The following is a 123478-nucleotide window of genomic DNA, read 5'->3' as shown; positions in this document are numbered from 1 at the left end:
GTCTCTTTCATGGCGATGTTTCTCTCTCTCTCTCCCTCCCTTCCACTCTATCTAAAAATCAATGGAAAAATATCCTTGGGTGAGAACAATAACAACAACAAACAAACAAAGTTCTTGCCTTAATTCTCCAGTTAAGTTAGTGATTTAGAACAAGGATCAAAAAGTCCTTTTGCCCCACTCAGTACAACAAGCATTGAATACTGTACTTCTTCGGTGCACTAGAATCTAAACTCCACGGGGGAAAGACTTTTTATTATTTTACTAACTGACATATCTAGCATCTAGAAAAAAGGACTGTCTCACTGTAGGAACTCAAATATTTGCTTAATAATAATATATCTGACACACTGCTAGGCACTGTGGGAGAAATATAAAGGAAAGATGACTATATGACAATATAGACCTTTCCCTTTAGAAACATACACAGAATGCAGTTAAATTAAACAAGGGTTCAAGAATAGTAATGAAGGTACAAATACAAGTGGGAAGAGTTACAGAATGGAGAGCAATACTGGCTCAAGGGACTACTCATTCTCTTGGGTTGCTCTCCTTGGCAGGGGAGACAACCAATGACGATGCCAACTCATGGCTCCTTAGGGACTACAATTGTGTTCCCTTAGTGAAAGGAATGTTTCCCTCCCTAAGCATAGTTCTGACAGTGACAGAAGAAAGAGGACTAAGAATTCTCATCATTGTATCCTAGCAACCTGTATTTACTAGTAAAGGCCCAATTTGCTATACACATTATGCTTGTGCCTCATAACAACATTGCAAGGTAGGGAGTAGTACCAATTTACAGATGTGCAAATGAGGTTGGCCAGTACCCACAGTATAAGTGTTGGAACCCGGATCTGACCTAGATCCATCTGGTTGTAAAGCCCATAATCTTTATACTTAGATCACATTCTGTTTAACAGGCTCTGGTGTCCACACTACTCTTCTTGTCTATTGCTATCCTGGTGTGCTCCAAGAAATAGAAACATCTCTCAGAAACCTTCAATTTGACTTTTAGTTCTGAGAAAAGGAATTTAAATGAGTAATTAGCAAATAGGAATATTCTGTATAGCACTGTCAGAGTTGCAAATGCTACAAAGTATAGAGGAGAGCCTGGTTCACACCAGCTTTGAATATGCTTCCTTCTTGATCATTTCCAAAAGATAGCAATAGTCTGGCCGGTGTGGCTCAGTGGTTGAGTGTCGACCCATGCTCCAAGAGGTCGCTGGTTTGATTCCTGGTCAGGACACATGCCCAGATTGTGGGCCAAATACTCAGTGGGGGCATGCAGGAGGTGGCCAGTCAATGTTTTCTCTCATTGATGTTTCTCTCTCTCTCCCTTCCTCTCTCTAAAAAAAAAACAATAAAGGAAAAAAAAAAATAAAAAAGAAAGCAATAAAAGGAAGGGACAGGAGTTTGTTAACTATGTGTGTTGACACAATGAAGTAATCCTGACTTATTTTACTGAAAACCTGTTACAAAGATGATCTTAAAGTTTGTTGCTGTTACTTAATCAGTTTGAGTGCTGGCTGGTTCATGTGGAGTAATGTTAAAAGTATGAACCAAATGTGCCATGGCTAATTCTGGTCTATGATAATGAATATATTGATTCTCAATGGATGTGGAAGAATGTTTGTAACAGATATAAAGACTCAAGGGTGCCATCAGTTAAAACTCTTAGCATAAAGAGATATTACTGTCTCTATAGAAATCAATTTATAGGGAGAGAAAATGAATTTGACTTAACAGCCGCCAAAGCATCTCACAGTAAATACACTGTACTAATAATGGCATTTGCATTTAAATATTGTCAGTAATATTCATATATTTAAATCAATATATATATATATATCCCTTGTAGCTATATACTATATGCTTAATATAAATGTCAGAAACTGTTATATGAAAATAACTTATTAAACATATATATCAAAAAGAAGACCCAAAGACGTGGAAGTAGGTTACAGACTAGCAATCCCCAGAAGAGGGGGTGGGGAAGGAGAGATAAACCACAGAATTTATATGCATGTATGCATGACCAATGGACATGGACAACAAAGCTGGGGACAGGGTGGGGAGGGAGGGGGAGGAGGGTGTCAATGGAGGAAAAAGGAGAAACATCTGTAACAAAAATAAATAATTAAAATAAAAGAAGACATTTACAAAAAGCATAAAAAGATTGTTCTGTCCATATAATTCTAATTCTCCTGCTACATCATTTACCATTTTTAATTTTTCAGATTTTAAAGGTAATACATCATTTGCTATTAACACACAATTGCCTCTAAGAGTTCTAATTATGTGCAAACATAAAGAGCACTATGGGGAACGAATGCGCTCTGGGGGCCAACCCAGATTCCAGCTACCGGCAACCTGAGACCACTGAAGACCACATGAGCCTCATGGAGTTGGAGGTGTGTGAGTCCAGCAGCTTAGGGACGAGAAGCTTAGAGAGGAGCAAGTCCCTTTACCCACCCGCGGTGGCCAACCCCTTCGTGCAGCGGACGCACATCAGCGCGAGGCGCTGGGCCTTTATCATCCTCGTGGGGGCTGTGCTGGTGCCTGTGCGGGTGTCCTGCATCGCTGTCCTCTTCATCTTCCTCTGGCTGATAGCTGCGCTGTCCACCATAGGCTGTTCTGCTCACCCAGACAAGCCCGCCAACAGCTGGAGAAGAAAACTGATGCAACCAGCCCTCAAATTCCTGTTTCAGGTGACTTTCCTTGTAGCAGGGTTCCTGGTTAAAGTGAAAGGGAAAAAGGCAACCCGAGATGAGGCCCCCATCTTCGTTACAGCACCGCACTCCAGTTTCTTTGACGCCATCGCCTGTGTCGTGGCAGGGTTACCCTCGGTGGTCTCTGCAAGTAAAAATGCACAGATCCCAGTGGCTGGGAAATTCCTACTATCAACACAGCCGGTGCTTGTGACTCGAGAGGACCCCAATTCCAGGAAGACTACTCGGAATGAAATCCTGAAGCGAGTGATGTCCAAAAGGAAGTGGCCACAGATCATGATATTCCCAGAAGGGGTGTGTACCAACCGCACGTGTCTGGTCACATTTAAACTGGGGGCCTTCTCTCCAGGTGTTCCTGTGCAGCCAGTGCTGCTCAGGTACCCAAACTCCCTGGACACGGTGACCTGGACCTGGCAGGGGTTTACAGGCTTCCAGGTGTGTATGTTGACCCTGAGTCAACTCTTCACCAGGGTAGAAGTAGAGTTTATGCCTGTTTACATCCCAAATGACCAAGAAAAAAAAGACCCCGTCCTTTTTGCCAATACAGTGAGGATCAATATGGCAAATGCTCTGGGGGTGCCTGTGACAGAGCACACTTATGAAGACTGCAGATTGATGATTACTGCAGGCAACCTTCAACTACCCATGGAAGCTGGTTTGGTGGAATTCACAAAAATTAGCCACAAATTGAAGTTAGATTGGGATAATATTCATCAGCATTTGGATGAATATGCTGCAATCGCTGTTGCCTCAAAAGGACAGAAGATAGGAATTGAAGAATTTGCAAGTTATTTACAACTCCCAGTTTCAGAACCCTTGAGACAACTTTTTGCCCTTTTTGACAGGAATAATGATGGCCACATAGACTTCAGAGAATACGTGGTAGGGCTGACTGTTCTGTGCAATCCTGCCAACACTGAAAGGATCCTGCAAATGTCATTTAAGCTTTTTGATCTTGATGAGGATGGTTTCATAACACAACAGGAATTAGCTGCTATACTTCAGGCAGCTTTTGGAGTGCCAGATCTTGATGTTTCCAGACTCTTTCAGAAAATAGCTAGACAGAACTCACAGTATATTTCATACAATAACTTTAAGAATTTTGCCTTGAAGCATCCAGAATATGCCAAATTATTTAATTCATATTTAGATCTCCAGGCAGCCTATATATACACGTTATCACACGTACAAGTTTAATTGCTGTATTTAAACATTAAAGTCAGCTCTGAAAAAGGTGCAAGTATCTTCCTGGTAGAACTATGAAATAAAAATATTTCTTTGAGTAAAAGCGCAATAGTTTTTACTCTAAGTGGCCTGGGCACTTAGTTATATTTAAAATGTGCTTAAGGAACACATATTTCAATCAGACTTTATAGTACCTATTTTTTTCATTTGAGGAATAAAACTTATATTAGACATAGTTGCCCCAACAGCAGCAGTATTAGTAAATATCTCATTTCCTTGATTTAACATACTAAAAAGTATAATTTTAGGGGAAAAAAAAAGATCCTTAAATGTGTACATCTATTATAAAACTACTGTTTTTAAAGATATAATTATTTTAGATATGTAAAATGTGAGAAAATGTGTGCTTTAGAATCTAAGAAATACAGGGACATGTCATGTGTAGCAAGCGATGAGATCGCTGTTGTTCTTGAGAAGAAAGCTGGCGACCGAAGAGGCAGTACAGTGCCCTATGCACATAGACAATGGTCAAGTCATCTTGACACTCTCAACAACCGTCCTCACCACCCACTCAACCTTCAGCTCTCTGCCCATCCCTTATGTCCAGAATAGCTAATGCTCATCGATTCTAGATAATAGGTCTTTTTTTTTTTTCCCTCATGGAAGTTATTTTTAACTAGGTTGTTTTGATTCTCCACTATGGATGTTGACAGTAACTGACAGTCTAACAAACGTACATGGTGGAAACATGTTCTTAGTGATAATGACAGAATAGCCAACAGAGTGTTACCTATGTGAACTACTAACCTTTGTGTTTATTCTGAGCAAATGAGCAGTATATGGACATTTGAAATATGTGTCTGTTTAAAATTCTGTCATGTGAGGTTAGTTCAATTCTGTAGTCCCTTTTGTTTTGTTTTTTAATTTTTTTTTCTTTATTGATTTTTAGAGAGAGGGGAGGGGAGAGGGAGAGATAGAAACATCGATGAGGAAGAACATCAATTGGCCGCCTCCTGCATGCCCCCCATTGGGGATCAGGCCCACAACCTGGGCATGTGCCCTGACCAGGAATTGAACTAGTGACCTCTTGGTGCATGGGCCAATACTCAAACACTGAGCCACACTGGCTGGGCTCTATAGTCCATTTTGTATTTTTTCTGTATGAAAAGTACCTGACAATGGCATCACTAGTTGTTCATCAGCCTCCTTTCCATTATGTCAAGTGTGAGTGTGTCCACCCTCTGTGAGTCTGTAAATTTACCATGATACATATACGTGGAATGGATTCCTCATGCATGGGGTTGACATCTCCTTTGGGCATATGGACTCTGATTTGTAACATCTGTGTGCTTCCTTTCTTGTACCATAGCCACTAGTTTCTGTTTAATTTGGTTCCTGTCTAGGGCCTTCACATTTTTGTTTACATAGTTTTTCAACTTTTAAAAGTATTATCAGTATGAAGGTTAGTTCAATGGAAGTTACTTTTCTGTGCCTGGAACACAACTCCTGGGCATCCTGGGCTCCAGCAGAGGGTGGGCAGAGCAAACTGGAGTCCTGTAAAGAGAGACTGAGATCTGTGGCTCTGGGGAGAGAGCCCACGGGACAGCTCTCAGGACCCCTGTGCTGAGTCACTCTCCCGATGGTCAATATGGTGGTTTCAATGTAACTTAATGGTAGAAGAATAAGAAATCTAGTCATAAGACTTGTTTACCCAATATGCTCCTAGTTAGCATGCCTTTATTTTGCTCAAATAAGGCCAGAAGGACATTGTAGCCCATCACCTCTCCCTCATTTTTGCAGAAAAAAAGATATCTCATTAAGAGCTCTACTGGCAATAAATAAATACATTAAATTATCATTTTTTATTCTCGCTAAAAAATATTTGTTGGATAAATTACCCTTTCTCAAAGTAGCCCAAATGTTCTTATTTTACAAGGCAAAATAAAAATAAACAAGAGGAAGATATAGTATTGGGAATACCATTAAAACAGTTATTTATGACGGCTACATTTTATTTACTTATTTATCTTTTAGGTATGAAAGTGTTATGCAGAATGAGAAAAGGAATCATAACAGACTACAATTTCTGAAAAACTATCACAAACATGGGTTATAAATACTGGAATTCTGACAAATTCTATTTTTATATGATTCTCAAAAAAGGGGAAATTACATGTTCTGCATTACTGAGAATATTCCTTTTGTTCTGACTAGGCACCGATGAGAGCTAAAGCCTCTACTTGCTGTTGTGTACCACCTTCACTACCCACATACTTCCAACACCCTTTGCTATAAGACATCTTCACATAATGACGTGACCTAGGGTTCTATCATTTCATGTCACCATGTGGGGATGAATCATCTAAGTATTCCTAGAAGCCATTTCTACACCAGGACAGGGAGCAACTGATCTAGATGTGAAGTGATTGTGAACCAATAAATATGCCTTTCTAATCCAAACTACTGTATTCCCAACTTAGTTTCATTATGGCTAACTAAATCCCCAAAATGCCTATAGCCATTCAGTGTCATCAGATATGAAGGGGACATTTGACTAAGGGGAAAGAAAGTCTTGATCATTTGTAGTCAAACTCTCTTACTTTTGCAAACTTTACAAAAAACATACCCAAGTAGACACATTTGTAGGGACCCTACTAGAGACTTGGAATGGGTTTGTGCAATCAGGGCCCCTAAAGCTTAAACTTCATTAGTTAGCGTCCTGATATTTTGAGGAGAAAGGAAGAAGAAATGAATGGGAGAAAGGTGAGCAGATGGGGAAAGCTTAAGAGAAAGAAAAACAATCAAATATTGTTTTCAGATCATTTCCCTGTAGTTCTCCCCTGAGAAGAGATGAACAAGTGATATTTCATAATCCTCACTGTCTCATCCATTTGGGCTGTCATAACAAAAATACCATAGACTGGGTGGTTTAAACAACATTTATTTCTCACGGTTCTGGAGGCTGGGAAGTTCAGCATCAATGAACTGGTAGATTTGGTGTCTAGTGAGAGCCTGCTTCCTGGTGCGTAGATGGCTGGCTATCTTCTTGCTGTGTCCTCATCTAGAAAAAGAGCTCTCTGGAATGTCTTTTATAAAGGCACTAATCCGCTGTGGCCAGTTGCTCAGTGGTTAGAGCTTCGGCCTGAGATCTGGAGAGACCTGGGTTTAGTTCCCGCTAAGGGCACGTACCTCAGTTGCAATTTGTCCCCGGCCCTGGTTGGGTTGTACGGGAGGCAACCACTTGATGTGTCCCTTCCACGTTGATGTTTCTCTCTCTCTCTCTCTCCCTCTCCCTCCCACCCTAGCTGAACAAACTATCGAAAAATTTCCTCGGGTGAGGATTAAAAAAAAAAGTAAGGGAACTAATCCCATTCATGAGGGCTCCACCCACATAACCTGATCTCCTCCTAAAAACCCCACCACCAAATACCATCTCATGGGGGATTAGGTTTCCATATATGAATTTTGGGAGGACACAAATATTCAGTCTATAGAACCCACTCAGCTTGATATTGCCATGATAATAATGCATATACATGTCATTCAAATACAATGATTTTTAAGATGTACTGGAAAATAGTAATGTAAATAAGAGATTTTCACTTAAAAGTAGTTGCCAAGGTATATCTGTTCAAATAATGGTACTACTACTCAAATATATGTTTAACTAAGATTGTTTCTGATTAGAAAATGAGCTATACAAAAAATTAGGGTCATTTATTTATTTTTCATTTTTCCAACAAGTATTTAGTATTAGTTAAGCCATGATTCAGGATCTCAGGGTGAGATATACCCAGGTCCCTTTTCACCACCCTGGGAAAAAGAAGGAAGACGGAGAGGTGGGGTGCAGCCAGTTCAGATCTTCTCAGGAAACTGCCTTCTGTACTGTGGTCACCCCAGGCTGACACCCAGGATATCCGGCAAAAGGACTTGTACCCATGTAGGTACCATTTGTACATGGAAACATCGTCCCCTCTAGTGGTCACTGCCTTCTTGCAGTGGTAGAAGTCTAGGTAGTTCAGCCAACAGTTCCCAGTCCGGTTCTGGTTGCAGAAGTGGCTGTCAAAAGGGACAGTCTGGCCTGGCCAGTTTGGCTCAGTGGTAGAGCATTGCCCCATGGACAAATGAGTTGCTGGTTTGATTCCGGCCAACGGCACATGCCTCCGTTGAGGTTCATCCCTGGCCCTGGTCGGGGTCATGTGGGAGGCAACCAGTTGATGTGTCCCTCTTACGTTGATGTTTCTCTCTCTCCTTCTCATTCCCTCCCACAATATCTGAGGATAAATAGAGAAATATCTTCGGGTGAGTATTAAAAAAAAAAGGGACAGTCTGGTTGTTCTTGGTTTTGGTCTCGATGTCTTTGGCCATGTTGCTGACTCCTAAAGATGCCCTGAAATCGCTCACAGCTCAGTTTGACCCTCAACAAAGCCACCTCCGCCTGACCAGAAGGGGAATTCTGGGTCATTTATTATACTCTACCTTTTAACTCAAAATGTTTAACATAACTTTATTTAACCCTTTAATACATAACACTTAAAAAAATCTTTACTGTAAAACAAATACAGATAAAACCACATCAAACAAATATATAGCTAATATAATACATATTAAATACATATAATATTTTAAAAGATGAACACTCTTGCAACTAACACTCAGATCAAGATGTAAAACTTTTCCAGTCCCTTGGGCCCCCAATCATAATTACAACCTTTTCTTTCCTTCCAAAATTACTTTCCTGACTTTTATATTTTCACTTCCTGTGTTTCTTTACATTTTTATCATCTAAATGTGCATTCTTCCTTATCTGTAAATTGGGCTCATAGCAGTACCTACCTAAATGGTGGTTGCTGCTGATTAATTGGATTAATATATATAAAGCAGGTAGGACCGTTTTCTCACCTAATAAGCATTCACTAAATATTAACCCTTATATTATCTCTGACACTCTTGTTTTCTACAAGAACAAGAATCAATTATCCAGTTACATTTTAATTAAGGTGTCTGAATAATTGAGAAGGGCATTATTTGGAGAAATGGCTACTTCTTGACCAATTTTACAGTACAAGGTCCATATATTTTCCAAGCAATTAATATTTCATTTGTTATCTTGTACAGAGCTTCCGAATGAAGCAGAACAAATGAACTTTCTTCCTTTGGAGAAGGCACAGTATTAAAATAAAAAATTTTTAAAACCAAAAGACTTTTAAAATGATTCCACTACAGCTCCTGTAACTCATCAATTCTCCCACTTCCCTGCGCAAAGGCTTTGCCCCTACAACTTTACCTTCTCTCTTCATCGTCCTAAATTTTGTGGCTTTATAAACAAAGTGCTGGAATATAACCCGACATTGTCACCTTAAGTCCAAGAGCAGTTATATGAGCCACTCTAGATGTTGTATACACCCCCTGCAAGGGAGTGTTCTGACTCCTGGTGGTTTTAGGTTCTTCCCCGCATCCTAGCACCTCCAATTCTTCTTGCCTAAAGCCATTAAGTGAGAAAGTGCCAATCGCCACGCCACTGGACCGGTCTTGTGAACCTGTCTTTGGGGAGCGGTGGGGGGGAAGCTCTGATAGCCCACATAGGTAGAAAGGATGCACAGGTAGATTAGAACTCGGCTCTCAATGAAACACCTATTAAAACGAATGGTTAGCACCAACCCGAAAGCAAAGAAGAGGAACCGGGATAAGAAGCACGAGGGATTGACTGGTCCCGGGGGTACCGTTTCCCCCCGCGCAGTGAGGGGCGGGGTACTAGCTGGCAGAGGTAAACAGAGCTACTACGCCTGCGCACAGCCTTCCCGGGTCACGTGCCGGCGGGCCCCGGCCTCCGGGGTTTTCCCGGACTGCTCTTTGGCTGCTGTAAGGGACAGTCTACAAACTGACAAGAGGCGTCAACCTTTTCCCTTAGGGGGCGGATTCCGGTAGGAGCCGAGCGTTCGGTCGGAGACGCCCCTTTCAGCGTGAGGCGGGGAGAGAGGCTGTGCCCGGAGCCTGCAGGGCGCCGCCTTACCTTTGTGGGACATGGCCCGCTGTGGGGAGGGTGGCGCGGCCCCGATCGTACAGCTGGGGTCCCCTGGAGTTTGCAGTAAGGGGTTACCAAGGAAGGGGCCGTGTGAGCGGCGCCGGCTGAAGGCGTTGGTGTCGGAGCAGCTCGGCCAGGATCTGCTCAGGTAGGAGGCGGCGGGAACCCTGGCTGCTTCGTTCCTAACGCGCCCACCTCCGCCCCTGAAGCTGCGGCTGCTTCTCGGTGTCCGTCCCTCCACCTTGTTCTCCTCGCCTCCGGCCACAAGTGTTTCTAAGTTTAAGCAGTTTGAAGAAAAATGGTAAAACGAGGCAGGAAAACAGAAAACAAAAGAATATTTATTTAGAATGAAGAAAACGAGAACAAATTACTGGAGCGTTGGAGATCTCTTGCTTCTGAGCCCTCTTTAAACAGTTGACCAGAAATGCTTCCATAGAAAGACTTCCCGATTGCTACCTGGCTGCTTCTCTCCCCCCAGAACACTCTCTAGCTCCCAGCAACTCCCAGCTCTCTTGAAGACCCAAGCAGATGGAGGGTTATCGGGAAGCTTAACCGAGGCTACGGTGAATCCTGCTAAAGTCACCTCAGTTTATAAAGAAAATGAAACTTAGAAGTATTCCCTAGCTAATTTCCATTCCTACCAAAACATTGATTCTCCAACTTGAGTGTGCACCAAAATCACCTGGAGGGCTTGCTAAACTTTAGATTTACCGGGTCCCAGGCCATTGGTCTGATTCCGTTGGTCTGGGATGGAGCCTGAAGTTTTTGCATTTCCAAAGAGGCCCCAGGTGATGCTGGTATTGCTGGGCTGGGCCCTGGCCTAGACTCCAGCAGTAACTGAACTAAACAGTTACTACTCAAATGAACAGTTGTGCAGCTTTCTGCGATTAAAAAGTGTCTCTGTTGTTCACTTTATTTTAAAAATCCTCACCCGAGGACATGTTTGCATTTATCTTCGGATAGAGCGGGAGGGAGAGAGGAAGGAAGAGAGAGAGAAAAATCATCGATGTGAGAGAGATGCATCTACTGGTCGCCACCCACACGACTCCAACCGGGCAGGGGACAAACTGCCACCGAGATATGTGCCCTTAGTGGGAACCGAACCCGGGACTCTCTGGTCCGCAGGCCAACGTTCTAACTGCTGAGCCAAACTGGCCAGGGCTGTTGTTCATTTTAAAAGGCTCCAGCAGCTACCAACTGAACTTTATAAGGTAAAAATACTTCCTTTTAATTTGGGCCTACCTATTTGAAATGCCCTTTTGTCTCCACCAGTGGTGGATTGATGTAAAAGATGGAAAAAAATAAGACTGAAGTTGTCCTGTTTTTAGGGCGAATCTAAGGATGAGGTGGTCCTGTTCTTCAGGGGCTCTATTCTTCTGGCTGTATTGTGAGCATACAGTGTCATGAATTTAAGGAAGATAACATATCTAATTTATATAAAGAAAATGAGGTTAAAAGTACATCAGGTGAACAATTTATCCTCATTCTAGCAGCAATTAGGGATAGGACCCTGAGCTCCCAAGTTCTTATTATAAATCAAGAAAAGTAGGTGTAGCATCTTTTTCACTACAAAAAATTTCATATGCTCACCCAGTCACCTCAAATGCTAATATTCTTCAAGCATAGCAATGTCATTGATTTGTTCTATAAATATTAATGAAGTAGCTAGCACCTACCATGTAGCTAGCTCTGTACAAGCTCCTAAAGAATCAAAGATTAAGAAGATATGTCTTTGGTGTTTGTCCTTATACTCTAGTGAGAGAGATAATAACCAAACAAAAGTGATGTTGGGACCCAGGTGAGTTGTGGAAGGCTTTATAGGGTGACATTTGAATGATCTCTTGGGGGTTGATTAAAATTGATTAGGGCTCTGGCTGATTTGGCTCAGCGGTTGGAGCATTGGCCTGCGGTCCAGAGAGACCCAGGTGCAGTTCCTGCTAAGGGCACGTACCTCGGTTGCAGTTTGTTCCTGGCCCTGGTTGGTTGTGCGGGTGGCGGCCACTCGATGTGTCCCTTTCACGTGGATGTTTCTCTCTCTTTCTCTCCCTCCCACGCTATCTGAACAAAAAATGGAAAAAAAAAAAAATGTCCTCGGGTGAGGATAAAATTGATTAGGTAGAGATTAGGAAGGGAGAAATCAGAGGTTATCTAAACAAGGGGAATGGCTTTTACAAAGGCACAGAGATTTGAAAGAGCTTAATATAGTTTGGGAAAGCAAGGTATATTGGATTCTTCTAAACAGCAAGGAACAGAGACACCTCTGGGTTACCCAAGGTAATAGGATATATGCAGTAAGGACAAACAGGAAACAGTTTCAAAATCAAAAAGCTACATCTGATGTAGAATTGGAAAGTTGCTGGGATATGACAGCAACTGTACAGTAAGACCTCATTGAGAAATGCACCATTATTCCTGACAGTTGTAGTAAAAATACCTAATACTTAATTGCCTTCCTGCTATTAACTAGACCCTGGGCTTACACGTAATGGTTTACTTACTCTCCTGTGAGGTAAGTCTTATTACTATTCCCATGTAACATACAAGAAAACTGAGCATTAGAGAATAAACAGTGGAATCAGAATAAGAATGTTGGCAGACTGACTCCAGAAACAGTGACTTGCGCAAGGTCACACAACTAGAATTTGAACTCAATCTGCCTTCTCTCCAGTAGTATATAAACTGATCTTCTAGTAACTTTGTTCCTTCATCTTTTCTTTTCTCCTTACACATTTCTTTTTATTACTCTACCTTGGATTAGCTTTGCGAGTCTTGTGGAGTGCTATCAGTTAGTACCTGTTTGCTATAGAACATTTTTGCCAAAGTTTACTTGTTTAACTACCACACTGGCTGATGGCTAACCTTGGTTGGCTCAGTCTATTGCCCATTCAGACGTGGTTAAGAGCATCAGGATCATGTGGTACTAAGCAAGGCCATATATAAATAATAAATGATTTTGGCAGCTTTATTTGGGAGGGGACTGTGGGTATGGCAGGCAATTAAAATGATAGTAGATGAGGGTAAATGAGTAAACACACTAAATCATGGAGGCCTTTTTTCAATCAAGAGTTTGGAATATATCTGAAGGCAGTGGAAAGCCATTGGTTTTTTGTTTGTTTGTTTGTGTGTGTGTTTTACACTCATTATTATTTTATATTAGTGTCAGGTATATCCATTGTTTTATTGTGTTCTTTTCTTTAAAGAAAGAATCAAAGTATTCGGGTTTTGAATTGAGGAAAGAGAAATTGTAAACAAGGAAACCAGCCTGGGGATTTTGTAATAGTTGAGAGAGACATAATGGTGGAGGAAATGGAAAAGGTGAAAGGGATTCATATGTGCAATAGATGAGCTTGGTGACCAATTACATGTGGAGGAACAGGGAAAGGGAAGCATAGAAGATGGTGCCAAATCTTAGGACATTTGAAAGGGAGGGACATGGTGAATATTCAGGAAGCCACATCAAAGAGACAGTTGGAAATGTGTCTGGAGTTTAGGAGGGAAATTGGAAGAGCAGATATAGATTAAAGGTTGGTGGTATCACCAGTACCCAGTTGTCCTAACCAAATATTGGAGAGATCCTACTTTATTCCTTCACCTTCTACATCCAGTCACCAACTGCCAATTTTATTACCTAAATATGTTTTAATTCCATCCCTATTCTCTGTCACCATTTATCTTCTCCTGGCTCAAACTCTTTATATCATTCATCTATACTGTATAGTTTTCTCATCTTCATTCTCATGTTCCCCTAATTCCTCTACACAACTAATAGGTGATATTTTGAAAAATAAATTTGTTCATGTTTCAAACCGTTTGGTGATTCCCCTTCATCTGTAAGATAGAGTTTAGCTCTTTGCCTCTTATTCATCTCTATCCCTACAGCTTCATCTTTCACTTCTCAACTCAGTACTCTGCTGACCAATTTATAGCTCCACACTCGTACCAGGAACTTCTTCTACCTTGGTTTGCTTCCCTGACCAACTCTTACTCAATTTTTAAAATCCCATTTGGTTTTCATGTCCTCTATAAGGTCTTCTCTGATGTCTGTCTCTGAAAAAATTTACTTATTTGTTTTACTGAATATATCACACTCTTCAGTTTTCAGGCTTGGCCTCCCTACGATTATTCTGTACACCTTGAGGGCCTCCTTACTATTATTCTATACACCTTGAGATATTATGTTTTAATCTTCTTTATGTCCCCAGTGCTTAGTACATAGTACTTGCTCAGTAAATTTTCAGTGATAACTAAGTTTATTTTTTTATTTTTTATTTATTTTTTATTGTGCAACTTGTCTTTATCACTTAACATTACACATATATCTTTTCATATAAATACGTATAGATTGACCTATTATTTATTTATTTTTTTTATGAAATTTTTTTATTTATTTATTTTTTTGTTACAGATATTTTACCTTTTTACCCCATTGGCACCCCCCACCCCATCCCCCCTCCACCCTGTCCCCGGCTTAGTTGTCCATGTCCATTGGTCATGCATACATGCATATAAGTTCTGTGGTTTATCTCTTCCCACCTCCCCACCCCCCATCCCCTCTTCTGAGGGATGTCAGTCTGTGCCCTACTTCCATGTGTCTGGGTCTACTGTATTCCTCAGACTGTTATGTTCATTATGTTCCGTATATAAGTGAGATCATGTGGTATTTGTCTTTTTCTGCTTGGCTTCTTTCACTTAGGATAATACTTTCCAGGTCCCTCCATGTCGTCTCAAAGGATAAGAGATCTTTCTTTCTTACCGCTGCATAGTACTCCATTGTGTATATGTACCACAGCTTTTTTATCCATTCATCTACTGGTGGACACTTGGGCTGTTTCCAGATCATAGCTATTGTAAATAGTGCTGCTATGAACATGGGGGTACATATATTCTTCCTGATTGGTGTTTCAGGCTTCTTAGGGTATATTCCCAGCAGTGGGATCACTGGGTCAAATGGAAGTTCAATTTTTAATTTTTTGAGGTAGCACCATATTGTTTTCCATAGCGGCTGCACCAGTCTGCATTCCCACCAGCAGTGTATTAGAGTCCCCTTTTCTCCACACCCTCGCCAACACTTGTTGTTTGATGATTTGTTGATGGCGGCCATTCTGACAGGTGTGAGGTGATACCTCATTGTTGTTTTAATTTGCATCTCTCTGATGATTAATGATGTTGAGCATTTCTTCATATGTCTCTTGGCCATTTGTATGTCCTGTTTGGAGAGGTGTCTATTCAGCTCCTCTGCCCATTTTTTAATTGGGTTCTTTGTCTTCCTTTTGTGGAGTTGTATGAGCACTCTATATATATTGGAAATTAACCCCTTATCTGATACATCATTGGCAATGATGTTCTCCCATACAGTGGGTTGCCTTTCCATTTTGATGATTGTTTCTTTTGCTGTGCAGAAGCTTTTTAGTTTGATGTAGTCCCATGTGTTCGTTTTCTCCTTTATTTCTGTTGCCTTGGGTGATGTATCAGTGAAAATTCTGCTCCGTATGATGTCCGAAATTTTGTTGCCTACATTTTCTTCTAGAATTTTTATGGATTCACGGGTCACATTTAAGTCTTTTATCCATTTCGAGTTTATTTTTGTGTATGGTGTAAGTTGATGGTCTAGTTTCATTTTTTTGCATGTAGCTGTCCAATTTTCCCAACACCATTTATTAAAGAGGCTGTCTTTACTTCATCAGTGATAACTAAGTTTAATCAGCAGTCTGAAATGCTTTAGTTAGGTTAACATAGTAGTTGTTGGCAGAAAAATGATATGGAAAGAAACTGGCCTTGACATCATTGAGCCTTTTCTCCAACCTGTCCTCTTCTAGACCTTACTATTAGATGAACCAATAAACCTCCCTTAATGTTTAAGAGGTCTGAGCCAGATATTGTTAGTTGTAACTGATACAAGTGGTTTTATAAGATAAAAAGCACTATATTTTCATATTAACAATTTTAAAAACACATTAACTTTTTTTTTTGTTATTTAACAAATACTCATGAGCATCTATTATGAGCAAGACAGATTCCCTAGTGAAGGTTGTTTGACTACCAACTGCAATGCTTCCTTTTTCACTTGCAAGAAGTAGGGGATGGGAAGAAGGTGAGTGGAGGGGAGGAACAAATTATTTGTATAATTTTAGCTTTTATTAATTTTTGAGGGACCAGTACATTTTTGTATAACTTTAAAAATCAACTATGAAAATAATTTATTCATGAAAATGTTTACCGAAATGCATCTGTTTGCTCTTTGTTTCCAAGGTTCTAAAAGTTTTGTTCTGAAGGATTTGTTTTGTTTAGGGTAAAATACAACAAAATTTAACAAGCAAATATTGAGCTCTTGCTATATACTGAAGATACATAGTTTTTGCTTTTTGGGAATTCATTGTCTAGTAGGGAGAAAGACACATAAAAAGGATGACACAATGACTGAAGTACTGTAATAGAGGTATGTACTGAGTGTAACAGGATCAGAGGAAGGAGCCATTAAGTTGGTCTTAGGGAAGTGTGAGTGTTAATGGCAACTATTCTAAGCTTTCACTGTAATGGATATTTTTATCCATTACTTGTACCTCCTATAGTGAACTAGTGTGATTGCCAATTATGTCCTGCAATATATAAGTCCTGTGAGAATAGAGAATACATACCTTGCTGATGATGTTATAGTAATGTGAAGTATTTATTATATAGAGTAAAAATATATAGTTACCACAGAGACAAAAGATTATATTATGACTATTTCTATTATGATGCTATTTCTGTTCTTCTATTGCTTTACATGGAATCAGTGGGCTTATGGACTATGTCTGTACATTAGTAACGGGATTTGAATAGGTTTCAAACCATTTTAATAATAGATTAGAGCATGGTTAGTTGTGTTTGTTGCAGGGGGTAATAGAAAAGGGCTGAACTGTCACATTCTTGACAGCCAAATCTGCATTTCAGACATGGTATTTAACAATAGTCAGAACAAAGTGTACCATTTTCTAATCTGTATTGTCTATTGTTAGATCTGGTTTGCTGGTGTTATTGACTGCTTACTTCTTTGACTTCAATTTTAGAAAGATTAAAAAAATGGATTCTGCACAATAAACTAGATTACTACTTTCTATTTTTTTCAAAATAGAAAATCAAATAAATAGCAGAAGATAAATTTTACTATTATTGCCCAGACAGTGTGGCTCAGTGGATTCAATGCCATCTCATGGACTAAGAGGTCCCCGTTCCATTTCTGATCTGGGCAGATGCCAGGGTTGCAGGCTCGATCCCCAGTAGGGGGCATGCAGGAGGCAGCCAATAAATGTTTCTCTCTCACATTGATGTTTCTATCGCTCCCTTCCTCTCTCTCTAAAAAATCAATAAAAACATATTTAAAAAAAAAAAATGTTTACTGGAATAAAAAAAAGCTCTGGCTGGTTTGGATCAATGGTAGAGCATCTGCCCGTGGACTTCTGGTCAAGGGCATGTACCTGGGTTGCAGGTTCAATCCCTGGCCAGTTGGTGTGTCTCTCTCAACATCAGTGTTTCTCTCTCTATCTCTCTTTCCCCCTCCTTACCATCCATTCTAAGAATTAATGAAAAAATATCCTCAGGTGAGGATTAACAACAACAACAAAAGGAATAAAAAGAAATATTTTTTGGAAAAGTAGTCTTACTCTTTTAGTGAACTTACTTTTGTTTTCACATACAACTTTTAGAAAATTAGATTCTAAGCCAGTATTAAATAATGTTCTTTGGAATGAACTAAGAACAACTCATTTTTATATTAACATTTATTTTATGTTATGTCTGTATTTTTTTTTTAGTTTGTTTTATTTCTAAAACTTATTTTATAAAAATTGGTATATTGTTATTAGTTTTTTAATCCTCACCTGAGCACATTTTTGCATTTATCTTCAGATAGAGCAGGAGGGAAAGAGTGGGGAAGAGAGAGAAAGAAACATCAACATGAGAGACACATTGACTGGTTGCCACTCACACAACCCCAACCGGGGCCAGGGACAAACTGCAACCGAGATATGTGCGCTTAGCAGGAACCGAACCCAGGACTCTCTGGTCCGTGGGCCGAGGCTCTAACCGCGAGTCAAAGCAGCCAGGGCAAAATTAGTATATTATGTATTTATGAGTATCACTAATTAAACTATGGTTCTTTTTTATTCCTGACAGGCTTCTAAGAGAAGAAATCCATACAGATGTTACTTTCTCTATAGGCTGTACTTTGTTCAAAGCACACAGAGCAATTCTTTTAGCAAGAGTTCCTGACTTCTATTTTTGTAGTATTGGACAGACATCAAATGATTTAACAAATCATGAGCCTATTGCTGTGGAGAACTTTGAAGCTTCAGAATTTAAAACATTTTTACAGTAAGTCCTTTGTTATCTTTTTTCCTTATATTTAAGAGTAATATGTAATTATTTTTAAAACATGTTTTAATTTCATATATTTTTATAAACTTCTAAGAAAAATCCTTTTATTTGAATTCCGCATTATCTTAGTATTAGTAGAGGCTAAATATTAGTATTGGAGTATTAGGAGACTTAGTATTGGGAGAGGCTAAGTACTAACTTGAAATTGATCCTGAGAGAGAAGAAATGAATAGTGTGCTCTCTGTTAATTTCCATGCCAGAGTTTCTTAACAGTGGCACCATTGACATTTTGGGTTAGATAATTCTTTGTCATGAGGGCCATGCTGTGCAGTAGCACTTCCCCTCCCCATCCTTCCTAGAGCCCCTTCCCCCAAGTTGTAACAACCAAAATGTCTCCAGACCTTGCCAAAGTCCTCTGGGGGCAGGGATAAAATTGCCCCCTGTTGAGAACCATTTCTATACTGACTTCTATATTATTAATATGCAAAGCTTTAAGTAAATTATGTATGTTTATACAAATATGAGATAAATTTTATTCTCATGGCTTATGTGTGATCAAAATTTTTGAAAATAGAACTTCCATTGAACTTGTGTGTGGTGAACTTAGAGAATTGTCATTGCTAAATAATGGGGTATACTGGTTTATATTAATTCCCATATCTAATTGAATAGAATTCCATTTTAATACTTTGCTGTTATCTGCACATATGTGTAAGTATTTGACACTAATTTTTGCTAGGTGTATCCAGGAGGGAAGTACCTTCTAATGTACTTATTCAAAATTATCTCTCTTTTTAAAAAACCTGTTTAAATGACTTTAGAGAGATCTTAATGACCTTAGTGCGGTGATTTTCAACCTTTTCCATTTCATTAGTTTGTGTGTATAAACTAATTACTAAAATTCTGTGACATGCAGATTTAAAAAATTTTTTGCCTGACAAAAAAAAGAGGTATAATTTTGATTAATTCACACCCGCTGGCTGTTGTGTTGGCTGCTGTCATTTTTTTACTTAACAATCTAAGGGAAAAGAGGTCAGTACCCCTAACTAAATAGTCAGGTATTGCAAGTTTTAAAAATTCTTGTGGCACACCTGTTGAAAATCTCTGCCTTAGTATTTAAGAACATGGAATCTAGGACTAGAATACGTAGGTTCAGATTCCCTGCTCTGCCATTTGGTAGCTGTGTGGCTCAAGCTTAACCCCTGTATGCTTGGAATTTTCTCAGATGTAAAATGCCTGACATACAATAAGCACTATAAAATTGTTAACTAAGTATTTTATGTTTGTAAATCTTGAAGTGTTTGTATTTCATTTCAGTAATTTAAATACTGCCATTTCATAATTTGTTTTTTTTCTCTAATATATGGTAGTTAGTATCATTCTGATACTATTTTTGTAGTTTTCTGCTCTATCATCTCTCACATACACTTAGTAGATATTTATTGTGTCCTGTTTTGTGCAAGGCCCTGTGTGTACTGGCTAGTGATTTTTTTATTTCGGTGATTAATGACAAGAAGTGTACGGAAGGGGAGAAATTTCCCTTTCCCACCCCTGGTTCTTTTGGCTGGCCAAATAATCAAATCAATAGGAGGCAGATTAACAAGAGAAAATTTTAATTTCATGCACATGAGAACCCCACATACATGAGGGAGGCAGAGATAGAAAAGGGGGATTGAGGTATTTAAGACATTCTGAGCTAGGGATGAGGTGATGCATTTTGGGGGCCTCAAAGGGTTATTACAGGATGATAAGAACAGATGTTTATTAAATTGAAGTTTGCTCTGCCATACAGGTGGGTCAAAAGGTTATTGCTGATAATTTCTTATTATGGGCAAGACCCCTAATTCAAGTTCTTCTAGGTAGTTAAAGGGAGGGGAGAAATTTCTCATGAGCCTGAAGTTAAAATTGACTTTAGTTCAAAATAATCTGCATATAACTGAGGCACACCTTGGGGTAGCTTGTTCTGAGCCTCCACACAAGTAAATGTGGAACTAAGTTTTCTAGATGATACTGGCAATTATGTCATTATATAGTACTATAGATTTGTCAATTACCAGTTTTTTTTTTAAAAAGTCTCTATTTATTTATTTTTGCAGATCTAATTGGCTTTATTAGGCAATTCATGAATTGGGCAGTATCCTATCTAGCAACTAGAAGGGCCCTTCAAAAACATCTTTGCCCTGGCTGATTTGGTTCAGTGGTTAGAGCTTGGGCCCGCAGACCAGAGAGTCCCGGGTTCAGTTCCCACTAAGGGCACGTACCTCAGTTGCAGTTTGTCCCCAGCCCGGTTGGGGTCATGTGGGTGGCAACCACTTGATGTGTTTCTCTCATATCGAAGTTTCTTTCTCTCTTTCTCCCTCTCTCCCTCCCACTGTATCTGAAGATAAATGCAAAAATATCCTCGGGTGAGGATAAAAAAAATCTTTAATGAGATAAAATTCACATATCATAATATCATTCACCCATTTAAAGTGTACAATTCTCCCTGGCCAGTTTGGCTCAGTGATTGGAGCATCGGCCTGTGGACCAGAGAATCTTGGGTTCGGTTCCCGCTAGGGGCATGTACCAAAAAACAAACAAACGAACAAACAAAAAACTGTACAATTTAATGGTTTTAGTAGTTCTTTTTTTAAAAATTATTTTTGCTAATTTATTTTTGTTACAGGTGTTTCTCCTTTTTTCCCCCATTGACACCCTCTTCCCCATCCTGCGCCCCCAACCCCAGCTTTGTTGTCTATGTCCATTAGTTATACATACATGCATATAAGTTCTGTGGTTTATCTTTTCCCTCTGCCCCCTTCTGAGGTTTGTCAGTCTGTACCCTACTTCTATGTCTCTCAGTCTATTTTGTTCATCAGTTTGTTTTGTTCATTATAGTCTACAAATAAGTGAGATCACGTGATATATTTGTCTTTCTCTGCTTGGCTTGTTTCGCTTAGGATAATACTCTCCAGGCCCCTCCATGTCATCTCAAAGGATAAGAGATCCTTCTTTCTTACAGCTGCATAGTATTCCATTGTGTATATGTACCACAGCTTTTTAATCTACTCATCTACTGATGGACACTTGGGCTGTTTCCAGATCTTAGCTATTGTAAATAGTGCTGCTATGATAATAGGGGTACATATATTCTTTCTGATTGGTGTTTCAGACTTCTTAGGGTATATTCCTAGAAGTGGGATCACTGGGTCAAATGGCAGTTCAATTTTTAACTTTTTGAGGTAACACCATAGTGTTTTCCATAGTGGCTGCACCAGTCTACATTCCCACCAGCAGTCAGTGTACTAGAGTCCCCTTTTCTCTACACCCTTGCCAGTACTTGTTGTTTGATGGTTTTAGTGTTTCTACAGTTGTGCAACCATGATCATAATTTAATTTTAGAGCATTTTCAATACCCTACAAAGAAACCCCATATACATTATCTGTCACTCTCCATTCCTGCACCCCCCTGCCTTAGGCAACATTATCTACTGTCTGCGTCTATGGATTTACCTGTTCTGGACTTTTCACATAAATGGAATTACACAATTGTGGTCTTCTGTGACTGACATTTTACTAAGCATGATGTTTTCAAGGTCATTATGTGGCTATACCACATTTTGTTTATTCAATCATCAGTTGATGGACATTTATGCTGTTTCCACTTTTGGGCTATATGACTCATGGTGCTATGAACATTCATATGCAAATTTTTGTGTGAACTGGTGTTTTAATTTCTCTTGGGTATATACTTATATCAGTATATAAGTGGAATTGCTGGGTTATATAGTAACTCTATGTTTAACTCTTTGAAGAACTGACAGACTCTTTTTCCAAAGAGGTTATACCATTTTACATTCGTACCACCAGTGTATGAGAATTTTAGTTTCTCCACATCCTGATAACATTAGTTATTATCTTCTGTTTTTTTATTATAGCCTTCCTAGTGAATATCAAGTGGTATCTTGTGGTTTTCATTTGTGTTTCCCGGATGGCTGATTTTCATGCGCCTATTTGCCATTTGTATATATTATTTTTTATTTATTTATTTTTTTAATCCTCACCGGAGGACATTTTTGCATTTATCTTCAGATAGAGTGGGAGGGAGGGAGGGAGGAAGAGAGAGAGAGAAACATTGACGTGAGAGAGACACGTCGACCAGCTGCCACCCACACGACCCCAGCCGGGTCCTGGGACAAACTACAATTGAGGTACGTGCCCTGAGCAGGAACTGAACCCAGGTCTCTCTGGTCTGTGGGCTGATGCTCTAACTGCTGAGCCAAACCGGCCAGGGTTGTATATATTCTTTAGAGAACTGTCTATTCACATCCTTTGTTCATTTTCAGTTGGATTATCTTTTTATTATTGAGTTATGTGTTTCATATATATATATATATAGAAAATGTGTTTCACATATATATAGAAAAGAAAATGGATTGTCTTTTCATTTTCTTGATGGTATTATTTGCAACACAAAAGTTTTAGATTTAATGTAGTCTAGTCTATCTAATTTTCTTTTGTCATTTGTGCTTTTGGTATATAGATAAATAATTGGCTAATCCAGGAACACGAGATTTATTCTTATTATTTTCTTCTAAGAATTTTATGCCTTTTTTTTAAAAGGAAGGTTTTATGGAACCACATGCTAGCCAGAAAAGGACCAGGTCCTGAGGTATGAAGTCTAAACCACCAGCAACAGCTCTAGGTGGAGTAGACAACATGTTCCTGGTTTTATGCCCTCTATAATCCATTTTGAGTTAATTTTTTTTGGTATGGTGTAAGGAAAGGGTCCAACTTCATTTTTGTGTATGTGATATCTAGTTGTTCCAGCACCATTTTGAAGAGACTATTCTTTCCCCATTGGATTGCCTGTACATCCTTGTTGAAAATCAGTTGCCCATTGCTGTGGACTGAATTGTTCACCCCAAATTTTATATGTCGAAGTCATAACCTCCAGTGTGATGGTCAGAGACTGTACTGTGCCTTTGGGAGGTAATTAGGTTTAAATGAGGTCATGAAGGTGGAACCCCTCATGATGGGAATAGTGCCCTTGTAAGAAGAGATTCCAGAGAGCCTGCTGTGTCTCTCTGCCATGTGAGGACGTAGCGAGAAGGTGACCAACTACAAGCCACAAAGAGAGTTCTCACCAGAACCTGACCATGGTGGCACCCTGATCTTGGACTTCCAGCCTTCAGAATTGTGAGAAAGAAATTTCTGTTGTTTAAGGCACTACTCTGTGATATTTTGTTATGGCAGCCCAAGCTGACACATGAATGTTAGGATTTAGTTCTGGTCTCTCAATTCTATTTCATTGGTCTGTAGGTCTTCCTTAATGTCAGTACTAGTTATCAGTTTGACTTTTATGAGAAATCAGTTGGATTTTTCTGTTTTTATGTTCTGGATCCTAGGTGCTTTTTAAATGATAGTCTTTTAGTATTTGCTGACATACTTCTTTCCTGTAATCAAAATCACGTTGACTTTAGTGTAGGAAGTTCTTTTTGAGTGAAAAGTTTAAGTATATTTGTGCAAATTGGCTTATTTTCTTTATTTTATGTTCCAACCGTTGCTTAAATTACCTTTTTTTTTTTTTTTTTTTTATCCTCACCCAAGGACATTTTTCCTTTTGTTCAGATAGAGTGGGAGGCAAAGAGAGTGAGAGAGAGAGAGAGAGAGAGAGAGAAACATCGATGTGAAAGGGACACATCGAGTGACTGCCACCCAACCAGGGCCGGGGACAAACTGCAACCGAGGTACGCGCCCTTAGCGGGACCCGAACCTGGGTCTCTCTGGACCACAGGCCGACACTCCAACCGCTGAGCCAAACCAGCCAGGGCATAAGTATAAGTGGCAAATTGCTTAACCTTATCTTCCCCCCATGTGTAAGAACAGTGACATATGTAATTTAAAAGCATTGTTATTTTTCAGTATAGGTCATAGGCTCATCATTGAGTTCCAACTATTAATTTTAAATGTATATGTATATTTTTTTTCTCTAGTAGGTGGTATAGTGGCATTGTTGTAAGAGCAGGCTTTGTAGGCAAGCCAGGTCTACCACTTCTAACTGTATGAACTTGGACTAATCACTTATCCTTAGTTTCCTCACCTGAAAAACTGGACATCTATTAATACCTAATTCAAAGTGTTGTGATGGTTAAATGAGATGCTCTAAAAGCACTTAACACAGTGACCTGGCATATGGTAAGCACTGAATACATTTTAATAAGTGCTGATCATAGTAGTTGGCCTTATGAAATTATACATTTCTTTTTTTTTTTTATCCTCACCCGAGGACATTTTTCCATTTTTTGTACAGAGAGAGTGGGAGGGAGAGAGAGGAAGAGAGAGAGAGGGAAACATCGATGTGAAAGAGACACATCGAGTGGCTGCCACCCGCTCGACCAACCACGGCCGGGGACAAACTGCAACCGAGGTACATGCCCTTAGCGGGAACCGAACCCGGGTCTCTCCGGACCGCAGGCGGACGCTCCAACCACTGAGCCAAACCGGCCAGGGCTACATTTCTTTTTTTTAATCCTCACCTGAGGATATTTTTTTTTTCTCCTATTTATCTTCAAGTAGAGTGGGAGGGAGAAGAGAGGGAGCGAAAGGGAGAGAGAAACACCGACGTGAGAGGGACACATCGACTGGTTGCCTCCCGCATGACCCGGACCAGGGCCATGGACTGAACTGCAACCGAGATATGTGCCCTTGGCGGTAATCAAGCCTGTGACTCATTGGTCCGCGAGCGGACGCTCTACCGCTGACCAAACCGGCCAGGGCATTGAGTATATGTTTATAAGAAGGTGCTTGGGGTAAGTCAATTATTTATATGTTAGAGAAAGGGAGAAATTGCATCAATGTTATCCTTTATTTGTTATCATTGAAAGTGATGGTATTGAGGCTTATGCAGGTCTCAACTTATTTGTGATTTGGTTTGCTATCTACCTTATAAGGCAAAGTAGAAGGTTTGTCTTCTGGGAAGACAAAGTCATCTCCTCTGAGAAAGCCTTCTACATAGGTGGCTTTGGCATCTTACAGGAATGGGAGGGCAGAGATTGAGGTTTCCTGAGTCTGGCTTTTATTTGAGATAGAGAAGACAGTGGTTATAACCAGCGAGTTATAACCAGCAAGTCCAGAGTGGGGTGTAGTTACCACCAGAACTTGTTAGTTAACCCAACCTGGGCTTCATGAGAGTCATAGAAGTGGATTCCTTAATAATAAGATACAATACAGTTAATAATAAATAAATGAAACTAATAGAAAAAGGATTGAGTGAGAGACAACACGGTAAAATGGAGAAAGCACTGGTCTTGGCAACAAGACAGAGATCTGCCTTCTGGCTGTGCATTATCTTGTTTTATGATTTCTTTTAGCCTGTTTTCTCATATGTAGAACTGGAGTTTGGAATAAATGGCTTTGTTCTTCATAGCACTTCACAGTCTTCTCTTTTAAGCTCTAATTCTATTTTGAATTAGTTTAGTCATGTATGTCTGGTTATATAAGCTCCTTGAGATTAGATCACCTCACTGATGTGAACATTCCCAGTGGAATCTCATGTACTCTCCTATACATAGAAAGTGTTTATGATGTACCCTCCCCTCTTCTTTTTTTTTTTTAGCACTTTGCATTGTAACTTGTCAACATTAATATAAAGCGTAAGTAAGTTATAATGTAAAATAGAGGTTAAAATTTTTTTAGTAAAAATTCTGATAAAATACATTTTTGCATTTTTACTATGTGAAATTCACTCCTTATAAGTGTCTTCAATGCACATCCTTTCTCTTTAAAGAACCAATAAAGATTTTGAAATATTCTGTTATGTTGCTATTTATTATAGAGTCCTTTGGTGTATACTTGAATTAGAATTGGAAATACAGTCTTTGAAAAGTTGTTTTTTATAGAGGCTTCAAATATGGATCAAATGATTGACAGTGAAAAGTAGTGCTTGCTTTATGACCTCATGATTAAAATATAACTTGGGATCATACAAATCTTTGATTTCCCAATAAGACTTCCCCTGTAATCGTTTTGTGAGAGACTGTATGTATGTTTGTGTGTGTGAAGGAAAGAAAAGAAGGAAGACCTTTGAATTTTTAGTTTAACATCAATACGTGGGAGATGCTAGGATAAAATGTCAATCAGGTAAACCCATAGAACAGCACAGGGCAAAGGATTCTATTTCTCCTGCAGCTTTCTCAGGTGGTGGATATTTTCTCTCCCATATCCTTTATATTAACTGGTAGGGCTGGAAATGGGTGAGATAGGTGTACTCTTGTATTAATTATATTTAACTCTATTTTCTTACTTTCTATGTTCTTGATGCTTTCGCATTTGGGGCCCTACTGACCCTGATGGAGAGACTGCTACTCCCAGGGTTAGCTAATTCCTTAAGCATGCCTTTGATAAGCAAACCAACCAGTCCAGAGTTCATTCAGGCACTCATGTCCTTTATCTGTTTCTTACACTCCAGAAAGCAATATTCCGCTGCTCTAATTATTTCCAGGGCGAGGTTCCAAACAACTAAAGACCACCTTTATAGCCCAGACCCTCCTCTCACCCCCAACACACACACAGTTATTCAAACTATTCAATCCTAAATCTGCTGAGCTGCTTACCTTTCGTCACTCGTTCCTTCCCAGAAAACTACAAAAAAAAAAAAAAAAGGCTTTTGCCCACACTTTGCCCTTGCTCCTTCTGCCTCCAGATGCATCCTGTTGCTTCCCCATTTGGCCCCACCTGGTGTGGTATGCCCCACTCCTCTTGGGAACTGTAACTATTTTTTCAATGGCATTCACCTCCTGATCTGTTGGCCTCACCATACCGCAATAAAACCAAATTCCCAGGTACATTTTAAAATGCTTGTGAACTTTATTACTGCCTCCAGACCTTTTCCCCGCTCTTCTTACTAACCCCCCACCCTGTCTTTGAATCTTGAATTTCATCTTACAAGTCTATACTGCTAGCCAGTCATATATAGACACCCTAGTCAGTCATCCTCATTTCTCAATGAAACTGATGACTGCCATTTTCTCTTGTAACATACATTTTGCTAGTTGTAGTTGCCACATAGTTGGTGTTTTTAATACCATGGCCTCTTAGCTCCTTAATTCCCATCTTCCAGTAATCTTGTTTTCCATAATACCTAAACCACTCAATACCAAGTGAAGTCATAAGTTATGTCATTATCAATAACTGCAATTCTACAATCTGAGTCCAAGCATCTCACTCTTAACTTTTACCTCCTATCTTTCTAGCTTACACTCTTAAAACTCCAGTTCTAATAATTTGTCAACTCCACCAGGACCTGCAATTAATCTTACAACATTTTTATTATTTCTTATCCTCTTTTATTCTCATTTTCATCCTTATTCTGCTTAAATTCCTTTATATCATTGCATCACTTCCTTTACACACAGCCTCTGTTCCCTTGTCCCCTCTGAATTTGTCTTATTTGCATGTCAAAACTCCAGACCTTAGCCCTGGCCGGTTTGGCTCAGCGGTTGGAGCGTCGGTCTATGGACCAGAGAGTCACAGGTTCAGTTCCAGCTAGGAGCACGTACCAAAAAAAAAAAATGAACTCCAGACCTTAAATGCAACCCTTTGACTACTCCATTCTTGCATCCATACAGTCAAATAAATAGGAGAAAAACACATGCTAATTAGTCTCACTTTAAATCATGACCATGAACCTCAAGTAGCCATTTAGTGTTGGTCATATTACATGCAATCGTTCCCTAGTTTCATTTGCCCTCCCACTCTGCTTGAGATGTTGCACATCTCATCTTTCCTTTTCTTTTTAAACTTATCTTTATTGTTGACTATATTACAGATGTCCCTCCTTTTTTCCCCCCTGACCCCTTCCTCCTACCCTCTTCCTGCCTTCCCCACACTGTTGTCTACACCTCTTCTTTCTTGAACTTTCTTTTTTATTTATTTATTTATTTTTATTTTTTATTTTTTTTATCCTCACCCAAGGATATTTTTCCACTTTTTGTACAGATAGAGTGGGAGGGAGAGAGAGAAACATCGACGTGAAGGGACACATCGAGTGGCTGCCACCCGCACGACCAACCAGGGTCGGGGACAAACTGCAACTGAAGTACGTGCCCTTAGCGGGAACCGAACCCGCGTCTCTCCGGACCGCAGGCCGACGCTCTAACCGCTGAGCCAAACTGGCCAGGGCATCTTTCTTGAACTTTCATCTGCTCTTCTCTTCTCTTCATTTTCACTTTATGACCTTGCTTTCTATTTCTTTGAGAAAAATCAAGGCACTCGGAAGAGAACTGCACAGATTTCTCCCACATCTGCTCACTTGCATTTGCACCATATGCTTTGTCTTTCTTCTTGTTACTATTGATGAACCATCCATGCTTTAAAACCAATTCCTGCCTGCATGGGTGGTGTTGCTCAGTGGATTGAGCGTCGTCCCATGGACTGAGAGGTCCCAGTTCTGTTCCTGGTCAGGACACAAGCCTGGCTTTTGGACTCAGTTCTCAGTGGGGGGCATGCAGGAGGTAGCTGATTGGTGTTTCACATTGATGTTTCTCTTTCTTCCTTCCTCTCTCTAAATAATCAATAAAAACATTGAAAAAAAATCAATTCCTCCGCTTGTCCACTAGATCTCACTCATGCTATTCCTTTTCACCTTCTCAGAGACATTGCTTCAGCAATTTTTATTTTTCAAAAACAAGTTTCTCTTCTTTTGGATCTTATCATTAGCATGTAGTACCCCCCTCACACCTAAAACAATAACAACAAAACCTCCTTACCCAACTTTCCCTCTAGCTAATACCCTAATGCTCTGCTCTCTGTCACATTAAATCTCAAGTCATCTATCATACTGCTCAATTTCATTAACCTTTTTAAAAATTGAGATATTCACATATTATAAACTTCATTCTTTTAAAATGTATAATTCAGTGGTTTTAAAATACAGTTGACCCTTGCACAACGCAGGTTTGAACTGCATGGGTCGATTTAAATGCTGATGAAAACCCGGGCTATTCAAGGGTCTACTGTATTCACAGTGTTGTACAGCCATCACCACTGTCTAATTCCAGAATATTTTGATCATCCTAAAAAGAAACCCCATACCCATTAGCAGTTACTTTTCACTCTTTTCTCCCCTCTAGTTTCTGGCAGCAAATAATCTACTCTCTGTCTTTATGGTTTTGCTTATTGTGGGCATTTCATATAAGTGGCATATAATACATGGCCTTTTATGTCTGGCTGTTTAAACTTGGTATGATATTTTCAAGGTTCATCCATGTTGTCATTGGTACTTCATTTCTGTTTTTTTGGCTGAATATTTCATTGTGTAATGGATGAAGGGTCACCAAGGCCATCCTCAAGTTTGATGAAATTGTGAGGAGGACTCATAAGGCTCAGCATAAAGTCATGCTGTAGGCTATGATTTATTATAAGGAAATAGAGAAAAGGCACAGGTGGTGAAGTCCACAAGAAACCAGGTACAAGCTTCCAAGGGTCCTTTCCCAGGATATGCTTAATTCCCCTAGCAACAAGTTGTGACAACATTTCTGAAATGTCACCAACCAGGGAAGCTCATTAAAGGTCCAACACCCAGGGTTTTTATTGGGGGGTTGCTTACATATACATCCTTTGCCTAACTTATACTCATATTCCAGACTCCTAAAAGGAAAAGTGGTGTTTAGCATAAACCAATTGTTTAGGCATAATGAACTACCATTGTCACTTACAAAATGCTGGAAAGACTCCTGAAATCTTATTTTCAGATACCAGCCAAGGGCTAACCTTGTATGTTTTACAGAAGACAATAATCAGGCCTGCTATGTTAACTCTTTTCTATACATGTGGACATACCATATTTTGTTTATCCATTCATCTATTGATAGACATTTGGGTTGTTTTGACCTTTTAATGTTATGAATAATTCTCTGAACACTATGTACATTTGTGTCAGCGTAATGTTTTCCATTCTCTTGTGTTATACACCTAGGACTAGAATTGCTGGGTCATATGGTAAACTTTTGAGGAATTGCCAGACTATTTTCCAAAGAGGCTACACCATTTCACCATGTATGAGGGTTTCAATTGTTCTACATTCTAAACAAAACTTATTTTATTTATTTATTTATTTTTATTTTTAAATTCTCACCTGAGGATATTTTTCTATCTATAAATAGATAGGGTAGGAGGGAGAGAGAGGGAGAGAAAAGGAGAGAGAGAGAGAGAGAGAGAGAGAGAGAGAGAGAAACATCTATGTGAGAGGGACACATCAACCCGTTGCCTCCCATACAACCCTGACCAGGGCCTGGGACAAACTGCAACCAAGGTACATGCCCTTGGCTGGAATTAAACCTGAGACTCCTTGGTCCGTGGGCCAATGCTCTATTGCTGAGCCAAACTGGCCAGGGTGTTATCTTTTTTATTATAGCCACCCTAATGGGTATGAAGTTGTATTTTGTTTTGATTTGCCTTCCTCTGATGACTAATGATTTTGAACATCTTTTTGTGTGCGTATTAGCTGATTGTATATCTTGTTTGGAGAATTGTTTATTCTTTGCCCATTTTAAAATTTGGGTTATTTGTCTCTATATTTATTGAGTTGTGGAAATTCCAGATACAATCTCTTATCATATAAATGATTTTCAAAAGTTTTCTCCCATTCTGTGGGTTGTCTTTAAACTTTTTTGATGGTATCCTTGAAAGCACAAACAATTTAAATTTCTATTATTTCTGTTTTATCTACCTGTTCTTTTGTTAACTGTACTTTTGATGTCATATCTAAGAAATCATTGCCTAATCCAAGGTCATGAAGATTTATACCTGTGTATACTTAAAGAAGTTTTATACTGTTATTTATTTATTTATTTTTGCATTTATCTTCAGACAGAGTGGGAGAGAGGGAGAAAGAGAGAGAGAAACATCAATGTGAGAGAGACAAATCAAGTGGTTGCCACCCACACGACCTCAACCAGGGCCGATGACAAACTGCAACTGAGGTACGCGCCCTTAGTGGGAACCGAACCTGGGACTCTCTGGTCCACGGGCCGAAGCTCTAACTGCTGAGCCAAACTTGCCAGGGCTATACTTTTAGACCTTTGAGTAAGTTCATATTTGTATATAGTATGAACCTAGGGTTCAGCTTCATTTTCTAGAGGAGCTCACAAAACTGAGGAAAACATTTTACTTACTTAGATTATTATAAAGGGATATATCTCAGGAACAGCCAGATAGAAGAGATGACTAGAACCAGGCACGTGGGAAAGGTCACAGAGCTTCCATGCCCTCTCTGGGTACACCATTCTCCCAGTACCTTCATGTGTTCACCAACCTGAAGGCTCTTCAAACCCATCCTTTAGGGTTTTTAGGGAGGCATCATTACATAGGCATGAATGATTAAATCATTGACCATTGGTGGTTAATTCAACCTCTATGTATAGGTAGGTGTGCCATCTGTAAATAGAGATAGCTTTATGTTTCTTTTCCAATCTTTCTGTTTCTTTTATTTCTTTTTCTTGCCTCATCTAGAACCTCCAGTTAAATATTGAATAGAAGAGGTGAGAGCAGACATCCTTGATGATCTTAGAAGGAAAACCTTCAGTCTTTCACCATTGAGTATGATGTTAGCTATGGGTTTGTTTGTTTTCTTAATCAGGTTGAGCATACTCCCTTCTATTCCTACTTTGTTTAGTGTTTTATCATGTCAAGGTATTGGATTTTGTCAAATGCATTTGTTTGTTTATTAAGGTGATCATGTAGGTTTTGTCCTCTCTATATGGTATCTCAGTTCATTCAGGCTGCTTCAAAAAAATACCACAGACTAGGTGATTTATCAGTAACAGAAATTTCTTTCACACAGTTCTGGAGGCTGGAGGTCTAAGATCAGAGTGCCAGCATGATAGGATTCTGGTGAAGGCCCTATTCTGTGTTGCAGACTACTGACTTCTCACTGTGCCCTCACATGGTAGAAAGAGGCAGGGGATCTCTTTGGAGCTTCTTTTATAGCTAATCCCATGCATGAAGGCTCTGCCCTCATGACCTAATCACTTTGCAAAGATCTCACCTTCTAATACCATCACACTGAACATTAGGTTTTAACATTTGCATTTTGGTGGGGGCCGGAGAACATAGACATTTAGATCATAGAATATGATGTATAACATTGATTTTTATATGTTTAACTACCCTTGATTTCCTAAGATAAACCCCAGTTAATCATGGTGTATAATTCTTTTTATATGTTGCTGGGTTCAGTTAGCTATTATTTTGTTGAGGATATTTTCTTCTTTATTAATAAAGAATGTTGGTCTGTGGTTTTCTTTTCATGTGATTTCTGTGTCTACTTTTGTATCAGGATAATACTGACTCCACAGAATAAGTTGGGAAGTGCTTTCTTCTTTTTGGAAAAGTTTATGAAGGATTGGTGTTAATTCTTGTTTAAACATTTGGTAGAATTCACCCATGAAGGCACCTTGACTTGAGTGTTATCATTGTGGGACATTTTTTATTACTAATTCAATCTTTTTACCTATTATAGATCTATTCAGATATTCTGTTTCTTCTTAAATAAGATTTGGTAGTGTCCACTTCATTTAGGTTGTCTAATTTGTTGGCGTTATATATTTCTTCTTTAAAATTAAAAAATTTTATAGACTACTTTTCAAACTTTCTGCTATTTTAGATTGACTTTGCTACAGTTAGTTCAGATTTTAAAGGTTTTAAAATTATGTAGTTGTATATGAAAGCTGCACTTTGGGAAGCTAGCTATTAAGAATTGTCATTATTTTTATTAATATTTTATATTTTGTCTTTTAGGATTGTATACTCATCAAACAGAAACTTAAAAAACTATGAAAAGGAAATTCTTAGGAAAAAGATAGTAGAGCACGGGGTACCACAAACACAACATGACTTCAGTTTTGGAAAGTGTACTGACAATGATGGAAGACCACCTACAGAGTTCTTAGATAAAAAATCACCTGATTGTTCTCTTCTGAAGCATGAAATTCCAGATATGAACGATGGAGAGGACAATTTTGTTTCCAGTGGTGAGGCATTTTACTTGTTGATTTTTGTAAAATTTTATAGACATGAAAGTAATTATATTCTGATATATTTAGAGAAACGCATACTTCAAAAATCAGTTCTGCTCTTTTTATAATAAGTAAATGAAAGTAATTTTTTTATGGGTCAATGAAAATAATAGTATGGTTAACTTCCGGTATTCCCAAATAATTGGAGATGGAGATACTGTAAGTAAATGCACATAATTCACAATTCTTCTTTTAAGCCTCCACGTGTTATAATCCATATTCTAATCTACACCAGTAAAAGCTTTACCAGACTAGAGAGTCAGTTCTGTTATAATACAATAATATATGCATTTCTTAAAAAACACAATGCAACACAAAAATTACCATTACTTTTTTGTCATGACACAAAAATATTACTGAAAATTTTGTCACGACACATTTTAGAAAGATAGGAATTAATAAAAATGGTAGCCTAATTTTAAACATGTTAAAAGGTGAAGAAACATATAAATACTGCAATAAATACGGCATTTGACCTTAAAAAATATCTTTAGTTTGTTTGTAGATGTTTGTGTCAGAGGGATTGCAGCTTGTAAATTATTGTGTATTGGTGGAAGGAGGATGTTAAGGATACAGATATAGACATATAGATATATAGATATAATAAATGTTGTAACAGGAAACTTGAGATCTCTGGATCAGAGAACAAACTGTTCATTACTCACATAACATCTTAGTGCTAGTACCAATACCCAGTACCCATAAGGCTATGTGGTAAGGGCCAGATGTTACCCTTCACATGCAGTATGACTGCACCATGCAGGAGAGTTTTATAGGCTGCCGGTAGATCTTCCTATCCTCCTAACCAGAGAGACAGAGACAGAGAGACAGACAGACAGGTAGAACTTTACTTTGGAAAATAAATAAATTTTCTCTGGTGAGGGGAGAGGAAGGTAGCTTCACTACCCTGGAGTGTAAGGAAATATATGGTTTTGGGGTGAGGAAAGTCTCCAAATCTTTTTGAGGCATCACATTATCTCTAGCTTCTAAGGCCATGTTTACTATGAAATCTTTTATCCAAATTTGCCAGTGCTCTGCTCTAAAAGGCCAGAACATGTAGAAACACAATTATACTCATAGAAAATGGTCTCCCAAATATTGGTTGAAATACATCTAAAATAAGATCTTTTGCTGGTGTGGCTCAGTGGTTGAGCGTTGACCCATGCACCAAGAGATTGCTTGTTTGATTCCCGGTCAAGGCACATGCCCAGGTTGTGGGCCAAATCCCCAGTGCGGGGCATGCAAAAGGTGGCCAGTCGATGTTCTCTCTCATCAGTGTTTCCATCTCTCTCTCCCTCTCCCTTCTTTTCTCTCTAAAATCAATAAAGAAAAAAAAATAAATCAATAAAGAAAAATATTTTTAAATAAAAATAAATAAGATGGGAATTTGTAACAGCAGATATGGATGGGTGTGGCTCATAACATGCAGTGAACAGAGGTATCTAGTAGAGATGATTTAGGTGTTTATGTGTGTTTTGTATATTCTTACATGGCTCAGTTCAGCTGGTACAGTTTTCTGCATTGACCGAGTGTTTCTTGTGGATGAACTTGCCACTAAGCAAATGAAAAGTTAATGTTATGCTCAGATTGTTCCCTAATATATCAATTGTGTTGGATGGAACTTATGTTTTCAAAACAAGTGTTATAGCAGAATTGAATGTATATGAAAGTATCAGTTAACTAAAGGATTTTGTTACTGATATTTAGTTCAACGATAATAACAAAGTGATTTAAACTTAGATTCCTCTGATATACGTTCACCATAATTAGGTATGGTGAATGAACGAATGAATGAATGAATGAATGAATGAATGTCTATTCTAGGCTTGAGATAAATCCATTCATATATTTTATCTCCGTTAGTCTTAGATAACCCTAAGAAGTAAGTGGTTACAGATTGATTTTATAGATAGGATTTTAAGACTCAGATTGTGAGGGACTTATCCAAGGCCACACATATAAACCAATGAGCAGAGCTGGTATTTGATAACCATTTTTCCTGCCTCTAGTCTAGACCTCTGCCACGGCCATACCACAACCCATTAAAGCAGCCAAACAAATTGTAACTATAGGTGAAAAGAGTTCTTTTACCCTCTCAACCCTCTGCCTTTTCATTACTTTCTCCATCACTCCAAGGAAAACGCCCATGTTTACCAGTTTCATAGACACTTGTCTTTATTTTATTAACTTCTTTGCAGTCTTTCATACTGTCAATGTTGCCCTCCTTGAAACTTCCTCTGGGTTCTATGACATTGTGCTCTTTTGATTTTCCTTGTTGGCCATTCCTCATTCTCCTTCACTGGCACATCATCTTTCTGCCCTTTAAATAATTGGTATCCCCATTTTTTTTGAGCCTCATTTATCTGTCTAAATACAGGGTAGGGCAAAAGTATGTTTATAGTTTGTATGGAAAATAATACAAGAATTAATAAATCATAATACAAGAAAGAAACTGTTTCACATGCAACAGTAAACCTACTTTTCTTCCACCCTGTATACCTTAAATATCTCAAAATTAACCTGTCTCAAACTGACCTAATCACTCACCTCTCCCAAACTGTGCTTTATTTAAATATCCTCTTAGTGTGGGTTATATCACTATCTTTCTACTCATTTACTCTTACCCTTTATTCATGACCTATCTATTGAATTATCTCCTAAATATTTTTTAAAAAATTTTTTTCTTTATTGATTTTGAGAGAGAGAGAGAGAGAGAGAGGAAGGAAGAAAGAGAAAAGGAGATAGAAACATCGATGAACGAGAACATCAATTGGCTACCTCCTGCATGCCCCAATGGGGATTTGGCCCACAACCTGGGCATATGTCCTGACCAGGAATTGAACCAGCGACCTCTTGGTGCGTGGGTCAACACTCAACCACTGAGCCACACCAGCCGGGTGATATTTTAAAATATTTCTCTTATATCCTCTTGCCATTTCTTTATTTTAAGACTTTACTATTTTTCTTGAGAATTTGCACTCTAGCTGCTTGCCAGGCCTCTCATTATGCCACCATCTATTTATATCATATAGAACAATGTCTGTTAATTGCAAGTCTAATCATGGCACTCCTCTTATTGAAATTATTCAGTGGTCTCCCATAGCATTAAGATAAATCTCAAGTTATTTCCTGTGGTATAAAGGGATGTTGTGAACTGGCTCCTGCCTACAACTCCACACCATCCTGTTTTCAAATCCCTTCCTACCTCATGAACTCTTGTCTTACTGAGTTACTTGGCATTTCCATCCAAAGAACTGTATTTAGTCACTGTGTGCTTTTGCACTTGCTGTTTGTTCCTGGAATGCCATTCTCGTTATTCATCACATTATTTAATTGAATATCAGCTTTGTGCTAGGTGTTGAAGATTTACAAGTGAACAAAACAGGCAGTGTTCTTGACCTGCAGTTTAACAGTGTTATCAGTGGGATGTTCTCCATGTCCCCACCTGTTGTTGGTGGAATGGGGCTTCTTGGGGTGATATGGGAACAGTAATTTCTTGAAGCCCCCACGGGAGGATGAGGTATCATGGAAACCTTTATTTCTGTGGAATTAAACCCCTGAGTTTCCAAGCTCCCATTTCCCTCCATCCCACCATGGAAAAAGTCCTCTGTCTTCAGCAGGGCTAAGATTAAAGCCATTGCCTAGAGTTTCTGCTCCATATTTGCACAGTCTAGTCCAGCATCAGGATACCTTAAGTTGTGTTCCCAGCTGCAGTCCATTGCGTGTGGGGTCCACTTGGCCCAGGGGCCATGTGTCTTCTTGGGCCACATGGCTATGGAAGGAGCATGGGCGAGTTCAAGGAAGCAGGAGCAAAGCAAGAGGAACAGAGTTAAGAGAATTCTGCCCTGGCTGGTTTGGCTCAGCGGTTAGAGCATTGACCTGCAGTCCAGAGAGACCCAGGTTCGGTTCCCGCTAAGGGCGTGTACCTTGGTTGCAGTTTGTTCCTGGCCCTGGTTGGTCATGCGGGTGGCAGCCACTCGATATGCCCCTTTCACGTCAATGTTTCTCTCTCTCTCTCTTCCTCTCTGTCCCTCCCACTCTATCTGAACAAAAAATGGAAAAAAATGTCCTCAGGTGAGGATAAAAAAAAAAGAGAGAATTCCTTTGTCTGCAGATTATGTATTCCCAAATTTTCATGGGTTTGTAGTGGCTCTACCCCCTAGCCAGTTAATTTTGTTCCAGGTTAGACTGACAGACAAGCACCTTCCCAAGGTTACCTCAACTTCACTGTGCATGTGCCCATCTTCCCCTTTGTTGGACTCCTTCCCCCAGTGTTTTGCAGGGAACGGACTGGTGGTTTTCTGGGGAGCATGAAGTTGTAGTTTCCTGATGAAGCTGCCCAGATGACCATACTTATAATGTCTGGCCTCCCCCTGCTCCTTTCCCCCTATCTAGTTACAACAGGAATAGTAGGAGATAGGTGGGTTATGTACAAAGTGTGATGAGGATACAAATAGGGCACATGCTACCTGGACTCAGGCTTCCAGAGAAAACTATCTGGAGGGAGTGATGTCTGAATTGAGTCCTAAAAGAAAAAGCAATTTGGCCCTGGCTGGTTTGGCTCAGTGGTTGGAGCATTGGCCTGCTGACCTGAGAGTGCCAGGTTCAGTTCCCTCTAAGGGCATGTACCTCAGTTTGTCCCCGGCCCTGGTTGCGGTCGTGTGGGTGGCAACCACTCAGTATGTCTCTTACACATTGATGTTTCTCTCTCTCTCTTCCTCCCTCTCTCCCTCCCGCTCTATCTGAAGATGAATGCAAAAATGTCCTCCAGTGAGGTTAAAAAAAAAAGCAGTTTAGGAGAATAATATAAGGAAACAACACGTGTTATAATGTGTCAGCGAGATAACCAGAGACGCACAGCCAGATTGTAAAGGAGTGCTTTATGCTCACTGGCGGGCTGCAGAGGGCATAGTCTCCCCTCAGATCAGCACCACGATTCTTCTTGCTGGTCTGATTTTAAAGACAGAAGTCCCATCCTCCTTTTGCCCCCCCACCTCAGAGGACCTGTACAATAGTGGGTGTGACAGTGATTACAGAAGTAAAAATTAGCATTATTCACTGGGCTCACAAGTACCTGCAAATGCCTGCAATTACCAGTACTCATGCCTCCCAACACGTGGGGCAACTATAATCTTAGGCAAAATTCCTTTACTTCTAGGGATAATTAACCTATTATTGGAAAAATATCGAGGGAGGTCCATTGATGATAAAAATGGAATTATTTAGTTGCCTTAGCCAAGAGGCCTACATAAGAATGGAATCTAGTCCCCTTAGCCTCGGGGCCCAAGTCACATGCTTAGAGGCAGAGAGAGTCAGGCACACAGCATATTAGAACATCGGAAGTAGTTTATTGTGAGAACGGAGGGGAGTAAGGGATAGAAGTGATCACAATAAGAAATGAGCCTGGAGATATAAGCAGAAGCCAGATCATGAAGAGCCTTGTATAAAGGATGACCTTATATTTTACTGTCCAGTCTGGGACCCTTTTGAGAGAGTGAAACGTGAAAAATTATTATTGTTGATAATTATTTGGGACAACAGGCATTAACTGGGACTGTCCCAGGCAAACCATGACATGTGGTTACCTTACTCATAAACTACTTTAAGGAGTTTGGGTGGTGCCCTGGCCGGTTTGGCTCAGCGGTTAGAGCATCGGCCTACGGTCCGGAGAGACCCGGGTTCGGTTCCCGCTAAGGGCATGTACCTCGGTTGCAGTTTGTCCCCGGCCCTGGTTGGTCGTGCGGGTGGCAGCCACTCGATGTGTCCCTTTCACGTCGATGTTTCTCTCTCTCTCTCTCTCCTCTTCCTCTCTCTCCCTCCCACTCTATCTGTGCAAAAAATGGAAAAATGTCCTCGGGTGAGGATAAAAAAAAAAAAAAGGAGTTTGGGTGGTAATATTTTGCAGGCTTAAGGAGTATAAGAAGAGTAAATTTAGGGTAGAATGGAATGGTGACTTCAGATTGAGGAACGTTGAGTTTAAGGTTTCTATGATTGTGTATGTGGGTGTCTTTTTTTTTTTTCCCACATGCCAACCAATTCTTGGACAACAAGAAGGTACCCAACAATTCAGTTCTGATACTGACTATCCAGAGTTAGGATTAAGAGCTTAGTCCTGTTGTAGACCAACGAGACAGACCAGACTCAGACTCTGAACTGGGTTCAAATTAAGAGAACTTTATTAGCCGCGCAGCCACTGTCCCATCCTACGCAGAGGAGAGAGCAGCCCCGAGCTCAGGGGGTGGGTTGCTTATATAGTTGTCTTAGCCCCTGTTAAGGAATTTGGGCTAAAGGTTTGCGAGCAAGCAAGCGCGTACAGAAGCAGATATCTGGGGTTAGCCATTATGCCTGCGGGAGCAAGCAGTTTCGGTTTGCACAATGCAATGGTTATCTATACAATATAATGGTTATCTATTAACTCTGGCTGCTAGTTCTTGCTATTCTCTTAAAGTCTAGGGGGGTAAGGTCTGCCTAATGGGAAAAATTTTTACTGTACGTTCACATAGCCTGTGTTTGTCCTTTATAGTCCTATAAGATTGGCCCCACTTCAGGTGCTAGTCATAAACGGGTGCCTAGGCTACTGCAGGAAAGGAAAAAGTTCCTTCTGCTCTCTTGGGTTCTGTGGCTGTCCCAATAATTAAACTGAGATGAGACAGATTAACAGGAGGGGAAAAAAGGGTTTTCATTACCTACTGACTTTTGAACCAGGAGTTTCAAAAAGAAATGAGATTCAATGAGGTGGCCAGACAATTGAAGCTTATATATCCCTTTAAGGCTAAACAAAAGAAAAGAGGTTTAAGCTACTGGGTGGTGAAAGCAAGTCATGGGAAGGTGAGGGGAGAGAATGTGTGGTAAATAAGAGTTGTCACGGTAGATGAGTCAAGTGATGAAAGTAGTTTCTTCCCAGTCAGGAGGTCTCTTTACAAATGGAAATTTCTTTATATTTGTAAATTTTCTTCACAAAAGGGAAAATTTACACTTTATTTTTAGGTAGTTAGGGGGGTGGTCAAGAGTTTTTTCTGCATTTGCTGTTTCTCAGTTACCTTTAGATCAAAATACTCCTTATGCCAAAGTGACATATTTTAGAGTAATGTATTTACCACCCACAGTTGTGCCCAGCAACTACAAATTCAGGATTTCCCGTGGCCACCTCCCTTCAAGGTTTAATAATTTGTTGGATTGTCTCACAGAACTCATAAAACATTTTATTGAGTTTATTAGTTTATTGGAAAAGATACAACTCAGTAACAGTCAAATGTAAAAGATGCATAGGGTGAGGTATGCAGGTGAAGGGACAATATACAGAACAAATGTCCATGCTCTTTCTCAGAGTATATCACCCTACCAGCATGTCAGTGTGTTGACCAACCCAGTAGCTCTCTGAATCTCATTGTGCAAGAGTTTTTATAACTTAATCTCCAGTCTCCTTTCACTCCCCAGAGGTGTGGAAAGGGGGTGGAGGGGCACTGGAGCAGAAAGTTCCCACTTCCTAATCACATGTTTGGTATTTCTGGTGACCAGCCCCCATCATGAGGTCATCTAGGGGGTTATCTAGAGGTCACCTCATTAGCATAAACTCAAGTGTATTTGAAAGGGGTTTCTTAGGAATACTAAGACTCTCCTATAACTTAGGAAACTCCAGGAGTTTTAGGAGTTATGTGCCAGGAACCAGAGGATAAAAACTGAATACATATTTTTATTATATTCAAGTTTAGTAGGCTATTTGAATAAATAATGGGACTTGAGATGGATAACAGTTTATCAAATTAACTTGGTTTTCTTTTGAAAAGTTTCTAGATTTTCTCTTTGTGTCAAAAATCAGACTTTGATATTTGGATCATCAAAATGAAGCCTATTTCTCCTGGGTATCTCTCATTAATTTATGTGCTTTGCTTCTTTAGAAATATCTAGAAATAGTAGCCCCCCCCAATTCTGGTTGTAGTTTTATGTTTTTCTTTCAAAAATGTTCAGTATGTAGTGTTTGATACATTAATGTATTCAAATGTTTATTGAGGATCTACTATATGTCAAGTACTGTTCTAGGCCTGAGGGATACTTCAATGACTAAAATGGATTTCAAGCCCTTTTGGAACTTACATTCTTATTAGACAAGGTAATATGTGGTGGAGATAGATAATAAACATAGTAAAGAAGTTAGAAGGTCACGTGCTATAATAAAAATAGGACAGAGAAAGGGGGCTTGGGAGTTGAAGGGGTTCAAAACAGGCCTCCCCAAGATGTGCCACTTTGGCATGTGGATTATTTTGAGCTGAAGGCAATTGAGACCCTGTGGGCTCAAGAGAAACTGTTATGTCTCCCTTGAACAGTTTAAATGTGGGCCTAGCCCATAATAAGAGTTATTATCAAAAATAACTTTTTATGACTTATCTATATTGCAGGGCAAACATCTAATTACTGAACGTCTGCTCATCTTATCATCCCACAAAGTATCCTTGTCCCCTCTGAAGCTCCAGGCACTTTATCTCATTCCTTAGCTCAGGATGTCATTTTAAACTCATTTTACCTTTCTGTCTCTGAACCTCTCATGTATATGGTATTCCCATACATACATATGTAATTAAATTTGGTTATTTTCTCTGGTTAATCTGTCTCATGTTGATGTAGTTATTAGACCAGCTGAAATAATCTGGAAGAGTAGAGGAAAATTTTTTCTCCTCAACAGTGCTAGTGATGGGAGTTGCAATTATAGATGGGTGGTCAGGGTCAGCTTCATTGAAAAGGTGACATTTAGACAAAGATTTAAAAATAGTAAGAAGGTGCCCTGGCTGGTTTGGCTCAGTGGTTGGAGAGTCGGCCTGCGGTCCAGAGAGACCCGGGTTCGGTTCCCGCTAAGGGCGCGTACCTCAGTTGCAGTTTGTCCCCGACCCTGGTTGGTAGTGCAGGTGGCAGCCACTTGATGTGTCCCTTTCACATGGATGTTTCTCTCTCTCTCTCTTCCTCTCTCTCCCTCCCACTCTATCTGAACAAAAGAATGGAAAAATGTCCTCGGGTGAGGATAAAAAAAAAAAAAATCCTTAAAAAAAATATAGTAAGAAAGTTAGCCAAGTGAATATCTGGAGAAGAGTGTTCAAGGCCAAAGAAATGGCAGTGAAAATATGGAAACATAACCTGCCATTTGGAGGAATGAGAAAGAGTTCAGTGTGGAAATAAGCCAAATAATAGGCACTGGGGTCAGAGAGGTAATGAGGAGGCAGATGTTGTGGGGCTTGGTAAGCCGTTTTAAGACTCTGGCTTTTACTTGAAGAGAAGTGGAGAGAGCCAGATGGTTTTGAACTAAGATGGGCTATGATCTAAATTACATTTAAAGACATGCCTCTGAATGCTTTGAATAGATTGTGGGTGGGGGTCAAGAATAGGAGACCTGCCTGGCCAGTGTGGCTCAGTGGTTGAGCATCGACCCATGCACCAAGAGGTCCGCTGGTTTGATTCTTAGGGCACATGCCCAGGTTGTGGGCCAAATCCCCACTGGGAGCCATGCTGGAGGCAGCCAGTCGATGTTCTCTCTTCAGTGTTTCTATCTCTCTCTCCCTCTCCCTTTCTGTCTCTAAAAATCAATAAAAGGGGGGAAAAAAAAGAGTAGGAGACCTATTAGGAAGTTACTTCAGAAATCCAGGTGAGAGGCAGTAGTGGCTTAGAGTAGGGTGGTAGCAGTGGAGATACTGAACAGTGGTCAGATTCTGGATCTCTTTGGATAGTTGAGCCAATATTGGCATTCTGATTTTAGATATTTAATTTGGAAATTTGGTTAGTAGGAATCTGTCTCCCATGACCGATCCTCACCAGATGTATTGATGAAAGTTTACGGAGTGACAAAGCTAGGTAGTGTTTTTCTTTTTTTATATATACATGTTTTATATTTTACTTCCCACTACCCAAATTGTGGATCATTTGAAGTAGAGATAGTTTGTAAAATATTTATTTTCTATACCTCTCCATACTGTGTATAGTACTAAACTCATAGTAAGTGTTCTATAAATCCAATTGATTTCAGTTGAATTTCTATTGGTTCACAGATCATTTTAGATACTTATCCAGGAATAGGAAGAAATTAAGTAGTGAAAAATACCAAAATTGAAAATTTGTCTAACTTTGTAAGTCAGATGTTCATGCAGTGGCTTCTATTTTGATGTATAATTTTATGATAATATTACCTATATTTAAGTGTGTATCTGTATTTAAAGGTATATCTATAAGTATAAGTGGACATATTTATTTCAAAGCAGAAAGTATAGATGATTTGTAAATGTTGTTTTATTTTTAATTTACCACTTAAATATTCCAGTCATTGTAATTCTGTTTCAGTAGGTCAAGATAACTGTGGAAAAACATTTTGTTAATATTAGAATACAATTTTTAGATATTTATAATATTAATTAAACTAATTTTTAGTCTTATTTTTTCTCTTTTAAAGATATTTATGACTTGGAACCTGCATCTGAATTAGGAGAAGATATATTGAAACTTTACGTGAAACAACTTTGCCCAGATATTGATATTTACGTTGATGGAAAAAGTTTTAAAACTCACAGGTAACTAGGCACGTGATTGATTTGGTGTCTTGATTGTGACAGTATAAAGTGTAAAAGGGTGACTGTCTTTTTCTAGCACAGTGGGTCTCAGGCTCTGATTTACATAGGCCACTGGAGTTCCATGGTGATGCCTCAGGAGGTCACTGTCAGGGGAGAGGTTGGCCATCAGGCAAGATTTTCTGTCTACAGGTGCACACATGCACACATGCCTCTACCCGGACGTGTGCACATGCTTCAGCTAGAACAGATCTGTTTTGCATTGGGCATGAACCTAAGATTTCATTAGAAGAAAATACTCTGTTACCTAAAATAGATTTGAAAGCCACCATCACAGAAAATGTAAGCGCATTTTTTAATTTCACAGGCATTATAGTATTGAGAGTGATTATTTCTACATGAATGATATGTATTTTCTTTGAATACATTTTGGCTGAGTCTTTCATTCAAAATGGATGATTCTCATGAATAGCATTAAGAGGCTTAATGTTTCAGTGTACTTAAAAAGAAGTTTTTTTTCCTGCTTTACAATTGGGTTGCTTAGACATTTCAAACTTTTAGATTTCAAATTAAAGCCTGCTTCCTGTGTTGGTCAGGTACTTTTTTGCAGGTAACTAAAATCTGCTTAAAAGAAGAAAAAAAATTAATAAGCAATACAGATTTTCTGTTGGAATACAGGGGAAGAAAGTACAGCTGGGCCTCAGAATGGACTAGAATCAGAACCAGAAAGCTGAGGAACCCAGACAGTTCTTCTCTTTCCCTCTCCTGTGTTTCAGAGAGAATATTGAGAATATACTCTGGTTCTCCTGAAGAGGAAGAGCCAGACTACTTGCAATGGCAAAAAATAGTCTTCTCAGTTTAAGGGTGTGCAGCTGTAATAATATTAACATTGGGTTTATTTATTTATTTATTTTTTATCCTCACCTGAGACATTTTTTCATTTTTGTTCAGACAGAGTAGGAGGGAGAGAAAGAGAGAGAAACATTGATGTGAAAGGGACACATCGAGCAGCTGCCTCCCACACAACCCCAACCAGGGCCAGGGATGCATCGCAACCAAGGTATGTGCCCTTGACCAGAATCGAACCTGTGACTCATTGGTCTGCAGATCGATGCTCTAACCACTGAGCACAACTGGCCAGGGCTAGCATTGGGTTTAGATTTCAGGTATTCACCAAACCAAATAGTAGTGATGTTTGTGCTTTCAAAAATCAAACACTGAACAAAATTCCAAGATGGTGGCATAGGTAAACACGGTATCACCTCCTCCCACAACTACATCAAAATTACAACTAAACTACAGAACAATCATCATTGAAAACCGCCTGAAATCGAGTCGAATGGAAGTCCTACAACTACGAAATCAAAGAAGCAGCCACATTGAAACTGGTAGGAGGGTCGGAGATGCTGACGGGCTGGTCCCACACCCACATGTGGCAGATAAAAGTAAGGAGGGACACCTCAGCTGTGAAGGTCCTCCCTGAGGAGTCAGGGGTCCCCGTCCCACACCAGGCCCCCCATTTCGGGATTCCAGTGCCAGGAAGAGAAGTCCCCATCACTTCAGGCTGTAAAACCAGTGGGAACTGAGGCTGAGGGAGGCTGAGGCTTCTGGAACCCCAGGCAGCTCCTTTTAAAGGGCCCAGACTTGCTCCCTTTGAGCTCGGAGGGGAGGCTGCTTGAAAGGCTCCAGAGACATCTGGGGAAGAACTTAGTTGTTTGGGCTCAGGATGAGGATGGAGAGGCAGCTTTCTCTCTGACAGACGTACTGGTGGAGGCCATTGTTCCTTTGGTGAGCCCTTCCCCACAGGGCCAGCAGACAGCTGCCATATATCTGGGACTCCAGCAACCTGACTTACACTGTTTGCCTCGCTCTGGTGATTCTCTGAGGTCCTGCCCCACCCAACTTTTGGGCCCATCGAAGCTGTTTCCAGTGGCTTTACCATAGGATTGGCCTATCTTGGATCCTGCTTCATATTTTCCTAAAATCTCTCAAACAAGCAGTATTTGGTCTCAGCAAGCCCATACCTCTCGTTAAGTGGCCCCAAGCCTGGCTGTAGAAGCAGCCAGCCTTGGTTCATAACTTGGTTTTCCTGGGCACCTCTAAGCCCAGCACAAGAAGCAGCCATCGGCAGATCACTCTGTAGCTTATGCCTGGTGGCCCCAGGTAGAACACATGCAGTGACTGACCTGGCCCCAGAGCCAGCACACCCAGGGGATAGCTTCAGACCACTTTGAAGCACCACTACCCAACCACCTCCACAAGTGACACACTCAATGAGTGGACTCAGTGGGTACCAGAGCCCTGCTAAAGAAAGTCTTGCTCTGTGTGGTGGGCCTATACTGGGCACATTCTGTTCTTGCAGCAGATCAGCCTGAGTAAATCCCTCCCATTGATGTGCCAACAGCGATCAAGACTCAGTTACACCAGAGGGGTATACAGTCCACACTAGGGGTACACCTCAAGGGCCCAGCTGGGATGATCAGGGAGGCTATGCCACTGGATCCTAGCAGACACCTACAATAGGCCACTCTACAAAGCCTAGGAGACATAGCAACTCTACCGAATACATAGAAACAAGCACAGGGAAGCAGCCAAAATGAGGAGACAAAGAAACATGTCCCAAATGAAAGACAAAACTCGGAAAAGAACTAAACAAAATGGAGATAAGCAATCAGTCAGATGCAGAGTTCAAAACACTGGTTATAAGGATGCTCAAGGAACTTAGAACATCAACAACATAAAAAAGGACCAGTCAGAAATGAAGGATGCACTAATTAAAATTAAGAATAATTTATAACACCTGGCCTGTGTGGCTCAGTAAATTGAGCATCATCCCATGGACTGAGAGGTCCTGGTTTGATTCCCGGTCAGGGCACATGCCCAGGTTGTGGTATCGTTTTCTCTCTCTCACATTGATGTTTCTATCTCTCTTTCCTTTCTTCTCTCTCTTAAAAAAAAAAATCACTAAAAAACCTATCTTAGAATAATTTACAGGGAATCAATAGTAGAGTAGGTGAAGCCAAGAAGCAAACCATCAAATTGGAATATAAGGAAGCAAAAAATACCCAATGAGAACAGAAAAAAAAAAAGAATTAAAAAAAAAATGAGGACAGCATAAGTAGCCTCTGGGACAACTTCAAGCATACCAACATTTGCGTCATGGGGGTGCCAGAAGGAGAAAAGAGAGAGAGCAAGAAATTGAAAACCTATTTGAAAAAATAATGACAGAAAACTTCCCTAACTTGGTGAAGGATACAGACATACAAGTCCAGGAAGCACAGAGTCCCAAACAAGATGAACCCCAAGAGGTCCACACCAAGACACATCATGCAAAAGGTTAAAGACAAAGGGAGAATCTTAAAAACAGCAAGAGAAAAGCAGTTAGTTACCTACAAAGGAGTTCCTATCAGCTGATGTTTCAAAAGAAATGAAAAGGAAAGACCTACAACCAAGATTACTCTATCCTGCAAAGCTGTCATTTAGAATCGATGGACATATAAAGAGTTTCCCAGACAAGAAAAAGCTAAAGGAGTTCATCACCATCAAACCAGAATTATATGAAATGTTGAAGGGTCTTCTTGAAGGAGAAGAACAAAAATATGAACAAAAAAGGGCAATTAATACATATCTATCAACAATTAAACTATAAACAAAATGAGCAAGTAGAACATAAACGGGTTCATAGATACAGAGAACTTTTTGTTGCTTGCCAGATGGGAAAGGGCTGAGGGGATGGGTGAAAAAGATGAAGGAATTAAGAAGTACAAATTGGTTGTTAGATTGATGAACCTCAAAGGGAAGGGGGTGGGGTGGGAGGGTGGGAATGAGATAAACTAAAGAACTATGCATATATGCAAAACCAATGGATACAGACAATGGTGTGGGGAAGGCAGGAGGCAGGTGGGATTGGGGAGGAGGGTGTCAATGGGGAAAAAAGGGGGGCATCGGTAATGCATTCAACAATAAAGAGCCCTGGCTAATTTGGCTTAGCAGTTAAGAGTGTCGGCCCGCCGTCCAGAGAGTTCCGGGTTTGGTTCCCACTAAGGGCATATACCTCGGTTGCGGTTTGTCCCAGGCTCCGGCTGGGGTTGTGTGTGTGGCAACCAGTCGATGTGTCTCTCTCACATTGATGTTTCTCTTTCTCTCTTCTTCCCTCTCTCCCTCCTGCTCTATCTGAAGATAAGTGTAAAAGTTTCCTCAGGTGAGAATTAAAAATAATAATAATGATAAATTAAAAAAAAAAACAACTAAAAGTAAAGCTATAATGTATGCAATACGCACCAAAAATAAATAAAAATAACAAAATTCAACGCCTTTAAAAAAAAATCAAACACTAGCCCTGGCCAGTTTGGCTCAGCAGTTAGAACATCAGCCTGTGGACAGAAGGGTCTCGGATTCAATTCCCAGTCAAGAGGCTGTACCTGGGTTGCAGGTTCAATATGCAGCCCCATTTAGGGTTGTGCAGGAGGCAACAAATTGACATGTCTCTCTCACATTGATGTTTCTCTCTCTCTCCTTTGGCTCTATCTAAAAATCACTGGAAAAATATCCTCAGGTGAGGATTAACAAAAAAATCAAATCAAATCAAGCACTTGCCCTGGCTGGTGTGACACAATTGGTTGAAGTGTCGTCCCCTGCACTGAAGGGTCACAGGTTTGATTCCCAGTCAGTACACATACCCAGGTTGCAGGTTCCATCCCCAGTCAGGGTGCATGCGGAAGGCAGCTGTTCAGTGTTTCTTTCTCACATCGATGTTTCTCTCTCTCCCTCTCCCTTTTTCTCTCTGAAATCAATGGGAGCATGTCCTCAGGTGAGGATTTAAAAAAAAAAAAATCATACTGATTTTTGCCCATTAATTGAAAGCAGTACATTGCTAACCTCTATTTTTTTATATATATGTTTTTATTGATGTTTTAGAGAGAGAAGAAGGGAAAGACAGAGAGAAATCTGCTGCTTCCTGCATGCCCCTTACTGGGGATCAAGCCTGCAACCGGGCATGTGCCCTGACCTGGAATCAAACTGGGACCTCTCAGTCCATGAGACGATGCTCAGTCCACTGAGCCACACCAGCTAGGCCATTGCTAAACTCTAGGATTGCGAGGTTTTTTTTTTTTTTTTATCCTCACCTGAGTACATTTTTCAATATTTTGTTCAGATAGAGTGGGAGGGAGAGAGAGAGAGAGAGAAACATAGATGTGAAAGGGACACATCGAGTGGTCACCACCCGCACGACCAACCAGGGCTGGGGACAAACTGCAACCGAGGTACGCGCCCTTAGCGGGAACCAAACCCAGGTCTCTCCAGACGGCAGGCCGACGCTCTAACCAGTGAGCCAAACCGGCCAGGGCAGGATTGTGAATTTTATCTAGACTATTTACCATTCAGAATTTGAACTTTTTTCTCTAGGAGCATATGTTTTTAATTATATGTATATACATATACATATTTCATAATTTGTATAATATCTACATTATGTATAACAAAATATAGAGTGTAATACAGATTTATCAATATACTTTTCATAACCATGGATATGTATTTCTAGTTCATGACATGTGAGTATGTGTGTGTGTGTTTCTTTTTTGTGGGTAGGGGCCAACACAATTTTATTTTAATTTAATTTTGTGTCCAGGTTTTTCTTGATACAATATGGGCATCCTACCAAAGTTCTACTTATAGAGTCCTAAGTCTATTGTCATAAGGGAAAACAGGACCTGTGACCATCTGCATTATGTCCTCAAACAGTGTCTATATTTGGTCTCTCTCTGTGTGCAGCCTGACAATGGACTGTTTTAGGAGCTGGATCTAGAATATTAGGTTTATATTCCAGGACAGCTCTTGCTCACATTTCTGGTTTATTTTGTTTACCTACCAATAAAAAATAAACCTGTAGCCCTGGCTGGTTTGGCTCAGAGGTTAGAGTGTCATCCCTTAGACCCAAGGGTCTCAGGATCGATTCCCGGTCAAGGGCACATGCCTGGGTTGCAGGTTTGATCCCCAGCCCACTTTGGGGTCGTGTGTGAGGTAACCAATCAATGTGTCTCTCTCACATGTTTCTCTTTCTCTCTCCCTTCCCTCCCTTCCATTCTATCTGAAAATCAATGGAAAAATATCCTCAGGTGAGGATTAACAAAAATAAATAAATAAACTTACATTAATTAGAAAGGCAATTTCCTGAGGATATGTTTCAAGAAGATCTGGCTTAAGTTTTCCTGCTTTGTTGTTAATGCCCTTACATGAGTTACATTGGCAAATTCTAAATTTTAAGATTACCTTCATAGTTCAAACTCGAACATCTCTCTGGTACATATTAATTTTATTATTCAATTTAAAGAATATTATGTCAGTAGTTTTGAAAACACATACTCATGTAATGTAGTCTAAAGCCCAACATAGAACTTTCTGTTATATCAGTGTCAGCATTTATCCTTATTCTAGTAGTATGGCTGAAAGTTCATTTGTAATGTGGCTGCTTTAATTTTTAAATTATACGTATTTATATATTGGAAGATCAATGCAAGTACCCACAAAGACTGGGATTTATGATCAGAATTACATTCAGTTTAGGTCTCAAATTTTAGAATAGTTTAGGTTGCTAGTTTAATATGTTCAAATTGGTATGGCAATGAGGTAGTTTCTTCTTTGAGTCACTGTATTCCTTTCGTGCTAAAGTTCCTTCCTTAAAAACATCCGATACTCCAAGTTTTCCAAGAGTCTCTCTCTAGATGCGGGTTGCTCTGTCCAACCTTTGCCTTGATCCCCAGCCCAATGCCTGAAGCCCTTTATATGCTGCAAGAAAGTTTGATGCCAATCACTTGCTTGTGGTGGCACAATTAAGCCAAAGAAGTTCTTTATATGAGTATGTGGACTGTGTGGAGCCTAACTGGGTTTGAATTCTAGCTCCACTATCTTTGAGCTGTGTGAGTCTGAGCAAGTCGTTTAACCTTTCTGTGCTTCAGAGTCCTTATCAAAAATGGGGATTATCAAAAGTACCCATCTCACAGGGTGATTGTGTTATTACATTTAAAGTGTTTTTTTTTGAAAAACAAAACTAAACAACAACAACAACAAAAAAGATAAAAAATTAAAAAAATAAAGTGTTTTTTTGTTTGTTTATTTTTGCATTTATCTTCAGATAGAGCAGGAAGGAGAAAGGGAGGAAGAGAGAGAGAGAAACATCCATGTGAGAGAGACATATTGAGTGGCTGCCACCCATACGACCCCAGCCAGGGCTGGGGACAAACTGCAACTGAGATACGTGCCCTTAGCAGGAACCAAACCTGGGACTCCCTGGTCCGTGGGCTGATGCTCTTAACCACTGAGCCATACCAGCCAGGGCCATTTAAAGTGTTTTAAACAGTACCTGGCACATAGTAAGTACTATGTAATTGTGTGCTATCATCATCCAGGTGGTAGGCCTTTGGATACGAGCTTTTGTGAAGATGGTAGCAACAGTCTTTTTATGCCCTTTACTTATGTGGGGCAAGTAGAGAAATGTGGTTTGACTCATTTGCATTTCCCCCGGTCCAAGGAAGAATGGGATAGCATTAATGCATCCAGGCACCATTATATTTATTACACTCTTCTGCATCTACACAGACCTTTCCCTCCTTGATGCATTCTTTTCCACCCCTTCTCACATCTTTGTCCTTGTTTATATCTAATACTACTGCTGTAAGAAAGGAAGAGACCTCTTTTTTTTTTTTTTTTTTGCGGGGGAGAGAGGTTATAATAAAAGGAGGACCTATTAAAAGTTCATTTATCCCATTTGTCAGTTTTGTTGCTACTTTTCTGTATTGCTTTCGAGGACACTACCACACATTACTCCTTATTGTGGATCTCTGTAACATTACTTTCCTGCTTGAATTGCTCTTGATCACCAGATGAATACCATCTGGATATTGTGCATTTCTCTCTGCTTGTATTTCCTCTTGTCATCTTCAGCCTACCCCCAAGCACCTATCTGACCCACTCCATTGCTGATCTCCCATTTTATGTTGTTATTTATTATTTTAGTGTTTTCTAAGAGAATTGAATGTTACATTTTTCAGATAATTTACTCGTTGCCTTTCTGTATTCCATAGGTAAGATTCTCTAGTGCTCCTTTATTGAAAAAGCAGGGCAGTGATTCCTAATTTTTACTTTGTGATACTCCAGATTTAATAGCACTTCCAAAATACCTTTTCAGTGCCTGATATTATACCATTAGATATTCTTTCATTGGATTAAAACGTTGTCAAATCACCCTTTAAAGTGCATATTTCTTTGAACATTTAGTATATAATCACTGAATCAGAAGGCCAATGTTCTAGTCTGGACTATACCACTTATCAGCTATATGTTCTTGGGTACATTAGCTGAAGGTTTTTTCAGAAGGATATAGTTTAATAATTCAGAAGTCAGTCTTTCTGGGTTTAGATTCTTATTCCACCATTTATGGAATGTTTGGGAAATTAATCTCTCCAAGTCAGTCCGAATTTCTTTATCTGTAAAAGGAATAACAATAGTAATTAATACCATAAGATGGATGTGAGGACTGAATCAGATAATGCACACAAAACACTTAGCACAATACTTGGCACATTGTAAACTTTCAGTAAATCTTAGTTGCTATAAATATGTGTTAGATTTCTGGAAGGGAAGCACATTGTTGCCTATTCTACCTTATAGCAGGGGTTGGCAAACCATGGCCCAAATCCTGTCAGTGGCTGTATATATAACAACAAAAACAAAGAGAATATGCAACAGGAACCTGTGTTTATGTCTGATATTTACTATTTGGCCCTTTACAGAAAAAGTTTGCTAGGAAGCTTTAATGAAATAATTAGAATAAAATTCCAAATTACCATGCAATAAAGTGATTTACTAATATCTTAATACTAATTATTAGTGATAAGTGGACAGCTCTGACCATTTGAGAGGCTTAAAATAATGATAAATTATATGTGGGAACAATGGAGGGAAAAGAGATGAAATTCTTTGGCACCACAGGTGTTCGAGAGCAGTTGCAATGGGGAACCAAAGCAAAAGGCACTGGGTGCCTGAAAGGAAACAAACCACCTATACTAGAAGCCCCTTAACTAAACTTGACTAGACCTGCTCTTTAGATGTTCTTTTTTTTTTTTCCCCTTTATTAGTTTTAGGGAGAGAGGAAGGGAGAGGGAGAGAAAGATACAAACCGATGAGAGAACATCATTTGGCTGCCTCCTGCATGCCCCCCACTGGGGATTGGGCCCACAACATGGGCATGCTCCCTGACCAGGAATCGAACCGGTGACCTCTTGGTGCATGGGTCGACGCTCAGCCACTGAGCCACACTAGTCAGACTCTTTAGATGTTCTTTATAGAACCTGCTAATAACATGCTGGGCAGAACTCCCAAGACTGAGGATGCCATTCTCTAGTATACCTACACAGTTCTATTCCTATTATTGAGTGTGTGTCTTCCAGGAGTCACTTGGGTATGTTTCCAAACCTTTTTAATGCCATTTGAATTTATTATTTTGATGGTATAACTTAATGAAATATCACATAAACCAGTGATATATGAAATATGAAAAAAGTTACTGTTCCAGTGAAAACTAAACTCTGAATGCTTTGGAAAGATTTAATAAAGGAGAGGCACTTTAAAAATTGCTATTGAGCCCAGCTGGTATGGCTCAGTGGATTGAGTGTCATCCCATAGACTGAGAGGTCTTGGTTTGATTCCCAGTCAGGGCTCTCTCTCCCTTTCTCTCTAAAAAAATCAATAAAAACATTTTTAAAAATAAAAATAAAATAAAAATTCCTATTGAATTCAGTATAGATGAAATAATATAAAAGTTTGAAGAGAAGTTAAAAAAATCTAAAATGATTCTGTACTTTGGATTGCTTCATAAAAGTTTTAAATATCCTATTTTACTTTAGAACAGTTTAACTAGAAATCATAGAGAGCATATATGAGTATAGTTTTTGCAAGAAATAAGAGGTCCAGTCAGTTAACCCACATTAAAGAAAAAAAGATTGGCCTTATGGTGAAAGATTTGTGAATGAATGCATGTTTATACTTTAAATTAGAATGAATTGATTATGATATATACAAATCTTTTTTTTTTTTTTTAATTCTCGCCTGATTTTTTGTTTAACCAAGCAACTGTCAGTCCTAATTGTTTTGGATAATAGGGCATCCACTACACTTTACAAATAATTTTTTAATTTAGGAAAGGCTAATCCTATGAAAGCTATAGTCAGTGGATACCAAAGTAGATATCTCAAGAGAAAGCTAACTTTCTTTTTTGAAAGTTTATGTTCTCTAAAATATTTGCTAAGAAGTGGAGTGAGTAATAGTGACAGCTCCAAAATGTTTGGATTCACTACTCTGGATGTAACCCTTATTAAGTTATGTGGAAATAAAAAGGGAAATAATATTCTTGGAAGCAAGAGTACTTTAGAAAATAGCCCTTAGTAAAAAGTTCCTTCTTTAGAGCTCTGAGTAATCCAGGTCATTATTCTGCCTGGAGTAGTGAATGTAGTCCAGCTAACATCAGGAAGTATTGAAGAGCAATGTACTAAAGCAAGAACAAGGGGGAAATTAGGGCATCTCAACAGAGCCAGAAGCAGCCTTGTCAATTGGAATTAAATTTAATCAAAAGGAGAAAATAGTTTTTGGCGTGTTGGAAAATGAAAAATCTGGCAAATATTTTTAATATACCATGCCATGTACAACATTTTTTAACCTGAGGCTTATATTCTGAGTAAATGGGAATGTTTTCTAAGTTTCTATCTATGGTAAAGGTAATTGTTTAAGCCCCAGATGCTTTTATTTTTACTTAGATGGAAAAACTAGCATGCTGTATTAGTTCAAGTCTTCTGAGAAGCAGACACAAATATGGGATTAGACTTGCAAGATGTTTATTAGGGTAAATGCATGTGAGAGAACATGGGAAGGAATCCAGAGGTGACTAGGAGAGCTGTTAAACTGAAATGTTAATCTGACCCCGAGTGAAGGAGACAGGAAAGAAAGAAGTATCTTAGACTGCAGTGCAGTTCTGAAGAAAGTTTGACGGGCTGGTGGAAAGTTTCCAAGCGAATGTCAGTTATCAGAAAAGGACCTGTCTCCCAGGAATAGGCCTATTTTAGTGTCCCTGATCTGCTCATTCACTGACAGGAAACAGCCAGAGAGAAGGTGGCCTTGGGACCAATGTGGTATGTCATCAAAGAGATGCATTCTTGTGATTAGCTGCATGTGTAAATCATGACATACTATATAGTTATATATCTTTTTTTTGGTTTGTTTATTTATTTTAGAGAGAGAGGAAGGGAGAGGAAGAGAGAGATACAAACATTGATGAGAGAGAACATCAGCTGGCCACCCCCTGCATGCCCCCCACTGGGGATCTGGCCCACAGCCTGGGCATGTGCCCTGACCAGGAACTGAACCAGCGACCTCTTGGTGCATGGGTCGATGCTCAACCACCGAGCCAATTAGGCATAGTCAGGTAAAGTAAATAGATGGAGGAATAAAATTCTAATAGTATATTCTTCATTAAGAATTACTTAATGAGCACTTCTTATATGCCAGATACTATGTTTTGTGCTGAGATTGAAATTCATACAGAAGTAAAGAATGAAGTGCAGAGGCTCAGAGAGATTATTAAAATTTAGCGTGATTAGTGTATTAGAAAAGACTGCCATAGAAAAAGGTCTGGCAGGATTTCCAATAAATTGTTAGCAGTGGTTATTTCTATAGACTTAAAATGTTCACTTTTTAATATTTTGAATTGGAATCTATTACAAGAAAAAATTATTTTTATAACTTAAAAATGTTTTTTAAAATTTTGCTTTCCATGCTTAAAAGAATTGTAGACTGCTTAATATTTTTTTATCTGTTTATATAGGTTCAATTATACTCTAAGGTTAACACCTTTGTCCTCTTAACAGAAAAATAAAAATTCTGTAGCAAACTTAGTGAATTAAATATTTTACTTGATTGTCACATTTCTATTTCTTTTTCTCTTCCTTTTATTTACTTTAGGTGTGATTTATGCTTTTTTCGTTGTTGTTGTTAATCTGTTGATTTTTTAGACAGAGTGGAAGGGAGGGAAGGGGAGAGAGAGAGGGAGAGAAACATCGATGTGAGAGAGACACATGGATTGGTTACCTTCCAAATGACCCCGACCAGACCAGGGATTGAACCTGTAACCCAGGTATGTGCCCTTGACTAAGAATTGAACCCATGACCCTTTGGTCCGAGGGCCGACGCTCTAACTGCATAGCCAAACCGGCCAAGGATGCTTCTTTTTATAGTCTCTTAAGGTGGAATCTTAGGTCACTGCTTTGGAACCTTTTCCTTTCCTAAGATAAGCATGTAAAAGCTAAAAAAGTTCTCTAGGTACTGCTTTAACTGCATTCCACATATTTTGATTTATGGTATTTTATTTTCATTCATGTAAATTTATTTTCTAATTTTTCTCTTTGACCCATGAATTATTTCACGGTGTGCTTAACTTCCATATTTGAGAATTTTCCACATAGTTCTCCATAATTAATTTCTAGTTGAATTTCATTATGCTCATAGAACATATTGTATACTAGTTCACTTAAATTTGAAACTTATTTTATGACCCAGAATATTTGTCTTAGTGAATGTTCCACATGTACTTGAAAAGAATGTGTACTCTGATCTACTGCGGTGGAGTGTACTATGAATGCAAAATTGGTCGATGGTGTTCAAATTTTCCATACCCTTAACTGATATTTTTGTCTTCTACTTGTTCTGTTAATTACTGAGAATATTGAAGTCTCCAAATATAATTGTGAATTTGTCTGTTTATCCCTTCAGTTCTATCAGTTTTTTCTTCGTGTATTTTGAAGGTTTGTTATTTGGTATGCACACATTTTAGAATTATTTCCTCTTGCTGAATTGACTCTGTTTTCATTATGAAATACCACTCTTTACCACAAATAATATTTTTTGTTGTGAAGTGTTTTGTCTCATGTTAATAGAGCCACTCCAGCTTTCTTTTTTCAGTTTTTAGATTGAGGTGTAAAATTGACATCTTATGTTAGTTTCAGGCATGCGACATAATGATTCGATACTTGTATATATTGTGAAACAGTCACCACAATAAGTCTAGTTAGCATTCCACTCCAGCTTTCTTTTTTTTTTTTTTTTTATCCTCACCCGAGGACATTTTTCCATTTTTTTGTACAGATAGAGTGGGAGGGAGAGAGAGGAAGAGACAGAGAGAGAGAAACATCGATGTGAAAGGGTCACATCGAGTGGCTGCCACCGCACGACCAACCAGGGCCGGGGACAAACTGCAACCGAAGTACGTGCCCTTAGCGGGAACCGAACCCGGGTCTCTCCGGACTGCAGGCCGATGCTCTAACCGCTGAGCCAAACCGGCCAGGGCCACTCCAGCTTTCTTATGGTTAGTGTTTATATATCTTTTTCCATCCTTTTACTTTTAACCTCTCTGTCTTTATATTTAAAATGGGTTTAAAATTGATTTCTTGTATACATTATATAGTTGTGTCTTGCTTTTATTATCTGATCTCATAATCTTTCCTTTTAATTGAAGAATTTAGAGCATTTATGACAATGTAATTATTAATGTGTTGGAGTTTAAGTCTACCATTTACTATTTTTTTAACTATTTTTTTGTTTTTGTTTTTGTTTTGTTTTTTAATCCTCACCCGAGGACATATTTGCATTTATCTTCAGATAGAACACGAGAGAGGGAGGAAGAGGGAGAGAGAAATGTCAGTATGAAAGAGACACATCGACTGGTTGCCACCCACATGACCTCAACCAGGGCTGGTGACAGACCGCAACAGAGGTACGTGTCCTTAGTGGGAACTGAACCCAGGACTCTCTGGTCCACAGGCCAACGCTCTAACCACTGAACAAAACTGGCCAGGGCTGTTTTTATTTTTTGTTCTCTTTTTTCTCTTTCCCTTCCTTTCTTTTGTATTAACTGAATTAATTTTTTTAATTTAAATTTTCACTTGTCATACTAGCTATATTGTGTGTGTGTGTGTGCACATACACATGCACAGGCCATGCATGTTATTATTTTTTTTTATTTAAAAAATTTTTTTCTTTATTCGTTTTTAGAGAGAGAGGAAGGGAGAGGAAGAGAGAATGAGAAACATTGATGAGAGAGAGTATAGATTGGCCATCTCCTGCATGACCCCCACCAGGAATCAAACCATCAAACTGGGCCTGTGTGGCTCAGTGGTTGAGCGTCGACCCATGCACCAAGAGGTCGCTGGTTCGATTCCCCGGTCAGGGCACATGCCCAGGTTGTGAGTCAGATCCACAGTGGGGGGCATGCAGGAGATGGCCAATAGATGTTCTCTCTCATTGATGCTTCTCTCTCTTTCTCCCTCACCCTTCCTTTCTCTCTAAAATCAATAAAGAAAAAAAGATTCTTTTAATTAAAAAATAATGAGGAAGAAAGTATTTTATATTTCCCCACATTTGTAGCACTTTCGGTCTTTTGTGTAGTTTCATGTTTCTTTCTGTTACAATTTTCCTTCAGCCTGGGAACTTTCTTTAAATTTTCTGTAATACAGGTCAGCTGGCAGTGACTTTTCTCAGCTTTTATTTGTCTAGAAAAGCATTTAGCCTTTAGTTTTAAAAGGTATTTTTGCTGGATACAAAGTTACAAGTTGGCAATTCCACTTCAGCTGTCTTATGGTTAGTGTTTATATGATATATCTTTTCCCATCCTTTTAACCTCTCTGTCTTTATATTTAAAATGGGTTTTAAAGTAATTTCTGTGGACAGCACATAGTGTCTTGCTTTTATGGATTGCACTTTTGATGTATCTAAACTCATCACCAAACCCAAGATCCTGTGTTTTCTTCTAGAATTCTGTGTGTATGTATGTGTTCATTTATCTTTATTTTTGATAAATGTCCCCGCATTCCCCCCCATTGACCCCTTCCACCCAGTTCCTGCACCCCCTCCGCCATACCTTCACAGCACTGTTGTCTTTGTCCAGTGGTTATGCATATACATTTAGATCTATGACCCATTTTGAGTTAATTTTTGTGTGAGGTCTGTATCTAGGTTTATTTTTTTAAGTCTGGTCATTCTAGCACCATTTGTTGAAAAGACTATCCTTTTTCTCCATTGAATTGCCACTGTACTTTTGTCAAAACTCAGTTGACTATATTTATATAGGTCTATTTCTGGTCTCTCTATTCTATTCCATTGATATCTGTGTCTTTTCTTTCACCAATACATGCTGTCATGACTACTGTAACTGTATAGTAACTCTTGGAATCAGGTATTATGAATCTTCCCACTTTGTTCTTTTTCAGTAGTCTTTTGGCTATTTTAGGTTCTTTGCCTTCCCATATAAATTTTAGAATCACTTTGTCAGTATCTACAAAATAGCTTTCTGAGATTTTTACTGGAATTGCCTAAATTTTTAAAATCATAAATGGGTGTTGTCAAGTGCTTTACTGTATTTTGATGATCACATGATTTTTTTCCCTTTATTTTGTTAATGTATAAATTGCTTGATTTTGAAATGTAAATGCAATCTTGCATTCCTAGAATAATTTCAACTTGGTTGTGATGTTTTATTCGTTGTATTTATTGCTAGATTCAGTTTCCTGATATTTTATTTAAGAGTTTTACATCTATATTCATGAAAGAAACTGGCTATGATTTTTCTTTTTTTAATAATGTACTTGTAATAGGTCAGGTTTAGGTTTCAAGGTTATACAGGGTGGGATAAAAGTAGGTTTACAATTGTTTATATGGAAAATAATACATTAATAAATAATAATACAAGAATAAACTCTGTTTCACATACTCACAACTGTAAACCTACTTTTGTCCCATCTTGTATTGACTTTATAAAATGAATTTGGAAATTTTTAAATTTCTATTTTACTATTTTTTAAATTTATTTAGTGAGGTTGATTTTATTTTATTATTATTATTTTTTTTTATCCTCATCCGAGGACATTTTTTTCATTTTTTGTACAGACAGAGTGGGAGGGAGAGAGAGGAAGAGAGAGAGAGGGAAACATCGATGTGAAAGGGACACATCGAGTGGCTGCCACCCGCACGACCAACCAGGGCCGGGGACAAACTGCAACCGGGGTACGTGCCCTTAGCGGGAACCGAACCTGGGTCTCTCCGGACCACAGGCGGACGCTCTAACCGCTGAGCCAAACCGGCCAGGGCGTGAGGTTGATTTTATATCTTTCCTAAATGTTTATTTGAAATCACTCGGGAAGTCATCTTGGCCTGTTCCTAATTAAGTAGATTTTATTTTCATCCTTTTCTTACTGTTTAATTTATTGAGCTGTAATTCATATATAATCAAATGCACACAATTGAAAGTCCAATTTGATTAATTTTGACTAATGTATAAACCTGTGTGATCACACCACAATCAAGATGTAGAAAATTTTTATTACCCAAAAAGTTCTCTTTTACCCATTACCATCATTTCCTCCCTTCTCCTCAGCCCCAGGCAAAAGCTGAGTTTAATATGCTTATTTGCCATCTATATATATTTGGTGAATTTTCTGTTCATATCTTTTGCCTGTTTTTTAATTGGGTTATTTTGTTTTCTCATTGTTATAGTTTCTGAATTATAACTTATTTTACCTGTCCTAAAATTTCATATAAATGGACATTGACATATTGTTGTGTTTGGCTTCTTTTGCTTAGCATTATGTTTTTGAGTTTTATCCTTGGATATTGTATATATCAGTATTTCATTCCATTTTTATTGCTGAGTAGAGTTGCATCATATGGATATAACACAATTTGTTTATCCATTCTTTCATTGGTGGACAAATAGTTGTTTCCAGTATTTAGGTATTATTAATAAAGCTGGTATGAACCTTTGTGTGCAAGCCTTTGTGTGACTGTGTATTCATTTCTTTATTTTCTTTTTTTGTAGTCCTCACCCAAGGATATTTTCTGTTTATCATTAGATAGAGTGGGAGGGAGGAAGAGAGGTGTGGGGATAGAGAGAGAGGGAGAGAGAGAAAAAAACATTGATGTCAGAGAGACACATTGACTGTTTGCCTCCCGCACAACCCAACCAGGGCCGGGGATGAAATGCAACCGAGGTTCGTACCCTTGACCGGAACCGAACCTGAGACTCTGGTCCTCAGGCCAATGCTCTAACTGCTGAGCCAAACTGGCCAGGGCTATATTCATTTCTCTCGAATAAATACCTAGGAGTGCAATTACTGGGTCCTATGATAAGTAGATATTAACTTTATGAAATTGACAAACATTTCTCCAAAGAGGTTGTGCCATTTGATGCTCCCACCTACATGCTATGAAGAGTTTTGGTTGTTCCACTTCTTCACCACCACTTGATGTTGTCAGTCTTTTAAATTTTTGTCTACTCTAGAAGGTTGTAGTGATAGCATGTTTTGGTTTTAATATGCATTTCCCTGATCACTAATAATGAATATTGTCTCATGTGCTCATTGGCCATTTGTAAATCTCGTGATGTTTTTGTTCAAATCTTTTGCCCAATTTTTAAAAACACTCTTAAAGAGAGTGATTTGGGCTCTGGCCGGTTTGGCTTAGCGGTTAGAGTGTCTGCCTGTGGACCAATGAGTTGCGGGTTCGATTCTGGTCAAGGGCACGTACCTCGGTTGTGGTTCGTCACTGGCCCTGGTTGAGGTCATGCAGGAGGCAACCAGTTGATGTGTCCCTCCCACATCGATATTTCTCCTTCTCCCTTTCTCCCTTCCTCCCACTCTATCTGAAGATAAATGGAAAAAAATATCCCCAGATGAGGATTAAAAAAGAGAGAGAGATTTGGTACAAACTTTAATGTAAATAAACTATCACCATGGCAGGTTTGGCTTAGCAGTTACAGCATTGGCCCTCAAACCAGGGAGTCCGGTCAAGGGTACGTTCCTCATTTGCGGTTAGTCCCCAGCCCTGGTTGGGGTTGTGCAGGAAGTTAACCAGTCAGTGTGTCTCTCTCACATTGATGTTTCTCTCTCTCTCTCCCCACTCCTTCCCATTGTATTTGAAGATAAATGGAAAAATATCTTCGGGTAAGGATTAAAAAAAAATAGTAATGTAAATAAACTATTGAGAAATAGACATATACTATTTTCCCCTTTAAAATGAGTCATATACATTCTATTCTGATCATACCTTTTGTCATTTCTTATTTAGTGCTCAAAACTTGAAGTGATACTCTTCTTTATAATTAGCCATAAACTTTAGTTTTGAAGTAAAACTGTTTCTATCAGTTTGACTCTTGTTTTTTAGTTGGGTTGTTTATGTTCTTGTAGTGGTTATATATTCTGAATGTGAGTTATTTGGCAGATAAGTATTTTGCAAATGTTTTTCTCCCAACAAATTGCTTGTCTTTCCATTTCTTAAAAATGATTTTAAAAGGACCAACGTTTAAATTTATTTATTTTAAAAAACTGGTTTATGCTTTTTGTGTCCTAAGAAATTGCTTACCCCCAGATTGCAAAGATTTTCAACTATTTTCCCCCCTAGAGATTTTATAGTATTAGCTTTTATATTTAGGTTCTGTCAATTTTGAGTTGATTATTGTGTATGGTGTGAGGTTAATCATTGAAAATAATCATTGAGGTTAATCATTGAGGTTTGTTCCTTTCGCTCCAAGGCCTCCAGTTCCAATACCCTATGTTGATAAGGTTGTCTTCTCCATATTCAGTGACCTTAACATTTTTGGTGAAAAGCAATTGGCTATATATGTGTGGGTCTATTTTTGGACTCTCGGTTCTGTTTCAGTAATCTATTAGTCTGTCCTTACATAAATACTGCATTGTGTTGATTACTATCACTTTATAGTAAGTTTTGAAGTCATCTCTTCCAGCTTCTTTCTTCTGTTTTGTGGTTGTGGGTCCCATGCATGTCCATATATATTTTTAAAAGGAATTATCAGTTGCTACTAAAAAAACTTGACTGAGATTGTGCAGAATCTAGAAATTAATCTAGGCAGAATGGACGTGTTAACAGTTTTGGATCTTCAAATCCATGAGTGTAGCTCTTTCTTAGGTCTTTCACAATTTTTTTTTTTATCCACATCCTAGGATATTTTTGCATTTATCTTCAGATAGAGTGGGAGGGAGAGAGGAAGAGAGAGAGAGAAACATTGATGTGAGAGAGACACATCTACTGGTTGCCACCCACACGACCCCAACGGAGCAGGGGACAAACTGCAATCGAGGTACATGCCCTTAGCGGGAACCGAACCTGGGTCTCTCTGGTCCACGGGCCAATGCTCTAACCACTGAGCAAAATTGGCCATGGCAGGTCTTTTACAATTTATCACAACAATGTCTTATAGCTTTTAATATAGAAGTGTTGTACTATTTTGTTTATTCTAAGTATTTGACCTTTTAGATACTAGTGTAAGTGAAATGTCTCCATTTTCTAGTTGATTATTATTCCTTATTATCTTTGGATGATTGCTAGATGTTTTACTGAAAATTTATCAAAGTAATTTGACACTCTGGGTAAAGTTATTTTAATGAAGACAAGATTTCTTTTGCTTCTGGCTAGTAGTTAGGCTAGATGCAGATCACTTTAATCCAGTGAGGGTTTCAGCTGATTTAAAGCTGGACTTCAGTTCTAATAAGGGCGTGTCTATTTCCCATTCACTCTTCTCCCTAGTGTGTAGCCCTTCAGAGTACAGCTGTGCCCTGGCCGGTTTGGCTTAACAGTTAGAGCATCGGCCTGTGGTCCAGAGACAGAGTACAGTTGTAACCTTGGGGTATCAATGGAAGCCTCCCCTCTTTGATGGACACCAAATTCCAATTTGTGTGCCTATAAGCCTGTGAAGAGTATTAGAGCCATGCTCAGCTTTTAGCCTCCCAACCATTGCTTTTGCTTTCTGGTTTGGCAATTGCCTCAGTGGAAAAAGTTATCTGAAATACTTGGATCACTTCTTTTGTCTTCTCTCTCTTTTTTTTTTTTTTTTTGGGTACATGCCCCTAGCGGGAACTGAACCCAGGACTCTCTGGTCCACAGGCCGACGCTCCAACCGCTGAGCCAAACCGGCCAGGGCTGTCTTCTCTCTTATAACTTATCTTAAAAGCTACCATCACAGTAGCTTTCTGGTGCCTTCAAATCATGTTTCTTTCTTTCTTTCTTTTAAAATTTATTTTTTTATTTTTGTTACAGATGCTTCTCCTTTTTCCCCACTAATTTCCCCCTCTTCCTCCCTCCCCACCCTGTCCCCACCTTTGTTGTCCATGTCCATTGTTCATACATATATGAAAATAAGTTCTGTGGTTTATCTTCCCCCCACCTCCTCTTCTGGGGGTTGTCACTCTGTACCCCACTTCCACGTCTCTGGGGCTACCCCATTCCTCAGACTGTTACGTTCATTATATTCCACAAATAAGTGAGATCATGTGATATTTGTCTTTCTCTGCTTGGCTTGTTTCGCATAGGATAATACTCTCCAGGTCCCGCCATGTCATCTCAAAGGATAAAAGATCTTTCTTTCTTATAGCTGCATAGTACTCCATTGTGTATATGTACCACAGCTTTTTTATCCATTCATCTACTGATGGACATTTGGGTTGTTTCCAGATCTTAGCTATTATAAATAGTGCCGCTACGAACATGAGGGTACACATATTCTTTCTGATTGGTGTTTCAGGCTTCTTAGGGTATAGTCTTAGAAGTGGGATCACTGGGTCAAATGGCAGTTCAATTTTTAATTTTTTGAGGTAACGCCATATTGTTTTCCATAGTGGCTGCACCAGTCTGCATCACCACCAGCAGTGTACCAGTGTCCCCTTTTCTTTACACCCTCGCCAACACTTATTGTTTGATGATTTTTTGACAGTGGCCATTCTGACATGTGTGAGATGATATCTCATTGTTGTTTTAATTTGCATCTCTCTGATGATTAGTGATGTTGAGCATTTCCTCATATGTCTCTTAGCCATTTGTATGTCCTGTTTGGAGAAGTGTCTATTTAGTTCCTCTGCCCATTTTTTAATTGGGTTCTTTGTCTTCCTTTTGTTGAGTTTTATGAGCACTCTATATATACTGGAAATTAACCCCTTATCTGATATATCATTGGCAATTATGCTCTCCCATACAGTGGGTTGCCTTTCCATTTTGATGATCGTATCTTTTGCTGTGCAGAAGCTTTTTAGTTTGATGTAGTCCCATGTGTTCATTTTCTCCTTAGTTTCTGTTGCCTTAGGTGATGTATCAGTGAAAATTCTGCTGCGTATAATGTCTGAAAGTTTGTTGCCTACATTTTCTTCTAGGATTTTTATGGATTCATGAGTCACATTTAAGTCTTTTATCCATGGCATGAAACTAGAAATCAATTGGAACAAGAACATGCAAAGATATTTGAACACATGGAGACTAAATAGCATGTTCTTGAACAATGAATGGGTTACCATGGAGATCAAGGAAGAAATTAAAAACTTCCTGGAAACCAATGAAAATGAACACACAACAACACAAAATCTGTGGGATGCAGCCAAAGCAATCCTGAGAGGGAAGTTCATAGCACTACAGGCCTACCTCAAGAAGCAAGAAAAATTTCTAACAGAATATCTAACCTCACAACTTAAAGAACTAGAAAGCAAACAAAAAGAAAACCCCAGAGCAAGTAGAAGGAAGGAAATAGTAAAGATCAGAGCAGAAAAAAATGACATGGAGACCAAAAAAAACAATTCAGTAGATCAATGAAACAAAGGGCTGATTCTTTGAAAAGATAAACAAGATTGATGGACCCTTAGCTAGACTCACCAAGAAACAAAGAGAGAGAACCCAAATACACAAAATCAGAAATGAAAGAAGGGAAATAATAACTGACACCACAGAAATACAATGGATTGTTAACAAATATTGCGAACAATTATACAGCAACAAATTCGACAATCTAAGTGAAATAGATCAATTTCTTGAAACACATAGTCTCCCAAAATTGAACCGGGAAGAAATAGAAAACTTGAACAGACCAATAACAACAGAAGAAATTGAAGATGTAATCAAGACTCTCCCAGCAAACATAAGCCCAGGCCCGGATGGCTTCACGGGGGTATTTTACTGAACATTCGAAGAAGAACTAATACCCATTCTCCTCAAAGTATTTCAAAAAACTCAAGAAAAAAGGAAGACTTCCAAAAACAGAAAAAAGACACTACAAAGAAAGAAAACCACAGATCAATATCCCTGATGAACATAGATGCCAAAATCCTGAACAAAATACTAGCAAATCGGATCCAGCAATACATCCAAAAAACTATTCACCATGACCAAGTAGGATTCATCCCAGGGAAGCAAGGCTGGTACAATATTTGCAAATCAATAAATGTGATACACCACATAAACAAAATGAAAGATAAAAATCATATGATCATATCAATAGACGCTGAAAAAGCATTCGACAAAATCCAGCACCCATTTCTGATAAAAATGCTCAGCAATCTGGGAATAGAGGGATCATATCTCAACATAATAAAGGCCATATATGAAAGACCTATAGACAACATCATACTCAGTGGGCAAAAATTAAAAGCATTTCCCTTAAAAACAGCAACAAGGCAAGGATACCCACTTTGCCACTGTTATTTAACATAGTACTGGAAGTCTTAGCCACAGCAATCAGACAGGAGGAAAAAATAAATGGGATCCAAATGGGAAAGGAGGAAGTGAAACTGTCATAATTCACAGATGACATGATACTATAGGTAGAAAACCCCAAAGTTTCCATCAAAAATTTACTAGACTTAATAAATGAATTTGGCAAAGTAGCAGGCTACAAAATTAACATCAAGAAATCGATGGCGTTCTTATACACCAATGATGAACTCACAGAAAGAGAAACTAAAAAAAGAATCCCATTTACCATCACAGCAAAAAAACTAAGATACCTAGGAATAAACTTAACCAAAGAAATAAAGGACCTATTCGCAGAAAACTACAGGTCATTGAAAAAAGAAACAGAGGAAGATATATAAAAGTGGAAGCACTTACCTTGTTCATGGATTGGAAGAATTAACATAATTAAAATGTCCATACTACCCAAAGCAATCTATAGATTCAATGCAATCCCCATCAAAATACTAACGACATATTTCACAGAACTAGAACAAATACTTCAAAAGTTCATATGGAACCAAAAAAGACCCCGAATAGCCCCAGCAATCTTGAAAAAGAAGAACAAAGTTGGAGGGATCACATTACCAGATTTCAGCTTACACTACAAAGCCACTGTAATCAAAGCAGTCTGGTACTGGCACAAGAACAGACATAGACCAGTGGAACAGAACTGAAAACCTGGAAATGGACCCAAGGCATTATGTTCAATTAATATTTGACAAAGGTGGCAAGAGCATACAGTGGAGTAAAGACAGCCTCTTTAATAAATGGAGTTGGGAAAATTGGACAGCTACATGCAAAAAAAATGAAACTAGACCATCAACTTACACCATACACAAGAATAAACTCAAAATGGATAAAATACTTTTTTTTTTTTTTTTAAAAAGATATATATTTTGACCATATTCCTTGCTGTTTACAGCAGGAGGGTTGATCTGAGACAACCTAGTAGGCCATTGCCAAAGGTGTCTTTCTATTCTCCCTCTCCCATCCTCTATTAGAATATAACATTGTTCTTTATAGTATCTCATTTACTACTGTATTTCCAGCATCCAAAAATAGTGCCTAGCACAAAATAGAAGTCAGTAGATATTTGTTGAATTAAAGAATGAATTAATTAATATTTTATCTGAGATGATATAATGGAAATTCACAAGAAAATATCTTTACTGCCATTTTCTCAAGCCTAATATATAGCCATTCTTGAGTATAATTAGGGTTAAGTTCTGAACTCAAACTCAGGTCCTTTAGAGTTCTAGCTTCTCTTTTATTGATATTTCCTCAAGAAATTAATAATATCTTTTGGTCTTTATTTCACCATTTGTAGATGATTTATTACTCTCTTAATGGAAATCATTTCTACTTTTTCTAAATTAAAGAGCTTTCAAGAGAAAAAATTTAAAAAGTAAGAAGTACATTGGAATTAATGTTATAATCAAGCAATCAAAATACTTAGGTATAAATATAATTTTATTATAATGATTCTATCAGTGAGTACAAACAAGACAAATAGATTATCATATTTTAAAAGGTAAAGATGAAGAGTTTCATGAAAAATTACATTTTGGCCCTGGCCGATTTGGCTCAGTAGTTAGACCGTTGGCCCATGGACCAATGAGTCATGGGTTTGATTCTGGTCAATGGCACATATCTCAGTTGCGGTTCCTTCTCGGCCCTGGTTGGGTCATGGGGGAGGCAACCAGGGATGTTTTGCTCTTTCCCTCTCTCTGTCTCTTTCCCTCCCTCCCACTCTATCTTATGATAAATCGAAAAATATCCTTGGGTGAGGTTTTTTTTTTTAATTACATTTTGGCTCAGCTGGTGTGGTTCAGTGGTTGAGTGTGTCAAGCTGTGCATCAAGAGGTCACTGATTCAATTCCAGGTCAGGGCACATGTCCAGGTTGTGGGCTTGATGCCCGCACAGGAGGCAGCCAATCCGTGTTTCTCTCTCATCAGTGTTTCTTTTTCTCTCTCCTTCTTCCTTCCTCTCTCTTTAAAAATCAATAAAAACATATTTAAATATTTTAAGTTACATTTTTCATAGTATATAAATGTTTACCTGTGTTTTTCCCCCTCTTCCCTTTAGAGCCATTTTAAGCGCCAGATCTAGTTATTTTGCTGCAATGCTGAGTGGATGTTGGGCGGAAAGCTCTCAAGAGTACATTACTCTTCAAGGGTAAGCATGATTTTTACAAGGCAGTTTGACAGCAAATGATTGCAAATAATACTGTTTATGAATCTGATGTCCGTGTTAAGTTCAGTGGAATATTTCTCATGTGGTAGAATTCAGCGAAGTACATTTTCTGAAAACACGCGGAAGTAGGGAACATTTAGTAGTAATAGAGATCACGTATTAGTCTTCTCAGACTCCGGTAACAAAGTACCACAGACTGGGTGGCTTAAACAACAAACATTTATTTCCTCACAGCTCTGCAAGTTCAAAGTGCCAACAAGGTTGGTATCTAACGAGAGGGCTTACCTTGGGTCCTTGGGTTGCAGAGAGCTGCTTAAGACTGTGTGTTCAAATGGCCTTTTCTCAGTGCATGGGTTTGGGGTGGGGGAGATGAAAGGAAGGTGAGGGAGAGAGAGAGTGCTTTGGTGTTTCTTATAAGGACACTAATCTCATTAAATCAGGAAGGGTCCCACCCTTATTACCTCATTTAGCCTTAGAAGCCCTATCTCTAAATATAGCCATACTAGGGAGTTAGTGTTCAGTATGTGAATTTGGGTGGGTGGGGAACACAAATATTCAGTCTATAACAGGTAGTTTCTTTTTCTATATATTATTATTTTTTTTTATTAAAGAATAATTTGGATAGGTATGGATTTCAGTGATCTATGATAGTATAATGGTGAATCTACACAATTTGTGGCATTTTTTAAAAACTGCTGAGGTAGTTATTAAGAGATGAACTGCTTCCTTACATGGAACAATTTTTGGTTACAGATGATAACTGCAAGATTCTTTTTTTTTTTTTCAATCCTTACCTGAGGATACTTTTCCATTTATCTTCAGATAGAGTGGGAGGGAGAGATAGAGAGAGAGAGAAACATTGATGTGAGAGAGACACATCAATTGGCTGCCTCCTGCACAACCCCAACCAGGGCTGGAGACCGTACCTCAACCGAGGTACGTGCCCTTGACAGGAATCGAACCTGTGGCTCATTGGTCCGCTGGCCAGTGCTCCAAACCCTAAGCCAAATCAAGCAGGGCGATAACTGCAAGATTCTATAGTGTACAGTATGGAAGAGGGCTTTCTCAGGAGGAAAATTGCCTGGAAGTTCTGAGGAAGCTTCTCAGTTCTGCATCATTTTCACCACAGATGTTTTATTGATGAGGTCAGTTTTGGCCAGAGGCTTCGGTGTAGAATGGTGATACTGGCAATTCCATAACAGTGGATACATGGAAAGTATTGATAAATTCTTACTGACCACTTATTTGTCACACAGGCCTATAATCTTGAGCCTTCTAGGTTATAACAATCTAGTTCCCTTTACTAACTAAAAGTACCTTTTGACTACTTTCACTCTCTACCTCCTGCTTCTGGCAACCAGGTCATTTCCGAATGTGGAAGATTTTATATGCCCCAAATGCCTCTCATTTTATAATTTCTATAAAACATAGAATTTTGAAACATTTGTAAGAATATTTAATGTGTGCCCTGGCCGGTTTGGCTCAGCGGTTGGAGTGTCAGCCTGCGGACCAGAGAGTCCCAGGTTTGGTTCCCACTAGGGGACCATACCAAAAAAAAAAAAGAATATTTAATGTGTTTTTATTTTATTTACATAATAGAAATGAAACACATATAAAAAAGAATCCAAGCCATTTTTTTTTTTTTATTCCAGGGTTACATTTGAATTATACTACACAATTTCAATACACATATCCCAGTATATTTTGAAGCCTAACTTTTGGTTATAGTTTCAGCAACTGCCACTATTAGTGACTTCAGTTATGTATTCGTGGAATCACATATATGCCTTTATTACAGTGTATCTTTTTTTTTAAGAAAAAAGAAGACTAGACACTAATGAAATAGTAATAAAGAAAAATAATGTAGGATGTAAATCTCTTTATATAATATCACCAAGTTTTTACTTGATATTACTAGTAAAATTTGTCCCCCTCATGCATAAAATATTTATACATGGAAAGTTTGTTTTTCTTTTATTTTTTTAGTTTTCCACTAATATTGTATCAAAATATAACATGAATTGCTTTGGTGATGTTAAAAAAAAGTAACATTTGGATGAGTACCCTTTTACATGCTGATGTGATGCTTCCTGATTAAATGAATCGCTTAATAAAGCCAATTAGATCTTTATTTTATTAATTAATTAATTTTTTGTTACAGATGTTTTTCATTTTTCCCCCACTAATTCCCCCCCAATTAGATCTTAAAAAAAAAAGTAATGCTTGCATTTAACTAACCCTGTTATCTTTCCATCTGACCATTTTATTCATTTATTTAAATACACATTTTGAGATATCATCATATAGCATTAATAGTATTCTTAGGCATGCAACTAATAACATAATATATGTATCTATTATTAAATGATAGTTAACATCCATCACCACCCATAATTACAATTTTTTTCTTGTGATGAGAACTTTTAAGATCTATTCTCAGCAATTTTCAAATATATAATACAGTATTGATAACTATAGTCACCATGCCATACATTACATCCTATGGATTTATTTATCTTATAACTATAAGTTTGTACCTTTTGACCACCTTTAGCTATTTTGCCCACCCCTATATTCCCTTCCTCTGGCAATCAGGTAGTTTCTGATTATAGAAGATTTTAAACACCAAGCTAAAAAGTTTATTATGTTGTGGGTAAAAGGAATGTGTAGATAAATGAATTGGTGACATTTTAACATCACTGTTGAAAAACAACCTGAAAGATACATGTATCCTGCTGATAAAATCCTTTATGATTAGTTTAACATATCTCTTGAATATAAGAAGAATAGTGCTAGCGGAGGCCAGAGTCTCTCTCTGTGTGACATCCTACGGATAATCACTGTGGTGTAGTTTTGTCCTGGGACTGTTTCAGATGTTTTAGACATAATTCTTTTTTTTTTTATCCTCACCTGAGGATATTTTTCCATTTTTTGTACAGATAGAGTGGGAGAGAGAGAGAGGAAGGGAGAGAGAGAGAGAAACGTCGACGCGAAGGGACACATCGAGTGGCTGCCACCCGCACAACCAACCAGGGCCGGGGACAAACTGCAACCGAAGCACGTGCCCTTAGCGGAAACCGAACCCGGGTCTCTCGGGACCGCAGGCCGACGCTCTAACCGCTGAGCCAAACTGGCCAGGGCCAGACATAACTCTTAAAAACAATCTATTCTCATTAGAACTGAATTCAATAAAAATGTAAGTGGAGAGAAAACACTAGTTTGACTCAGAATACAACTTTTTGACATTCATTAAATCATATGATTCTGTGTATTAAGATAAAGGTCAAAATAAGTATCTGATTATACATCAGAGAAATGCAGATTAAAACCACAATGTGATATCACCTCATACCTGTCAAAATGGCTATCATCAATAAATCAAAAAAGTGTGGAGAAAAGGGAACCCTTGTGCACCGCTAGTGGGAATGCAGATACTGGTGTAGCCACTGTGGAAAACAGTATGGAGTTTCCTCAGAAAATTAAAAATGGCCCTGGCCAGTTTGGCTCAGCGGTTAGAGCATTGGCTTGCGGTCCAGAGAGACCTGGGTTCAGTTCCCGCTAAGGGCACATACCTCGGTTGCAGTTTGTCCCCGGCCCTGGTTGGTTGTGCGGGTGGCAGCCACTCGATGTGTCCCGTTCACGTCGATGTTTCTCTCTCTCTCTTCCTCTTTCTCCCTCCCACTCTGTCTGAACAAAAAAATGGAAAAATGTCCTCAGGTGAGGATAAAAAAAAAAAATTAAAAATGGAACTGCCTTATGACACAGTGACTCCACTTCGGGGTGTATATTTGCAGAAACCCAAAACACGAATTCAAAAGAATATATGCACCTTTATGTTCATTGCAGCATTTTTTACAATAGCCAAGATATGGCAGCATCCCAAGCTCCCATCAATAGATGAGTGGATAGAAAAGCAATGGTACATATATACAATAGAATATTACTCAGCCATAAAAAAGAATGAAATCTGGAGACTTCCGGTCAAGATGGTGGCGTAGGTCAACGCAGTATCACGCCCTCCCACAACCACATCAAAGTTACAACTAAACTAAAGAACAACCATCACTCAAAACTGCCTGAAGTGGCCCTGGCCGGTTTGGCTCAACGGTTGGAACGTTCGCCTGCGGTCCAGAGAGACCCGGGTTCGGTTCCCGCTAAGGGCATGTACCTCGGTTGCAGTTTGTCCCCGGCCCTGGTTGGTCGTGCGGGTGGCAGCCACTCGATGTGTCCCTTTCACATCTATGTTTCTCTCTCTCTCTCTCTCTCTCCCTCCCACTCTATCTGTACAAAAAATGGAAAAAATGTCCTCAGGTGAGGATAAAAAAAAACAAAAATAAAAAACTGCCTGAAATCAAGCTGAATGGAAGTCCTACAACTACGGAATTAAAGCACCAGCCACATCGAGACTCGTAGGAGGGGCGGAGGCGGATGGGCTGGTCCCACACCCACGTGTGGTGGATAAAAATCAGGAGGACACCTCGGCTGGGAAGGTCCTCCCTGAGGACTAAGAGGTCCCCATCCCACACCAGGTGCCCCGCTCGGGGTCCCAGTTCCAGGAAGAGAAGTCCCCATAACTTCTGGCTGGAAAATCCAGCGGGAACCGAGGCTCAGGGAGGCTGAGGCAGCTGGAGCCCCAGGCAGCTCCTTAAAGGGCCCGCGCACAGACTTATTGGACTCACTCTCTCTAAGCTTAGAGGGGAGACAGCTTGAGGGGCACCAGAGACATACAGGGAAGAACTGAGCTGTTTGGCATTGGAGCGAGGGCTGGAGAGGGGACTTTCTCCTGGACAGATGTCCTGTCAGAGGCCTTTGTTCCTTTGGTGAGCCCGTCCCTGGGGCGACAGATAGTCCCCATACCTGGGACTCCAGCAACCTGGCTCATACCGATAGCCCCACCTTGGTGATTCCCTGAGGCCCTGCCCCACCCAACTTTGAGGCCCACCCAAGCTGTTGCCAGTTGCTTTACCATAGGATTGGCCTGTCTTGGATCCTGCTTCAGGTTTTCCTAAATTCTTCAAACAGGCAGCATCTGGTCTCAGATAGCCCCACACCTCTGATTAAGTAATACACAAAAACAAACACAGGGAGGCAGCCAAAATGAGGAGACAAAGAAACAGGTCCCAAATGAAAGAACAGAACAAAACTCTAGGAAAAAACTAAGTGAAATGGAGATAAACAACCTAACAGATATTGAGTTCAAAATACTACTTATAAGGATGCTCAATGAACTTAGTGAGAACCTCAGTGAACTTAGTGAGGGCCTCAAGAGATAAAAAAGGACCAGTCCGAAATGATGGATGCACAGTCAGAAACTAAGGAGGCATTAACTGAAATAAAGAATAATTTACTCAGATTCAATAGTACAGTAGGTAAATCCAAGAAGCAAACCATTGATTTGGAATATAAGGAAGCAAAATACGCCCAATCAGAACAGCAAAAAGAAAAAAGAATCCAAAAAAATGAGGATAGTGTAAGGAGCCTCTGGGACAACTTCAAGCATGCCAACATTTGTATCTTGGGGGTGCCAGAAGGAGAAGAGAGAGAACAAGAAATTGAAAACCTGTTTGAAACAATAATGGCAGAAAACTTTCCTGACTTGGTGAAGGAAATAGACATAAAAGTCCAGGAAGCACAGAGAGTCCCAAACAAGATGAATTCCAAGAGGCCCACACCAAGACACATCATAATCAAAATGCAAAAGGTTCAAGACAAAGATAGAATCTTAAAAGCGGCAAGAGAAAAGCAGTTAGTTACCTACAAGGGAGTTCCCATTAGGCTGTCAGCTGATTTCTCAAAAGAAACTTTGCAGGCCAGAAGGGAGTGGCAAGAAATATTCATAGTGATGAAAAGCAAGAACCTACAACCAAGATTACTCTATCCTGCAAAGCTGTCATTTAGAATCGATAGCCATATAGAGAGTTTCCCAGACAAGAAAAAGTTAAAGGAGTTCATCACCACCAAACCATTATTATATGAAATATTGAAGGGTCTTTTTGAAGAAAAAGATAAAATATATGAACAAACAAAATGGCAATGAATACATATCTATCAACAATGGAATCTACAAACAAAATGAACAGGAAGAACAGAAACACTCTCATAGAGACAGAGAACATTTTGTTGGTTGCCAGATGGGAGGGGAGTTGGGGGAATGGGTGAAAATGGTGAAGGGATTAAAAAGAACAAATTCATTGCTAGACTGACAAACCTCAAAGGGAAAGGGGTTGGGGGGTGGGAAGAAATAAACCAAAGAACTTATATGCATAACCAATGGACACAGACAGTAGTGTGGGAAAAGGCAGGAGGGAGGAGGGAGTGGGGAGGAGGGGGGGTCAATGGGGGAAAAATGAGGAACATCTTTAATACATTCAACAATAAAGATTAAAAACAAACAAACAAACAAACAAATAAATAAAAAGAATGAAATCTTAAGCATTTGTGACAGCATAGGTGGACCTAGAGGGTTTTATGCTATGTGAAAGAAGTCAGAGAAAGTCAAAGACCATATGATTTCACTTATATGTGGAATTTAAAGAACAATATAAATGAACAAACAAAAAAGAAACAGACTTATAGATACAGAGAACAGTCTGATTGTTGACAAGAGTGGAGGGGTGTTTGGGGGATTGAGTGAAAAAGGTGAAGGGATTAAGTACAAATTGGTAGTTACAAATAGTCACGGGGATGTAAAGTACAGCATAGGGAATATAGTCAATAATATTGTAATAACTGTGTATGGTGCTAGGTGGGTTGCTGTACACCTGAAACATATTAGATAATATTGAATGTAAACTGTGATTGAAAAATAAAATTTAAGAAAAATTTTGCTGGAGGTAAAAAATGGTGACATTATATGCTATCTAGGTATAAATGTAGGTATTAATATAAATATATTAATTATTGTTTAAAAGAGTTGAAGTCTTATTTATCACAATAAACATTTTTTAAAATTCTCAAAAAAAAAAAAAAATGCTTATGGGACCTTATCCTACAGATGAGGAAAGTAATTTTACAGAAAGCACGTCTAATTTTTTCTAGAAGAAATCAGTTCCTTGTACATTTAGTGACAATTTTTATTACCCGATACCTTTGTTTCTGTCTTCAAATAGATTCTGTCCTCAGCAGTAATAATACCTTACAATAGCACCATATGTTTTCTAGGCTTCTTTCACATTTACTATGCCCTTTACTTTTTAGAATCAGACTGTGAGAGAGCCGGTCTATTCACATATTATAGATGAATAAAAACAAGATCAGATAAGTTAAATGTGTTTATGGGGTCACTGGGTAAATAAGTGCTTATGCTAAACATAAATTACATGTTTTAATTCAGAGTCCATTCCATCACAGTCACTGAAGAAATGAGAAGTTTCCTATTGGCATGTGTTCTTGAGCTAGCTAAGCAGTTTAAATCAGCGACTTTCAAACTTTATCTCACAGGACCCTAAAGATCCTGGTAGGTATGTTAGGGAACACGGGTATGGGATTGGGATCTGAGGGGGAAGGCCTTTTGGAAAGGGGTACCTCTTTGAGCGAAGCTGCACTACCTTTATCTGCTTTATATTGTTCAAGATGATTTCTGAGTTTAGCAATAGGAATAAAGGCAATCTTTAATCAACCCTCATGAGCCATCAGATTAAACATTCAAAACACACAGGCTTTTAAAAATGAAGTCTAACCCTGGCCAGTTTGCCTCAGTGGTTGGAGCCTGAGGACCAATGAGTTGCGGGTTCAATTCCGGTCAAGGGCACGTACCTCGGTTTCGGTTCGGTCCCCAGCCCAGGTCGGGGTGGTGCAGGAGGCAGCCAGTTGATGTGTCTCTCTCACATCGATGTTTCTCTTTCTATCGCCCTCCTTCCCACTCTGTCTGAAGGTAAATGGAAAAAGATTCTAGGATGAGGATTTAAAAAAATAAATAAATAAAAATGAAGTCTATTTATTAAGAGATCAGTAAACAAAAGTTAGTTGAATCAACTATGGATCTATTTCCTCATCTGTAATTTCTCATCTTTGATCATAATGGAGGTAATGGATAAATATCTCCTCTTATAATGTGGCTTGACTAATAGCTTGTTCAAGGGAAAGCTTAATAGAAGAAACCAAATTTGTTTCTAGTGTCATCCAAATAAGTAGACTGTACCTTGCAGTAGTGCCACCAATGACCAGGCTCACTCCTTTTACAGTATTTTCCCTTCACCTCTGTTGTGATAAGCAAGGCTCTGCTCCTTACTGGTTCATCTTACTCAGAGCTGCTTTATCAGCAATGGGGGCTCACTCCTAACTGACTTTCACTTCTAATGCTAGTACATTGGAAATGAGATACATTTCTTTTATCTTGCTTGATAAAGCAAGGTTTTCTAACACTAAAATGAAAAAAAGAATGTATCTCCTTACAGATACTGGGTTTTATCTACAGCCTGTATTATTATTATTATTACACAAAATGTTTTTCTTTTTTCTCTAGTATCACATATCAAATTAACTGTCTCAAATTACTACCTAAACTGTTCTTGGTATCAAGGTATATAAAGCCATAGGAAGACTAAAGAGGATTTAGGAATTTTACTTTTTTTAAAAAAAAAAAATCACCAATCAGAAAGAATATATGTACTCCCATGTTCATAGCAGCACTATTTACAATCACTAAGATCTGGAAACAACCCAAGTGTCCATCAGTAGATGAATGGATAAAAAAGCTGGTACATGTACACAATGGAATACTATGCAGCTGTACGAAAGAAAGATCTCTTGTCCTTTGAGATGACATGGACAGACCTGGAAAGTATTATCCTAAGTGAAACAAGCCAAGCAGAGAAAGACAAATATCACATGATCTCACTTATTTGTGGAATATAATGAACATAACAGTCTGAGGAACAGGGTAGACCCAGAGACGTGGACGAAGGGTACAAACTGACAATTCTCAGAAGAGGAGGTGGTGGGGGGAGATAAACCACAGAACTTTTATGCATATACGCATAACTGATGGACATAGACAACATAGCTGAGGACGGGGCAGGGAGGGATGGGGAGGAGGGTATCAATGGAAAAAAAAGGAGAAACATCTGTAACAAAAATAAATTAATAAAAATAAATAAATAAAAAATCACATCTTTTATGAATTTTTATACTGTAACAAAGTAATCTACAAAACAAATTATGTTTTTATATTAACTTATATTGTAAACCTAGGTAGATGTTTCGGTGGATAGTGTGGTGTAGGAGAAAGATAATGGATTTTGGTGGTTTTTTTTTTTTGTTTTTTTTTTTTATCCTCACCCGAGGATATTTTTCCATTTTTTGTACAGATAGAGTGGGAGAGAGAGGAAGAGAGAGAGAGAGAAACTTCAATGTGAAAGGGACACATCGAGTGGCTGCCACCCACACGACCAACCAGGGCCGGGGACAAACTGCAACCGAGGTACATGCCCTTAGCGGGAACCGAACCCGGGTCTCTCCAGACCGCAGGCCCACTCTCTAACCGCTGAGCCAAACCGGCCAGGGCGGATTTTGGTGTTTTTATAGGCACTCTTACCTCTAGACCTAACTTTTTATATGACATTAGGAGCATTACTTACCTTCTTGAGCTTCCTGATGTTGTTGAAAAAAATTAAATATGATACAGCAAGAAAAGAACCTGGCATAGTGTTTGGTACATAGTATGTAGTACTCAATATTTGTCTTACTTTTTTCTTTCCATAAATTAGATTGTTCTCATTTTCTGGAGAGAAATGGGTTCAGGTAAGAGTCATTACCAATACCAGGATAGCAATGCCTGCTTTGCTTGGTCAACAGCGTCTTTTGGAACTATGCCAGTGTTACATGTCTGCAGGATGTTTGCAATAGATTAGAATGAAATGCTGTCTGTCCTCACAGGAAAGAACCACAGTGTTTTTAATGAGTTGGTAGTTCAAAGACATAATGCATGTAATATTTTTCAAGTGGGACAGCCTTCAGTAAATTGAGATAGGAATAGTAGAGTCCTACAATCCTAGTCCTACCCATGCCCCAGATTTGGGAGGTAGGAAGGTATAGTTGGAAGAAGTTCTCCTGTTCTGATGGAAGAAGGGAGAAATTTTCCACTTCCTATACTGGAAATTGAACCACAGTCAATATTTCTGTAAAGAAACCCCACATATTTCCATTTTATATAAATAGACAACTTCCAGTGGTGGCTTGGAGCTTTGAAGCATGAAATTGGATTTTCTTATCTCCCTTGGAAGATTTCTTGGGATTGCTCTGAACCTTTAGTATGATCTTTTGAAATATAAATCAGATCATATTTCTCTTCTGACTAAAATCTTCAGTGCCTTCTCATCACAATTTGAATTAAATCTAAATCTTTACCATAACCCACCAGACCCTATATGATCTAACCCCTGGGCTTTCCCCTGACTGTTCCACTTAAAGTAGCTACGGCCAAACTCTCCAGTTACTCTGTTGTATTATCTTCATGGCACTTTTCACTAATAAAGTTATCTTTATATATTTGTTTACATATTTATTGTCCATGTCCTCCCTGTAGAATGCAAGCTTCTTGTATCCTCAAGGTTTAGATTAGAGTCTGTCATTTAATACATATTGAATATGAACAAATGAATGAATGAATAAATGAATGAATGAAGAGTCAATGAGTCTCTGTTACTTTAACATACACATATAGGGACCTGGAACTTTAGGAAGCACAGAGATTTTAGTAGACTAGGTGTGTTTGCTTTCTGGTCTTAGAGTTCTATCCTCTCATACATCTTTCTTTTTTCTAACTCTGAGTATATGTAATGTTTTTATCTCATGCAAGCTTATATTCTGCTTATGTTTAAATGGAAATAATGCTCTAACTCTTTCTGTTTAAACTGTGGGCAATTGGAGTAATTTGTTCTTCTGAGTCAGTTGATCATGTCTTTATAAACATTTTTAATAAAAATACATATTACTTGCAACACAATACTGAGAATGCAGTTTAGTAAAACATCTGTCAAGATAGCAGGAAAATGGTTTCTTGCCTCTTTTTTTTTTTTTTCTTTATTGATTTTAGAGAGAGAGGAAGGGACTGGGAGAAACAGAAACATCAATGAGAGAGAACATTGATTGGTCGCCTCCTGCATGCCCCTTACTGGGGATTTGACCCACAACCTGGGCATGTACCCTGACCAGGACTCAAACTGGTGACCTTTTTGGTCTGGGTCGATGCTCAACCACTGAGCCACACCAGCCGGGCTTCTTACTTCATTTAAAGCTATCATATATACTGATATGCAGGCTCAAATGTCTAGATTTTGCTATTTATGTTAATAAAACTACTTTTGTTTTTATTTAGTCATTGTTATTTTTTGCTTAAATATGTCAAATTTTAAAAGAAACGATTCTTTCAACATAAATGGCCAATTCTCATTAACATTGACAAGAATGGCTCTTGATATTTGAGGAAAAGTGTATGGAATAGTATACATTTTAGTTATTGTGCTAGTGTTTTAGAATAACAGACTATGGACAATATGTCATAATTACTCTTGTCATGTCCATAGTATATAAATGAGAATATTTAGAGATTGACTTTTTTTCTAAGTATTAAAGATTGGAGTTTTCAATCAATAGAAACCAGTACTTACCCACAATAAGGACCAGTTTATATTTGTAAAATTAATTGAAAAGTATTTATATATTTTTAATTCAGTGTGTTCCTCTGAAGGTTTGGGAAGGTGTTATAAATGCCCTGATAAGCCATTCATTTAAATATTCATAAAACATTTATTAAGTATGTGTTATTTAAGGCCATAGATCAAAGCAAACGCCTTTCTGAATACTGCCCTGCAGGACTTCATTTCTTGTCTTCTTGCCTTCCTCCTTTTGTTCCTTTAGCAGATATTTAGGTCCTATTCTTAACAAACTATGGGGGTCTTATCAACATTACCCCACTCTGATTACACTGCATAGCTCCAGTATTATGTGGGAAATAGACAAATCTTCTCATTCTGGGATATTGAATCAGTGCTCACATTCTGCTGCTACTACAGATGCAAGGATAATTAGGATACAAACACTCCCCTCACAGAACTCAGTCTAGAACAGCGGTTCTCAGCCTGTGGGTCGCCTAAGACCATCAGAAAACATATTTCCGATGGTCATAGGAACCGAGACACCGCTCCTCTATCCGTCTCCAGGCAGGTCTGCCCACATGCAGATATGTCCACATACAACATGAGGAACTGTATTAAAGGGTTGCGGCATTAGGAAAGTTGAGAACCGCTGGTCTAGAAGGAGAAACAAATATGTAAACAAAGACATTACAAGTCAGTTTGGTAAATATGATAATGGAAGTATATGTAGCATACTTCTTACGAGCCCAAGCTTTGGAATCAGTTTGCCTGGATTTAAATTCCACTGCATCAGTAGCCATTTGACCTGGGGTAAGTTACTTAATTTTAGTTTTTTCATCTATAAAATGAGACTAATAATGGTATCTGCTGTTGAGTTATGATGATTAAATGCGCTAAAGGTGTTCAAAATGCTTATTATCTCAGCCACTGGCTCATAATAAGTACTCAATATAGATATTAGTTATTACTGTGTTTAACAGTCAATGGTTGGTTGGTTGGTTTGTTTTTACCTTAGGGATATTAAGGAAACAATCAGCGATAAAGAATCACAGGTCTTGTATCTGAAAGATGAAGTAAGTAGAGAGGGAGAACAATTTAAGCCAAGTGAACTGTACGTGCTAAGGCATGGATGTATAAGGAATTACAGGCAGTTCTGGTATAGGAAATGAGTAGTTCATTTTTCTTGGAAAAGCTACTAGGGAGGGAGAACTAGAGGTCAAATGATAAAGAGCACTGTATACCAAGCTAAGGAATTTGGACTTTTTTTTTCCTGTGGACTATGGAGAATTGTTGAAGCGTTCTCAAAGTGGAAGGACTATATCAGATTTACATTTTAGCAAAATCACTCTAATGGCAATGTGGGAAATGGAATGTAAGGAGATTATTTTTGTCAGAAAACCCATTATGAAAAGATACTGTTAAAGTACTGATGAGAGAAAATGGGAGGCTAAACCATAATAAGTAATCAATAAGTAATCAGTGATGTGATAATATACTAATAACATTTTATAAAATATAAAAAGCCATAGCTGCCATCACACTTTATATTAAATTAATGGCATACCCGTGTGGATGTTATTTGAAGGACATATTTTTCAGATAAAAGTGAGATTAAAACTTTATCTTGGCTAAAAGTTTATGGGAAAATAGAATGTATCATTAATATCAGTTACACCTAAATTATTTCTGGATTTGAGTTTAGTTTTCTTTTGTTTTTTCAGTATAAACCATGTAGAAATGAACGTTATGATGTATTTTGTATATGGAGGGACTTTGGACTTTCCAGACAAAGCTAATGTTGGGTATGTATTACCTTTTAATGATTTAAAATATAAAACTGTTAATATTTTTAGCTTTTGCTTTGTTGAACTAAATTGTAAAATGTCAATGCAGTAGAAGCTTCACTTTTATTACCCCTTTTGCCATATCTTGTGTGTATTTGGGAATATCTAAAAACAGTAAGTCACTGTTTCTAGAAGAAAAAATGTTCTAGCAACTCACAGTAATAAGATTAAGAAAAGAGACAAATTATGTTAGAAAAACCTTATATTTGTTTTAGAAAATAAATGAGAGGATTTTATAAAATAAAATTGATTAAAACCTTTTTTAAATTTTGAACAGTTATTTTACTACTTTATTTTTTAACTTTAGGGTGTTTCTTAAAACAGCGAAAGAAAAGCTTTAAAATTAATTTAAGAATATAGGCATCCTAAAGACCAACAATGATGTGATTCTTTAGTGCTCTATAGTGAAATGCTATTTAAGCTGCTGAAATCCTATTGGAGAGTGAAACCTACCTGCTCTTCTAACTTTCTGGATGTCCTCTCCTTTTATTTCTATTCTAATATCAGAACAAATGAAAGCTGCTCTTTTAATTTTCAATATTCATTGGTTCTTTTCATTATAAACTGAATACATATGATTTGGGGGGAGAAAGCATTATGAGTCACAAGGATTAAGTATTGAAGTTTTCCTCCTAGAAACCTATATGAATTTTATCACACTCTCAAGGCTTGTTGGTTTCCTAAGTACCTAAAGTATGTATGGATGCTCAGAAATATTTGCCAAATGAAAGAAGCAATGTAAACCTTTTGAATAGTTGGATGTTATCTCTAATCTTAGGGTCATTTATAAGCATTTCATATTAAATTAATCACATACCTGATAAGCATCAATTAATTGCCTTCCCCCCAAACTTTTATCATACAGATTTGTTGCAAATAGTTTTGGAATTTTAACAGCCTTCAAAGTAGTTTCCTGGACTTCGAGATATATCTGAGAATCTGAGGGGAATTTGATTAAAACGTCTTCAAATTTACTTCTTGTTATTCTCCGCTGTTCAAATCATGTGAAGTGCTTTCAACTTTTGGCCTTTTTTTTTTTTTTTAAAATCCTCACCCGAGGATATTTTTTCCATTTATTTTCAGACAGAATGGGAGGGGTGGAGAGAGAGAGAGAAACATCAATGTGAGAGAGACACATCGATTGGTTGCCTCCTGCATGACCAAGGTACGTGCCCTCGACTGGAATCGAACCCACGACTCTTTGGTTCATGGGCCGATGCTCTAACCACTAAGCCAAATGGTAAGGGCAACTTTTGGCCTTTTTATAATTCATAAAGATTATTTATTATGTAGGGTCAAAAGTTAGAATTAAATTAATAATAATTATAATCATAATTCAGGTTTTTCTTTTTTCTAAACAAGCTTTATATTATTAGGAAATTACTGTGTATTATTACTTGATTTTTAAGTTGGAGAATTAACACCATATCTATTTTTGTTTTAGTAAGATACTCAATATGGCTGATATGTATGGACTAGAAGGATTAAAAGAAGTAGCAATCTATATTTTAAGAAGAGATTACTGTAATTTCTTTCAGAAGGTAATTATTGAGTCTCAGAAACCTTTACCCAGTGCTTAAAGTTACACATGATTACATACTAGATTTTTAACTCTGACAGTAAATAGTGCTTTAAATCTTAAAAATATTAAGTTAACTAATGGGAACTTCAGTTGAGAAATAACTCATGTGCTGTACTTACAAAAAAACAAATTAAGATCATTTTAATTTGAATAAAATTGAGGTGGGGATTTATTGAAAGGATATAGGAATATCTTCTATAATTCAAAGATGAAGTGTACAGCTGGGACTCAGAGTTTGGAAATAAGAGAAAGGAGATCAGGAGCCAAGGTTACCTCTCCATTTATCAAAGTGCATTTATCACAGTGCTTCATTGGTTCATTTCCATGAAATTACACTCCCTTTTCCTACCACTTCTCTTTATAGCATGTACTTGGGGTGGAATATATGTCTCTTCTCACCTTCTCTCCAGGTGTAGTATAAATACTGATTTTTAAATTTTAGTTTATGTAAACATAAATTTATTGTCTAAAGAAAGATCCCATACTATATGTATTTATACAGATTCCATTTTGTACATTGTTTTTAGACTCTTCATTGTTTTAATTTACTCTGTGACTGCTTTTTTATTTGTGCTTTTCTACATTTTCTAAATATTCTACAGTGATATATATTACTCTCCTAATCAATGAAAAACAAGTCTTAGAATAATTGTTTACATCAATATTCTCCTCTTATATTGGATACTTGAGGCAACAATATACATTGTATGAATTGTAATTGGGTATTTTTAATAATTTCAGTACTTAAATTTAGATTTTTGTGTTTGGTAGGACTTTTCCCAGCTGTCTATAAGTTGTAGCTACAAAAGCACCCCAGGTACTAAAACAGAAGCATGAACAGCTGCTCCACCACTACCACCTTCTCAGGGTTTACTAAGAAACAGTTAAATGTCTCAGCTACCTTTACTCAACTACTTATTCCAGCCACTACAAGTAAGGGAATTAGAAGAAGGAGAGCAGTCTGGTGTCCTCAGCTTTGTAGAAAGTGAAGAATTCTGGTGGAAGATTTTCCTTCTCTTTTATCTGTTTCCCCCATCTTCTCAACCAAATGAAAGTTAGCAGGGAGATCCAAGCATATCCCAAGTAAAGATTAAAGATAGAGGGTATCTGCAATGAAGAGATAATGTCTTCTCATCGCCCAGAGGGACATCTACCATAGATATAAACCTAGCACACTCTGGAGCTTCCATTAAAGGAAAAAGAAAGTGGTGAGAGATTTCTTGGGAGAGCCTGGAATGTGCCTTAGAAACCAATAAGAGTATACTTGAATGTGGAGATTTCTAAAGGGAGGAGGGGGTTTTCTGGAGAAGCTAGTGCTAGCCTGGTGATTAGGGACAGTAGTTATTGTCATAAATAGAAAAAAATATGGGGAGTTTACTCTATACCTGTTACACATGGTACACAGGGAAGGAGGAGGATTTTAATGCTTCATGAAGATTGGAGGAGACTGATACAGGGCTAAGTGACACTGTTCCACCTGGGGAGTCATTGTGCATCATGAACCACTAGGAGAATCTTTATCTACTGAGAGACTAGGGTGAAGTTCATTCTGCCCCTAAAAGAGCCACCACATCGGCCTAGGCCACCAACATCTGAATTAGAGCAAAGCCAAGGACATCTCCCTACTACCATGCTGGCCTCTGGTTAGTTACTTAAGGTGACCAAAGCCGTCCATAGCCCTCTTCCACAGGAGTTAGACCCAGAAAATGGAGGAGCAGAAGACCAGACTAGTCTGCATTCTGTATGTCCCGTTATCAATGTAGTCAGTGATTCAAGTGAGATATGAGGTAGGTGTTTAACAGTACTGTACTGAAATTTGCCTGCAATGGCATTAAGGGATTAAAAAAGGGGGAATTTGACACAGTGTGGTTGACAGCTCTAGTTGAGAAAAAGAAGTTTAATGTTAGTATCTCCTCTGAACTGAGAATCCGTAACAGACCTATTACATCTAACATTTTTAAAATAATCTCTATTATGGATAGTCTTATGGGTTCTATGCAACTTCTTATATTTTACTTCCAATAATCCACTCAATTTTAAAACACAAAAGGCATATTTGTTGCCATTAAAACAACAGAAAAGGAAATTTTTAAAAATTGATTAACATGGTGTTTTGTTGAAAATTCTTTTCACTTTATTTTACTTATTTTAATATAGTCTATATTGCTCTGGTAACAGATATTTGAGAGTACACTTTCTGTTTTTATCGACCTGATCTTTAAATTATTTGCTTTACATACTTTGATAATGTTTGTGTGAACATACCTTTAAATATATAATTTTAACTTCTAGGTCTCGGTTATGCAGTTTCTTGGCAGTGACTTAAATTCAGTAAACCTTTAAAAACACACTCCATACTAATACAAATTTGGGTATAATACGATGGGTACCTGGCCCTGGAACTCCTGGCAAGCTGGCTTCAGTCATCTCATTAGCTTTATAATCTTGCTTTTATTTATAGGAGTATAGTGGGATTTACATATTTTTTGCCACTGATTTAAAAAATATTTAGGGAATGATTTAAATGTATGTCTTTCCACATTCTACAAGCCGTTTTGAAAATAACTAAATGTGAGTCGTTCTATTTTTACAAAAACACTTGGGAATCAGCATTTCCATATAAGTAAAATTCTCAGAAAGCTAAAGGTAACCTTAATTTAAGCCAAGGGTCAGCACACTTTTTCTGTAAAAGGCCAGATAGTAAATATTCTAGGCTTTGTGGGCCATGTGGTCTCTGTCCCATCTACTCCACTTTGCTGTTGTAGAGCAAAAGTAGCCATAGACAATATGTAAATAAAACAAGGTAGTAGTGTTCCAATGAAACTTCATTCACAAAAGCAGTGATGGGCTAGATTTGGCTTACAAGCTATAGCTTGCCAGTCCTCACTTTAAGTAGTAAATTATTTTGTATTTTAATAATTGGACTTTGTTGTAGAAGGCTGGTTATTCCTGAATAAAATTAGATTGTTGGACTTTTTAACTCTTGGGTTTACTTTTACAGTTTTTCAGACTTTCGGGATCTTTTAGATTGTCAAGTATGTCTGTACCAGTAGTCTGTTTCCCCATTCTAACTTAATACTCTCATCTGAAGTGGGTCAGAAAACCAACTTATTTAACTTGATAGAATTATCACTGTAAATCTATATTGAGAGTCATTTCTAATTTTAAGACAACTTAGAGTACTTCCAGCTATCCAAAGGAAACAACTCAATTGTTAATATGCAAAGCAGAATATTGATATTACATTTCTTAAACACTAATATAACACTTTAAGGAGAAGGGTAATAGACAATTAAATTCATAGCAATTCATAATTTAAAAAGTTGGAAATCACTGAGCTTATTAGGACTATGCTGGAGGCATTTCTGAAGAAACTTTTGCTCTTCTCTGAGAGTAGAGGATCTCCAGAAGTAAACATTTAGAGACTATATACACAAATTGGCTGATTGCTGGTCTTTATTAAGTGGATAAACCCTAAATTACAATTAATTAATATGTACAAAGAGAAGTTGAACTCTGTTCAACTTAAACTGAAGATATGTGACGCAGGCAACAAGTAGCTCAGAGGCTTAACACCAAGAGCAGTGAGTTGTTTTCACTACTTATATCTACATTTTATTTATTTGTTACTTCTGTCTATGTACTTTTAAAATATGTTATATAACTGTGTACTTTAATTCTGTCATTTTACCTGAGGTCAGTGTAGGGCCTTCCATTAAAGTTATAGTTGTACTTTAGGAAGCAGATGAGATCAAATGATTATATTGCAATGTGATGTTATACCACTTTTACTTTTAAAAAATTTTAAGCTAAATTAAATTAGAATAGAAATTGTGTGCATTCTGAAAGCTAAAAGAGCTCAAATGCTATTTTGTAAAACTAGAAGTTTAGTGATACTTGATTTTAAAAGAATAACAGACTTTTGAATTACACATATTTATTCTGCAATTTAGGTACATATATCAGAACATCTATATGAACCAAATACTTTTAGCTTCTAGAAGTTGAAAAATAATAAATATAGTGTTTTCTATCAATTTCAGCCTGTCCCTAGAAGCTTGGCATCTATACTAGAATGCCTGGTTATTGCTCATTCAGTTGGAGTAGAAAGTCTTTTTGCTGACTGCATGAAGTAAGTGACCTGAAGCAGTGCTGATACTGTTAATTTATGGATTTAATTCTTCCATTCTCCTAATTTTCTGGGAAATTTTAGACGTGGCCAATTTTCTTGGGCACAATATATGTAGCTTAATCTTAGCTAGTTGTAACAATTGAAAAGACATATTGATTTAGATATTACTCGGGGTGCTTGGGATCAATTTCATTTTAGCTCAACCATTGTTACTTATGTTAAAATCCATGCACATTAACCTAAAGGGAATTTAAAATATATGTTTACCCAGAAGAGAGCATACTTAAGTCCACTATAGAGCTTACAAAATTAACTGTAAGGGTTAGTCAGAACATACTAAATCACAAATATTTTTTAATATTAGAAATAAAACATTTTTATTTCTCTAACTTTGGATTTTTTAAAATTTATAACAGGTGGATTGTAAAGCATTTCGGAAGGTTTTGGTCTGAGAGAAGCTTTGCAAATGTACCTCCTGAGATTCAGAAACATTGTCTTAACATGTTGATTCAGTCCTTAGTAAGTATAACCTGAATACCCAGTTTGTGTTTGTCTTCAAAAAGTTTATTCAGTTTTGTGTAAGTACTTTCAATATTTTAAATATAAATGTAGCCCTGGCCGGTTTTGCTCAGCAGTTAGAACGTCGGCCTGTGGTCCAGAGAGACCTGGGTTCGGTTCCCGCTAAGGGCACGTACCTCGGTTGCAGTTTGTCCCCGGCCCTGGTTGGTCGTGCAGGTGGCAGCCACTCGATGTGTCCCTTTCACATTGATGTTTCTCTCTCTCTCTCTCGTCCTCTCTCTCCCTCCCACTCTATCTGAACAAAAAATGGAAGAATGTCCTCGGGTGAGGATAAAAAATAAAATAAAAAAAAATATATAAATGTAGAACTAGATTATAAAAGCAAGATGAGAGAACCAATTTCAGATAACCCAGAACCAGTTCTGAGAACCCATCCTTAAGATTCTGTTCTTATATACCAAATTCATTAGTCAAGGTTCATTCAGAGAAGCAGGGAGAAATATATTGGTTCATGAACAAAAGGCACATGGTACCAGGGATGGAGGTTATACATCAGCTCAGCAACATGGACTTCCACTCACTAAGGTGGATTTGGGTATAACACTGAAAGTTCTCTATGGCAACTTTCCCCAATAGGACTAGCTATCTACCTGGTGGCAGGTTAATTACAACTGGACTATTTCATCATGGAAAAGGCAGTCTGTTCTCAGAGGTATAGACATTTGCTCTGGATATGAATTTTCCTTTGTTGCTCCTTGTGTTTCTGCCAAAGCCACTATCCATGGACTTACAGAATACGTTTTTCACCATTATGGTATTTCACACAGCATCACTTCTTACTGAAAACTCCGCAGCAAATGAAGTATAGCAATGGGTCCATACTCACAATTTCACTGGGCTTATCATGTTTTCTATCAACCTGAAGTAGTTGGCTTGATAAAATGGATGTACAGTCTTTTGAAGACTCATGTACAGCACCAGTGAGGTAGCAGTGTCTTATGGGGTGGGGCAATGCCTTCAGGAGGCTGTATGTACTCTAAATTAATTTTTGCTTTATGGTGCTATTTCTCCTATAAGTAGGATTCATGGATCCAGAAACTAGGAAGTGAGAGTGGCTCCACATCCAATTATTCCTAGTGATCCACTAGCAAAATTTTTGCTTCCTGCTTCTACAACTTTAGTTTCTGCTGATCCTAAGGTCTTAGTTCCAAAGAGAAAAATGCTTCCATCTGGGAACAACAATGATTCTATTGAACTAAAAGTTGAGATTGCCTCCTTCTGGCTACTTTATAAACCAACAGGCAAAGAAGGGGAATTATTGGTAAATTGAGCCTGACTATCAAGGGGAGATTGGGTTACTATATAATGTGGGTAATGAGTAGTGTACTTAGAATGCTATACTCCCATATCCTATGATTAAAATCAATGGAAAACTAGTAACCAAATTTGGGCAGCACTGATAATGGCACAGACTCTTCAGGAATTAAAGTTTGGGCCACTCTCCCAGATAAAGACTACAAATAGCAGAGCAAAGGAACTGTGCAGTGGTAGTGGGAAAAGGTAGTTAAAAATACCAGCTATGAGCAAGTGACCAGTTACAGAAATGAGCACCATAATACTTAAGCTATAAACATAATTCATTTCCCTTTTTATATGAATGTTTGCATATCTATCAAATCAAGTATTTTTCCAGATTAGTCCCCTACCATCTAATATAAGACATGTTAATATTAGTTAACTTTATACCTCCATATTTAAGTTACAGGATACCAAAGGGGAATGTGAGTCAGTTTGAAGAGCAATGAACATCATCCAAAGACAATACAAGAGAATTTTTATCCTCTTTTAAGGAAAAAGTTAGCGTTTTTATTGCATAGGAAATAGTCATATTATGTTAGGCAGAAGCATAACTTTGTTATTATCTCTATTTGGGAATTAAATATGGTTTAAAGAGATGTGTATGGGTGCTAGGTTAACAAGGGGTGGGCTGCAGTGGCTTTGTTATGTGTCAGCTTGGCTTGGATGAAGTATGCTTCTCAGATTTCCTTTGTATATTTCTAGTTAGAGTGGTCTCAAGAGAATTTGGCATGAGATTTATACAGTAGAGATAAAGCAGCAGTAGCCTTTTTTTCTTTTTTCTTTTTAAACACCTTTTATAAGCTAAAAGGCACTTTTAGCTTATAACATTTTCTTTGTTGACTGGCTCACCTTGTTGGTGTGGAATAGCAGCCAGGCTTGTAACTGCTTCACCTTGCTTGTATCTTCTTTTGGCTTCTCTTCCCATGGGCCAGGGATGTGTTTACCTCCGTGGTGAGGGGTGCCCACATCTCCTGAAGGACATCTATTTCATCCAGATTGGAGTCAGTGAGAGCTGAAATGAGTCCCTCCTTGCGGAGCAGCTTATGCCCTTGGATATTAGCTTGTCCTTACTCTTCACTTTATGTCCATCTTCCCTTCTCGACTGCCTTCCCTGTGGACTTCAAACTACAGCATCATCTACAAAGAGTGTTTAACTATTTCCCAAAATTGCATAAGTTCAAACCTTATAACAAATTCCTTTATATATATAAATACCTCCTATTGGCCCTGTTTCTCTGATTGAACCCTGAATGAAGTGTAAGACTGGGTCACATAGCATCTAAACCTTACTGGGAGAGTAAGTGTAGGCCATCAGCTGGTGAGACACCATTGCATAAAATAAATATAAATCTGTGTTTATTCTAATGAAGGTATTTGTAGTTTCATGTTGTTGTTTGTACAAGTAGAGAATCCATCCAAGATGGTTAGTGCCTAATGAGGAAGGGAGATAAGGGGAAGGGCCATGTTTCAGACCAGGGAAATGGCAGAGTTTGGTAGGAACTGAGTACCTATGCTTCCTTTAGCAACACCCAGCCTTCAGGATGCTCTAGGTTTCATTTCTGGCCTTGCTCCCTGGCAGAAAGAAGAGATACAAGATGTCTGTGGAGGAGGTGTCAGCATTCCCTGTGATCTGAGACTGAGAGGTTGGGATGGCCATGTGGGCTGGGGACCCACCCAGGTTATCTACTCAGTGCCTAGTTCTAAGAACTGTAGTTTTTTGCCCTGGCCAGTTTGACTCAGCGGTTAGAGCATTGGCCTGCAGTCCAGAGAGACCCGGGTTCGGTTCCCGCTAAGGGCACGTACCTTGGTTGCAGTTTGTCCCCGGCCCTGGTTGGGTCGTGTGGGTGGCAACCACTTGATGTGTCCCTTTCACATCGATGTTTCTCTCTCTCTTTCTTCCTCTCTCTCCCTCCCGCTCTATCTGAACAAAATATCGAAAAATGTCCTCGAGTGAGGATAAAAAAAAGAACTGTAGTTTTGTTGCTTACTATTTTGCATTAGTTTCTTTGGTTAGTGAATAGTTATTTCCTGTTCATGAAGGCAAACAAATGGCCTGGCTATAATCCAGTTCAACAGAACTGGAAACAAATACCACTACTGCTGCTGCTACTACTACTAGTACTACTACTATGAGGAGGGGGAAGAGCAGAATGAGGAAGAAGAGTGATAATAGTAATAATAGTAGTGTTTGATGGGGTTTTTTTAGACTTTTAAAGTTCAAAAATACTTATTTTTTTGAAAATTTGTATAAGACAGGTACTGTTATCTTCATTTTACATATGAGAAAGAAGAATCAGAGAGGTACGTGCTTTATTCATGTTCACAGTGTCAGTAAATGACAAAACCAGGTCTTAAGACCTTGCTGCCATTCTCTCAATGTGGGCAAACATTTTTTTATTTTTAGAGAAGAATGGGCCTTCATATAGATCAATGGAACAGAATAGAGAGCCTAGAAGTAAACCCATGCTTTTATGGTCAATTAATATTTGACAAAGAAGGCAAGAACATACAATGGGATAAAAACATCTATTCAATAAATGGTGTTGGGAAAATTGGACAGATATGTACAAAACAATGAAACTAGACCACCTTCTTACACCATACACAAGAATAAACTAAAAATGGAATAAAGACTTAAATGTTAGACTCGAATCATAAAAATCCAAGAAGAAAACATAAGCAGTAAAATCTTGGACATTTCTCAAGCAGTATTTTTCTGATATATCTCCTCAAGCAAGGGAAACAAGAAAATAAATAAACAAATGGGGCTACATCAAACTAAAAAGTTTTTGCACAGCAAAAGAAACTATTGACAAAATGAAAAGACAGCCCACTGAATGAGAGAACATATTCACCAATGATATATCTGATAGGGGTTAAATTTATAAAATACTTATACAATTCAACCACCAAAAAAACCCCCCAAAACCCACATATACTGTAATTAAAAAAATGGGGAAAGAACCTGAATATATACTTCTCCAAAGAAGACATACAGATGGCCAACAGACATATGAAAAGATGCTCAACATCAGTAATCATCAGAGAAAAGCACATTGAAACCATAATGAGATATCACCCCTCACCTCTCAGAATAGCTATCATCAATAAATAAGCAAACAACAGGAAGTAAAGAAAAGGGAACTCTTGTGCACTGCTGGTGGGAATGCAGACTGGTGCATGCATTGTGGAAAACAGAACAGAGTTTCCTCAAAAAATAAAAAAATAAAACTGCCTTATGACCCAGTGATTCCACTTCAGCGAATATATCTGAAGAAAACCAAAACGCTAATTTGAAAGAATATGTGTACTATGTTTATTGCAATGTTATTTACAATAACCAAGGTTTAAAAGTAGCCCAGTGCCCATCAGTAGATGAGTAGATAAAAAAGCAGTGATACACAGAATTTATATGCATGTATGCATGAACAACGGACATGGACAACAAAGCTGGGGAGGGGCGGGGAAGGAGAGGGTGGGGGGAAAGGAGAAACATCTGTAACAAAAATAAATTACTTAATTAAAAAAAAAAGCAGTGATACATTTACACAATGAAATACTACTTGACCATTTAAAAAAAAATTATAGAAACAGACAACAGTATGGTGATTATCACAGGGAAAAGGGGTTTGGGGAAGGTAAAAGAGGGTAAATGGGGGATAAATGGTGATGGAAGGAGACTTGACTTTGGGTAGTGAACACACAATACATTGTACAAATGATGAATTATAGAATTGCACACTTGAAACCTATATAATTTCATTAACCAATGTCACCCCAATAAATTCAATAAAAAATTTAAAACACCACAGTGAACCCTGGGCAGGTGGCTCAGTTGGTTGGAACATACACTAGAAAGGTTGTGGGTTCTATTCCTGGTCAGGGCACATACCTAGGTTGCAGATTCAACCCTGGTCATGTCTTGTAAGGGAAGCAACCAATCAATATTTCTCTCTCCTCTCTAAAATCAACATTTTAAAAAGGGTGGGGGGAAAAACAAACCCTCAGGTGAGGATTAAAAAACAAATAAAATAAAAAACAACCAATGACATATTTCCTGTTAAAAGAAAAGAAGTTTGCATCTTGACTTCAAGTTACACAAATTGATGGAAAAATAGGCATTTAACCAAGTAAAGTGCATTAGACTATGATGAATACTAACGTTTTTGTGTCAGTCGTATTTACCTTTGTAGCCTCAGCCTTAGAGCAGTGCTTAGCACATATTAGACACTCAGTATATGTTGTCAAATAAGTAAATAAATTAATAAGTATAATTTGTATTTGAGGTATGTACATGAGATCACAGAGGTTAAAACAATTGATTCTGAATAGAAGGATGAGGAAGTAATTTGAGATGACCCTGAAAAATAGAGGACGATTTCAAAATAAAGGAGTATGTTAGGGTATTTCTGACAGACTTTTAAGACGTGTCCAGGTCCTAGAGACTGAGTAGTTCCAATATTCTGCTGTAACTGGATTAATAAAAGGTCAGTGTGGGGAGAGAGTAAGGCCAGATTGGGAGGCATCTTAACTGAAATGTCTTATTAAGAAGATTGATATTTTAAAAAATAAGTGAGTTTTAGTTGAAGAATAAGCCCTACATACTATGCCTTTCCATCTCCTACAATACTTTATTTTTATTTTATAACTCTAATCAGGTCCTTATAAGCTCTGTGAATGCGTGTTTTTTCCTTTCAAGAGATAAAAAGATGAACATCAGAAAAGCCAAACACCAAGTTTGATTAATGGCCTTTTAGCATCATGGTGATTATAATGAAAATTTGAAATTTTGTCTTTTTTGTAGATACTCAGGTTTTAATAAAAATTAACTTAATCTGCCCTGGCCGGTTTGGCTCAGTGGTTAAAGCGTCAGCCTGCAGTCCAGAGAGACCTGGGTTCAGTTTCCGCTAAGGGCACATACCTCGGTTGCAGTTTGTCCCTGGCCCTGGTTGGTCGTACGGGTGGCAGCCACTCGATGTGTCCCTTTCACATTGATGTTTCTCTCTCTCTCTATGTTCCTCTCTCTCCCTCCCACTCTGCCTGAACAAAAAATGGAAAAATGTCCTCAGGTGAGGATAAAAAAAAAAGAAAGAAAGAAATAATATGAGTCAACATTATTATATTGCAACAATACCAAAAAAAAAAATGGAAGCAACATACATGTTCATAAGAGGACTAGTTGAATGACTTATGATATATAGATTGTTACACAGTTGTTAAAATAATAGCAAGGTTCTTGATATTCTGATAAGAAAAGTATTCCAGGTGTATGCTAAGTGTAAAGGGCAATGTATAGAGTACTGAGCATATTAATGCCTCTATTTGAGGAAAATTACATATATTTGTGTTTGTATGTGTATAACTCTGGAAAGATACAGAAAATAAATAATATTGATTGGGACAAGGGAAAATGGGTGGCTTGGGACAGGAAGAAGAGGGAGGCTCTTCTTGGTAATGCCCTTTATATTTTTTTGAAGATTTAACCATGTGTTCTATTAACTGTTGAATTAAAATTTTATGTGTTTGGTCTAAAAGTGTATTACATTTTCTTCTTTGAACCTCAGGCTACTCTGACATTTAATGCTATCATAGATTCAGATCAGTAAGGAATAAGATCACAACCACCTATGTTATCTTTCTTTTTTTATCCTCGTCCGAGGACATTTTTGCATTTATCTTCAGATAGAGTGGGAGGGAGCGAGGGAGGAAGAGAAAGAGAGAGAAACATCCATGTGAGAGAGACACATCGACTGGTTGCCACCCACACAACCCCAACCGGAGCTGAGGACAAACTGTAACCGAGGTATGTGCCCTTAGCGGGAACCAAACCCGGGTCTCTCTGGTCTACCAGCCAACGCTCAAACCGCTGAGCCAGACTGGCCAGGGCTCATGTTATCTTTTATGTCCGTTATTTTAGTTTTTAAATAAATTGCAGGTTAAATTATGACACCTATACTCTATATCTGTATTTTGAAAAAGATATTACTGTCAGATTACATAACATGTATGTAGTAAACATTTTGTGGCTATCTGCCAAGTTTATTTGAATACCCTACTTTTGGCATTACTACCAGAAAAATCCCTATAGTACAGCAAGTTGGGCTTATTGCCTAAAACTCTTAGTAATCACAGTTGTAGTTTCTCAGGAAGTCACCAGAGGAGAAAAGGATGAGGGTACTAAAATAATTTTAAAAGAGTTGAATAATAGCAAAGTATGGTTTCATTTTACTCTAATAAATAAAGCAGGGGGAGTATATAATATGTTTTAAAAGAATTCTTAATAATTGGGCGAAAATTTTAATGTCTTGATATTCATGAATTAAACTTGATTTAGCTTAGGAATTCACTTACAGACTCCAAGTCTCTGATAATGCTAAGAGATCAACAAATATTTAAGTGTCTACCATGACCCATTTCTATACAGGCCCAGGGGATACAACGGTAAGCCAAAAACAGACATGGTTTCACACCCAAAAAACATACAGCCTAATGAGAGAGATAGATATTAATCAAATAGTTATGTTAATTATTAAATAATTGCAAATGAATGAAGTGATCTAAAGAAAAGGGACAGATTCTCTGATGGCATGTATAAAGGTAATGTGATGTAGGTACAGGAATCAGGGAAGAAATAGTGCTTCAGGATATCTAAAAACTACAGAGGGTGTGCAAATTTTTCATCATGTAGCCTGTGTTAAAATTTTCAGACTGTCATTTCCAGATTTATCAGTTATCTATGGCTGTGTAGCAGACCACCCCAGAACTAAGTGGCTTAAAACTACAATTTATTATTTCTCACAATTCTGTGGGTTGACTGGGTGATTCTTTAGCTGATCTTGCCTGAGCTTAGTCCTGTGGCTGCTTTCAGCTGAGAGCTAAGTTAGAGGCTAGGCCTCCTGTTCCATGTGGTCTTTCTTACCAGTCTTTTGTATGGTCTCATGGTCCCAGAATTCCAAGAGGTTAAAGACACAGCTGCAAGGCTTTTTGAGGCCTATGCTCTGGAACATGCACAACACCACTGTTTGTGTGAGCATCTGAAAAGGCCAGTACTAGATACAAGGGATGAGGAAATAGATTCTACCTCTTGATGAATGGAGCTACAAAAAATTTGTGGATATGTTTTTTGTTGTTTTTTTTTATCCTCACCCGAGGACATTTTTTTTTCCATTTTTTGCACAGATAGAGTGGGAGGGAGAGAGAGGAAGAGAGAGAGAGAGAGAAACATCGATGTGAAAGGGACACATCGAGTGGCTGCCACCCGCACGACCAACCAGGGCCGGGGACAAACTGCAACCGAGGTATGTGCCCTTAGCGGGAACCGAACCCGGGTTTCTCCGGACCGCAGGCCGATGCTCTAACCGCTGAGCCAAACCGGCCAGGGCAAATTTGTGGATATGTTTACTACAATTTGTCAGGTAAACTATTCAATAATAGTTATTACCAGACATTGTTTTAAAAACTAGAAATCAAACATGAATAAGATGTAGTAATTTATAAGTTGTTTTTTTTTTCCCTTGGAGCCCATGATATTTGTGTATTGTTGTTCCACTTTTCATAGAGATTAGTATTTGTGAACATTTTTCCTATGGTATAAAAATGAATCATCATTAAATGAATAAAACATAAAAAGAGGGGTCTTAGCTAATTAGAGAGGAGGAAAAAAGTCACTGGGGATTATAAGTAATTTTTAGCCTTTCTAAATTTGTAATAAAGAACATGCATTTTATAGTCAGTCATAAAAGAATTAAGGCTATGCCAGTGTAGCCATACAATTATGAATGCTATCTATAAGGACAAAAAAATTAATTCATTAGTGAAAATCTCAGGGACGTCAAGTTTCTTTTTGTAGTTATAACTTTGCTTTCAGGTTTATTTTAGCTATCTTTTGTTTGTTTATTTTTATTTTTTCTTTATTGATTTTTAGAGAGAGAGGAAGGGAGAGGGAGGGAGAGATGGAAACATCCATGAGAGAGAACATTGACTAGCCACCTCCTGCATGCCCCCACTGGGGATCTGGCCCACAACCTGGGCATGTGCCCTGGCCGGGAATTGAACTGGCGACCTCCTGATGCATGGGGTCAATGCTCAACCATCGAGCCATACTGGCTGGGCTGTTTTAGCTATCTTTTAAAGGTAATTTCTTCTAAGCTCTAAGTTTGCCCTTTTGGATAATTCTGAATGAATAAGTATTACAGGTAAAACTAATGATAAAGATATTACCTACCTAAAATTTTGTTTTTTTTGCAGGAAGCATCACATGAAAACAAAAGTATTTGATTTGTTTAGAAAATAATTTTATGGGGGCCTCTACTACACTGCTAGTGGGAATACAGACTGGTGCATCCACTATGAAAAACACTACGGTGTTACCTCAAAAAATTAAAAATTGAACTGCCATTTGACCCAGTGATCCCACTTCTAGGAATATACCCTAAGAAGCCTGAAACACCAATTAGAAAGAATATATGTACCCCCATGTTCGTAGCAGCACTATTTACAATAGTTAAGATCTGGAAACAGCCCAAGTGTCCATCAGTAGATGAATGGATAAAAAGGCTGTGGTACATATACACAATGGAGTACTATGCAGCTGTAAGAAAGAAAGATCTCTTATCCTTTGAGACGACATGGAGGGACCTGGAGAGTATTATCCTAAGTGAAACAAGCCAAACAGAGAAAGACAAGTATCATATGATCTCACTTATTTGTGGAATATAATGAACATAACAGTCTGAGGAATGGGGTAGTCCCAGAGACGTGGAAGTAGGGTACAGACTGACAATTGCCAGAAGAGGGGGTGGGGGGAAGATAAACCACAGAACTTAAATGCATATGTACATGAACAATGGACATGGACAACAAAGGTGGGGACAGGGTGGGGAGGGAGGGTGAGGGGGAATCAGTGGGGGGAAAAGAAGAACAACTGTAACAAAAATTAATTAATTAAAAAAATATTTCATGAGCAGTAATCTAACTTTTTTCCAATATTTAAAAATTTTTAAGAATGATAAGAATGCTGCTTTTCTTCTGATGGAAAGTGACAGGCTAATCATCAGTTTACCCAGAGTGAAGTGGACAGAAGCAGCACTGACTATGGCATCTCAGCTACAGGAAGAATGTATTGCATTTATTATAGAAAACTTCTCCAAGATCATTCAAAGTGAAAATTTTGCTCTTCTCTTACAGGTACTATGTCTAAAATGATATCCTATATTTAGTTCCATCTTTGTGTTCAGATTATAATTATGTAAGAGTTTTTAAATGCAGGTTGTCACTGATTAAATTAGTAAAGCTTAAATAAATTCCATAGCAGATGGCAGGTTTGCATAGGATTTAGAGCAGTGATGGACAGGATTTTTGGCTCACAAGATAATGAAGTCAGGAGGGGACAGGTTTGAGTACCCTGGCAAGGCCCAATGTAACTCTTGCCAACTATAACCCTCTATTAGCATAAGCCATATTTTAGAAACCAAAGTCATAAAGGTACCATTTTGGTCACTAATAAAATGGTCCATGTAAAATTCTTTGTTTCCTTCAAATTTAGTCATTGAATAAAGAACTTCTATTACTTATTTCTAGGCTCTGTTTTTAGGACAATTGGACTTTTAAGAAGTGTGTGTGTGTGCATGTATATGAAGTTGTGTGTGTGTGCATGTATATGAAGGTATTTTTAACAACAGAAAGGATTATAATTATAATAGTTGTTATAATAATTGTTATATTATTATTAACAGAGGAAATAAAATTTCTAATTTTGTATGATGAAATCAGTTATGATAAATGGTCTGCTGTTATGCCAGACTTTCACATTTCTTACAATTTTGCATGTATTGCTATTAAATATCTATTTCTGTGTTTTATAGTCACAAGCAATGAGCAGCACAGCTGATCTGTTGGAAAAAATTTTAAAAGCAATTGAAGAAAACATTACCACCGAGAATAGTTGCTCTCTTCTTATGGCTCTGGACATGTTACTGAACTCTGACAGTACAAAAGAAATGGTATTGAAAATAAAGTTCATTAAAATGGTTTAACATTTGAACTATTTTAAGATTTTTTTTTAAATGCATATTTTAAATGTTGCTTGTTTCATTGAAACTAGGTAATGGATACCTGGAGGTTGGATATAGTCTCTACTTTTGTGTATATTTGGAATTATTTTATAATGCAAAATTTATCTTATTTTATTTACCTCCAAATGGATATATTATAAAAGTTTTGAATTTGGCAATCTTACTGGCTAGTTCTAGACATAGTTTGGTACTTAACAATATTAATTGGTATAGCATCACTCTAGTATTTCTCCCTGGTCATTACATGAAAATTCCTAAATATAAAACATAGAATTTAAAATAATTTTTTAGAAATTTTAATTAACAGTATTTTTATTTTTATAATATAGTCTTAATTCCTTTTTTTTTTGTCTTAAAATAATCACATTTAAAATAGAATTGACTGGGAAAAAGCAAAATTAAAATATTACTTATTTTTAAATGCAGTTAATGGTAAATTCTAAGCTTATTGCAAATTATTGACATTTTGCATTTCAACAAAGAATGATAAAAATTTTTTTTTTCATATTTATTACTATTGTATAGAGTATTTGACCTTGTAATGTCATAGTGAATTTGAAAAGGCTGAGGAAGGTATTTATGATAAGGCCATTGGTGGTTTAAAATAATGTTTGGTTGAAAGGATAAGGTTTAGCTTCACGTTCACTGTAAAATTCTGTCGTGAAGAGTAAGCCTTCATAAATAACATGTACCCGACGATCTTGAAAATCTAAGTGATGACATCATTGATCTAGCTTAGGAATAAGTAGATTCGGAAAGGAATAATGACTGGTTGCTATGACAATGTGGCTCTCACCAGCTGCTGATTTGTTGCTTGAACGCAGGGTTTTACGTGCAAGATCCAGGCTCTGCGTGATAAGCTGTGGATCTTCCTGGTTCAGTCTTTCTATGCTGTTCGTCACACAGAAAGCTGGAAGCTGATGAGCACAGATGATCAACAGAAAATCCAAGCAGGTTTGTTAGCCTTGAGATTTTTTTATTCTTATATTATAATCTTTGTGACAAGTGATATTTTGAAGGGATTCTAATAAGTGGTAAGATTAATGTTTGTTTGCTTCTGTTTAATAATAGCTTGCTGATTGGAACTAGTGATAGAATGTTTAGGTAGTTTTAATAAATCATGCTTTTTTTGCTGTTCTTAGAAAATGAAACGAATTTCATGTGTGTGTGTGTGTGTGCATTTTTATCTTACTTTATTAGCAACAATGTTCCAGCCAAATTTGCTTAAAAGCATTCTTGTTTTACTTAAAAAGATTGATTAGAAGTGTAGGAAATGTAATCCATATAGAACAGATCACCAAACATCATACTTTCTCTCCCTTTTTAAATATATTTTCATAAAGCTTTTCCATCTTTTGCATGTGATAGCCTTTCTTGTGTTTTTTGCCTAGATTAGATGGGTTAATTTCACAATTGATTGGTTCAGTGATATGGTGTGTGCTATTGCGGAGTGTCCCTCAGGAGCCGCACAGTGGTCTCTGACATTTAATAGGTACCATTTGAAACATTAGCATTAAACAAAAGATGTGGATAGCTCAGAATGTGTGTTTGTTTCAAAATATTAAAATAAAATTTTGAGGTTATGGAACTAAAAATGGCTTCATGACTATTTTTGGGTTAAAGCAGGTGCCTTAGAAAACATATTGGCAGATTCAGAAAGTGTACTTTGAAACATTTTAAGTTAATAGACTAGAGACTGTATTTTATGAAGCAAACATTTTTGTATTATAAAACTGGAAGCTATATGTGATATAATATATTCTTGATAGTACATAGATATGTTAAATTCTTTAATGATTTAGTCAGAATATGATTTGCTCTGTCTTGTGTTATGAGCATAACAAAATAGTGTAGCTAGATATAATCTCAACAACACTTTTAAAAGAAATTCCAACAACAAAAAAATAAAGCAATAAAATCATGAAACAACAAAAATCATGAAGTCTTTAGAAACTGGAAATTTTTTCCTTGTGACTCTTTTTATATTGATTTTTAGATGACAGTTTAATCTTTACTATAAAATCTGTACAATGTGAAGAAATAAGACCTGAGTAGGTATCACTCATCTCTCTTCTGATTGGCAGTTAACTTGATTTTTCTCCATTTTAGAGGACTTCATACTTAAGTCAAGCTTCAAACAATGTTCTTTATCTTAATTCTTCAAAGTGCTAATTAAAACTACATGTAAACACATTATATATGCATACACATATCTGAAACAAAATTATTGGTAATCCAACTAATTGTCAAAAAGAACTTTTCGATCTATTACATTACATCAGTGTAAAAATAATGGTTTTTAAATCTTAAATTTATTGAATTATAATTACTCCTGACTTATAGATAGTTACTGCATTGGGAAACCCCAGAGAAAGGAGTGATTCTAGGTTGCCATTGTTGTAACATTTCTTTATTCTAGTTTGAGTTACTGACCTTTGGGAGAAATCGTATATATTAATTTCTTTCTGTGTATTATTGTGCAAAGTCATTTGTTAAGTATAATTCAGTCCTGATAATGCTATTTCTATGATCCTGCTTTGTCTTATAGCACAAATCGTATAGATAGAGATAGTAGAAGATGCATGGTAGAGTTACAGATAATTTAATGAATTTTCATCAATTTTAATAAAAATAAAATAATTTTTGGAAATTATATGTAGTTCTTCAAAATATATTTTAGAGCCTCATAACCTTCAAAAGGCAACAATGCATTAGGTAAACTGTATTATAGCTCTTGTACCATTATTCCTATATATATTCCTGATGTCATTCGAATTTCGTATTTGAAGAACATAGACTTGACTTCCCCAATAATCCCCATGTAAACCTAATCTATAAAATTCTAAGGAGAATATGAATTTGAGGATTGTTTCTTGTTTTACTTCTACAGAACCTTATTTTTTTCTCTTTCCTCCTTCCTTATGATAACCAGAAAATATCTGTAGCTAATTTCAACAGTATTTTTATAATTTTTTAGGATAAACATTTTCTCATATTTAATAGTTTAAAAATATTACATTTGCTACAATCTATAATTGTTTGAAACTTGAAATTCTAAATTAAAAGTTATTTCTAAAATTTTACAGCTTGAGAACATTTTGGTTTTTAAAAATGTATGAATCTTCTCTGTGCGATTTTATAGTTCTTATTAATTTTAATGATGAAATTCAGAGGGACAAAATAATAAGATTTCAAATGTGGTTTAAAAATTTTTTTAATATAATAGGGAATTGTCTTTGTGTACTAGATTCGTTTCAGCTATTTTAAAATTATTTTCCATCGAGACATAACCTTTTTCTGCTAGTATACTATTTTCCCTCTAATTCTATGTTAATAATAGTGCCTCCTATAAAAGTAAATTGCTGTTTCTTTTTACAGCTGCTTTTGACAAAGGTGATGATCGAAGACTTGGTAAAAAGCCTATATTCAGTAGCTCTCAGGTAAACTTTCAAAATTTTATAGGTACAAATGAAAAAGGATACCAAATAATTTAAATTTTATTTTATATTTCAAAATAATTTTTAAAAATCTATTCTTTCATTCATTAAAGCTATTTCTTAATGGAAATAATTTTTAGGTTTTTTTTTAATCAGGTGAACATTTCATAAGTATTTTAATGATGTGATTTTTTGATATCCAGCTGGCATAGAAAATGTAATATTGTCTACCTTTTATATTTCTTTGAAAACCTTTTTGGCAGCTAACATATTGGAGCTATTCCAGGAGATCAGAAATTGTCTAGAATTCTAGACCTAATTCATGTCTATTTTTCTAATTAACCTATTTCTTACAAAGGAAAACTTTGGTTGTCCCAGTTTTCTCTATACCAAGATTTTAATTCATGTCATATATATTTGGTGTGAAAAAGGCAATTAATACCAAAAGACAGTTGTGTTTTACTTTAAAAGTTGTTTAGTATACTTAATATGAAGTATCTAAAGTAGTCAAACCCTTAGAAACAGAAAGTAGATTGGTGGTTGCCAGCGGCTGGGAGGACATAGAGTTTCAGTTTTACAAGATGGAAAACTTCTAGAAATCTGTTATACAACAAGCATATAGTTAACATTATTGTGCTGCCCACTTAAAAACAGGTAAGATAGTAAATTTTATGTTTGTTTTTTTACCATACACATAAATTACTTGGTATATTCATTATAATGTGAAATACTTTTTCTTCTTAAAAAATGTTATTAATGATGGTTAGAGGTCCAAGCTAGCTAACTTACAGATGGTCACTTAATAATATATTTGAAGTATGAAATTATATTAACCATTATGTGTGCATAATGTGTGCATTACAGTGATACAGAGACATACATTGAGCTCCAGTTTTGAATGCAGAGAATAGACTACCCTTGCTGAGCGGGATAAAGAATCTTTTCTTCCTCATCAGCCAGTAGATAAGAACTCTCATGGCTTGAGGCAGGGGTCAAGCTCCAAATGTCTTATGTGAAAAACTGGGACACTGGATTTTTTTTGCCAGCAAACTAGGACTGTTTCCCAAAGTGTGTTTCACAGAATACCAGCTCCCTCATGTTCCACCTAGGAACATGTAGCATCATCTAGGTTTGAGAATTGCTGCACACGATAGTTTCTCTAAGAGACTGATGATGTACGCACCTTTCTGAGAAGCGTTAACAATAAAGAAAACTTGAATTCTTTTATCCAAAATTTCCCCAAATTTTATAATCACAGAACACCACTAGACTCCCCCTCAGCCTCTTTTAGGCATATGATATAGTTACATTTAACTGACTCTAGGAAATGCACCTTAGGGCATTTTTTTGTGTGTGTACCAGTTCCCTGTTATCCCCTGTTGGGTCTTTTAAGGCCCCAAGAATTAGCCTACCTGTCTTCCTTTCCCCTGCTCTACTAACTGTTATCTACCAGGCTTTTCCTCCTACCTCGTCCTACGGCAAAATGAAACAATCTCATTGTTCTTCCTTATCCCCCTGACTTTCAGGTTGTTCAAGGGTTTATACTCTTAGCCACAAGGGGAAAAAAAGATTAATATGCTTCCCTAAGAAAGGCATTGGTATTCCAAATGGGTTCTGGACATAGCATCAGAAGAGTTCAAATCTTGACTTCACTTTTATTATCTTGTCATTTGTGAGCTGTAGTATGCTTATCTATAAAATGGAGTGATAAAACCTAGCAGGATTATTGTGAAAAGTAAATCAAATAAGTTATATGCAATTATCTGGTGTGTAGTAAGTGTGGAACAAATAAATTCTTTCCAAAAAGAATGAGATATTTTGGAGGTAGGAGAAACTTAATAAAATAAGGCAGAAAGAAAAGTTTAAGAAGACTGCTAGTATCAAAATACTTAAGGGTAAAATTATATGCTATCTGAGATTTGCTTCAAAATAAAACAAGGGTAGTTTTGTTTTTTTTTATCCTCACCCGAGGATATTTTCCATTTTTTTTGTACAGATAGAGTGGGAGGGAGAGAGAGGAAGGGAGAGAGAGAGAGAAACATCGATGTGAAGGGACACATCGAATGGCTGCCACCCGCATGACCAACCAGGGCCGGGGACGAACTGCAACCGAAGTACGTGCCCTTAGCGGGAACCGAACCCGGGTCTCTCCGGACCGCAGGCCGACGCTCTAACCGCTGAGCCAAACTGGCCAGGGCGAGGGTAGTTATATATTAAACAAAATTGGCCCAGAGTTGATAATAGGTACATGGGGTTTCATGATACTATTCTGTTTTCTTTTGTTAAAATTTTTCTATATTAAAAAGTTTTTTTTTTTTTTTTTTTACTCTATTTTATTTTATTATGGATTTGAGAGAGATAGAGAGAGAAACATCAATGAGAGAACATCGACTCTCTCCTACATGCAACCTGGGCATGTGCCCTGACCAGGAATCGACTGGCGACCTCTTGGTGCATGGGTTGATGCTCAACCACTGAGCCACACTGGCCAGGCTATATTAAAAAGTTTAAAACAAAACAAGAGGGAATAGTACTAGATTCAAAAAGGTGTCTGAGAGGATTGCTTTAGAGGGTTACCCTCTTTTTTTTTATTTTTGTCAATAGCATATGGTGACCATTTCCAATTGGCCATTTGTATATAGGTGATATACATAAACTTTGCTAATGCAAGTCAGAGACTGCCTAGAAATGCATATACATTGAATCCTCATCATGAGGTACTATGTTAATGTGAAACTTCTAAAGGAATGTAGTTACCCCATAAACTATATAGATCTCACCCTTAGCATGATGCTTTAACATAGATTCAATGATAGAATAAATTAAATAGGATCAATTTTAAGAGTGGGAAGAGGCCTACCTGGTTTTAGGTATTAAAAATAAAGAATAGTCGGTCAGTGTGGCTCAGTGGTTGAGCGTCGACCCATGCAACAAGAGGTCACCGGTTCGATTCCCTGTCAGGACACATGCCCAGGTAGTGGGCCTGATCCCCAGTGGGGGGGCATGCAGGAGACGGCCAGTCGATGTTTTCTCTCATCGATGTTTCTAGCTCTCTCTCTGTAAAATAATAAAAGGGAAAAAATTTTTTTAAAAAAGAAAATAGATATATTTTTTTATTCTCACCCGAGGACATTTTTTTGTGTTTTGTTCAGATAGAGTGGGAGGGAGAGAGAGGAAGAAAGAAAGAGAGAGAAACATCAACGTGAAAGGGACACATTCAGTGGTTGCCACCCGCATGACCCCAACCAGGGCCGGGGACAAACTGCAACCGAGGTACATGCCCTTAGTGGGAACCGAACCCGGGTCTCTCTGGACCGCAGGCTGATGCAGAGCCAAAACGGCCAGGGCTAAAGAAATATTTTTTAGAATTTTTTTAAAAATAAAGAGCTCTGGCCAGGTAGCTCAGTTGGTTAGAACATCGTCCTGATACACCAAGGTTGTGGGTTCTATCCCAGGTCAGGGCACACACAAGAATCCACCAATGAATGCATAAATAAGTACAACAACGAATTGATGTTTCTCTCTTTCTCTACCCCTCTGCCTCCCCCTCTAAATAAATAAATAAATGTTTTTAGTTAAGATTTTATCAAGAAAACAAAAATTGGGGGCTAAGCCTATTTGAACTTTATAAGTATTACACAGAATTCTAGAACACTGCACTGAATAGGACCAGTCTCCACCTTCTGGACATGCATAATCTGAGGCCCAGAGATGTTAATGACTTCTTAAATATCCTAAATCAGAGGCAAAGCTAGAGCAAGAATCTAATGATTCCTTTATTATCAGAGTTTGCTTTTCCCTAAACTTAGCCTGGTTATTATTTATTATGTATGTATATATGTATGTGTGTATGTGGGTATGTATATGAATCTACACACATATCCACATACATACATACATATATATATGTTATTTTATCTTAGACAAAGTTTTAATGTAATTAGAAGCTTTCTATATTTAAAAATAATTAGACCTTGAACTGTGTATCAATATTTGTTCAGGTTTAACAACAGTTATTGCATTTTTGGGGGTACCCGGTATGTGATGGGCACAATGCTAAGGGATACAGAGACAAGATAAATAGGCTCTGCCTCATGCCACTACAATCTCATACAGCTTTCTAGACCGGGGAGGGAAGGGGGTATTTACATAAAAATGGCAATATAATTTTAAATTTGGATTTTAAAATTTCCACCAATTTAAAAAAATTTTTGCTCCCTTCCATATCAAGGTTGGTTCTAAACAAAATGATGAAATAGATACATTAGTCTTCAGTTTCTTTCTAGTTTCCCTTCTTACCTATTTTTAGGATTCCTTTTCCCCCCACTTCCTCCAGACAATCTATGTTGTATTACTATTTTTGTTTTCTGTATCTCTGTCTTATTTCTTTTAAAAACCAAACTTTTCAGATGTGATGCGTTATGTTTCTCAGGAGCGCTTTTTTTTTTTTTTTTAATGAGGACTTCAAGAAGTAAATAATTCTTACCATAGAGGAGTCGGATTAGAGAGAGAATTTTTGGTGAAAAGCTTGATACTGTCTCTCAGGTTATACCACATAGATGACTACTGACTTAAAGCAGTAAATCACAAGGTCAAGTCCTAGTTCCATCCCTTATCAGCATGTGATCATGGGTAAATCACATACCTGCTTTAATCCTGTTACTTGCCTAAGAAACAGAGAAAGCAACAGGAGCTATCTCATAGTATTGTTGTGAGGATAAGTGAGATGATGTATGAAAAGGGTTTTAGTACAGAACCTGGGAGTAGCCCCTCAGAAGTATTGCATGTTGTTATCATTCACTCAAGGCATCTTGACACTGTTAAGTATGGATTCTCTATCATAAATGTCATAAAGTTTAGTAATATGCCTTTTTAAATTGTATAGGCTTTATATATTTTGTGCTGTCTTTTTAGATTTGATTAAGGTAATGTGATCAAAGATACATTGAAAGTATTGCTCAAAACGACCAAAGATAATTCAAGTTTTGAATTGACCTAAATTATAATATGAGCTTTGCTGTTGTTGTTTTTTTTCTTTGAAAAACTAGCTTATTAAAATGTAAAGTATTTATATGTCAAAGACTTTAGTCAAGTTACAAAGTATTTTTTTCTTCTTTATAGCAAAGGAGACAAGTTTCTGACTCTGGTGTTATAAAAAACAAATCTCTGAGAGAAAATAACAAGAAAGAGTGCTGGAGTTGTCCCTCTACTAATCAAAAGATGAAATCCGATGGATTAGGAGCATCTGGACATTCATCAAGTACTAATAGAAAAACTATAAATACAACTTTGAAGCATGATGACTTCAAGGAAAAGGATAGTATGAAAATAGCTCCTAAGGTTACAAAAGAATTAAAATCTGGGGGAAAAAATGTTTCTGGAAAGCCCAAAGCTATAATAAAACCGAAAACAGAAAACAATGATAATACCAAGTCAGCAAACATGTCACCTAGACAAGCTGTAGAAAGATCAGCAACAGCAGCAACAAATGGACCCAAAAATACATTCAATGGAAAAGGAGTGAGAGGCCAAGAAGGACAGATTTCAGGTGCCAGACCCAAGGTACTCACTGGAAACTTAAATGTGCAAGCCAGAGTAAAGCCTTTGAAGAAAGTGACAGGAAAAGATTCTCCATGCCTCGGCATCACAGAACCCTCCAGCAGATCTACAAATTCAAGTATGGAATTATTGGTTCCCCCTGAATGTCTGGATGAACCCAAAGAAAATGGATCATTTGGAGAAGAGAAGCCATCTGGTCATGAACTGTCCTTTTGTGACTCTCCAGGACAGACAGAGAAAAACAGTGTAGAATGTATCAAAACTTCCACTGTAGGTGGGTTTTAGCACTCTAATTTTTAAAAGCTCCTGATAGTTAAAGTTCCTAGAAAAAATGACCTGTTTGGACTTTTATTTAGTGCCAAAGCAAAAAAAAAAAAAAAAGTATTTATTTACATGTATTCATGCAAACAGAGAGAACACAATTTTTCCCACCTTAGCATTTAATTTTGATTATAGTGTCTGACCAGTGACTTTGTACATAATTGTTATATATTTAGTATTCTATCTCTTGATTCACTTTTTCTTAATTTACAGCAGTAAAATCTCAACCTGTTTCAAAAGTTACCAATGGAACTTTCAATAAAAAAAGCATCCATGAACAAGAAACTAATATAAATAATAGGTAAGTCTTCATTCATTGTTTTACCTATACAATTAGATTTCTCTGAAAGTTTATTATATACTAATTTCTAGCTAAATGTTTTAAAATACCTTTTCTTTTTTGTTAGAAAATTTAATGTATTTACACAATGGTATTTAAAATTTTTTCTTATTTACTAAAAGAAGTTAGTAAGTATATTTATGCAAAATGAAGATTGATGCAAATAATTTACACTTGTCACATGTGATTATGCATTGCTTTATCATACTTTATGTACAGTTTTATAAACTTAAAGACATGAACATGTTTTTATTTTCAGAAAAGACATATTTTTTACTTCTTTGAGGAAAAATGTATTTCATGTATGGATCTTTTAAAAGCTCGTGTTTTGGAATTTCAATGTAATGCTGAATGCAAATCATTTTTCTTAGTGCGCTAAAGAAGGTCACTAGCAAAGGATATAGTGATCCAGTACCACAGGCAATTTTAAAGAAAAGAGGAAATGACAATGGATGTGCTGCAGCTCAGCAGAGGACAAAGAATACCCCATCCAATCTTGCCAAAACTCAAGGTACAGTTGACATAGTCCTGATGTTCCTTCCTTGTTTCAATTGAATAAGCAGAACTCTTATTTGGAGCTTGAGCAGCATATACGCAAGATACAGGTTCACTCATTTTACATTTGTTTCATGCTATAGAAATGAGATTTTATACTTTTACTTTTCAGACAAGTATTTTGGTATTCTGGGGTGTTGGTTTGGTTTTTATTGTCTTTTGTAAGATAAATAATTAAGGGAGTCACTACTTTATCTGCATTCTGATCCTTTTATATATTCTGTCTCTGTTCTTCAGTTTCATTGATAACTAGGAATTCCATCTGTAAAACCAACACTAAAGAGTTCTTTAAAAAGTAATAGCACACATGCCCTGCTGGTGTGGCTCAGTGGTTGAGCATCGACCCAAGCACCAAGAGGTTGACAGTTCAATTCCCGGTCAGGGCAGATGCCCAGGTTGTGGGCCCGCTCCCCAGTGGGGGACATGAGGGAGGTAGCCAGTTCTCGCATCAGTGTTTCTGTCTCTCTCTCCCTCTCCCTTCCTCTCTCTCTAAAAAATTAATAAAGAAAAAAAAAAAAGTAATAGCACACACATGCGGAATGCTACGTACTGTTGCCCTTGCCACCAAGCTGGATCATTTTTCTCCTTCGAAGAAAGTGAAAAAGTCTTGTTGAGGTTTACATCATACATATTATTATAATGCCATGTGATTCTGGATATGAGCCCTAAAACAATAATTTCAAAAAAAGATTTAATATAAAATTATATATTAATAAACATGTATTTCAATTTTTAGAAAGAGTAATGGCACAGTCTGGAGAACTGCAATACATAGAAGGAAGAGTTTTCCCTCTGGAATCTGTGTTGTGCCTGTTGTTTTTCCATGTTATAAGAGAAAAAAGGGTGCTGATCAAATTGCATAATTGCTAACATAATAACTGATTTTAAAATGAATTTGCTGTATGTATTAGGAGCAGTTTGTAAAATTCTAAAAACAAGTTTGAGTTAAATAATGAATTAATACTGAAAGTAAATAAAAAATAAAACAGAAAAAATTATTCATGTTCTAGTTATAGTTAAAATTACATATTTAAAAATATTTGGTAATTCTGTTTGATAGTGCTCAAAATATGATCTCTAAGACTTTAACCAGTATAAACAAATAGATTCCCAAAATTAATCCTCTTTCCCTCTAGTTACCAGTTTTAGTTTCAGCTGCATATCTAAGTTTTAACCCTAATAAGCTAAAATAATAATGATCTGGTCATGAGAAATAAATTAGTTTTGTTCATGTTTGAGGGGGGAAATTGCAGCGGTTTTAACATTTTATTTTATTTTTAGCTTGATTCTCCTTTTCAGCTATATGGAATATAGTCTCTTCTTTTTCCTCCTAAAAAACTTCAAAGGTAGTCAGTCTCTTGCTGCTCTTTTGGAATAAGAAAATCAGAATTTTCCACCCTCATATATTTATGCAAATCTAATTCTGTCATACGTATGAAGGCTCTTTAATTGAGGAAGAGAGATCCTATTGTAATAATTTTACTAAGATTCTGGAATAGTTCTTTCATATTTATAATAGAAGAATGTTTTCTTTTTTAATTTTATTATGCCACTAACTCCCAATCTGTAATTGTCCATCTGATTGTAGATGTTACCATTTCATGCTTTTATTTATTCTATTTCTTCTGAAATAATTTAAAAACAAATATTGAATTTCATTCACAGATTGGAAGGTATATTAAATTTTTGAATGTTCTTTTCTTAGGATCCCAAGGAGACTCACCAAATTCAGTAAAATCTTCAGTCTCTTCAAGGCAGTCTGATGGAAATGTAACAAAGTTGGACCACAGTATAACAGATAAACAAACACCTAAGAGAAAAATTGTCAAGCAGGGGCACACAACTTTACCTAAGGTTAATGCAAAAATAGTGGCGATACCTAAAAACCTACATCAATCTAAGAAAGGTGAAACTTTGAATAATAAAGATTCAAAACAGAAAATGTTTCCTGGACAGGCCACATTGAAGACTCAGTCTTCTTCTCAAAGACCTTTAAAAAGTGAAACATCTGTTGTCCAGAAGAGTAATAACAAGGGCAGTGTTACTGAACAGAAGCCTCATGAACCTCTAATTAACCTCACCTCTGAAAACCGTGGTATGGAAGCATCCCAGTCATCATGCACACCTGAGCCACAAAAGCCATTAAACAATCAAGAAAACGAGAAATTGGTATTGGAATGCCAAAATATTTCAAATCTGGATAAATCAATAAAACCTGAATTGGAATCAAGACAGATTTGTTCAGATAAAAGTGAAACACAATCTTCCAGTCATAAAGAAACAGATTGTTGCAACACAGGTAAACTACATTGTCATTCTGATGGAAGTGATAATGTAGATCCAAAGTGTTGTAGCACCGTTGTCATAAAATCCATGATTTCAAATCCAAATGAAAACCTCTTGAACTCTAATCCAGTTTGTGATTTAGACTCAGCAAATGAAGAGCAAATTTATTCAGTATTAGATAAGGAGAAGCCTATAGGGAGAAAAGACATGATCAAAAACTCAAGCATTAAATGTGTGAAAGATGTTTTACCTTGTGTTCTTGAAAGAACAAATAGTACTTTACATACCATTCAAGATGATAGAAAATCTAAATTTTATGTAGAACAGACAATTCCTAGTCAGTTATCTGATGACTCTGCTATGAATGAAGACAAAGATGCTACTGCAGACTCGGATAGCTCCTCCAAGTGCTTTTTAGAACCAATATCAGGAAAAAATTCTCCTAAAGATATGGAAACAACAGCAACTCCAGATTGCCATGAAAATCCAGAAGCTCCATTCATGAGTCACTGGAATTTGAGTGCCAGTGTTCTGCATCAGAGAGAGAGTCCTGAATCTGACACTGGCAGTGCTACCACGTCCTCTGATGACATAAAGCCCAGGTCTGAAGACTACGATGCTGGAGGGTCTCAGGATGATGATGGGTCAAATGACAGAGGTATTTCTAAATGTGGCACTATGCTGTGCCATGATTTTCTTGGAAGAAGCAGCAGTGATACCAGTACTCCTGAAGAATTAAAAATATATGATAGTAACTTAAGAATTGAAGTGAAAATGAAAAAGCAAAGTAGTAATGATCTTTTCCAAGTTAATTCGACAAGTGATGATGAGATTCCTAGGAAAAGGCCAGAAATTTGGTCTCGGTCTACAATAGTCCACCCTAAGGAAAAAGATAATATTCTACGAGGCAGTGTCCAGTTTGCTCAGGAAGTAGATCAAGTTTCTTCCTCAGCAGATGAAACAGAAGATGAAAGATCTGAAGCTGAAAATGTTGCAGAAAATTTCTCAATATCTAACTTAGCTCCTCAGCATTTTCAGGGGATAATTAATTTAGCGTTTGAAGATGCAGCTGAAAATGAAAGTCACGAGTTTTCTGCAACTAAAATTTTTAAAAGGTCAATTTTACTTTCAGTAGATGAATGTGAAGAACTGGGATCTGATGAAGGGGAAGTTCATACTCCCTTGCAGCCTTCTATAGATTCTCTTTCACCTTCTGATGTTTTTGATGGCATTTCTCATGAACATCCTAGAAAGACCTGCTATTCCAGAGGTTCACAAGGAAGTGAAGGCAGTATTTTTGAATGTAAACAAGATAAAGGCAATAGTGTATGTAAAAATGAAAGCTTTCTCTTGGGCTTTAATAGCACTGACTCTCCAAGAAAAGATAAACAGAGTGCTTCGGCCACAGAAAAATCTGCAATTGATGTCCTGTCCAAAGGAAGCAGACAACTTCTTCTGGAAAATAAAAAAATAAACAATGGAAGCAATGTAGATAATGACTTTCAGCAACGTAGCAAACTCTCAGATAATGATACAAAATCTCAAGAAAGACCATGTCATTTGGAGCTTCATCAAAGAGAACCCAATTCTGACATACCAAAGACCAGCTCTATAAAAACTCTGGACTCCTGTTGGAGTCAGCTTCTGCCTCAGGAAGTTCAAGTGAAAGAGAGCCATTCTACAGCTACTGAAAAAGCTAATATTGCTTTATCTGCAGGTAATGTACAGAAATAGAAATGTTAAATCCATAAGAAAATTAGTTTATAGAATTTTAAAATTGTATGTAGCCCTGAATGTTATATTTTAGTTAGATAGAGTAATTATTTAAGCAACAGATTCAAATTTTAAATGAAAACTTAAATTTCTTAATATTAAAATTAGCTAGTTACTCTTTATTGTTCACTTAAAATCCTAGTGTAGAATCAATATCTAGTAAACATTTTGGTTATTTATTAGAACTAACTTACTCTTAAGAGATTTTACATGAAAGAATAAAGAGAAAAACTTAGTTTGCTATTATTTATTTATGTCTAATTTAACATAGGAATTCTTGACTATTAGAAATTTTATTATACAATGGATATGATTTATGGACTATACTAGTATATATCTAAGAGGTCTGTGCAATAACTATAATAATATATAACTAAAAGCACTGAACTATTTTAACTAGATTATTACAATTTATATACATTTTACAGAGATCAAGGCTTTAAGGATCACTATAATTCTATTCTAAAATTTTCAAGTAAAAAGATAAATTTCCTTAAAGAGATTATATTTAGAAGCAATGATAATATATGAAAAAGCCCAGGCTTATTTCATATGTTTAGATGATTTTCTGTCTAATTGTTTTGCGTTTGTCGTCCTTCTATAGTAATTTGAACTAATAACCCACATTTAAAATATGCAATAGTTGCTGACTGAGTAGCTATTGTGTATCAGAACTAAGAAAAATACTGATCAATAGTTCCTGTTTAGCAAAATCACAAGAATAGGGAGTCCCTTGAAGTTGTACTTTTTTGTTTGTCCTTGCTTGCATCCTTCTTTGCATGTGCAATATACAAATAAGGCTTTAGATAAATATATTTATTCTCCTTTTAGAACTGACTTACCTTAAAAGTCACCATCAAATAGCCATGTCTTTTTTTCTCTCTCTCTTTTTTATTGTAGTGAATTAGATACATGTGCATATTCTATGTTTATGTTTAAATAATTTCTATTGTTTTCTGTATCACAAGTTTTAAAATTAAAGTATGGAGAAATACTGTTAGTTATCGATTTTGATTTTGCTGCTAAACATTATCCTTGAGTTGTTGTGTGTGTTTTTTTTAAGATAGAAAAAGAAATGCCTCAGAAATCTTGTCAGTTTTGTATAAATGTTATTTTTCCCATTCTGTGTTTTTTTTTGGACTATAACTATTATATTGTTCTACAGAACTCTGAGGGTACCAACATGTGCAATTTTTACATTGTGTAGTATTATGAATTATTTCAGGAGACATAGATGATTGTGATACACTGGCACAAACCTACATGTATGACCATCGGCCTTCAAAAACCCTCTCTCCAATATATGAGATGGATGTAATAGAAGCATTTGAGCAGAAAATGGAATCAGAAACACACATTACAGACATGGATTTTGAAGATGATCAGTACTTTGCAAAACAAGATTGGACACTATTAAGGCAACTGCTCTCTGAACAGGATTCAAACTTAAATATTACAAATTCTGTTCCTGAAGACTTAAATTTAGCACAGTATCTAATCAATCAGACACTCCTTTTAGCACGAGACAGCTCAAAACCTCAGGGTAAAGCACATGTTGACACTTTGAACAGATGGAGTGAACTAACCTCTCCACTGGATTCCTCAGCAAGCATCACCATGGCTAGTTCTTCCTCGGAAGATTGTTCACCCCAAGGGGAATGGACAATTCTGGAACTGGAAACTCAGCATTAAGAGTGCTAACACTTTGGAAATTTTTGAACCATGCCAACCCTTTTATTTTTTTGATGTTTATATTATATCCAAATGATAATTACATTAGCCAGAGATACACTGCCCTTAATATTGAGGGAGTCTTTCCAGTTTATTGAAGTAAACATAGTTTGTTTATTAATATGATATCACATGTAGAAAACAAGTTTTTCTAATATTTTGAGCATGTTTTATTAGAAAAATTAGAAGATTATAAGGAAGCCCTTCAGTTTTCTTTCCTTACTGATCATTCACTTATCATTCAAGAATTTAAAATGTGAATGAATGCACAGGTAATCTCTTCCTTTACTTTTTTGCTCTGCATATGGCAACATAGTAATTTAACAATAAAAAATGTATTGTGCTTGTGTCAATTATGTAGTTAATCTGTGAGTAACATTCAAACTTGGGTTGGTGGGTTGGTGTGGTTGAGGCTGACAGCTGAATATTAGAAAAAACCTTGAAGGTGTTATGCTCAGTGAAATAAGTCAGACAGAGAAAGACAAAGACCATGTGATTTCACTTATATGTGGAAACTAAAGAACAATATAAATGAACAAACAAAAAGAAATAGACTCATAGATAGAGAGAACAGACTGATAGTTGACAAGAGGGGAGGGGTGTTTGGGGGACTGAGTGGAAAAGACTAAAGGGGTTGAGAAGTACAAATTGGGCCCGGCCGGTGTGGCTCAATGGATTGAGCATTATCCCATTACAAGGATGTAAAGTACAGCATAGGGAATATAGTCAATAATATTATAATAATTATATATGGTTCCAGGTGATACTTGAAATATTGGAGGGGGTCACTTTGTAAAGTATATGATTGTCTAACCACTGTGCTGTACACCTGAAACTAATATAAAATGAATGTTAACTGTAATTGAAAAATAAACATTTTAAAATAATTTTTAAAAAGAAAGAAAAAACCTTCACTTCCCAATTATTCATGTCTAGGAAATTGAAAAGTAAATGCATCTTAAATTTCAGTCACATTGTTATTAAAATAGAGAGATGGAATCCCCTTTAACTGTAAATTTTTGGGATATATCCAGAGAGAGCCATCTGCCCTTGGTCAAAAGAAGTGGGAAAATTCTCCATCTGTTTTACCAATATAGCCTCCCTTTCTTGTTAGTTAATCACTCCCATTTTCCATTCCATATTTGAGATATTTTGGAACTGCACCTGCAATAAATGCCTGCACTAAATATTAACTTGAAAATGGGCACATGAGACAGTTGAGTTACTGAGTTAAACTGTGTGTGCACACGTGTGTATTTGCTTTCTCTATGTATCTATATACTCTGCTTCCACAAGACATTGATCACATTGTCTTTCAGTCTATAATTTTGGTACCAAAGCAAAGATAAAAGTATTTTCGCCCTGGCCAGTTTGGCTCAGCGGTTGGAACATCGGCCTGTGGACCAGAGAGTCTCGGTTCGGTTCCCACTAAGGGCACGTACCAAAAAAAAAAAAAAAAAAAAGTATTTTCTACAAAGTGCTACTAGGAAGTGAACACTTGGATACCTACTTGATATTGGTGAGCATTGCCCTTCTAATAAGGAGATTTAGTAGAATTAGCCTCTCTAAAAAGCTTTGTAACTATTTCCTTAAAATATGTCGGGAATAAGGACACTTTTTGGCTTAGAATTCCTTTTCTAAATGAACAGTTTCAAATGATCAACAATAGAATCTGTATATTGAATATCAAACATCATATTAATGCACACCAGTTGTTTTTCTTATATAATACAATAATTATGTAAATATTAGCTACTAACCTGTTATACTGTAAATTTGCTGTGTCTTTTTTTTTTTTTTTTTTTTATCCTCACCCGAGGACATTTTTCCATTTTTTGTTCAGGTAGAGTGGGAGGGAGAGAGAGAGAGAGACATCGATGTGAAAGGAACACATCGAGTGGCTGCCACCCGCACAACCGACCAGGGCCGGGGACAAACTGCAACCGAGGTACGGGCCCTTAGCAGGAACCGAACCCGGGTCTCTCAGGACCGCAGGCCGACGCTCTAACCGCTGAACCAAACCGGCCAGGGCTGCTGTGTCTTTTTTAACCAGAAGTTCTGCAGGGGGCACCAATTCAGAGCCAGGAAACAGGCATTGGTTCTAGGCACTAAGTTGCAAAGATGAATAAGATTTGATTCCTGCCCCCTCTCCCTCAAAAAAGAGAAAAACCCTGTAAGAAAAAGGTTAAGCCCTGGCTGGTCTTGGTTTAGCATTGTCACATGCACTGAAAGGTCGCTGGTTCGATTTCCAGTCACGGCACATGCCCAGGTTTTGGTTTGGTCCCAGTTGGGGTGCATACGGGAAACAACCAATCAATGTTTCTCTCTCTCTCTCAAAGAAAAACGTTAAAATACAATATTATAAGAACTTTGTATTTTAGAGCTGGATGGAACTTTAGACATTAGTTCAATCCCTTCAAATTCCATAGGACTCTGAAGCCCAGAGGAATTAAAAGATTGTCCAAGGCCCACAGCCAATTTGTGGGCTAGAATCCAATATTCTTATTTCAATTTGATGGTGTTTCTACCATACTTCATTTGATTTTTTTCATAAAACCTGAGAACAAATACATTTATAGATAATTTGTGGTATAAAGAAGTAATACATGATAGTGTCAGAAACAGCACAGGTACCCAAGACACGAAATTGTTTTGTGTTATTTTTAATAAACTACCTCACATTTCAGAAATTTAGAATTGAAACTTCATTTCTTTCCCAGTGTCAAGGTATTTAAAACTTTTTTGTTTAACTACTAGACATTAAAAAGCTATTCAATTTCATCTCACATCTTGAAATAAGCAATAGAGAAGGCATTTTGCTTACATAGTAATCCCTTAAGTAATTTCAGGACGTGTGTGTTTTCTTACCATACACTTTTGTAAATGACACATCTACCAGTCTGTTTGCTGTGGGACTCTTTGGACTAGTTCTTCATCATTCAACAAACATGTATTGAAAAGTAATTGCTAACATTTATTTAGCACTTATATGTTAGACACTGTGCAAAGTGCTTTAAATATGAATAATATTTAATGCTCACTGCAGTCCTATGAGGATATGTCTTCCAATCTTTATTTTACACATGAGAAAAACTGATGTAGTGTCCTTACCCTGGAAGAGCTACCCTAGTGAAAGAAATAAAAGATAAATAACACACCATACTATTATTTGGTAAGATAACAATTGTATATGGAGAGAGTGGTGGGAACCCAGAGAGAGGAACTATGAACAGCTTGGCAGGAAGAGATTACAGAAAGCTTCTTAGAGCAAGGAATATTCAGTGACTGCTTCAGAATTTCTATAAAGAAGGGGCTTAGTGGCTGCAATCTGTTTGGAAGCATAGGCCAAAGGATTTGTCTTGAAGATGCACTTGTGTAGAAGGTACTTTGCTTTTACTTAAATTGTATGTTACAGGTCAATAAAAATAGAAATGTTTTTAAAAGATGGTTTTATACTAGTTTACATGAGATGGCAAAAACTCTAATCCACACAAAAATAATCCTATTAAATTTATTTTTATTTGGGTTGCTTGGGGAGAATTGATGAAGATTATGGAGTCTAAAGTTCTTTCCAGCAGTTCTCAACCTGTGGGTTGTGACAACCCTTTCACAGAGGTCGCCTAAGACATAACAGTAGCAAAATTACAGTTATGAAGTAGCAATGAAAATAATTTTATTGGGGGTCATCACAACATGAAGAACTGTATTAAACAGTCACAGCATTAGGAAGGTTGAGAACCACGTTTTTTGTTTTTTTTTTATCCTCACCCGAGGACATTTTTCCATTTTTTGTTCAGGTAGAGTGGGAGGGAGAGAGAGGAACAGAGAGAGAGAGAAACATCGATGTGAAAGGAACACATCGAGTGGTTGCCACCCGCACAACCGACCAGGGCCGGGGACAAACTGCAACCAAGGTACATGCCCTTAGTGGGAACCAAACCCGGGTCTCTCAGGACCGCAGGCCTACGCTCTGACCGCTGAGCCAAACCGGCCAGGGCGAGAACCACGTTTTTAGACCATCTCCTGGAACAAACAGGTAACATCTGATGCTGGCTTTCAAGGATGAATAAGGGTTTGCTTGGTGATTGGGCATTCTAGCCACAACTCACATTCAAGGATGGAGATCAGGATGTTTGTTGGATATAGGGCTAAGAGCTGAGCTGGAGTTGGATTCCGAAAATTATTTAATACTATGTTTAAGTAGCCAAAGCCCTGGAGTTGATTGGCATTATGTCTTTTTCCATTTGCATTAATTTATTTTTAATTCTCAATGGACAATGTTTCCTTTTTCTTGGGAAATAACCACCTACAACTCAAAAAGGGTAGTCATCAAATATATTTGTTTCTTAAGTAGTTAGGTAACATAATCAGGTGTGTTTTAGAAAGATAACTGTCAGCAGCAATGCAGGTGCCTGTTTTGTAGAGGCACCCAAATCCAAAATGCAATTACCATAGTTTTGTCAACCTTAGAAATGGGAAATGGAAGAGGATTTGGTAACAGGGCTATTACATAGATTGAGATGATAGAACTTGGTGAATGATTAGATGATAGGAGAAGATGGAAAGGAATTTTTAGGTTGCTATCAAAAATAACATTTATGGCCCTGGCCAGTTTGGCTCAGCGGTTAGAGCGTCGGCCTGCGGTCCGGAGAGACCCGGGTTCGGTTCCCGCTAAGGGCACGTACTTCGGTTGCAGTTTGTCCCCGGCCCTGGTTGGTCGTGCGGGTGCAGCCACTCGATGTGTCCCTTCACGTCGATGTTTCTCTCTCTCCCTTCCTCTCTTTCCCTCCCACTCTATCTGTACAAAAAATGGAAAAATATCCTCGGGTGAGGATAAAAAAATAAAAAAAATAAAAAAATAACATTTATGCCCTGGCCAGTTTGGTATAGCAGTTCGAGCATTGGCCTGCGGACCAAAGAGTCCTGGGTTCAATTCTGATCAAGGTTGCAGTTCGTCCCTGCCCTGGTCAGGATCATGCAGGAGGCAGCCAGTCGATGTGCCTCTCTCACATGGATGTTTCTCTCTCTGTCCCTCTCTCCTCCCTCCCACTCTGTCTGAGGATAGATGGAAAAATATCCTTGGGTGAGGATTTAAATAATAATATTTTTTTCCACACATATTTGAGGGCCTAATATATTCCCAGGCTATCTACTGATAGGGATTAAAAGATGAATGACATAGAGAGATTGTTAAACAAAAATTGTGATGTTAAGTGTCATAATAAAGCTCTGTATAAAGTGTAATCTGTGGATAAAGGAGAAGAAATGATGCAATGACACCTGGAGATGCTGCCTTACTGTTTTAGGATTAGGAATTCATAAGACAAGGAAGCGGTTGACAGTTGGGAGAAAAAGAGTTTAGAGGTAGTGGGGAAGTCTGATTGTCCCATATATCTGGAGAGGAGACGGGAATGGAGAGGAAGGGCAAGGGATGAGGTTGGGTAGAGACGTCTGGAGAAGAACACGATCAGGGGTGTGTTTTAGAAAGATCGCTCTGGAAGCAGTGGGTAGGATGGATTGAAGCAGGGTGACAAGGCAGGGAGACTGATGATGATTGTTACAATAATGAAGGCTTGAGTTAGGACAGTGGCTGTGAAGATAGAGAGGAGTGGAAATATTTGAGAGAGTGAAATGTGGATTGGAAAAACTTCATGACTGATGAGATGAGAGGAGGGAGTCATCTTAAAGGATTCAGGTTTCTGACTGGGACTCCTGGGTGGTTGATGATGTCATTAATCAAAAATTGAAGCAAGTGTAAGAGTGAGGAGGAGTTTAATTTAGGACATGTTGAGTTTGAGATGTTTAGGACATTCAGGGGCTGAAATAGAAATACCTAGAAATAGTCAGAAAACGAAAAGCCTGGGAAGGAGACAGAAAAGGAATAATCAGAAGAGAAGAGACCAAGGTAAGAAATAATGACTGTATAATCTCACTAATCAAAGAAGGGCAAATAAAAAACTAAGAGATTCTACTTTCACCTATCAAGTTGGCAAGGATTTTGAAAGGTTTTTGAGAAATTCAGTGTTGGCAAGAGAGTGATAAGTTTGGGATCCTCATATGTTGCTATTGGAGTGTAAATTACCTTTTCAAGAAGTAAATAGACAATTTATATCAAGAATGTTTAGAGCTTCCTACCCTTAACCTAGTTCTTTCCCCTCTTGGGATCTACCATTAAAAAAATAAGAATCTGAGACAAAAGTTTGTCTATAAATTGTTCATCAGAGAACTAGATATATCAGTGAAAACTGAAAACTAGCTAAATGTCAACAGAAGAAAGGCTAAATTATGACATATCTTATAAAACACATTATACAATGACTAAGATAATTTCCAAAACATCTGTTTAATGCCAAGGGGGAAAACTAGAATATATATTATAAATATAATGCCTATTTTTTTATACTTATAGTTAAATAGAAAAAGAGACTTGAAGGAAATAAGTAAAAATGTTAGTGATGGTTATGGTTATGTGGTACTTATTTTGATCTTTTACCACATAATTTTCATGTTTTCTACAAAGCACAGAGAAATAAGTGGGTGGGTGTGTTTATAGGTAAGTAGTAGCAGTTAACAGTGTCAAATGAATATGCATAACCAATGGACATAGATAATAATGCTGTGAGGGGGGTGAGGTGGGGAGAGGGTGTCAATGGGGAGAAAAGGAGAAACAACTGTAACAAAAATAAATTAATAAAATATAACTTAAAAAACAGTGTCAAATGATGTTTAAAGTGTTAATTAAGGTACACAACTAGTCCATTGGATTTGGACATTAGGGTTTTACTGGTAGTTTTTGTCAATGGGTGTTTTTGTTTGTTTAGAGTAGTAGTATGGGCAGAAACTAGACTACAGTAAGTTGAAAGGTGAGCAGGAAGTAAAGAAGTAAAACTTATTCAAGGAGCCTGACTAAAAAGGAGAGTAGTGTGAAGAGACTGTTGTTTATAAGGTAACAGTAACTTAAGCAGTTTGCAAATAAGTTGGGAGTAATCACTTAATCAGGGTCCATGGAGGAAAAGGCAGGAGGCAGGATCAAGCAGAGAGTACTAACTGACACGGGGCATTTCTAGGAACTTCAGGTGTTCAACATAACAAGCACCAAATGCAGTGGCTGATAAAGCTGAAGACGTGTAGGCGGCCAAACCTGGAGAACCCTGGGAGCCATGCCGCAGACTGAGCAAGCCATATAGGCAAACCTATTTAAATTTTTTTAAATATAATATGTAATATAAAATGTAAACACATTATAGGACTCTAGCTGTATAGTGTGAAAAATATTTTGGAAAGACAAGAGTCTGAAGGAAGGAAGACCTGTAAGGGGATCATTGGAATTTTTTTAAAAAGTAAGAGGTCCAAACTAAGGAAGTAATAGTGAGCATAGAAATAAGGGGGTGGATTTGATAGACAATTCGGAGACAGAATGAACAAGATGTGTATGTCAACAAAGTGTGAAGACTTGGAAGAAGGGATAAAGATAATTCCCTCCGCATATCCCAGAATTCTAACAGGTGAAAAATGAAAGGCTGATGGTTCCTGGTTGGAAAAAAGACAATTTTAAATTTGGACATGTTTCATTTAGACAGCCAAGGTACACGATATGTCTTTCAAAATTAAAAAATCCAACAAACTATGGTCTTTCCACTCCCCACTCCATCTTCTGTTAGGTTTTGTTGTGTTTCTTGTTTT

The 123478-nt window shown here is 37.6% G+C and overlaps 2 protein-coding genes across 6 annotated transcripts; both read left to right on the top strand.

Annotated features, from left to right (window-relative positions):
• The first annotated feature begins 2293 nt into the window (after window positions 1-2293).
• On the top strand, window positions 2294-3923 carry LOC118627275 (lysophosphatidylcholine acyltransferase 2B-like). The gene is given in 2 exon segments (XM_036257576.1): window positions 2294-2385; window positions 2387-3923. Coding segments are annotated over 2 exon segments (1629 nt in total).
• A 5807-nt stretch (window positions 3924-9730) lies between these two features.
• Window positions 9731-116282, top strand: BTBD8 (BTB domain containing 8). 5 transcript variants are annotated; one of them, XM_036256328.1, is made up of 18 exons: window positions 9731-9835; window positions 18091-18288; window positions 33070-33302; window positions 43777-43894; window positions 68580-68669; window positions 82006-82086; window positions 83573-83669; window positions 87754-87842; window positions 88259-88361; window positions 98724-98906; window positions 99584-99721; window positions 100618-100747; window positions 103172-103233; window positions 108352-109063; window positions 109324-109411; window positions 109822-109961; window positions 111711-114008; window positions 115290-116282. In XM_036256328.1, the coding sequence occupies exons 3-18, from the start codon at window positions 33269-33271 to the stop codon at window positions 115754-115756; spliced, it is 4830 nt and encodes a 1609-aa protein (XP_036112221.1). In that variant the 5' UTR covers window positions 9731-9835; window positions 18091-18288; window positions 33070-33268; the 3' UTR covers window positions 115757-116282. The 5 variants fall into 5 exon arrangements, with proteins under 5 accessions (XP_036112221.1, XP_036112219.1, XP_036112218.1 ...); XM_036256326.1 differs by having other exon boundaries at window positions 9737-10084; window positions 109327-109411; XM_036256325.1 differs by having other exon boundaries at window positions 9737-10084.
• Window positions 116283-123478: the final 7196 nt, after the last annotated feature.

This window comes from Molossus molossus, unplaced genomic scaffold, assembly GCF_014108415.1.
Source record: "Molossus molossus isolate mMolMol1 unplaced genomic scaffold, mMolMol1.p scaffold_m16_p_12, whole genome shotgun sequence".
Lineage (NCBI taxonomy): Eukaryota > Metazoa > Chordata > Mammalia > Chiroptera > Molossidae > Molossus > Molossus molossus.
This window is presented reverse-complemented; position numbering and strand designations above follow the sequence as displayed.

What these genes read in the sequence shown, in the direction of transcription:
- BTBD8 (XM_036256325.1), top strand. Translation starts at nt 9,936, where the DNA reads ATGGCCCGCTGTGGGGAGGGTGGCGCGGCCCCGATCGTACAGCTGGGG. An exon ending in CTTTTTGCTGACTGCATGAA is followed by an intron (nt 87,843 to 88,258) that starts GTAAGTGACCTG and finishes AATTTATAACAG; the next exon opens with GTGGATTGTAAAGCATTTCG. An exon ending in ACATGTTGATTCAGTCCTTA is followed by an intron (nt 88,362 to 98,723) that starts GTAAGTATAACC and finishes AAAATTTTTAAG; the next exon opens with AATGATAAGAATGCTGCTTT.